At 42.1% G+C, this 107878-nt stretch overlaps 1 protein-coding gene across 1 annotated transcript; it reads left to right on the top strand.

Annotated features, from left to right (window-relative positions):
* Positions 1-10794: 10794 nt before the first annotated feature.
* LOC128124087 (carcinoembryonic antigen-related cell adhesion molecule 21-like) lies at positions 10795-93766 on the top strand. The gene is made up of 5 exons (XM_052760315.1): positions 10795-10924; positions 15625-15900; positions 51846-52205; positions 58780-59055; positions 93633-93766. The coding sequence occupies exons 1-5, from the start codon at positions 10795-10797 to the stop codon at positions 93764-93766; spliced, it is 1176 nt and encodes a 391-aa protein (XP_052616275.1).
* The last annotated feature ends 14112 nt before the right edge of the window (positions 93767-107878 follow it).

Genomic DNA, 107878 nt, shown 5'->3' with positions numbered 1-107878 from the left:
TGGTCTTGCTGTGTTGCCTAGGCACACACACACACACACACACACACACACACACACACACACACACACACACACACACACACACACACTGCTGCCAAGATCTGGTAATGCATCACTGCTGGTTGGTGGATCGCACTTCAGTAACCAGGGTTTAGAATCACTTTAGAGATGAATTTTCATTGCACCTGCTTTGATTGATGGATGAAGTGAGAATGAAGTCTGGAGGGACAATCTAACTTGTCTGGTGTAGGAGTGACTTCATCATACTTTTCTTTCTTTTGATTCTTCTCTCATGCAATACATCTTGTTCACAGTGTCCCCTCCCTCCACTTTTCCCAGTCCCTCTCTCACATATCCCCTCTCCCCCAGGTCCACTTCTCTTTTGTTTCCCTTCAGAAAAGAGCAGGCCACCCAGGGATGTCAACTAAACACATCATAACAAGTTACAGTAAGACTAGACACAAACCCTCATATCAGGGCTGGGTGAGGCACCTAGTAGGAGGAAACAGTTCCAAGGGCAGGTGAAACAGTCTGTTACAGCTCATTCCCACTGTCAGGAGTCCCACAAAACCACCAAGTTAACAGCCATAACATATATGCTGAGACCTAGAGCAGTTCCATGCTGGTGAAGACATGGAGCAAGGGGAACACTCCTCCATTGAGGGTGGGAGTGCAAACCTTTACAGCCACTGTGGAAACCAATATGGTGGTTCCTCAGAATAGACTTCAGATTCAAACTGGGAAACTGAGTCAGTTGTGGGCTCCCACAGCACTCCTTGCTACTTAGCCTTTCTATGTCTGTGTGTTGTATCATGATTATCATTTACTTAACAGCTAATATGAAGTTATGATCGAGTACATACCATGTTTGTCTTTCTGGGTCTGGATTACCTCACTCAGGCTGATTTTTTTTTCTAGTTCTGTCCATTTGCTTACAAAGATCATGCTTTTTTAAAGCTCAGTAATACTCTATTATACAAATATACCATATTTATCCATTCTTTATTGAGGTTGTTTCCAGTTCCTGGCTTGTGTTATTGATCTTAGCCATTCTAACTGTAAGATGGAATCTGAAAGTACTTTTGATTTACACTTCCCTGATAGCTAAGAATGTTCAACATTCCTTTAAGTATTTCTTGACCATTTGAGATTCCTCTACTGAGAATTCTCTGTTTAGATCTGTACCACATTTTTTACTGTCTTTTTTGTTGATGCCTAGTTTCTTGAGTTCTTTATACATTTTGGATATTAGTCCTCTATTGGATATGTAGTTGGTGGACATTTTTTTATAGGCTGCAGTTTTGTCCTGTTGATGGTGTCCTTTGCCTTACAGAAGCATTTCAGGTATATGAAGTCCCATTTATTAATTGTTGATCTTAATGCCTGTGTTAGCAGTGTTCTGTCCAGGAAGTTGTCTCCTGTGCCAGTGGGTTCAAGGCTATTTCCCACTTTCTCTTCTATATGATTCAGTATATCTGATTTTATGTCTCTTTTTTTCTTGGTTTTTCTTTCTCTTTTTTTTTTATTAAGAAAATGTTTTCATTCATTTTATACACCAATCAAAGATCCTCCTCTTCCCTCCTCCTGCCTCCCAGCCTCCCCCTCCCAACCTGCCCCCCACTCCCACCCACAAGAAGGCAAGGCCTCCCATGGTGAGGCACATTCAGTAGAGGCAAGTCCAAGCCCTTCCCCCTGCCCCAAGGCTGCACGAGGTGTCCTGTCATAGGTAGTGAGCTCCACAAAGCCTGCTTAGGCACCAGAGATGGATTCTGATCCTATCGTAAGGGGGCCTCCCAAGCAGATCATGCTACACAACTGTCTCACCATGCAAATGCCTAGTCCCGTCCCATGTAGGCTCCATAGTCATAAATCCAACTTTCATGAGTTCCCTCTAGTTTGGTTTGGTCATCTCTGCATGTTTCCCCATCATGATCTTGATGCACTTGCTCATAGAATTCCTCCTCCTCTCTCTCTCTGACTGGACTCCTGGAGCTCTGCCTGGTGATTGGCTGTGGATCTCTGCATCTGCTTCCATCAGTCATTAGAGAAAAGTTCTATGATGACAGTTAGGGTATTCACCGGTCTGATCTCTGGGGCAAGCCAGTTCAGTTCAGGCACCCTCTCCACTATTGCTAGTAGCCCAGGCTGGGGTCATTCTGGGGAAATCCTGGCAACTTCTCTAGCACCGGGTTTCTCTCTATCCCCATGATATCTCCCTCTATCATGGTATCTCTTTCATTGAATTCCCCTTCCCTCCCTGTTCCAGTTCAACCATCCCATTCCCTTATGTTCTCATCCTCTATCCCTTACCCTCCATTGCCTACCCCTCATCCACAGTTTACTCATGGAGATCACATCGCTTTCCCCTTCCCGGGTTGGTCCATGTATCCCTCTTTGGGTCTTCCCTGTTAGTTAGCTTCTCTGGAGTTGTGGGTTGTTGCCTGATTACCCTTTGCTTTATATCTAGTATCCATTTATGAGTGGGTACATACCATGTTTGTCCTTCTGAGTCTGGGTTACCTCATTCAAGATGATATTTTCTAGTTCCATCCATTTGCCTGCAAATTCCATGATGTCATTGTGTTTCTCTGCTGAGTAGTACTCCATTGTGTGTATGTACCACATTTTTTTAATCCATTCTTCAGTTGAGGTGCATCTAGGTTGTTTTCAGGGTCTGGATATTATGAATAATGTTGCTATGAACATAGTTGAGCATGTGTCCTTGTGGTATGATTGAGTATTCCTTGGGTATATGATGCCCAAGAGTGGTATAGCTGGGTGTTGAGGTAGATTGATTCCCAGTTTTGTGAGAAACCACCATACTGATTTCCAAAGTGGCTGTACCAGTTTGCACTCCCACCAACAGTGGAGGAGTGTTCCCCTTGCTCCACATCCTCTCCAGCATAAGTTGTCTGCAGTGCTTTTGATCTTAGCCATTCTGACAGGTGTAAGATGGTATCTCAGAGTCATTCTGATTTGAATCTGTATGATAATTAAGGATGCTGAACAATTCCTTAAATGTCTTTTGGCCATTTGAAGTTCTTCCTTTGAGAAATCTCTGTTTAGCTCTATAGCCCATTTTTAATTGGATTTTTTTGTTATTTTGATGTCTAGTTTCTTGAGTTCTTTATATATTTTGGACATCAGCCCTCTGTCAGATATGGGGTTGGTGAAAACCTATTCCCATTCTGTGGAAGTGGTCTCCTGTGCCAATGAGTTCAAGACTATTTCCTACTTTCTCTTCATCAGGTTCAGTGTAACTGGATTTATGTTGAGGTCTTTGATCCACTTGGACTTGAGTTTTGTGCATGGCGATAGATATGGATCTATTTGTAATCTTCTACATGTTGATGTCCAATTATGCCAGCACCATTTGTTGAAGATGCTTTCTTTTTTCCATTGTACAGTTTTGGCTTCTTTGTCAAAAATCATATGTTCATAGGTGTGTGGGTTAATGTCAGGGTCTTCAATTCAATTCCACTGGTCCACATGCTAGTTTTTATGCCAATAACCAAGCTATTTTTATTACTATAGCTCCACAGTAGCGCTTGATATCAGGATTGGTGATACCCCCAGAGGTGGTTTTGTTGTACAGGACTCTTTTAACTATCCTGGGTTTTTTGTTTTTCCAAATGAAGTTGAGTATTTCTCTTTCTAGGTCTGTGAAGAATTGTGTTGGGATTTTGATGGGGATTGCACTGAATCTGTAGATTGTTTTTGGTAAGATTGCCATTTTTTTTTTTTTTTTTTTGGTTTTTCGAGACAGGGTTTCTCTGTGTAGCTTTGCGCCTTTCCTGGAACTCGCTTTGGAGACCAGGCTGGCCTCGAACTCACAGAGATCCGCCTGGCTCTGCCTCCCGAGTGCTGGGATTAAAGGCGTGCGCCACCACCGCCCGGCTAAGATTGCCATTTTTACTATGTTAATCCTTCCTATCCATGAGCATGGGAGATCTTTCTATTTTCTGATATCTTCTTTGATTTCATTCGTCAGAGACTTAAAGTTCTCACTTGCTTAGTTAGAGCTACCCCAAGGTATTTTATATTATTTGTGGCTATTGTTAAGGGTGATGTTTGTCTGATTTCTTTCTCAGCCCTTTTATCATTTGTATATAGGAGGGCTACTGATTTTTTTGAGTTAATCTTGTATCCTGTCACATTACTGAAGATGTTTATCAGCTGTAGGAGTTCCCTGGTAGAATTTTTGGGGTCACTCATGTATACTATCATATCATCTGCAAACAGTGAAAGCTTGACTTCTTCTTTTCCAATTTATATCCCCTTGATCTCCTTTTGCTGTCTTATTACTCTAGCTAAAACTTCAAGTACTATATATAATAAATATGGGGAGAGCAGACAGCCTTGTCTTGTTCTTGATTTTAGTGGAATAGCTTTGAGTTTCTCTCCATTTAATTTGATGTTGACTGTTGGCTCGATGTAAATTGCCTTTATTATGTTTAGGTATGTTCCCTGTATTCCTGATCTCTCTAGAACCTTTATCATAAAGGGGTGTTGGATTTTGCCAAAGACCTTTTCAGCATCATGTGTTTTTTTCTTTCAGTTTGTTTATATGGTGTATTACATTGGCAGACTTTCGCATGTTGAACTATCCTTAGATCTCTGGGATAAAGCTTACTTGATCATGGTGGATAATGTTTTTAATGTGTTCTTGGAGTCAGTTTGCCAATGCTTTTTTTTTAATTGAGAAATTTTCTATTCGCTTTACGTACCAACCACAGATCCCACCTCTTCCCTCTTCCCACCCCCCATCCCCACATTTTCCAAATCAAGATCTCCCATGGGGAGTCAGCAGAGCCTGCCACACTCAGCTGAGGCAGTTCCAAGCCCCTCCTCACTGCACCAAGGCTGTGCAAGTTGTCACACTGTAGGCACTGGGCTCCAAAAAGCCTGCCCATGCATCAGGGATGGATTCCAATCCCCTTGCCTGGGTGCTCCCTTAACAGTTCGAGCTAAACAACTGTCTCCTGTATCCAGAGGGCCTAGTTTAGTCCTATGGGGGCTCCACAGCTACCAGTCCACAGTTCATGGGTTTCCACTAGTGTGGCTGGTCATCTCTACATGTTTTCCCATCATGACCTCGATGTCCCCTGACCACAGAATCCCTCCTCTTTCTCATTGATTGGATTCCCGGAGCTCAGCCTGGTGCCTGGCTGTGGATCTCTGCATCTGCTTCCTTCAGTGCCTGGATGAAGGCTCTATGATGACAGTTAGGGTATTCCCTAGACCAGTCACCAGAGTAGACCAGTCCAGAAAGCTCTCTTGATCATTGCCATTAGTCCAAGGTGGGGTCATCCTCGTGGATTCTTGAGAGATTCCCTGACACCCTGTCTCTTCATATTCCCATGATGTCTTCATTTGTCACAGTATCTCTTTCCCTGCTCTCCTCCTCTGTCCCTATTCCAGCTTGACCCTCCCATTTCCTTATGTTCTCATCCCCCATTCTTTGCCCTTCATTACCCCCTCCACTCCCAGTTTGCTCCTGTAGATTGTTGGGTCCCATAAGGACCAGGCGTGAGGCCCAGTGTAACTTCCTGAGCCTAGCTCAAGTTTGGTGACCTGTCCTGGGACATGACTTCCGCACAAGAATGACTCAGCACTACCCGACCTAGAATTGCCTCTGCCTAGTAACTGCTGAGATGGCATCATCTTATCGGCCTGCTATCCACACCCTATCCCCCCTGTCACCCCAACCTATATAAGTTCACTCCTGATGCAATAAAGTGAGTTCCTGCTTCGACAAGACTCCCAGTCCAGTGTGTTTCTCTCTAGTGGAATGGGGGGTCTGGGCCATTGACACTCATCATCCTGCTCAGCCCCAGGGAGAGACCGGCTGGACCGGTCCCTCTTCTGTCCTACCTGTCAGTCAGACTGACAGACTGGTGCCCCATGTGAGGAATGGAAGAACGCTGATAGGCCAATCAGTCTGTGGGTGAGTGTACCCCAATAAGATATGGGGCAGTCTTCTAAACTAAATCCTGCCTTAGAGTCCCTACAAATACTGCTAAAGAGCAGGGGTCTCAACCTTTCTGATAGTCAGGCATTCCAGACATGGACTTACCTCATTAAGATCTCCCCATGGTTGCCTGATGGCCATCTTTTCAACTGGGACACCTGGGATAGAATAGAAACCCCGATTCACAGGGTCTGGGTTGACAGAGGAGAGATTCCTCCACTGGGAGCTATCCCAATTGTTACTGCCTTAAAAGGCTGCTTTCCACCAAGGCCCATTAAGGAGAAATGGTCAGTGGCTGCCTCGGAAAACTCTAAGAAGGGAGACATAAATCCAGAGCCCTATAAGGAGTAGGAGCCTATAGGGAGACCTCAGGGAGAGGAAACAGAGCCCAGGGAGAAAAGAGACATAAAAATTCAGGCCACACACAAACCAAAACCCTGAGTCAGCCTGGCTCATCTGGCTCGTTGTATCCATCTCTTGATCCCTTTGATGGTGCCCCCTGGCCTTCAAAGGGCCTCTCAACATCCTCTCTCCCTACCAATCCATTCCTCACCTCCTCTGTCCTGAATTCCATTCCCCCAAATCCGTCTGCACCTCTGCCCTACTCTGGGTGGAGTGCGGTCCCAGGAGATGTGACTGGCATCTTTCCTGTTAATATTAACCCCGGCGGCAATTGCCCACTTGCCTGGTATCCCTGAGAGGCTCAGGACCTTAAGGACCTTAAAAAGGCTGTTTCAGAGGATGGGCCAAATTCCCCTTGGGCTGAGACTATCCTTCTGGGTCTGGCTCATCAAGCCTTGACCACTTGGGCTTGGAAGGCCCTTGCCAAAGCAGTCCTCCCTGGACCTCTCTACTTGAAATGGGATGCCTTCTATCTAGAGGAGTGCAGGGTCCAGGCAGAGAGAAATCAAGCAGCCAACTGCTGTGGGATGTTCTGTATGTCAAATGTGTTGCTGATTAGTCAATAATTAAAACACTGATTGGCCATTGGCTAGGCAGGAAGTGTAGGCGGGACAAGGAGGAGAATAAAGCTGGGAAGTGGAAGGCTGAGTCAGAGAGACACTGCCAGCCGCCAAGATGAGAAACAGCATGTGAAGATGCCGGTAAGCCACGAGCCATGTGGCAAGGTATAGATTTATAAAAATGGATTAATTTAAGCTGAAAGAACAGTTAGCAAGAAGCCTGCCATGGCCATACAGTTTGAAACCAATACAAGTCTCTGTGTTTACTTGGTCGGGTCTGACGGCTGTGGGACTGGCAGGTGAGAGAGATTTGCCCTGACTGTGGGCCAGGCAGGAAAACTCTACCTACAGCCAACCCTCAAATTCCTATCACCTTTGGGATACTGTCCGGTACCTCCGACCAGTACTCCATTGGCCTCCAGCAGGCTGCCATCCCTGCCCCCATCAAGATCAAGTTAGGGCACTTGGGATAGCTGCTTGGAAAATATTGGATGAAGGTCCCATGGAAGTTCCTATATCCGGGGTCCATCAGAGATCAGGCAATGACTTAGTGACATTTGTTGAAAGGGTCAATAAGAGTCTCCAGAAAAGGTTTCTTTCCAAGGAGCTGAGGAATAAATTTGTTAAAATGTTGGTATTGGATGCATGAACACTGATCATAAGCTTGCCTGTGCTGGATTAAGGGACCATGCCTCAGGTATAAGAAGGGGTTCCACTGGGCAAAAGACTGTAGATCTAAATTCAACTTCCAAGGGGCACCTCCCAGGGGTGATCCCTAGCCCTGTTAAATAAGGGGAAAGAGGTGGTCAAAGCCCACTGAACCATACCCTTGGTGCCCAGATTAAGGCCCAAGATGACCCTAACCATTGAAGGAAAAACCTTTAATTTTATCATAGACACTGGGGCTGACTACACAGTCATCCAAAAGGAGGAAGTCCCCTCCTGGCAGTTGGTTTCTGGACCCCACATGCTTGGCATTGGGGGGGGCATTCTATGTCATGGGAGACAGCTAATTGGTTGTCCTGGACTGACTCAGATGGTAATCACGGGGAGGTGCATCCCCTTGTGGTTCCTGGTGTAACTGACAACCTTCTTGGCCAGGACATCCTTGGGGAAGCTGAGGCCTTTATCACCACAGACCATAAGGCCCCTTATCAGGACATGCTTGACACTAAAGAGTACCAACAGCAGTTTGAAGAGGGGCAGGAAACACACCCCAATTGTAGGGATGATCCCTATTTTGAGAAGCTCAGACGAGACTTTTCCCAGGTTCACCCCCAATTCTAAAGGCCACTGCTCGCCCCTGGTGCCAAAGATTCAGTGGACACCTGGGGAACCTGTTTGAGTTGAGCAGTGGCCTCTACCATCCTTTAAATTACAACAGCTTGATGCTCTGGTTAAACAACAATTGTCCTTGGGGCATGTTCAGCCATCCACCAGCCCCTGGAACTCTCCTGTTTTTGTTATAAAAAAGGCTAATGGTTCCTGGAGATTCCTGCATGACTTAAGAAAAATCAATAATAAAAAGATCCCATTTGGGACCCCCCAAAGGGGACTTCCCTGGATACCTGACATCCCTAATACCTATTATCTGACTATTATTGATATTAAGAATTGTATTTTCTCCATTCCATTCCATCCAGATGATATGGAGAAGTTTGCATTCTCCCTGCCCTCTACCAACTTCCGGGGCCCAGACTTAAGGTTTGAGTGGATTTTTTTGTCCCAGGGGATGGCTAACAGCCCCCCCTATGTGTCAGTACTTTATGTCACATATTTTTTTCTCCCTAATGGGATGTCTGACATTTTATTTTATATTTACATGAATGATATTATTCTAGGAAGCCCCACTTTGATGGGCCTTCAGGACCTCACCACTAATTGCCTTACCATCTTGAAAGATCATAATTTTAGGGTGACTCCAGATAAAGTACAGTCCATTTCCCCCTTTAAAATTCTGGGCACTGTCCTGTCCCTTGATACAGTTTCCCCAGCTAAACCCCAGTTACTTATTCAAGAAACCTATACCTTAATTCAGCTTCAAAAGATGCTGGGAGAGATAAATTGGCTGAGGCCATGGATCTCTGTGCCCACAGAGCAGTTAACCCCTTTAAATGAACTCCTTAAGGGCCTTGACCTTTCATCCCAGATTACCTTATCCTCCCAACATTTACAAATCTTACAACAGGCTCAACAAGCCATTGATACAGTGGCCCTAAGGAGATTCGACCCTGACCTGCCTGTCTCCCTGTGTATTTTTCCTGGGGAAACCTTATGCCCTGTGCTGTTAGCACAAGAGGGGGAGCCCATTCATTGGGGTCACCTCTCGGTGGGTGGAGCCCCCTGGGTTTACTCCCTGACCAACCAGGTAGCTGATTGCATTATTAAGGGTAGGGGTATTTCTGTCAGGATATTTGGCACAAAACCTCATTCCGTTATTGTTCCATTTAAAATTACTAACTTTACCTGGCTTCAAAAAAATAACAAAATTGCCATAGTCCTTGAGGGGTTTCCAGGGAAGGTTGATTGTCATCATGGCCCTTATAAATGGATGAGTTCCTTCTCCCGTCTGGAGTGGAGGCCCTCTAGAACTTTTCTGCCCAACCCAAACCCCAATTTTCTTACAGTGTTTACCAACGGGGGACGTTTGGTGGCTTCCCTAGTTATGTTCCCACCCCTTGGATGAGGAGAAAAACCTATACCTATAAAAACAATCTCCCGCGAGGTGGAGGGTTCTGCACAGTTTAAGGAACTGTTTGCTGTTGTTATGGCATTAGATTTCATACCAGAGTCATTTAATCTATTCTCTGATAGCCTTTATGTTGTAAATCTTTTGCCCAACCTGGTTGAAGCCCATATTAGATTAGATTTCAACCCCATTTCTCTTCTTATGATTCAGGCTTGCTCCTTACTTAAACAGAGACTCAATCCCATTTATTTGCAACATATTAGAGGCCACCAAAATTTGTTGGGACTTCTTTCCAAAGGAAATCAGCTGGCTGACCATCTGGCTTCTATGCCTCAATGTAATACTGTTACTGAGGCCACAGATTTCCACCTACTTACCCATGTTAACTGGAGAGGCCTAAAACATGAGTTTCCTCAGGCACTGGTTAAAGATCTCAAAAAAATTGTCCAGACCTGTAAGTCTTGTCAGTCCCTTCAGATCCCTCCCCTCCAAAAGATGGGGAGTAATCCCCGAGGGTTTTACCCCAATCATCTCTGGCAGATTGATGTCACACATTATTCTCCATTTGGAAAACTTAAATATGTTTTTCTTTCTGTAGATACTTTCTCCCGTGCCTGTTGGGCATCAGCCCATGCTGGGGGGAAAAATCCAAAAACATGCTATTAGCCATACGCTTCAATGCTTTGCCACCTTTGGTTTACCTAGCCAAATCAAAACAGATAATGGCCCATGCTTTATTGGCAAAGCCTTTATAAATTTCCCACACACCTGGAAAGTTTCTCATTCTACTGGCATCCCCTATAATCCTAGGGGTCAGGCCATCGTGGAAAGATTCAACCAAACACTTAAGTCCCAATTACAAAAACAAAAGGTGGAGTCTCTACCCCCACATGATCAACTAAGAAAGGCATTATTAACCTTAAATATTTTAATTTTTTCTAAGGAAGATAAATATTTGTCTCCTTTTCAAAAACATTGGTCCTCATCTGTTACCTACAGTACCATCTGGGTCAAGTGGAGGGACCCTTTAACTGGGGCCTGGAGAGGGCCAGACCCACTCCTCACTGCAGGAAGAGGGTTTAGATATGTCTTTCCTCAAAATGAAAAGAGACCCATCTGGGTACTGGCCAGAGACCTCAAATATTTACCCCCAAAAGGGGACAGTGATAATGATGGCTACAGGGAGTGTTCCACCCCGGAGGATAGTCTTTTTGCTTCTCCTCAAGAAACGACTAAAGCTGCAGATGCTGTTGCTTGTCCTGATGCTGATGTTAATTGCCCAGCCCAATGATGGAGGATTTGGTAACCCACATGATGCCAGAGCCCTCCTAAACAAGATGATGGGGAAGCCCTGTGACTGCAATGGGGGAACATTTGAAATTTCATACATAAGCGGGTCTCCCATCAGTCAGTCAGATTGTGGTGCTAAAATTGCCTATAATTTCGTTGATACCTCTGGGTCCCAGGTTTCTGGGTCCAAGTGCGTATGTATGCTAAAGCCTAAAATCATACCCATGGTAAATAGCAAACCTGGGCCCCTGCACCTCCTTTTACCGATCCATGCATGCCACCTGCTACACCACGGTGCATGAATGCATTTAAAAGACTGATAATAAGACCTACTGGCTTGCCACCAAAAATGGCATTGGCCATTGGGATACTTTTGGTTCTGCCTTGGAAGGCACCCAGTAGGGATCTGAACCCTGTTTTGGCCACTCTGATGGACAGGCCTTCATGGATTCTTACTCTACCTACTTCCCCTTCTTGAACCCTTTCTTCTCCTTATTCCCCTTCTCACCATTGGGCCTTGTGTGTTCAATAAGTTCATACAATTTATCCACCAGAGGTTAGAGGCAATTAAGATAAATCAGGTTGAGGTATGCCAACAAAGATTGACCACTCAGAAATCTGGTACCTCCCATGGCTGGGTATCCTCCTATGAGTGCCCTTCTTCTGCTCTTCACTTGACCAATGATGGGCAAGCTCTCAGGTGGGCTGAGACGCCCTAAGAAGGTCATGGAGCAGCCCCACCCCCCCAATTTACTGTACATGGTACTCAATGACGGGTAAGATCTCCAAGTGGGGGATGACCTAAGACAGGGGCCATGTCTTACAAAACAAAAGGGGGAGGTGGTGGGCCCCATAAGGCCCAGGTGTGAGGCCCAGTGTAACTTCCTGAGCCTAGCTCAAGTTTGGTGACCTGTCCTGGGACATGACTTCCTCACAAGAGTGACTCAGCACTACTCAACCTAGAATCACCTCTGCCTAGTAACTGCTGAGATGGCATCATCTCATTGGCCCGCTATCCTCACCCCATCCCCCGTGTGACCCCAACCTATTTAAGTTCACTCCTGATGCAATAAAGCAAGAGTTTCTGCTTCGACAAGACTCCCAGTCCAGTGTGTTTCTCTCTGGTAGAATGGGGGGTCTGGGCCGTTGACATTCATCATCCTGCTCAGCCCCAGGGAGAGACCAGCTGGACTGGTCCTGCTGCCACCCTACCTGTTGGTCAGACTGACAGTAGATTCCATCTATTTCTTCTTTGCTGGGCTATCTGAGTGTCTCTCTTAGGGTTCCTACTTGTTAGCTAGCTTCTCTGGAGCTGTGGGTTGTAGTCTGGTTACCCTTTGCCCTTCATCTAGTATCTACTTATGAGTGAGTACATACTATGTTTATCCTTCTGAGTCTGGGTGAAAATATCACTTAGGATGATATTTACAAGTTCCATTCATTTGCCTGCAAACCCCATGATGTCATTGTTTTTCTCTGCTGAGTAGTACTCCATTGTGTATATGTGCTACATTTTCTTTATTCATTCTTCAGTTGAGGGGCATCTAGGCTGTTTCCAGGTTCTTGTTATTATGAATAAGGCTGCTATGAACATAGTTGAGCATGTGTTCTTGTGGTAAGATTGAGCATTCCTTGGGTATTTGCTCAAGAGTGGTATACCTAGGTCTTGAGGAGGACTTATTCCCAATTTTCTGAGAAACCACTATACTGATTTCCAGAGTGGCTGTACAAGTTTGCATTCCCACCAACAGTGGAGGAGTGTTCCCCTTGCTCCACATCCTCTCCAACATAAGCTGTCTTCAGTGTTTTTGATCTTAGCCATTCTGACAGGTGTAAGATGGTGTCTCAGAGTCATTTTGATTTGCATTTCCCTGATGACTAAGGATGTTGAGCAATTCCTTAAATGTCTTTCAGCCATTTGAGCTTCTTCTGTTGAGAATTCTCTGTTTAGCTCTATAGACCATTCTTAATTGGATTATTCAGTATTTTGATGTCTAGCTTTTTGGATTCTTTATATATTTGGGATATCAGCCCTCTGTCAGATGTGGGGTTGGTGAAGATCTTTTCCCATTCTGTAGCCTGTTGTTTTGTCTTCTTGACTGTGTCTTTTGCTCTACAAAAGCTTCTCAGTTTCAGGAGGTCCCATTTATTAATTGTTGCTCTCAGAGTCTGTGCTACTGGTGTTATATTTAGGAAGTGATCTCTGGTGCCAATGAGTTCAAGACTACTTCCTACTTTCTCTTCCATCAAGTTCAGTGTAACTGGATTTATGTTGAGGTCTTTGATCCACTTGGACTTGAGTTGTGTGCATGGCAACAGATATGGATCTATTTGCAATTTTCTGCACGTTGACATCCAGTTATGCCAGCACCATTTGTTGAAGTTGCTTTCTTTTTTCCATTGTGTAGTTTTGGCTTCTTTGTCAAAAGTCATGTTCATAGGTGTGTGGATTAATTTCAGGGTCTTCAATTTGATTTCATTGCTCCATGTGTCAGTTTTTATGATGGTACCAAGTTGTTTTTATTACTATAGCTCTATAGTAGAGCTGGAGGTCAGGGATCATGATGCCTCCAGAGGCTGTTTTATTGTACAGGATTCTTTTAGCTATCCTAGGTTTTTTGTTTTTCAATATAAAGTTGAGTATTGTTCTTTCCAGATCTGTGAAGAATTGTGTTGGGATTTTGATGGAAATTGCACTGAATCTGTAGATTGTTTTTGGTAAGATTGCCATTTTTACTATGTTAATTCTTCCTATCCATGAGCATGGGAGATATTTCCATTTTCTGATATCTTCTTTGATTTCTTTCTTCAGAGACTTAAAGTTCTTATCATGTAGGTCTTTCACTTGCTTAGAGTTACCCCCATGGTACTTTATATGATTTGTGGCTATTGTAAAGTGTGGTGTTTCCCTGATTTCTTTCTCAGCACATTTATCATTTCAATATAGGAGAGCTACTGATTTTTTCGAGTTAATCTTGTATCCTGCCACCTTACTGAAGGAGTTTATCAGTTGTAGGTGTTTCCTGGTAGAATTTTTGGGGTCATTAATGTATACTATCATATCGTCTGCAAATAGTGAAAGTTAGACTTCTTCCTTTGCAATTTGTATCCCCTTGATCTCCTTTTGTTGTCTTATTGCTCTAGCTAGAACTTCAAGTACTATGTTGAATAAGTATGGGGAGAGTGGACAGTCTTGTCTTGTTCCTGATTTTAGTAGAATAGCTTTGAGTTTCTCTCCATTTAACTTGATGTTGGCTGTCAGCTTGCTGTAAATTGCCTTTATCAAGTTTAGGTATGTTCCCTGTATTCCTGATCTCTCTAGAACCTTTATCATAAAGGAGTGTTGGATTTTGTCAAAGGCTTTTTCAGCATCCAATGAGATGATCATGTGGTTTTTTTCTTTGAGTTTGTTTATATGGTGTATTACATTGACTGATTTTCATATGTTGAACCATCCTTGCATCCCTGGGACTAAGCCTACTTGGTAATGGTGGATACTTTTTTTGATGTGTTCCTGGATTCAGTTATTTTATTGAGTGTTTTTGCATCAATGTTCATGAGGGAGATTGGTCTGTAATTCCTTTCTTTGTTGCATCTTTGTGTGGTTTGGGTATCAGGGTGACTGTAGCCTCGTAAAAAGAGTTTGGTAATGTTCCTTCTGTTTCTATTGTGTGGAACAATTTGAAGAGTATTGGTATTAGCTCTTCTTTGAAAGTCTGGTAGAATTCTGCAGTTAAACCATCTGGTCCTTGGCTTTTTTTTGGTTGGGAGACTTTTAATGACTATTTCTATTTCCTTAGGGGTTATTGGTCTATTTAAATAGTTTATCTGGTCTTACTCAACTTTGGTATGTGATACCTATCCAGAAAATCAACCATTTCTTTAAGATTTTCCAATTTTGTGGAGTAAAGGTTTTTGAAGTATGACCTGATGATTCTCTGGATTTCCTCGTTGTCTGTTGTTATATCTCCCTTTTCATTTCTGATTTTGTTAATTTGGATGCTCTCTCTCTCTCTCTGCCTTTTGGTTAGTCTAGATAAGGGCTTATCTATCTTGTGATTTTCTCATAGAACCAACTCTTTGTTTCATTGATTCTTTGATTTCAGTTCTTAATTTGATTATTTCCTGGTGTGTGTTTCTCCTGGGTGAGTTTGCTTCTTCTTGTTCTAGGGCTTTCAGTTGTGCTGTTAAGTCACTAGTGTGAGATTTCTCCAACTTCTTTATGTGGGAATTTAGAGCTATGAATTTTCCTCTTAGCACTGCTTTCATAGTGTCCCATAAGTTTCGGTATGTTGTACATTTGTTTTCATTGAATTCTAGGAAATCTTTAATTTCTTTCTTTATTTCTTCCTTGACCCATTGGTGATTCAATTGGGCTATTTCATAAATAGGGACCTGACTATTCACACTCACAGAAAGTGTGAGCAAGGATTCCCACAAAAAACTTTGGGAAATATATACCACCAACCATCAGATTTCTGGACATGTGGGCTGAGGAGGCATGCAGTGTGGAATCTACACAAATACCCTGAGTTATGGTCACTGTGGGTGATCTTGGTAGGAGTAAGATTCAGCTCTCTCCTTACAGAACATATCTTGAACCCAAACATGTGATCTTGCAGAGGGCCACTTCATTCTATGGGCCCTGTGAGCTGGATGAGATCTCTGAGGGTGAAGGACTCTCAGCTCTTCCCCCCACTGTTTATCCACAGAGCCAGTGACTCCACCCTCCATCCAAGTCACCAACACCACAGTCAAAGACCTGATGTCTATATTCCTGACCTGCTTGTCAAATGACACGGGGATCTCCATCCATTGGCTCTTCAACTCTCAGCGTCTGAGAATCACAAATAAGATGATGCTGTCCCCGAACAACAGTACCCTCCAAATAGACCCTGCCAGGAGTGAGAATTCAGGGGACTATCAGTGTGAGGTAACCAAGGGATTGGTTAACAAGAGGAGTGACCGCATCACTCTGAACATAAAAGGTGAGTGATCTCTGCTCCATTCTTACTCCATAGTGTTGGGGGTGGGACAGTTTCTTTATCAACAGAGTACAGAATGGTCAAAGTCACAAGGAGAAAAAAAATGGTTCAAGATACAAATACAGCCAGCTTGGTGATGGATGCATGTTAATCTCATGATAACACACCAAGCAAGGTGAGCATAGTGCTGCATGCCTTTAACCCCCAGCACACCAGAGGCAGAGACAGTTGGATCTCTATGAGTTCCCAACCACCCTGGTCTTTGTAGCCAGTTTCAGGTTAGCCAGAGCTACATAGTGAGACCCTGTCTCAAAAGAGTGAGAGCACGAAGCAGAAGGCATAGAAGTACAAGGTCACTCAACTGAATGGACCAGGCTCTGCTTACTCCCCATGGGAGACCTTCCTTTGGAGAAGGTGGAAATCGGGGGTCTTATGAGAAGGAAGGCTGGGGGGCGGGAGGAAGGAGGACAGGGGAATCTATGGTTGGTATGTAAAATGAATAGAAAAATCTCTTAAAAAAAAAGAAGTACAAGACCAACCCAGATTACATTGTGAGACCTGGTCAATAATAAGAACAATAGATTGGTCAATATAGCAGACAGAAATGCAAAGTGATTAAGAGTTTAGGGTCTGAGTCAGACACACATTCCACCCTCAGGATCTAGTAAAATATTCATGTTACTCTATATGTCCTTCCACACATTCAGATTATCTTTAGATTATTTTCTATATCTAATATGAATACTACATAGACACTAGTCTTATTGTTTTGAGTACAGGACAGTGATAGGATGAAACAACACATTTTTCGCTGTAGAGATACTTTTCCAAGAAGTTTGTTTCCAAGGTTTCGATCCACAAATATAAAATCCATAGATAGAAAGGACCTGTATTGAGTTTCTTACTACGTTTGCTTGTTTATTATTTTGTGTAGGTGTTCCACACCTAGTGTGGATGTCAGAGGACAATTTGTGGGAGCTAGTTCTCCATGGACAGGGGATTGAACTCAGGTGGGTGAGCAAGCCCATTATCTGCTAAGCCATTTATTGTTGAAATTTTTAAGGCCACTCCACGTAGTTAAAAGGAAAGTTTATTAATGGTGTAACTTACAAATGAAGGGATAGGTAGGTTGCAGGGTCTGGGAAAGGTGTATCACAGTCCAGCGGTGTTCTCTGGGGCTCTGCTCAGTCAACCTCCACCTTCCAGGGTCCAAGAACAGAGAGAGCTGGTCCATCTGGATCTCGGGTCTTCAGGGTCCTCCCTTGGCCCTGCCTTGTAGGCGTGATAGTTACCAAAGCCTCAATGGGGGTTGGAACTTCAAGATCAAAGCTGGAATAGCTACCCACTACAGCCATTTCACTGGCCCACATTTGTTTGTGCATTTTTCTTTTTCTTTTTCTTTTTTTCATTTTTCTTTATTGAGAAATTTTCTGCTCACTCTACATACCACCCACAGAACCCACCTCCTCCTTTCTCCCCCTCCCAGCACATCCCCCAAATCAAGGTCTCCCATGGGGAGTCAACAGAGCCCAGCACACTGGGCCTAGGCAGGTCCAAGCCCCTTCCCACTGTACCAAGGCTGCACAAGCATCACTCCACAGGCACTGCAACCCAAAAGCCTGCCCATGCACAAGGGATGGATCCCGATCCCCCTGCCTGGGTGCCACCCAAACAGTTCAAGCCAAACGACTGTCTTCTGTATCCAGAGGGCCTAGTCCAGTCCCATGGGGGCTCCATAGTCATTAGTCTACAGTTCATGGGCCTCCAATCATGTGACCAGTCATTTCTTCTGCATTTTTTTTCTTTGTGGCAGTTGGGGATAGGTACCGGGAGGCAGTATGGCAGGCAGCTTACCAACTGAGCCATCTTGGTGGCCCATATACTGAGTTTCTTATTTTCATGCTCACATTTGCAGCATGACCTCCTTGCACAAGACTTTTTTTCTGATAACTGTTTATTTGTGGTGTGTAGTAGTAGTAGTAGTAGTAGTAGTAGTAGTAGTAGTAGTAGTATGTGTGTGTGTGTGTGTGTGTGTGTGTGTGTGTGTGTGTGTGTGTTTGATATGTAACTATTGAGCTATCTCTCCAGTTCCATAAACCAAATATACATATGGGACTGGAGAGATAGCTCAATACTTAAGAGCCCTAGCAGCTCTTCCAAAGGACAGGCGTTCAATTCCCAGCACCCACATGGCAGCTTATTACTGTCTGTAACTAAGTTCCAAGGAATTCAACACCCTCTTCTGTCCTCCTCAGGTACCAAACATGCATGTTCTGCAGAGACATATAAGCAGCCAAAAGGCCCATAAGATGCATCTGGCATCATAACAAAGACATTTGAAATCCAATTTCAAGGTGCTTTCATCCTGTCTCCTAAAAATCTGATGACTTTCAGCTCTGATCCATTTTAGGTATTTGATTCATGTAGAGTTGATTTTTAAATGTTGTTAGGTGAAGGCTTAACTTCATTCTTTTACCTGGATATCCCATTTTCCCAACATCCCTTGTTTAACTGATTATTCCTCCATCCTTGAACAATCTTAGCAGCCTGATCAAAACTCATCTGGTCACAGAAGGTCAGATGGACAGCAAGAATGCCTTCCAAGTTCTGTAACTCAATAGGGCAACTCTGTTTCACACCAAGTAATTCAAAAGAGCCATCAGAAATGAATGTTTGTAACAAACAGAAAAAGTGACAGATGAAATGGTGGATATGCCTACTGCTCAGATCTGACACACATTATAATATATATGCAAAACTGTGCCACATAAACACACGTATTGATCATATCAACTAATCTTTAATTTAATCATGGCCAGTGTGCATGAGCAATTCTGGGCTTTCCAATTCTATTTCACCGATCTGTATGCCTGCCTTTATGTCAGCAGTAGACTATTTTGATTGTTGCAGCTTTGTACTAAAATTACGAAATCATGCAGAATGTCCTGCAATTTTAATCCTTTTTCTTTTTCAAGATACTCTTAAAGCCAGGTATGCTGGTGCTTGCCTCTAACCGCAGCTCTTGGGAGCAGAGACAGGTGGATCTCTTGGAAACTGAGGCCAGCCTGATCTATATAGTGAGTTTAGGACAGCTAGAACGGACTATTCTATTTCTGTCCAAAATGCCACTGGGGTTTTGATCTGATGTGCATAGAACTGATAGACAACATTCACGGATATTGTCATCTATTAAAAAAAGTCTTTCAGGCCAGCTGGCTCATGCCTTTAAATCCAGTCACTCAAGAAGATGAGGCAAGAGTATCAAGTTCTAAAAGTGCCTACCACAGCCAATTCAAGGCCAGCCTGATTAGTTTAGTGACATCCTGTTTCTAAATAAAAATTAGAAGGCAGAGCTTAGAGTACAGTTCAGTGGTAGTGCATTGCTTACCGTGCACAAAGCCCTGGGTTCAATCCAAGTACTGCAGAACAACAGTGATAATGAGATTAAGTCTTCCAACCCATCAACCCCAATGGCTGTCATTTCTTGTCTTCTTTCATCATCTCTTATTTGGTAGTTTGCTGAGTGCAAGTCTTTTATCTCCTTGGTGGAGTTAATTCTAAGTATTTTATTCTTTTTGGTGCTCTCATAAATAAATACTTTCTTAATTTCCTTTCCAATTGTTCACTGTTAAGGCTGGGACTTTTGCTCAGGGGCTGAACACTTGCCGGGCATGCACGAGGCCCTAGGTTGAAGTTCCACTACTGCCAGGAAAAACGAAAATCTAATTGTTCATGGTCAATAGTAGTATACAGAAATACAGCTCACTTGGGCATGTTCATTTCATTAGCCAACCAATTTACTAGTTTTGCTCCTGTAATTCTGAGAACTTTCTGTAGAATGTTAAGGATTTTCTAAGAACGAGTTCCTGTCATCTACAGATATTTTTAGCACCTCATAATTGGGCACCTTCATTTCATTGTCTTGCCTAATGGTTCTGTGTAGCACTCCTAAGAGTCTCTTGAACAGAAGTGGTCACAGCAGCATCCTGTGTTCTTCCTGATCTTAGAGAGTCAATCTCCCCATTTAATATAATGTTGTCTGTGGGTTTCCATGTTTCCTTTGTTATAGTAAGCTGGACTTCTATCATATTTCAGTGTTTTTATCATCAAAGTCTGTGAAATTTTGTCAAATTTTTGTTGATTCAATCTTATTGGTTATACAGCTATTCAATTTTGTTTCTTTCACAATTCCATCTCTAAAGAATCCCAGTTTGTAGGAATTTGGCCATTGCATCTAGGCCACTCAACAGTTAGCATATAACTACTGAGTACTCTTGAAATTCTTCATATTCTTGAGAATGGATGGTGAGGTCTCAAATTTTAGTAATATCCATCTCCTTTTTTCAAAGTTAATCTGGGAAAAGGTTGCTAATGTTGTTAATCATTTTTGAAGAACCAACTTTTGGTGCATCAGCTTTCTTTGCAGTTACTCTAGTCTCTGTTTTGTTTATCTTCATCCTCATCTTTAGTTTTCTCCTTTCACTAGCTTGGGAGAACTTTTAGGGGGGCAAGGGTCTCATTATATAATGCAGACTTGCCTCAAATTCACAATCCTCCTGCCTCAGCCTCTGATGCTAGGATACTAGGTTATATCATATCCTTCACCTGCATCATAGTAGTTTTTAAAGACTGAATATTTTAATCAAGTAACCTTTTTTTTTTTGGCAAAATACCACACAAACAGGAAGAAAAAAATGTTAGCCATAATTATTCCTACCACTAGTGTTAGCCTTGAAGCCAGGTAGCCAGGTCTATCTCTGATTAACCATACAGATTTAAGTACTTTTTAAAAACCACTTTAAGCTCCAGTTTTTCATCATCTGAATGGAAATAATTTCTATATGACAGACACATAATGTAAATGAAACCAGATACAAATACAGGGCCAGCCACATCATAAATACCATACCACCGTGGTCAATGTTAGCATTATAATCACTCTTGAGCAGAGTAGTGAGGTTTGAGCCCCAGATATTCACAACAAAGAGTAAAGAGTTGAGGACGGCATTGATACATAAGGGATGTTGGGAGACACATGGTATCCAAAAAGTGAAACCACTGTAACATGGCTACTAAATAAAAATGGGAGAGAGAAAAGGACAGGGGACGGGGTCTGGTGCAAAATTTCAAACCTGGTATTTTACCAGTTTTCATCCTCCAGGATGTGTCCATGATGGGCTTAGACACGCAAGGTATTAGTGGAGGGATATACTTGTGAAGGTGAGCCTGAGATAACCCTCAGGACATATGCAGATATGATCTCTGTGGAGGCAGAGAAGGGGGCATGTCTTAAATTGCAGTGCAGTTCCAACAGAGTTTCTGCAAGGTCAAGGGTGAGTTCCCCATAGTCACCAAGCAGAGGGGAATGGGGTCTTACAGGATCTTTTTTGCTTTCCTACCCCACTGCAGAAACCATGGTCTCTGCAGAGGAGCTGGTCCATTGAGAACCAATAGCCTGGGCCTTCTGTCACTTAGATCACAACCACAAGAGACGATTTATTTATGACTGCCGAAACTGAGACCCTGAGAAAAAGATGTAGCCATGGAAACACTGGATATTCAACACACAAAATCACTATTGCCCTGTCTCACATTCCCACAGCTTCACGTGATTGCCTGGATGAAATTGATGGAATTTGGGGATTGGAAGGAAGAGGGAGAACCAACCTAGAAACACAGCGAGGTGGAAAGGACACTTGCTAAGATTCTCCCACTTCAACTCACCTAATCAGTCTTCCCACAGAAAGATGGGAAGGTGTTTATCAGCTTTGGGTGTTTCCTGGTAGAAATTTCAGGGTCACTCATGCATACTATCATATCGTCTGCAAATAGGCTAAGTTTTCTTCCTTTCCTGTTTGTATCCCCTTGATCTCCTTTTGTTGTCTTATTGCTCTAGCCAGAACTTCAAGTACTATATTGAATAAATATGGGGAGAGTGGACAGCCTTGTCTTGTTCCTGATTTTAGTGGAATCGCTTTGAGTTTCTCTCCATTTAATTTGATGTTGGCTGTCAGCTTGCTGTAAATTGCCCGAATTACATTTAGGAATGTTCCCCGTATTCCTGATCTCCCCAAGACCTTTGTCATGAAGGGGTGTTGGATTTTGTCAAAGACTTTTTGAGCATCTAATGAAATGATCATGTGTTTTTTTTCTTTCAGTTTGTTTATATGGTGGCATTCTTGCATCTCTGGAATGAAGCCTACTTGATCACGGGTGGATAATTTTTTTGCTGTGTTCTTGGATTCAGTTTGCCACTATTTTGTTGATTATTTTTGCATCAATGTTCATGAGGGAGATTGGTATGCAATTCTCTTTCTTTGTTACATCTTTGTGTGTTTTGGGTATCAGGGTAACTGTAGCCTCATAAGAAGAGTTTGGTAGTGTTCCTTATGTTTCTATTGTGTGGAACAATTCAAAGAGTATTGGTATTATCTCTTCTTTGAAAATCTTGTAGAATTCTGTCCTGAAACCATCTGATCCTTGGCTTTTTTTGGTTGAGAGATTTTAATGACCTTTTCTATTTCCTTAAGGGTTATAGGTCTATTTAAATTGTTTATCCGGTCTTGATGTAATTTTGGTATATGGTACCTATGGAGAAAATTGTCCATTTCTTTTAGATTATCCAGTGTTGTGGAGTAGAGGTTTTTGAATTATGACCTAATGATTCTCGGGATTTCCTCATTGTCTGTTGTGATGTATCCCTTTTCATTTCTGATTTTGTTTATTTGGATGCTCTCTCTTTGCCTTTTGGTTAGTTTGTGCAAGGGCTTGTCCTGTTGATTTTCTCAAAGAACAAACTCTTTGTTTCATTGATTCTTTGTATTGTTCTCTTTGTTTCCATTTTATTGATTTCAGCCCTCAATTTGATTATTTGCTGGCATCTATTCCTCCTGGGTAAGTTTGCTTCTTCTTGTTCTAGAGCTTTCAGGTGTGCTGTTAAATCACTAGTGTGAGATTTCTACAGCTTCTTTATGTTGGCATTTAATGCTATGAATTTTCCTCTTATCACTGTTTTCATAGTGTCCCATAAGTTTAGGTATGTTGTCTATTCATTTTCATTGAATTCTAGGAAGTCTTTAATTCTTTCTTTATTTCCTCCTTGACCCATTGGTGATTTGGTTGAGCATTATTCAGTTTCCATGAGTTTGTAGGCTTTCTGTAATTTTTGTTGTTTTTGAAATCCAACTTTAAGCTATGGTGGTCCAATAAAATAGAGGAAGTTATTCTCAAATATTATTAAGGATCCACCTTAATAATATTCTTCCCAGGGGCCTAGAAGAGAAGCTATGAACAGTGAACATTATTTTTGGGAAATGAATCTGAGGAAACCAAGCTCTTTCTTTGTCTACTTTATTCCTCTGGGATAAAATCCTGTCTACACAGCTACAGTTCTGATTTCATGCCTTGCTTTTTTCTTGCCTGATTTCTCTCTATATTTATCTACTGTCCCCTCTAAGTTCTATCTTAATTCTCTCATCTTAATTCTGCCTCATCTAGGTCCTTCTCATCTCATCCTTACTTATCTAGTACTTCCCTAACTGGCTCTTTCTCATCTTCCATCTTGTCCCCAAGTTCTCTCCTCAAAATCTTCCTCTAAGTCTCCTTATACCTCTCAGTTTCCCCACATGTCAGAGGTATTCAGTTATAAACCCAATCAATAGCAATCCCCTGGCAGAGCAAGTCATCAGGCTTGAATTCCTACAGGATCATAAAGTCAGGTAAGAATTTACCTCAAGCAGTGACTATCAGGCTTTCTTTTACAACCCAAAAAGAGAGTGGTAAAAAAAGAGGTCAACTGAGAGCTAATGATTGGTTAGTATATCAAAGAAAGGGGAATTATATACTCCATCTACATTCCTAGAAGTGGTTAGGTAAGAAGTTAGGAGTCTATAATGTTAGTGAGGTTGTATAAGAAAGGAGGGTCTCCGGCTGGAGAGATGGCTCAGGAGTTAAGAGCGCTGACTCTTCTTCCAGAGGACCTGAGTTCAATTCCCGGCACCCACATGGCAGCTCACATCTGTCTATAACTCCAGTTTCAGGGGACCCCCACACCCATGGCAAAAACACAAATGCACATTAAAATAAAATAAAATATATTTAAAAAAAAAAGAAAGGAGTATCTCTGCTTAAATTGCACAAGAAATGAAGCTATCCACCTGACCTAGGAGACAGGCATTGTTTCTACAAGGCATTGTTTCTACAGGCATTGTTTCTACTTAGTTCAGGAGATTGTTTGGCCTTGGATGCTTGATAGGTATTTAGATAAATACACTGTTATGAGTTCTTTTTTTTTTTTTTTTTTTTTTTTTTTTTTTTTTTTTTGGTTTTTCGAGACAGGGTTTCTCTGTGTAGCTTTGCGCCTCTCCTGGAACTCATTTGGTAGCCCAGGCTGGCCTCGAACTCACAGAGATCCGCCTGCCTCTGCCTCCCGAGTGCTGGGATTAAAGGCGTGCGCCACCACCGCCCGGCTCTGTTATGAGTTCTTGGAAGCACACATAGCATACAAGAAAATCATTGTAGGAACCAGCTAATATATATACAAGAGCTAAAACATCACCAAGACTTCTTAAGCCATGGCTTGACCTTCGGAAAAATCCTTGACCTTTCCATGTAGTAGTTTCTGTGATAGTAGCTGAATTCCATTTTGTTTTCCTATGGCTTGTAGCAGTTCCAGTTTTTTCATTTAGTAAAAAAAGGAGAATGTTTAATTCTCTCTAGGGTAGCAAAAAGCATGGAAAAATTTAAGTTTGGAGATGACTTGAAAAATGAAAAGATGGTTAATTAATATTTATAATCAATAAATGTAGATGGCAAGCTGAGAATTAGTTTAGCCATCTAATAGGTGTAGTTGCATATAATCAGAATATCTCTGTTCCAAGAAGGGAGCAGAGGAGTAATATAAAAAAAATCTATTATTATGATAGATATAATGTGGTCAAATGTGTCCGAATACTGTAATTGTGACTTATCAAAAAGAAATGATTAGTTTGGAACATAACTCTATCAATCTCTAATTAGTGGTATTAATTTGGTTAAATGGTATTTTTAAAGAGGCATTGGTAGATAAAGAGTTACTTGAATTAGTCATGAGCACCTGTTGGGACAAAGTTTGCAGTTGAAACTGACCTAAAAATTTAAATTTGTAACCAAGGCAATATTGACCTATTTAGCTATGGGAGGACTGTAATAATCTGTGTCAGGGTATACATAGCAAGACTTACAGAACAATTGTTAGAAGTACATGAGGAGAAAATCTGATAGTATATATATTTCAGGATCATGGGCAGAATTTATAGTATTAATAATAGAGCGTTTTTTAAGGGCAGTCCAGCCCCTGGGCTGGGGAGTTCAGCACTGAAAGAAGGGTAAGTCACAATGGGGCTGTAGATATCATTCACGGTTACTTCCTGCTGATATGGGTCTGAAGCTGAGGGTCTTGAAGGCTGGAATGCAGTGGAAACACAAGAAGAGCAGGCTGTTTCAGGCTCTGTAAGACATGTGTAGCAGGATTTTCTGTCTCAGGTGCTAGAGGGCATGATGCAGGGCTGAACTGGACAGCACATTCATGTGGGCTGGAGGATGGAGGATGGGGTGCAGACCTCCAGCTAGACAGCATTTTTGTGGTCCAGAGGATGACAACCTGTAACTCTTTAAATGTTAAGAATTTCTGCTGGAAACAAATATATGTTTTAGTGGTACACATGCAGCTGAGGAGTTTTAAGGAGGAAACTTTTTCTCTTAAGTGTACCTATGGAATAATAAATGCATGGTTTTAGCAGATGAGAGAAGGGGATATCAGGCCAGGGAGAGAGGGAAAGATCCACCCTCCCAGAGAAGAAAATTTGTAAATGGGAGACATAAACTGTAGTCAGATTGTGTTTCTCTTGATCCTTCTTTGCTTGTGAGAGTTGGTCAATTTTGATCTCCTGAAGCATTTTTTATAGTACTTTTATTTTATAAATAACTTAATTTCACATATCATCCACGGAATCTCCTGTCTTCCCTCCTCCTTCCCCCCTGCCCTCCCCGCTAAACCATCCACCTATCCCCACTTCCTCCAAGGCAAGCTCTCCCCTGGGGAGTCAGCCCAGCCTGGTAGACTCAGCCAAGGAAGGTTCAATCCCTCCTCCCTACACCAAGGCTGAGCAAAGTGTCCCAGCATAGGTCCCAGGCTCCAAAAAGCCAGCCTATGCACCAAGAACAGGTCCTGGCACCACTGCCTGGGTTCCCCCCAAACAGTTCAAGCTAATCAACTGTCTCACTTATCCAGAGTGCCTGGTGCAGTTCCATGGGGGTTTCTTGGCCATTGGTTCACAGTTCATGAGTTTCCACTAGTTTGGCTATTTTTCCCTGTGCTTTTTCCAACCATGGTGTCAATATCACTTGCTCATACAATCCCTCCACTCTCTCTCTCCAATTGGACTTCTGGAGCTCTACCTGGGGCTTGTTCATGGATCTCTGCATCTGCTTCCATCAGACACTGGATGAGAGTTCTATTATGACATCTAGGATGTTCAGCCATCCGATCACCAGAGCAGGTCAACTCAGGCACTCTCTTGACCATTGCCAGTAGTCTACAGTGGAGGTATTTTTGTAGATTTCTGGGGACCTCTCTAGCTATCTGCTTCTTCCTATTCCCCTGGGGTCCTCATTCATCATGGTATCTCCTTCCCAGTTCTCCCACTCTGCTTCTGATCTAGCTGGGACCTTCCATTTCCCTAAGCTCTCTTTTCCCCAACCCTTGCCCTCCATAATCCCCCCTCCAGTTGGTTCATGTAGATCTCATCCATTTTTCTGTTGTTGGGTGATCCCTGTGTCTGTCTCAGGTCCTCTTTACTAGGTAGCCTCCATAGAGTTGTGAGTTGCAGTCTGGTTATCCTTTGCTTTACATCTAGTATGAACTTATGAGTGAGTACATACTGTGTTTGTCTTTCTGAGTCTGGGTTACCTCACTCAGGATGACTTTTTCCTGTTCCATCCATTTGCCTGCAAACCTCATGATGTCATTGTTTTTCTCTGCTGAGTAGTACTCCATTGTGTATACGTACCACATTTTATTTATCCATTCTTCAGTTGAAGGGCATCTAGGTTGTTTCCAGGTTCTGGCTATTACAAGTAATGCTGCTATGAACATAGTTGAGCATGTGTCCTTGTGGTATGATTGAGCATTCCTTGGGTATATGCCCAAGAGTGGTATAGTTGAGTCTTGAGGGAGGTTGATTCCCAATTTTCTAAGAAAGTGCCATATTGATTTCCAAACTGACTGTACAAGTTTGCATTCCCACCAACAGTGGAGGAGTGTTCCCCTTGCTCCACATCCTCTCCAACATAAGCTGTCTTCAGTGTTTTTGATCTTAGCCATTCTGACAAATGTAAGATGGTATCTCAGAGTCATTTTGATTTGCATTTTCCTGATGACTAAGGATGTTGAGCAATTCCTTAAATGTCGTTCAGCCATTTGAGCTTCTTCTAGTGAGAATTTTCTGTTTAGCTCTATAGCCCATTTTTTTTTAAAGATTTATTTATTATGTATACAGCATGTATGACTGCAGGCCAGAAGAGGGCAGCAGATCTCGTTACAGATGGTTATGAGCCACCATGTGGTTGCTGGGAATTGAACTCAGGACCTCTGGAAGAACAGCCAGTGCTCTTAACCTCTGAGCCATCTCTCCAGCCCCTATAGTCCATTTTTTAATTTGGACTGTTGGATATTTTGATGTCTAATTTCTTGAGTTCTTTATATGTTGTGGATATGAGCCCTCTGTCAGAAGTGGGATTGGTGAAGATATTTTCCCATTCTGTAGGTTGTTGTTTTGTCTTCTTGACCATGTCCTTTGCCTTACTAAAGCTTCTCAGTTTCAAGAGGTCCCATTTATTAATTGTTTCTCTCAGTATCTGTGCTACTGGTGTTATATTTAGGAAGTGATCTCCTATGCCAATGGGTTAAAGACTACTTCCTACTTTATCTTCTATCAGGTTCAGAGTAACTGGATTTATGTTGAGGTCTTTGATCTTTGACTTAAGTTTTGTGCACGGTGACAGATATGGATCTCTTTGCAGTCTTCCACATGTTGACATCCAGTTATGCCAGCACCATTTGTTGAAGATGCTTTCTTTTTTCCATTGTATAGTTTTGGCTTCTTTGTAAAAAATCATATGTTCATAGGTATGCAGATTAATATCAGGGTCTTCAGTTTGGTTCCATTGGTCCACATGTAGGTTTTTATGCCAGTATCAAGCTGTTTTTATTACTGTAGCTCTATAGTAGAGCTTGAAGTCAGGGATAGGATCGTGATGCCTCCAGATGTTGTTTTATTGTACAGGATTCTTTTGGCTATCCTGAGTTTTTTGTTTTTCCATATGAAGGTGAGTATTGTCCTTTCCAGGTCTGTGAAGAATTGTGTTGGGATTTTGATGGGGATTGCATTGAATCTGTAGATTGCTTTTGGTAAGATTGCCATTTTTACTATGTTAATCCTACCTATCCATGAGCATGGGAGATCTTTCCATTTTCTGATATCTTCTTTAATTTCTTTCTTCAGGGACTTAAAGTTCTTGTCATACAGGTCCTTTGCTTGTTTAGTTACAGTTTCCCCAAGGTATTTTATATCATTTGTGGCTATTGTAAGGAGTGATGTTTCTCTGATTTCTTTCTCAGGCCATTTGTCATTTGTATATAGGAGGGCTACTGATTTTTTTGAATTAATCTTGTGTCCTGCTACATTGCTGAAGGTGTTTATAAGCTGTATGAGTTCCTTGGTCAGTTTTTTGGGTTCATTTATGTATACTATCATATCTTCTGCAAATAGTGAAAGCTTGACTTCTTCCTTTCCAATTTGTATCCCCTTGATCTCCATATGTTGTGTTATTGCTCTGGCTAGAACTTCAAGTACTATATTGAATAAATATGGGGAGAAGAGACAGCCTTGTCTTCTTCCTGATTTTAGTGGAATCGCTTTGAGTTTCTTTCCATTTACTTTGATGTTGGCTGTTGTCTTGCTGTAAATTGCCTTTATTAAGTTTAGGTATGTTCCCTGTATTCCTGATCTCTCCAAGACCTTTATCATGATCAGGTGTTGAATTTTGTCAAATGCCTTTTTAGCATCTAGTGAGATGATCATGTGGTTTGTTACTTTCAGTTTGTTTATATGGTGTATTACATTGACAGACTTTTGTATGTTGAACCACCCTTGCATTCCTGGGATGAAGCCTACTTGATCATCATGGATAATTGTTTTGATGTGTTCTTAGAGTCTGTTTGCCAATATTTTATTGAGTATTTTTACGTCAATCTTCTTGAGGGAGATTGGTCTATAGTTCTCTTTCTCTGTTGTATTTTTGTTTGGCTTTGGAATCAGGGTAATTGTAGCCTCATAGAAGGAGTTTGGTAACATTCCTTCTGTTGCTATTGTGTGGAACAATTTAAATTTTCTCTTCTCTTAAGATCTGGTAGAATTCTGCACTGAAACCATCTGGTCCTGGGTTGGGTTTTTTTGTTTTGTTTTTTTTGGTTTGGAGATTTTTAATGACTGTTTCTATTTTCTTAGGGGTTATTGGTCTATTTAAATTGTTTATCTGGTCTTGATTTAACTTTGGTAAGTGATACCTACCCAGAAAATTGTCCATTTATTTCAGATTTTTCAATTTTGTGGAGCTAACTAACTCTTTGTTTCATTGATTCTTTGTATTGTTCTCTTTCTATTTTATTGATTTCAGCTCTCAATTTGATTATTTCTTGGTGTCTACTCCTCCTGTGTGATTTTGCTTCTTTTTGTTCTAGAGCTTTCAGATGAGCTGTTAAGTCACTAGTGTGAGATTTCTCCAACTTTTTTATGTGCACTTTTAGTGCTATGAATTTCCCTCTTAGCAGTGCTTTCATAGTGTCCTGTAAGTTTGTCTATGTAGTACATTCATTTTCATGGAACTCTAGGAAGTCTTTAATTTCTTCCCTGTTAATTCCTTAACTCATTGGTGATTCATTTGAGCATTATTCAGTTTCCTTGGGGTGTAGGCTTTCTGTAATTTTTGTTGTTGAATTATAACTTTAAGCCATGGTGGTCCAATAGAATACAGGAAGTTATTTCAATTTTTTAGTATCAGTTGACTTTCTTTGTGACCGAGTATGAGGTTGATTTTAGAGAAACTTCCATTGGGTACTGAGAAGAAGGTATATTCTTTTTTGTTCGGGTGAAATGTTAGTAGATATTGATTAAGTCTATTTGAGTCATAGCATCAATTAGGTCCCTTATTTCTCTGTTAAGTTTCCTTCTGGCAGATGTGTCCAGTGGTAAGTGTGGGGTGTTGAAGTCTCCCACTATTAATGTTTGGGTTTTGATATGTGATTTCAGCTTTAGTAATGTTTCTTTTATGTATGTGAGTGCCCTTGTATTTGGGGCATAAATGTCCAGAGTTGATACTTCATCTTGGTGAATCTTTCCTGTTATGAGTATATAATGTCCTTTTTGATCTCTCTTGATTGATTTTAGTTTGAAGTCTATGTAGTTAGATATTAGGATAGCTACACCTTCCTTCCTTCCTTCCTTCCTTCCTTCCTTCCTTCCTTCCTTCCTTTCTCTCTCTCTCTCTCTGTCTCTCTCTCTCTCCGTCTGGATTCCTATCTCAGACACTAGGTAGCTGTTTTGAAATTCTGTCCAATTTCTACTATTCTACACAGACTTGGTTACGTCAATTAAGATATCAGATATTTTAAAGGGAAAAACTACTTAAAAGAGAAAAATTTTTCCACATTAAAAAATGGGTATTGTGTGTACAATAAAAGCAAATTGGACTTTGTTTGATAAAATTTTAGTCAGTCTAAAAATGGAACAAGTATGTGAGAAGAGTAATGTTGATGGGATGTACATTACACCAATTATGCACATTATTACTTTCCTTATACTTATTTTACTATTTAAAAAAATAGTCAATTTAAGTTCCAGGATAAAAGCTTTAGAAAAACCTGTTAAAATGAATTATAGAGAAATTCAGATTCAGACAGAAGAATTTAACAGTGAAATTATTTCAGTATTGGATTATAAGGTTACAGAAAGAAAGCCTATTTTCACACAATCAAACTTCATTTATCCAGTAACTGTACAGCAGCTACCTGGTCAAGTGAATGCACAAAATAATTGGACTCCAATTGAAATGTTAGATTTAAGAAGGTTTAAGAAGGCAATAGTATCTTATGGCAAGCATTCCCCATTTGTAAAGCAAATGTTAAACTCCTGGTCAACTTGTAATAGGAGTATTCCTCAGGACTGGAAAGAGCTGGTAAATGCTGTCCTGGAACCTGGGGCCCAGTTGCAGTGGCATATGTGGTTCAGAGATGAAGGTAAAAACATAGAAAGTCAGTGAAGAGCTAGAGGTATGCAAATCTCCCATGATCATCTTGTTGGAGAAGGCTAATATGCTGAAATACAAAGACAATGTTTATATGATAACCAATCCCTAATTCTATGTTAACTGGCAGCCTTGAATGCATGGGACAGAATTGAGGAAGCAGGAAAGAAAACTGAGTCATTTACAAAAGTTATATAGCGTCCAAAAGAATCCTTCATGGATTTCTTACAAAGACTGACTTCAGCAGTAAATAGAATGGTCCCAAATTCAGAAGCTAGCCAGATAATACTCAAATCTTTGGGTTTTGAGAATACGAATGAGGCCATTAAAGGTAAGATCTGCACCCTTGGAGGATTGGATTAGAGACACGATTAATGTTGAGTCTCATGGCCATGAAGATATGTGGATAGGAGAAGCAATTTCAAGATGTTTGAGGAATGTCAGATGTTTTGGATGTGGAAAGCAAGGACATTTGAAAAGGGGCTGTAAACTGGGCATTCCTAGAAACAATGTTTCTTCAAGGAACAGTGGCAACAGAATTTCCTTTCCTTCTGGAGTATGCAGAAAGTATGGTAAGGGTAAACATTGGACCAACAAATGTAGATCTACAAGGGACAGACAAGGTAATCCTTTGCCTCAGTCAGGAAATTCCCAGAGGGGCCTCAGGCAGGCCCCCACAGCAAATCCAGTTCAGACCTTCCCTGCAGTCGTAGAAGAAACCCCTACTCAGAGCAATAAAATAACCAAATGCCTATTGGAGTAAACCAGGTTGCTCTGGGTGATGGAACAGCTGAGACAGAGAGAACAGAAAATTCAGGAGAAACCATACAGAAAAATTTTTGGCAAACTTCTATAAATGAACAAAGACCAAAATTAACAGTAAGAATAAATGATGTTTTGTTGTTTGGTCTGGTAGACACAGGTGCGGACATTACCATAATTGCACCAGAATTTTGGCATCCAACTTAGTCTCTTCAGGAGGTAAAGTTCACCTGTTAGGAATTGGAACATTACTTCAAGTGAAACAGAGTGCAAGATGTCTCGAATGTACAGGTCCAGAAGGGCAGAGAGGAAAATTAAAACTATATGTGGCTAACATAGCTATGAACCTATCGGGTTGAAACCTGTTACAACAATGGAATACTCAGATTAACATCCCTCCAACCTCAGAAACAAATCATAAACTAGTACATGTTTCTGATAGAAATATTAGAAGGTATTATTCTAATGAGTGGTCACCAGCCATCCATATTGTACAAGAACAGGGCACAACTGATGATCTTCCAAAGACACCAACAGCTCTACCTTTAAAATGGTTAACAGATAAGCCTGTATGGGTTCAGCAATGGCTTTTAACAACAGAGAAACTCCAGGCTTTAGAAGAGCTGGTAGAAGAACAGTTAAATGCTCAGCATATTGAAGAATCAACCAACCCTTGGAATTCTCCTGTATTTGTTATTAAAAAGAAATCTGGTAAATGGGGAATGGTAATAGACCTTAGAGCAATTAACAAAGTAATTCAGCCAATGGGCTCTCTACAATCTGGAATTTGCCTACTCTGTTACCAAAAGCATGGCCTCTTGTAGTTATTGATTTAAAAGACTGTTTCTTTTCAATACCCTTACAAGAAAAAGACAGAGAAAGATATGCCTTCACAGTGCCTACTTATAATAATTCTCAATCAGTTAAGAGATATCAATGGGGTGTCCTCCCACAGTGAATGTTGAATAGCCCAACCCTGTGCCAGTATTTTGTACAACAGCCATTGGAAGTGATATGTAAAAAATTTCCTAAATCTATAATTTATCATTATATGGATTATATTTTACTAGCTGACTCAAATGCAGATATTTAGAAAGAATGTTTGAAGAAGTAAAGAAAATTTTGCCTTGCTGGGGATTACAAATTATTCCTGAAAAGATACAAAGAGGAGATTCTATTAATTATTTAGGGTATAAAATAGAGCTACAAAAAATTAGACCCCAAAAGGTGCAAATTAGGAGAGAATGACTACAGACTCTTAATGACTTTCAAAGATTATTTGGAGACATTTCTCATCTAAGAACTACTGTTGGGGTAAAAAAATGATGAACTGAATAATTTGTTCAAAACCTTAGAAGGTGACAAGGACTTAAATAGTCCAAGAGAATTATCACTTGAAGTTGAGAAAGAATTGGCCTTGGTAGAAAAGAAAGTACAGAAAGGATACATGGATCATATCAACCCAAAACTGGATTGCATTTTGGTTATTTTACCCTCTAGGCATTCTCCTACAGGAATTTTAATGCAGAGGGAAGATATCATATTGGAATGGATTTTTTTTAGATTTATTTATTTATTATGTATACAGCATGTGTGCCTGCAGGCCAGAAGAGGGCACCAGATCTCATCACAGATGGTTGTGAGCCACTATGTGGTTGCTGGGAATTGAACTCAGGACCTCTGGAAGAGCAGCCAGTGCTCCCAACCCCTGAGCCATCTCTCCAGCCCCGGAATGGATATTTTTTACCAAATAAACAGAGCAAATGATTAAAAACTTATGTGGAAAAAAACTCTTACTTGATTTTGAAAGGAAAATTGAGATTTCATCAATTACCAGGAATAGACCCAGTAGAAATTGTTGTACCTTTAACTAAGGAGGACATTGAAAAATTATGGATAGAAAATGAAGCTTGGCAAAAAGCTTGCAGTAATTTTTTTTTGGAGAGATTAACAGCAAATATCCCAAAAGCGATAGAATTCATCTTATAAAGAGAGCAGATTGGATTTTGCCTCAAATTTTATGGGAAACACCCATATCTGGAGCTTGTACATTTTATACAGATGCAAACAAACCAGGAAAGGCAGGTTACAAATCAGAAAATTTAAGTAAAGTGGTTCAAAGTCCTTATAATTCAGTTCAAAAATCAGAATTGTATGCTATTCTGTTGGTATTAATGGATTTTTCAGAACCTCTCAAAATAGTTACTGACTCTCAGTATGCTGAAAGAGTGGTACTACATATTGAGACTGCAGAATTTCTCCCTGATGAGTCAGAATTAACTTTACTATTCATTGAGTTATAAGATATAATCAGGAATAGGAATCATCCTTTATATATAACTCACATCCGATCCCATACTGGTCTGCCAGGCCCTCTAGCACAAGGTAATAATGAGATTGATAAAGTATTGATAGGAAATGTGCTGGAGGCCTCAGAATTTCATAAAAAACATCATGTCAATAGTAAAGGTTTAAAAAAGGATTTTTCTATAACCTGGCAAGAAGCCAAAGAAATCGTAAGGAAATGTCCTACTTGTTCCTTTTACAATCAGATGTCATTACCAGCAGAATGTAACCCAAAGGGTACTCAGAGAAATGAAATCTGGCAGATGGATGTGTTTCACTTTGCACAATTTGGAAAATTGAAATATGTACATCATACCATTGATACTTATTCAGTATTTCAGTGGACAACTGCTTTGAGTTCTGAAAAAGCTGATTCTATAATCACTCATTTGCTGGAAGTTACGGCCATCATTCGTATACCTGCATATTGGCCTTCTCCAATTAGCTGATCCTGGAAGACTTGTATTCTTTTATCCCTCCATTGTTTTTCTATGTTTTTAGTCTCATCCTTGAACCAAATTTGCTGCTGGAGCCTTTGACTGGGTTCCAGAACAGCCTGTGCCACCTCCTGCCAGTCCTGTGGTATAATCCTATTATATGTTGACCAAGAGTTTAACATTTGCTTTACATATGGGGAATGCATGCCATAAGATACTATTGCCTCCTTAAACCTTCGTAAATCTAACATTTCAATTGGAGCCCAAATATTTTGTGTAGTCATTTGATTAGGCAACTGCTGTATGGTTACTAGATAAATTAAGGGTGACTGTGTGAAAACAGGCTTTCTTTCTGTAATCTTATGATCCAACCTTGAAACAATTTCATTGTTAATTTCTTCTGTCTGAATTTGAATTTCTCTATAATTCGTTTTTACAGGTTTAACAGGTTTTTCTAAAACTGTTATCCTGGCACTTAAAATTGACTATTGCTGTGGGATGGTCTGTATGTCAAGTGTGTTGCTGATTGGTCAATAAATAAATCACTGATTGGCCAGTAGCCAGGCAGAAAGTATAGGCGGGACAAGGAGGAGAATAAAGCTGGGAAGTGGAAGGCTGAGTGAGGGAGACACTGCCAGCCGCCATGATGACAAACAGCATGTGAAGATGCTGGTAAGCCACGAGCCACGTGGCAAGGTATAGATTTATAGAAATGGATTAATTTAAACTGAAAGAATAGTTAGCAAGAAGCCTGGTATGGCCATACAGTTTGTAAGCAATATAAGTCTCTGTGTTTACTTGGTTGGGTCTGAGCGGCTGTGGGACTGGCAGGTGAGAGAGATTTGTCCTGACTGTGGGCAAGGCAGGAAAACTACAGACTATCTTTTTAAATAGTAAAATGAGGATAAGAAAAGTAATAAACTGCATAATTCCATCAACATTAATCTTCTCATATAGTTGTTCAATTGTCAGACTGCCTAAAATTTCAAACAAAGCCCAATTTTCTTCCAATGTACACAGAAAACCCATTTTTTTTAATGTGGAAAAAAATTCTCTTTTAAATAGTTTCCTTTAAAATATCTGATATGTTAATTGACTTACCAAGTCTGCGTAGAACAGTAGAAATCCAAGGGAATTTCCAAACAGCCACCTAGTGTCCAAGGTGTGAATCCAGAGAGAGAGAGAGAGAGAGAGAGAGAGAGACCAAGAAAGTGTAGCCACAAGTTCTGGCTAAAAGCTTAAATCAGCCACGTGTTCCCGCTTGAACTGAGTCAAGCCTTGTCTCCAGCTTCCTTAAGCTCTGACCACGTGCGTTGGCTTTACAGGCAGGGGCCCTGTTTGGCAGGGCAGGCCTGAGTTGTTCGTAGCACTGGCTTTAAGCAAGTAGCTCCAGTTGCAGCTAACCACTTGGATATGGTCAGTCCGGCCTGAGACCAAGCCAACTTGGGCCCGAGCTAGGGAGCCGGCTGCCCAGGTGGGAAACCGGACCTGCCGCCAAGCCAAGTCAAGTGGTTTTTAATGGATTCTTGTCACGTTGGGCGCCAAATGTAGAAGTAACTGTCTTATTAAATAAGAAACACAGAGCCAATGTAAAGATAAAAGCCCAAGAGGTCAGAGCTAAGAGCCTTACCCTTCCTGCTTCAGCGATCCTCTTCAGCCAAGAGAGACCTACTTCCTGTGTGTTTGTCTTTATATAGACTTTCTGTTCTGCCTTCTCATTGGTTGCAAACCCAACCACATGACTGCCATGTTACTGCCTGTCTGTACAGACCTCCAGGTCTTCTATGGTTGGTATTGAGATTAAAGGCGTGTGTCTCCAATGCTGGCTGTATCCTTGACCACACAGAGATCTACCTAGCTCTGCCTACCAAGTGCTGGGATTAAAGGCGTCCACCAGGAATGCCCAGCTCTGCTATGGCTTACTATTAGCTCTGACCCCCAGGCAACTTTATTTATTAACATACAAATAAAATCACATTTCAGTACAAATAAAATATCACCATATTTTTGTGGGCGTTAATGACCTTTTCAGTAGAGGATGACTTTAAGCCAGCAATTATAGTCAACAAAATGGGCATAAAAAAACAATTGGAGGCCACTTTCCTTTTTCTGTCCAGGAACAGAACTCTTATTCAATGATCAGGTTCCCATATGTTCTCTGAAGAGATCCATGGAGCAAGCTCCACAGCCTCCACCCAAAACCTTTCTATTTCTGATGTTGTAGCCCAGAGCCCCTTCCTGGTTAGGAGGGACTTAAGGGCTCCAGTAGGGGCCTCTTTATGGTGAGGGAGGAAATTTCCCATAGTGTTAGAAGGTTGTATAAACAACAGTGACTGTGGCTCTGTTTCCTGAGGGACCAGCCCTTATATGGAAACACTAGGAACCCTAAACAAAAGTATGTGCCACCTACTGTGCCGACAGACTCACAGACAAGACAAACAAAAGAAGAAAGTGGGGTTCCCAGTATTTACTTGCTAAAGGGACTGAAATCACACAACGTAGAGGGGCCTACTTACCAAAATACACCACTCAAGGGTGCTGCTCAACCAGTGCCACAAATGACTAAAGGGAGACAAGCAGACCCTGTTCAAGTACCAAATTTTCTGGGTTTTGGCACGAGATGTTGCAGGGTCCTTTGTTGTTGTTCCCTTTGGGGGAGGGGGCCGAGTAGGCACAGAGTCAATGACACAGACACACTCCAGGAGAAGGTTGAAACAACAAGTTCAGTTTATTCAGGTAGAGGCAAGCCTTATATACCCTTGACCCCTCCCTGGGGGGAGGTCTGATGAATATGCATCTGCTGGTGTGACATGGCTGTCTCTCATTGGTCCAGGTCATCTCTAGATCATATTTCAGCTGCTGTTGCTAAGGCCCTTAGGCAGACCCAGGTTGGCTCTCAGAAAGTATCTTTTTTACTTGGCTGAGCCTTAAGCTTGTTAGGGATGAGTCATCCCACAGTTGAGAATTGTTAAAAGTAGGCATCATGAAGGCAAATCTTTCTCTGTCTTTTTCTTGTAAGGGTATTTAGAAGAAACAGTCTTTTAAATCGATATCTATAAGAGGCTATCCTTTAGGTAATAGAGTAGGCAAAGGAATTCCAGATTGTAGAAAGCCCATTGGCTGAATTACTTTGTTAATTCTCTAAGGTCTGTTACCATTCTCCACTTACCAGATTTCTTTTTAATATCAAATACAGGAGAATTCCAAGGGCTGGTTGATTCTTCAATATGCCGAACATTTAATTGCTCTTGTACCAGCTCTTCTAAAGCCTGGAGTTTCTCTGTTGTTAAAGGCCATTGCTGTCGTCTGCTATGAATTTCCTTTGTACTCATATACTACTAGACCTTAAAGGCAAAAAGTATAAGCTTCTGAGACCTAGTGCTGATCTGAACTAGATAACACCCCTCCTAAGCCTAGGAGACAGATGGATTGTAGATGCATAGCTCTGTTTCTTGTGCAAATGAAGCTGAGACAACCATTTTTTCTTCAGGCCTGTGGCATTCCAGAGCTATTGACTCAGGACAAATGAGTTTTTTGCATAACCAAGTGCAGTAAAGACTGGAGCACAATTCCTGGTCTGGTCAGAGTCACATGGCTGGAGGAGAGAGGCACAAGGCAGAGTTTGTGTAGAGAATGGCTCACCCTGAGGAGAAAGCAGCACCAGCAGCACCAGCAGCACCATCACCACCCACCCACACAGGCATAGAAGGACAGGCAGGGAGTGTATACAGACACAGAGCAGTGACCGCTAAGTAAGTCCTACAGAGGGCCTTGTGGATCCTAGCTTCTATCTAGGAGCTCAGTGAGATCAAAGGAAGATCCAAATGAGACCACTTTGCATTCATAGTGAACTCTGTGCTGACACATATGGACCCCCTGTCTTGGATCAAGACATATATAACATGTGATTGTGAGGTAATCTTTTCTTGTGTAGAAATTTTTGTCTTAGGAGGTACAAAAGGGATAAGAGAAAAATGAGGAACATAGAAGGGAAACAGCGGGAAGAAGAAGGAAACAGCGGGAAAAAGAAGGAAACATCAGGGAAGAAGAAGGAAACAGCAGGGAAGAAGAAGGAAACAGCAGGGAAGAAGAAGGAAACAGCAGGGAAGAAGAAGGAAACATCAGGGAAGAAGAAGGAAACAGCAGGGAAGAAGAAGGAAACATCAGGGAAGAAGAAGGAAACAGCAGGGAAGAAGAAGGAAACAGCAGAGAAGAAGAAGGAAACAGCGGGAAGAAGAAGGAAACATCAGGGAAGAAGAAGGAAACAGCAGGGAAGAAGAAGGAAACAGCGGGAAGAAGAAGGAAACATCAGGGAAGAAGAAGGAAACATCAGGGAAGAAGAAGGAAACATCAGGGAAGAAGAAGGAAACAGCGGGAAGAAGAAGGAAACAGCAGGGAAGAAGAAGGAAACAGCAGGGAAGAAGAAGGAAACAGCGGGAAGAAGAAGGAAACAGCAGGGAAGAAGAAGGAAACAGCAGGGAAGAAGAAGGGAACAGCGGGAAGAAGAAGGAAACAGCGGGAAGAAGAAGGAAACAGCAGGGAAGAAGAAGGAAACAGCAGGGAAGAAGAAGGAAACAGCAGGGAAGAAGAAGGAAACAGCAGGAAGAAGAAGGAAACAGCGGGAAGAAGAAGGAAACAGCAGGGAAGAAGAAGGAAACAGCAGGGAAGAAGAAGGAAACAGCAGGGAAGAAGAAGGAAACAGCAGGGAAGAAGAAGGAAACAGCAGGGAAGAAGAAGGAAACAGCAGGAAGAAGAAGGAAACAGCAGGGAAGAAGAAGGAAACAGCAGGGAAGAAGAAGGAAACAGCAGGGAAGAAGAAGGAAACAGCAGGGAAGAAGAAGGAAACAGCAGGGAAGAAGAAGGAAACAGCAGGGAAGAAGAAGGAAACAGCAGGGAAGAAGAAGGAAACAGCGGGAAGAAGAAGGGAACAGCGGGAAGAAGGAAACAGCAGGGAAGAAGAAGGAAACAGCAGGGAAGAAGAAGGAAACAGCAGGGAAGAAGAAGGAAACAGCAGGGAAGAAGAAGGAAACAGCAGGGAAGAAGAAGGAAACAGCAGGGAAGAAGAAGGAAACAGCAGGGAAGAAGAAGGAAACAGCAGGGAAGAAGAAGGAAACAGCAGGGAAGAAGAAGGAAACAGCAGGGAAGAAGAAGGAAACAGCGGGAAGAAGAAGGGAACAGCGGGAAGAAGAAGGAAACAGCAGGGAAGAAGAAGGAAACAGCAGGGAAGAAGAAGGAAACAGCGGGAAGAAGAAGGGAACAGCAGGGAAGAAGAAGGAAACAGCAGGGAAGAAGAACAGAACAGAGAAAGAACAGAAGAAGCAATAGAAAGAGAAAAATGAAACAAAGAATTAAGCTTTGACCCCTCAGATAATATCTCCTGGGTGTTAATGTACTATCACGGAAGCCACATCTCCTCGCTTGTTTCTAGGACTTGCTGAAAGCTGGCTCTTCAGCAAAACTGTCCCTGTGGATACTTTGGCATGGTCACTCTTGTGGGACTGTCTGCACCTTAGAGTTGCTTGGCATTATGTCTCTGTGAGGACTGCCACATGGAGGGAGTGACACTGTTAGTGCCCAGAGCTCTGGGGAGGAGAAAACTGTCCAGCATCCAGCTGCAGTGGCTGATGCCCAGCTCCACACACATGACTCCTGGCTTTTGTTACAGCTTTTCTGTAACTTATACCACTGCCATGGGCAAGACAGAGACAGACTGACTCATTTTCTCCCCAGTTTTGTCCACATCTGTCTGGGGTAGGTGAGACCCGCCTATGGCCATCCTTGTCTACCTCAGCCTTCTGCAGGGACAGCACCAACTCAGGGCCAAATTCTCAGCTGGAGAGCTGAGGGAACATGTGGAACACCAGGACCGCCAGCTCCCTCCAGTCCACAGCAGAAGACACGCACACAGGCCATCCTTCCTGAAGGATGTCTCCTGAGCCAGGGCTCCAGGCCCAGCAGGTCCCAGTGTACTCACCCTGCCCAGTCCTGCTGCCCAACAGAGGTCGTAAATCTGCCAGAGCATCTCTTCACATAGCCCAAGGCCTGTAGAGATGCAGCTGCAGGGAGAAACATGTGGCAGGGATGCAGAAGGACCAATATGTGAAACTGCCAAAGTACATGCTGCCCTCAGCCTGGAACCCACATCTCCTTCCCAGGGCCTGGATTCCTTATGGAAGGCAGTCTGGATACCCCAGAACCCCTGCACAAAAGACCAAAGATAGCATTGCCTCTAAAATGCTCCTGGCCTTGGAGAGATGCCCTCCATTAAGAACTGAAGAAGGACAGTTTTTAAAAAGACTAAATAGAGTATTCAAAATAATCTTGAAAGACAAAAACATAATTGGACACACTTTTTTTTTTTTTTTTTTTTTGGTTTTTCGAGACAGGGTTTCTTTGTGTAGTTTTGCACCTTTCCTGGAACTCACTTTGTAGACCAGGCTGGCCTCGAACTCACAGAGATCCACCTGCCTCTGCCTCCCGAGTGCTGGGATTAAAGGTGTGCGCCACCACCGCCCGGCTTAATTGGAAACACTTTAAAGAAATCAGGGCAACAATCCAACATATAATAGCTTAAATAAACAAAATATCTAAAAATAATTAAAAACTAATAAATAAAAATAAGAGTAACCTGAGAAACAATGTGGGAGACTCTAATTCAAAACATAAAAGCGAAGCTGGAGAGGTGGCATGGAGAGTCAAAGCCCTGCCACCCAAGCCTGGCAACCTGGGCTGACAGAGGAGAGCTGGCTTCCAAAATTATCCTCTGACCTCCACATGTGCACCATGGCGTGCAGAAACACATGTGTGCACTTATGCATACAAGTACACATCATACCCACATATATATCTACTAAAAATAAATTAAATTTCAAAACTTTATAACATTGAAGAAAGGAACTAAATATAAATACTAGATAAAAAAGAAGTTCCATGTGAACAGATTGGCAGATTTAATACTGTGAAAATATCTATATTACCAAAGGTGATCTAAACATCAGTGAAAATGGGGTTCAAAATTCCAAAAATGTATCTGTGAAGAGAAATAGAAAACACTACATTCTCACGGAAGCAAATGAGACCCCAATGTCCAAAGCGACCCTGAGCAGAAAGAGGAATGTTGGAGGAATCACCATGCTCCATGTCAAATATCCCTAACAACAAACCTAACAACACAGTATGGTTACTGGCAAGACATAGACATTCAAATTAGTCCAACAGAACATAGGACCTAGAGATAAACTAAGCAGCTACAGCTGATCTGTGGCCAAAAATACATTGCCAAAAAATGCATCCGAGTAAAGACGGCCTCTTTGACAAATGTTTGTAGGGAAACTGAATAGAAGAACAGAACTAGGTCCCTATTTGTCATTTGCACAAAACGCATGTGAACCCGAAACTTGGAAACTTCTGAAGGAAGAAACTTCAAGATACCTGCAGCAGCAAGGACTTTCTGGAATGGATTCCACTTCCTCAGAAATCACAACAAGAATTGGCAGATGAAGCTGGACAGTGGTGGCACATGCCTTTAATCCTAACACTTGGGAGGCAGAGGCAGGAGGATCTCTGTGAGTTGGAGGCCATCCTGGTCTACAGAGTGAGTTCCAGGACAGCCAGGGAGGCACAGAGAAACCCTGACTAGAGAAACCAAAAAAGAAAGAAAGAAAAGAATTGGCAGATGGGATTGCATGAAACCGAGAAGCACAGCAAAAGAAACAATAGAGTGAAGCCTCAGCTAGAGTGGGTGAGAAGGTTGCCAGATACACTTCTGACAGGAATTAACAAGGAGTCTATAGAAAGAGTTCAAAAAGTGAATCAGACAGCAAGAGAGCCTCAAGTCATCTGGGCAATAACAGACAAATGTACAGAGCAGAGTACTGAAAAGAAGTGCAAATATATGGAAAATTCATTACTTTTATCCACCAAGTGAATCAAAAGGGTACATGACAACTGTCAGGTGACTCTCACCTACCTCCAAGTTCACTGAGAAAGCCTGTGTCAAACAAATACACACACACACACACACACACACAATAATAAACCAATATGACGAACCTGTGCCCACAATGCAGGAGGAGACTCAGGGAGAAGACCTGTCCTCCACCTCCCAGGACCCTTCCTTTTTGCTGTGCTCAACTGCCCCACAGCTGCTTGCTAGGAGCTGCTACCTCCTCCTGGCCCCTTTTCTCCCTTTGAGACTCACCAGTTCTCAGCCTGCTCCCCACGAGGAACTCTCCAACTACCACACTGGCTGGGAGATCCAGGTGACTTTATTCTTTGGGACTCACCAGTGCCCTGTCAGCTGTCTAACTGGGACCCTCTAGTTTTCCTACCCAGCCTAAGACCCAGGACCAGTTCACACTGCCAGAGAAACTTCTTCCAACTTTCTCAGCCAAGCTGCTGCAGACCTTAGATTATAGCTGACAACCAGAAAACCTGGGATAGAGGTTGTAGCCCCAATACCAGACAGAGAAAACCAACATCCTAATCGGCTGTGAATTAGCTCCCTCCTGAACACTGTAAACACCTCTGCCAAAAAGAAGACAGCCTTAAACAAACAGAAAATATAAACTCAACGGATAACCAACTCAAGATGCACAAATCCCAACTTGGAAATGAAAACAATACAAATAACCAAATTAACACATCTCTACCAAAAAGGAAAAAAAAAAAGATGCAAACACCACAGTAACAGCCCCTATTGAAAATGACTTGGAAGAACTTCCAAATGCTTCAACCGTGGTCACACAACTCAAAACAGTCAAAGACTAAAAGAACAGTGAAACAACCAAGTTGATACAAGACATAAAACTAGAGTTTAAGAAAACATAATCAGAAATGATGCTGGAAATGAAAAACTCAATAAACTGTTTAAAAAGCTCAGTGGAGTCAAGCATGATGGTACACACCTTTGATCCCAAAACTTGGAAGCAGAGCCAGGAGGATCTCTGTGAGTTGGAGACCAGCATGGTCTGCATAGTAAGTTCCAGGACAGCCAGGGCTACATAGTGAGACCTTGTCTCCAAACAAAATGAAATGAAACAAAACAAAATTCCTTGGAAAGCCTTACCAACATAATGGGCCAAGTAGAAAATAGAGAGCTGGGGATGGAAGACCAAGTAGAGAAATTGGATCATTAGGAAATGTCAATGAGTTTAGTCAAAAGTATGAGCAGGACATGGGAGTTTGGGGATACGACAAAAACACCTAGTCTCAGTGTTAGAGGATAGAAGACAGAGAAGAACACAAAAGCAAAATACAACTCATCAAGAAAAAGAAAACAATCTAGTTTTAAAATGGGCAAAAGCCACTTGTCATAAGAGAGGTACCATCCATCAAGTCATGAGAACCACAGTCAAACACTAGGCAGAGCCATAGGAGGAGGAAGGATGTAGGAGCCAGAGAGGGCAGAGCCAGAGAAGGAGGAAGGATGTAGGAGCCAGAGGGGTCCAGGTCACCATGAGAACACAGGCTACAGAATCAACTAAGCAGGACTTATAGGGGCTCCAAGAGACTGAAGGGACTGACATGGATCCTGTGTGGGTCTGAGCTGGGTCCTTTGAATATGTTACAATTGTGTAGCTTGGTGTTCTGGTGGGACTCCCAACAGTGGACATGGAGGGTGTCTGACTCTGTGGTCTGTTCTTTGGACACTTTTCCTCCTACCGGGCTGCCACATCCAGCCATGATACCAGGGTTTCGACCCAGTCTTATTGTATCTTGTTAGTCATGTTCTCTGGATATCCCTGGGAGGCCTGCTCCTTTTTTTTTTTTTTAAAGGGAAACAGAGGAGGAGTTGACCTGAGAAAGAAGGGAGATGGGGGAGGGACGGAGAGGAGTGGAAGGAGAGGAAAGTGCACTTGGGAAGTAATGTATGAGAAAAGAATAAAAGTTTTTTTTTTTTTAAAAGACAGCAAAAAATAAAGTGGGCCAAAGGCTCAGAAGTCCCTCCAAAGAAGATGTACAAGTGGTGCATGAAAAAAAATTCAATGTCATTAACCATTGTGGAAATACATATCAAAATCACAGTGACATCTCCACTGCCATAACCATTTCTAAAGAAAGCTAGATAGATATTCAAAGGTTCCCTTGGGCAACTTGCAGACAGCTATAAAGGCCCACACAGCATCTGGAGCCTCCTTGCAACACCTCAGAGATGAGCTGCAGATCTCATAGTGAAGGCCAGATGGAGACATTGGGACACACAGAAGAATATTTCCATCAGACACACAATCTCAAAGCCTGGTGTGCTTGCTATGTTTTTGTCTTCTTGACAAAAGCCAGGGTCATTTAGGAAGAGGGAAACTAAATTGAGAAAATGCCTCCATCAGATTAGTCTGTTGTGAGGAGCACAAAGGTCCATGCACTCACAGAGAAGCACTAGGAAAACCAGGAATGTTAAACATGCTGGATAGTTACAACCTAATTTCTGCCCTGGAGGCTGGGAATGGAGATGTCCCATAGCCCAGGTGATCTCTGCACGATCTGTAGGACCAAGCCATTTCTGGTACCCACAAGCTCCAACAAAGAAGACCAGAAGTGGTCAACAATCTAGATGACCTCTGTGCTATCTATATGGCCAGTGTACTACACAAGGCACCCACATATAGAACCGGATGTGGTTAATAAACTAGGTGACCTCTGTGCTCTCTGTACGACAGAGACCACACCAGATACTCTCCTAAATCCTTAAGATAACACATGTGGCCTATCTATAGAGCCCAATTTCACAGAAGAACTGTCATGTGCTTTGAGAAGAGTTTTGATGTAATTATGTCTCCTTATGCATATGAAATTATGGTACACCAACTTTTTTCCAGATTGTACTGTGTTTAAACAGTCTCAAATAACCTGCCTGGGGCCAGAATCCTGTAGTCTGAACCAACACAGGCTCCTGAGTCCTGTTGAACAGGATTTCCTTCTGGCCTCACATTGATCATTACTCTGTGGGCCATGGTGTTTGCAGAGACCCCCACAGCCTGTAGTTAAGTCTCTGGAACATTTTCTTAATTTATAATAGATGTGGAAGGGCCAAGCCCACTGTGAGGAATGCCACCCCTGAGATGGTGGTCTCAGTCCTCCATGGCCTCTGTTTCATTTCCTTCTATGACTTCCCTTCATAGGACTGTATACCATAGGACAAAAGAAACCCTCTCCTCCTCCCCAAGTTACTTTGGTCATGGTGTTTATCACAGCAATAGAAAGCTAACTGAGACACCTGATTCCAACCAGTCCAAACACCTAGAGGTTCCTCCCACAAGCCTACTCTAACATTCCATCTTCTTCCCATGTCTCTGAGGATGCTACTTTACCTCCTGACATTCCCTACCCTCCTGGTGTCACTCAGAGGGAAAGACAGCGTGGTCACAGGGGAGTTACCTAGACAGATGACATCCCAGAAAGGTCAAGAGGACATGGGCAGACCACAGCCACAGCTCAACCCACACAGGAAGTTAGCGAGTCTCCCTAAGACTATTCATAGGATGATGAAGTCAACATCCTCTCTTTCGGACACACAGGTCAGCCCTTCCTGCACACCCAGGGTATGAAACTTCTAATTCCTGGATCAGACACTTGATTGGTGACACCAGTGACAGTGGTTCCATCCCCTTCCCCGTCATCATTCAGCTGGTTCCTTTCCAGCCCTCACAGACATCTCTGTCATCTTCCTGCTGGGAGTAAATCCCCCCTTCCCAGAGCAGTGAGAACAAAGAGCAGATGGGCTCAGTGTGTTTCTGTGTCACAAGAGGAAATACACCATTGGGTTTAGGAAGCACAGGGTCTTCCTCTGGTGCTGACAGGGATGGGGAAAGACATGGCAGAGGTCAGCCCTGGGGTGTAGACGAATTGCTAAACAGTCTTATTGAATAAAAACCGTGGAGTCACATATCAGGGTTAAAACCTGAGAGATCAGAGGAATAGGAAAAGCCACAAGCCAACCTCATCTTACTGATCCTCAGTTTACAAAAGGACCTACTTCCTGTATACCCACATCTATATGCCTTACAGTTCTGCTATCTCATTTGCTCTCCCTGTCCAGCTACATCACTTCCTCTTCCTGCCCAGCTCTGTCACTTCCTGACTGTCTGTAAAGACCTCCAGACCTCCATGATTAACTAGTGTTGGAATTTAAGGCATGTGCCACCTCTGGTTCTGTTCCCAGTGTAGCCTTGAACTCACAGAGATCAAGACAGAAGTGACCCTGGGAGGTGCTGCCTCCTGCCAGGAAGCTCAGCTTCAAGGAAGGACAACAAAGGTGACACAAGAGCAGCAGGGCATGGGAGCCATGCTGGAGTTGATGCTCTTCTCCGTAGTCAGAGAGAATTGCAGATCCTTACAACCCCATCTTGCACAGATGTGTGCCTTGGCAAGGGTTCCTACTCACAGGAGAGGAGACCATTTCCTGGGAATGGTGGGAAGAAGGAAGCACAGAGACTGGCTGGGTCTCCTAGGGAGGACAAGAGCCTGAGAGGGGACACAGGGCTTCTAGTTGGGGCATCAAAGGAGATGACACAGAGGGACAGTCTCAGCAACAAGCTCTCCCTGAACAGGAATTGGTGTGGGAAGGGAATGGGGGGATGGGAACATGAGTGATCAGATTGATTGAATTGGGATGGGATGGAGGGGAGCGGTCAATGAAAGAGGTATCTTGATAAAGCAGGCCATTTTGAGGTTAGGGAAAAAACTGGTGCCAGGGAAACTCCAAGAAATCCAAAAGGATGACCTCAGCTAAGACAGATAGCAATGGTGGAGAGGGTGCCTGAACTGGCCTTCTCCTGTAATCAGATTGGGGACTACCCTAATTGTCAACAGAGAGCCTTCATCCAGTAACTGAGGGAAGCTGATGCAGAGAGCCACAGTCAAGTGCTAGGCCAATTCCAGGTGTCCAGGTAAAGAGATGGAGGAGGGGTTGTATGAGCAAGGAAGGTCAAGATCATGATGGAGAAACCCACAGAGACAACTGAACCAAGCTAGTGGGAGCTCACAGATTCTGGACCAACTGCTAAGGAGCCTACATGGGACCAAAATAGCACCTTTGCATGTGGGTGACAGTTGTGTAGCTCTGTCTGTTTGTGGGGCCCCTAGTAGTGGGATCAGGTGTTCCTGGTGCTTCAGCTGGCTCTTTGGAACCTATTCCCCATGCTAGGATTCCTTTGCCAGCCTTGATGCAGTGGGAGGAGATTAGTCCTGCCTCAACTTGATATACCATGCTTTGTTGACTCCCATGGGAGGCTGCCCATTACTGAACAGAGGAGGAGTGGATGAGGGGGGGGGGAGGGTTGGTGGGAGGTGGAGAGAAGGAAGAGGAACAGGAAGAGAGGAGGGAAAGGAAACTGTAGTTGGTATGTAAAATAAATGAAAATATTCAATAATAACAATAAAAAAAGATCAGGCTGTAGGCAAGCTTGAAGAACATTTTCTTAATTAGTATTTGATGGAGGAGGGACCAGCCCATTATGGGTGGAGACATTCCTGGGTTGGTGTTCCTGGGTTCTACAGGAAAGCACCCTGAGTAAGCCATGAGCAGCAAGCCAGTAAGCAGCACTCCTCCAGGGCCTCTGCATCAGCTCCTGCCTCCAGGTTTCTGCCCTGTTTGAGTTCTTGTCCTGACTTCCTTCAATAATGAACAGTGATATGGATATGTAAGCTAAACAAAACCTTTCCTTCCTCAAACTCCTTTTGATCATGGTATTACACTGCAGCAATAGTAACCCTAGGACAGTAAGTTTATGAATTAAAACTACAAACTGAAATGACAACCCAAGGAAAGGAAAAACATATTTGTAAGTCATCTATATGGTACAGCTTTTGTGTTCAGAAAAAATAACTGATACAACTCAGGAAAAAAAGTGATCCCTAGTCATCAGGGAAATGCAAATTAAATCTACTGTGAGATGCCAGCTCACCCCAGGTAGATTGGCTATAATCAAAATAACTGACAACAAATGTTGCAGAGGATGTGGAGAAAGAGAAACACGTATTCTCTGCTGGTGGGTGTGAAAATTAATACAGTCATTATATAGAGCTTGTGGAAGTTCCTCAAAACGTTAGAAATACCACACGACTCAGCTGTTTCACTGGGAATATACCCAGAGATCCTGTCCCCTACCATAGAGATATTGGCACCCCATGATTACTGCTGCTCTATTCAATATAGCAAGGAGATGGAACCAAAATAGATGTCCATCAACAGATGAATGCATAATGCAAGTCTAGTGCATGTACCAAATGAAATATTATTCATCTCTAGAGAAAAATGAAATCACAAAATTTACAGGAAAGTGGATAGACTTAGAAAGTATACTATTAAATGAGATCACCCAATCTCAGGGGAAAAAGCACATGTTCTTTCTTGTGTGTGGATCCTAGCCTATATAATGTATGCATGTACATACGTAATTAAATATGGAGAGGTACGGTACAACATATAGGAAGGAGAACATGAAAGGGTAATTTTACAGAGACAAAATACTCCCTACTGAGTTCACATACATGCTGTACTTTTTTTGGATCCTGTGAATGCTCTCTCAACATGGAACACGGTTTTGATGCAAAACAGGTCCTTAACAAGCAACATGCACATGAGACTCTTTGCTGCAACCTTACTGGGACCCCAAATGTGAAGTTACATTTTTCATCTTTTAAATGTCCCTGTACAATGCAGTTCTTGTAAGTACTACCAACTTAGGGTGCATTATTCTTTAAATAAGAATTCAAGTTATAACAGCTATAGAGAGTGAAGGCTGTCCAAAGTATGCTTAAATCATCGTAACTTGGGAATTTTTGAAAATTCCAGGGAATACTGACTTACTGGCTCTGAATCGCAAAGATTAACACACGAGGTATTACCAACCCTGAGTAGCTTGCAGGTTTTGGTTTGGTTTTCATTTTATGTTATAACACTAAAATGTGTTTTTGTTAGTGAATGAATGTACTTTACTTTGAAATTTAAAAGTCGAATAAAACTATTTTAGAGTGAGCAAAGGACTTGGATATTCCTGCCCTGAACAAGATATACAAAAATTCTAATAAACACATGGGAAAGGGGGATCAACATCATCAGTCTTCATGGAACTGCAGATCAAAATGGCAGTGAGTCTCACCTCAGCTATTCTAGTCTCCAGCAAAAATCTACCTAGATCCTCAAAGGCAGCTGCACACTGGGACCTTCTTGGAAAACTAGTGCTCAGCTCCATTACAGCATTAGGAGCTTGGCTACCATCCTTGTAGCAGCCCAGACATGAGCTGCAGGTCTCCTCATGAACAACAGGGGGCGACAATAAAACCCATAATCAACAGGGAATACTCTCCTTGAGGAGGGAACCTATCTTGCAGCCTTGTTTCCGTTCCAGTTCCAACAGACCTGGAGCTCCCTCACATAATCATTCCCTGTGTCACTGAGACCCCCCACTCTGCAAGGTGACCTTATGTAGTCCCCTCCCTCCTCTCATCATCCATGAGAGCAGACAAGGATATCATAGAGCAATCACCAAGGAGAACAAAGGCATCCCAGAAAGGTCAGGGAGGGCATGGGCAGACCTGAATCACATTCAGCCAGCACAGGAAACTGGGGTCAGGAACTCTCCCTGTGCCCTCCATAGGAAGCTGGAGCACATGGTACTCTTTCTAGGACACACAGATCACCTCATCCTGCACACCAGGATACAAAACTCTGAGATAACATGTATCCATGGATCAGACACCTGATAGGTGACACCAGTGAGGATGGATCTGGGTCCTCCTCAGTCATCACTCAGCTAGACCTTTTCCAGCCCCGTGGGGAAGACTGCCACTCCGTGTTGGGAATAAATCCCACCTTCTCTGAGCATTGAGATCACAGGGCAGACTGGGCTCTGCTGGGTTTTATGTCACAAGGAAATACACCCTTGGCTCTGGGGTGAGCTGCTGTTCTCTCAGGACACAGGACACTTCTCAGCCATGTGGCTCAAAGTATGTTCTAGAACACTGAACAACAAAGAAATAGAAGGGTAGGAGGCAGCACTCACAGAAGAACAGAGCAATGTACATACACAGACTCCACCCAATGACCAACTGACTCCAGGAGGTTCCCTCCTCTGGGAGGAGGCTCAGTTGTGGGAATAAAAGCAGAGCAGACACCAGAGGGGCCCAGCTTGCCAGGAGCCTGAGAGACAGACCTCCTCTCCAGAGGAAGAGCCTAGCCCACAGCAGAGACTATGGAGCTCACCTCAGCCCCTCTCCACAAACGACAGGTCTCCTGGAGGGGACTTCTGCTCACAGGTGAGGAGACATTGCTCAGGATTAGAGAGTGGGAGAACTCAGAGACTAAATGAGGTCTTTGGGGAGAGGGAAAGAGCCTGAGAAGGTATGTCTGGCTTCTGCTTGAAGCCTGGGAGCAGCAGGAAGCTCATGGTGGATGGGAATTGGTGTGGGGGAAGAAAAACTCAGTTGTTCCACATTGTAAGCATATCAGCACTAGCCACTGTATCCTGAAGACTGACATTCACACCTCTGTCAGGGTGACTCTCCAAGACAAACTCAAACTAAGGTGAGTACACCACAGCCTCATTTCATAGGACCCTGAGAAATCTGCAAATAAACCCCAGGCTCTGGGACACTGATTTGCTCACAGGAATCTGAGCCTGTTCCAGGCACTGTGGTTTAAACCAAAATCAAACTTGTCCTCCTGCTACTACTGGGCAGGAAGACAGAGCAGCAAGGACATCTAGAAGGTTGGCCCAGGGGTTGACAAGCACTTGAGAAGAAACAGAGCATGGAAAGGTCAGAAAATGAAGGCACAGAGTCTTTAGAGGAGGAGGTCAGACAAGACATGTCTACACTCACCAAAGATTCTGATTGAGTAGAGTTCTGAGGGCAGTGAGGGGTGAGCTGTGTAGACACCTGAGAAGACAGTCCCATACAGTGGAAAGATTCAGGGGTACTGATGAATGGGGGTGATGCCGCTGACCTCGTCCCAACAGGACACACATACTGAGACTGAGAGTTGAAGACACTCACATTCCAAATTTCCTAATTTGCAAAGGTCCTAATATTGATAGGTTTTTTTTCTCTCTTCCCTCTTAGCCTTGCTTTTAACCTTCTGGAACTTTGCCACCACTGCAGAACTCACTGTGGAGGCAGTTCCACCACACGCTGGTGAAGGGGACAACGTTCTTTTCCTTGCCCATAATGTGCCAGAGACACAGAGGTTTTTTAACTGGTTCAGGGGGAATCGACTTAATATGTCAAACAGCATTATACGATTGATAACATACAGAAGTAAAATAGAAAAAGGGCCTCTCTACAGCGAAAGAGAGACAATATACACCGATGGATCCTTACTCTTCAAGAATGTCACTAAGAAAGATGCAGGAGTCTATTTGCTAATTGTGACTGTGGAAGACCTTGATGAAAAGAAAGCAACGCTGCAGTTATATGTACACGGTAAGTAATTCTCTGTAACCTCTGGGTCGAGGGTGGAGCTAATCCTATTACACACATAGGGTGTGCCTCTGTGTTATGGTCCCCACATTGTGGTTCAAACATTCAGTAAAGGACACATATTAATGTGTGGGAAAAACAGCAAGAAATCAATTGAATCCATTCTTAGAGAAAAGGGAGTGAGGGAACTGAAACCAGGCATGTCACACTTTGCCTACGGTCTTAGATGTTCATCATGAACATGGCCTTGAGAAAGACCCTTCAGGACTCAGGCAGGGCCTGGCTGAGGAAACTATGAGAGTCTCACAGAGAGATGACCCCTGATAGCTTTGCTCAAGAAACCCGTGCTATACTGCATCAGGAATCCTGGGAAGCTTGTAGACTGGATTGGAATTTGACCTCCTGTTGGAGTTGACAAGGGACAACAGTGAACTGTAGGCTGGGATCCTCCTGACAGTCAGCCTCTGAGAGCCATGTCTGAGGTAGGTCACCTGGGCATCTCTTCCTGAGAATCAGTTTGCTCAGCCTAGGCAGAGAGGTAGGAAAAGCAATCAGCTACCTATTCTGATGGTCTTCTAAGATCTCCCAGGAAGGCAAGAGCCCTAAAGAGATAGAAGAAAAAGTATACAAATGGCAGCTCCTTGCCCTCCTGGGGTCCAGCCTAGGGATTATTTCCTGCAGGCAAACACTAACAGACACTGCTTGGTGGAAGGTCAGGTCATTGTTCACATTTAAGGTTAACTTGCAGGCATAGCAATGATCATTTACCATGTGTTCTGTTATAGGGAAACTGAGAGAGGAAACACAGTCATTGAGTCAGGGTCAAATAGGCCCTCACTGGCACAAGCTATCTGTCCACAACCATATCTCCAGCCTCCCCACCATGGAGATCTACCAGGTGACCTTCAATCTTCTAGATCATTTCATAGACTCAGGATTCTTATGGGGCTCCCAGATTCATGTAAATAAATATCAAATTCCTGACAAGAATGGCCGACCTGTGGCCCATCCTGACCTAAATATCATCCAGATCCTGAGCTGTGTGAGATCTCTGACAGGCTGTCAGGTTTCTCAGGGAAGCTCAATGGGAAGACTAATCATGACCTATCTTAGAGCAGCCCTGAACAGCAAAGGCTGGGAGGACTCTGGTCTACACTGAGTAGTGGAGGCCAGTGTGGCTGGAGGGACTCGAACCTTGTGTCTCAAGAGAGGCAATGGGTCAGTGAGGACCAGGGATAAAATGAGGTCTTTCATTCTTTGTCTTGAGTCTGACCATCACTAAACACTGCAGTGTAACAGGAATCTTAAAAGTTCTTATTAATAAAAACAAACCCAGTGCCAGGTATTGGGGTGAACAATGAATGATCAGAGAAACAACAAGCCACAGCCACCTCACCTTGCCAGTTCCTCAGCTGATCCTGTTTCCTCAGCCTGGATGCCTCTCAGCCGAACTGTGCTGCTCAAAAACCTAAAAGCTTAACCAGCTCTAGTTTCTCACACCTTATATACCTTTCTGCTTTCTGCCATCACTTCCTGGGATTAAAGGCGTGAGTCACCATGCCTGGCTGTTTCCAGTGTGGCTTTAAACTCACAGAGATCCAGATGGATCTCTGCCTCCCAAGTGATAGGATTAAAAGTGTGTGTGTCACCATTTTCCGGTCTCTATGTCTATCTAGTGGCTGTTCTGTTCTCTGACTCCAGATAAGTTTATTAGGGTTCACAATATTTTGGGGAACACAATATCACCACATTTCCCATTTTTGGCTAAAATTTAAAAAATGCTTATAACTAATACAAGAAAAACTATATCCAATAAGTATATACAATATATACAGTCAAGAATTACATTAGCAATGTCTAGTCCATTAACATTTGACAGATTCAGACAAAAATTCCATTATATACATTAACAGTGTCTAGTCCATTAACATTTGATAAATTCAGACAAAAATTTCATTACTTATCCTATTTAAAACAAGTAGTTCCTTTTAAAAAGTAGATTCAATAATTGACCTTTTTATCTTATTATATCCATATTCTCTTTTTTCTTTTCATAATAGGTTCAATAGTCTATCTTTTGTCATTTTTATATCTCCCCCTATTTCTTTTTAGAGTTGATTCAATGATCTACCCATTTATACTATTATTTCTTTATCTTTTTTTCCTCAGAGTAGATCCAATGATCTACCTCATATCTATATTCTCTTTTTCTGTTTTCTTTTTTTAAACAAAAACTCTGAATCTAATCTCCTTGTTCAGCTTTTTTTCTGACCATTAACAATTAACAACTTGTAACCAACCATCACAAACAGTGACAATATCCATAACTCATTAAACAACCAAAAAAACTACCCACCCCACCACTTTGGAAGATGGCCATCGTTTTCTTTAAATTACTTCCTGCTTCTGGGGGTGAAGATGTCTTTAGGGAATCCTGAAAAGAAAATTTTGGGTTAATTATCAAGTCCTGAGATATTTAGCTGTACTATTTGTCCAATCTTTGCATAATGGGAAAGTGCAGGGCTTGTCTCAAGTCCTAGTTCAAGTAGTCTGTCAGGCTGGATCATCTCAGCTAGCCATCTTGAAATTGTTCTGAGTAGTTTGTAGTCTAAAGTCAATCTTTCTGTGTTGTTAATAAGCTTAATGGCTTTACCATAGTCCTTGTGGAATCATCATTGTGGGGTCCCATCATTCTTTTGAAGATTTGAAGATTTCAAAGTTGCTGTTAGGCATGGCCAGGGTTCCCTGCAGATGTTTTTTTTGTGTGTGCCTCCTCTGTGGTTTGGAGCAATCACAGTCTGATAAATGTATGTCATTCGGAACCATGAACATTCTTCCCTAGAAGAGAAAATCTTCACAGCAATTTCTCCCCACCATTTGTCTTGCCAAACTTTTCCAAACTGAGCTTTGCTGATGCTTTCTTGTAACACGATGGTCCAGGCAATTCTCTGAACAAACATCGATAAACCCTTCATTCCAGGTAGCAGCATCACTGCAGTCACCAACACGATGAGAAGAAGCCAGCAGCTGCTGCCTCCATGGTCCCGCTGCCACTGTTTGTGGCTGAGCCCCAGCCAGCCAGCGCTTCTCCTTAGCAAACCTCCTAAGCTGGTCTCAAACTTGGGATCCTCCTGCCTCTGCCTCCTTCAGTAAATCCAACCAGTGTGCACCACCACAACCAGCTACGTGTAGTTCGGGTCTGAGCTGGAGCCCACAAGGCCACAGGCAAGTAGCTTTTTCAAGAATTTGTACCCGACAATTTGGGCGCCAGATGTAGCATGAATCTTAGATGGTCTTATTAATAAAAACAAACCTGGAGCCAGGTATTGGGATAAACAATGGAAGATCAGAGAAGCAGAATAAGCCAAAGCTACCTCACCTTGCCAATTTCTCAGCTGATCCTGTTTCCTCAGACTGGAGGCCTCTGAGTCCTTATCCAAATGGATCTCAGCTGAACTCTTCTCAAAAGCCTGAAGCTTAACCAGTCTAGTTCCTAGTTTTCACGCCTTATATACATTTCTGCTTTCTGCCATCACTTCCTGGGACTAAAGGCGTGAGTCACCATGCTTGGCTGTTTCCAGTGTGGCTTTAAACTCACAGAGATCCAGATGGATCTCTGCCTCCCAAGTGATAGGATTAAAGGTGTGAGTGCCACCATTTTCTGGTCTCTGTATCTAGTGGCTGTTCTGTTCTCTGACCTCAGATAAGTTTATTAGGGTTCACAATATTTTGGGGAACACAATATCACCACACTGCAGCTCAGTTCACCTGAGCTCTGTGAGATCTCTGACAGGCTATCAGGTTTCTCAGGGAAGCTCAGTGGGAAGACTAATCATAACTTAGCTGTAGGACAGCCCTGAACAGCAAAGGCTGGGAGGGCTCTAGTCTACACACAGCCCTGAACAGCAAAGGCTGGGAGGGCTCTAGTCTACACACATTAGGGGAAGTCAGTGTGGCTGGAGGGACTTGAACCTTGTGTCTCAAGGCAGGCAATGGGTCAGTGAGGACCAGGAAATAGAATGAGGTCTCTCATTCTTGAGTCTGACCATCACCAAACACTGCAGCTCAGTTCTCTCAAGAGAAAGTCCTTGCTTCTACCATATACACCACAGGAGGCCCCATTATCTCTGAGCACTCGGCCACTCCATCTGCCTGTAATTTGCTTCCTGACTGATTCTTTAAGGATCTGGGTTGCCTGGGAGTTAAGAAAATATCTCTGGTTGTAAGAGGCTTTTAAAAGAATCAGAAGTACCACACAGAGCCATTATCTCTCTGTAGTCAGCACAGCACCTGAACCCAAGCCCAACATCACAACCAACAATTCCAATCCCATGGAGGGTGAGGACTTAGTAGCATTAATGTCTGAGCCTGAGACTCAGAATGCAGCCTACCTGTGGAGGATAAATGGCCAAAGCCTAGAATAAGAGGACAGGCTGAAGCTGTCTGAGGACAACAGGACGCTCACTTTACTCAGTGTTGTGAGGACTGACACAGGACCCTATGAATGTGAACCTGGAACCCAGTGAGGGACTTCCATGTGACCCACTCTCTCTGAACATTACCTGTGAGTATTTTCTGTTTCATCCTGGTCCCAACTGCCTAAATACAGAGGACTAGAGCTATACCATGCTCGGTCCCAGTCCCCTTGGGTTCATGACACAGACCTACCATACAGATACGTAGGCTGTCAGGGCATCCTGGCCCAGTCCAAGCACATGTAGACAGGCCCAGCATTGAGCTTGAATGGGCTGCAGGGACTTCTGCCTAGAGAGGCTCAGGGTGATGCAGACAGGGGACATGTCAGACTCAGGCTCAGTGTACACATGAGTGTGCAGAGGGGATGTTTGTGTGTTGTGCTTGAGATAGATCAGGGCTTGTGCATGCTGCATGAAAACTCTTCAACTAATCTGACCTCAGCTCTGGGTAGGACCTGCTCAACTAAGTTTTAAGCACAGCTCAAAGAGATACTATGTCCTTAAACAAACCAGGATTTCCCCTTACCACTGTTGACATAACATGTCTTTTAATATGTTTTCTCCAGTGGTCCATTTATTCCAATCATATACCTCTCAAATATTCATTTCCATTCAAGAACAAACCTCAGCCTCTCCTGCCACACAGATGCTAACCCACATGCACAGTACTCTTGGTTTGTCAATGGAGAGCTCCAGTCATCCTCCCAAGAGCACTTTATTCCCAACATCAATACTAGTAATAGCAGATCTTATACCTGCCTAGTCTATAACTGTCATTGTCCTCAGTAAGACCACAGTCAAGAACATTATAGTCCTTACGAAGTGGACCTCTGAAATATCATCACCAGGTTTGGAGTGGAGTCCTTTGGCTTTCTGGGAAGATGCAGAAGCATTTAATTTCCAGTCCATGTCTATGGGAACAAGCAAAACTCAGTCTTCCCCCAAGCCTCCTGGTTCTCTGATATCTGCCTGATAGGGATGGAGCTTGCAATGTGAGGAGGAGGTTCTCCCAGTCTTGGAAATCCTTTGGTTGTATGAGGGACTTTCCATGGTTAGGAGAGCCTCAAGGTCAAGATTTCTTTCTGTACCTAACACAAGCTTTCCTGTCCCTCCATTTTCATTATGACCTCCATGACCTACAAGGAACACCCAGGGCTTTCAACTGTGTTCACATTATTTTTCTCCAAATTGGAGGAGAAAAATCCCCACAGATGGGGACTAGACCTTGGCTCCCAGGTCTGTTTCTGTCTCACGGGTGGGGTGGCTGCCTCAGTTCTGACTCCCTGGGATGAGAAGAGTGGGTGGAGAAGGTGCCTGGGAGCCCTGTTCTGAGTCAGGGTGAACCATGTCACTGACAGTTGATGATGTTCTTTTGCTTACTCTTCTCAAGGTCCAAAAAACAAATGTCAGCTGAGTGTGGTGGCACACATTTTTGATTCCAGCACTGAGGAGGGAGAGAGGAGGGTAGATAGTGTGAGTTTGAGGCCAGCCTGGTCTACATAGCAAGTTCCAAGCAAGCTAGGACTGTACATTGAGACCATGTCTCAAAAAAACCAGTACTGAGGATTAGAGTGGCAGGCTGTGGTCAGCACTGTGATTATTCACTTCTCTGTAGTATTTAATCCATATCCATGGGGCAGGAAATACATTTTTTCTACAAACAGAAATTCTTCAGTCAGGAATTTCTCCCAGTCCTAGGTCTAGCCTTTAACACCTTTAAGATTACGTGGGCCATCTTAACCCCATGACAAATTATTTAATAAAAGACAAACAGAAGGCTATTTCATAAGAGAGGGACCTGACTGTTCACACTTACCAAAAGTGTGAGCAAGAATTCCCTCAAAAATCATTAGGAAATATGCCATGAGATTTCTGGACATGTGGGCTGAGGAGGCACGCAGTGTGGAATCTACACAAATACCCTGAGTTAGGGTCACTGTGGGTGATCTTGGTAGGAGTAAGATTCAGCTCTCTCCTTACATATCTTGAACCCAAACATGTGATCTTGCAGAGGGCCACTTCATTCTATGGGCCCTGTGAGCTGGATGAGATCTTTGAGGGTGAAGGACTCTCAGCTGTTCCCCTCCACCATTTATCCACAGATCCAGTGACTCCACCCTCCATCCAAGTCACCAACACCACAGTCAAAGACCTGATGTCTATATTCCTGACCTGCTTGTCAAATGACACGGGGATCTCCATCCATTGGCTCTTCAACTCTCAGCGTCTGAGAATCACAAATAAGATGATGCTGTCCCCGAACAACAGCACCCTCCAAATAGACCCTGCCAGGAGTGAGAATTCAGGGGACTATCAGTGTGAGGTAACCAAGGGATTGGTTAACAAGAGGAGTGACCGCATCACTCTGAACATAAAAGGTGAGTGATCTCTGCTCCATTCTTACTCCATAGTGTTGGGGATGGGGGCAGTTTCTTTATCAACAGAGTACAGAATGGGTCAAAGTCACAAGGAGAAAAACATGGTTTAAGATACAAATACAGCCATCTTGGTGATGGATGCATGTTAATCTCATGATAACATACCAAGCAAGCTGAGCACAGTGCTGCATGCCTTTAACCCCAGCACACCAGAGGCAGAGACAGTTGGATCTCTATGAGTTCCCAACCACCCTGGTCTTTGTAGCCAGTTTCAGGTTAGCCAGAACTACATAGTGAGACCCTGTCTCAAAAGAGTGAGAGCATGAAGCAGAAGGCATAGAAGTACAAGGCCACTCAACTGAATGGACCAGGCTCTGCTTACTCCCCATGGGAGACCTTGCCTTGGGGAAGGTAGAAATGGGGGGTCTTATGAGGAGGAAGGCTGGGAGGCGGGAGGAGGGAGGACAGGGCAATCTGTGGTTGGTATGTAAAAGGAATAGAAAAATCTCTTAATTAAAAAAAAAAGAAGTACAAGGCCAACCCAGATTACATTGTGAGACCTGGTCAATAATAACAATAGATGTCAATATAGCAAATAGAAATGCAAAGTGATTAAGAGTTTAGGGTCTGAGTCAGTCACACAGTCAACCCTCAGAATCTAGTAAAATATTCATGTTACTCTATATGTCCTTCCACACATTCACATTATCTTTAGATTATTTTCTATATCTAGTATGAATACTGCATAGACACTAGTCTTGTTTTGAGTACAGGACAGTGATAGAATGAAACAACACGTTTTTCACTGTAGAGATACTTTTCCAAGTAGTTTGTTTCCAAGGTTTCGATCCACAAATATAAAATCCATAGAGAGAAAGGACCTGTATTGAGTTTCTTACTATGTTTGCATATTTATTATTTTGTGTGGGTGTTCCATACCTAGTGTGTGGATGTCAGAGGACAATTTGTGGTAGCCTGTTCTCCATGGACAGGGGATTGAACTCAGGCAGGTGAGCAAGCCCTTTATCTGCTAAGCCATTTCACTGCCCCACATTTGTTTGTGCATTTTTTCTTTTTCTTTTTTTTCATTTTTCTTTATTAAGAAATTTTCTACTCACTCTACATACCACTCACAGATCCCAACTCCTCCCTTCTCCCCCTCCCACCCCACCCCACATCCCTACATCCCTCAAATCAAGGTCTCCCATGGGGAGTCAGCAGAGCCCGGCACACGGAGCCTAGGCAGGTCCAGGCCCCTTCCCACTGTACCAAGGCTGCACAAGCCTTCACTCTTCAGGCACCACAACCCAAAAGCCTGCCCATGCACCAGGGATGGATCCCGATCCCCCTGCCTGGGTGCCACCCAAACAGTTTGAGCCAAACGACTGTCTTGTATCCAGAGTGCCTAGTCCAGTCCCATGGTGGCTCCGTAGTCATTAGTCTACAGTTCATGGGCCTCCAATAGTGTGGCCAGTCATCTCTTGTGCATTTTTTTTTCTTTGTGGCAGTTGGGTATAGGTACTGGAGGCAGTATGGCAGGCAGCTTACCAACTGAGCCATCTCGGTGGCCATTATATTGAGTTTCTTATCCTTATGCTCACATTTGCAGCATGACCTCCTTGCACAAGACTCTTTTTTTTCTGATAACTGTTTATTTGTGGAGTGTAGTAGTAGTAGTAGTAGTAGTAGTCTGTGTGTGTGTGTGTGTGTGTGTGTGTGTGTGTGTGTGTGTGTGTGTGTGTGTTTGATGTGTAACTATTGAGCTATCTCTCCAGTTCCATAAACCAAATATACATGTTGGACTGGAGAGATAGCTCAATATTTAAGAGCCCTAGCAGCTCTTCCAAAGGACAGGGGTTCAATTCCCAGCACCCACATGGCAGCTTATTACTGTCTGTAACTAAGTTCCAAGGAATTCAACACCCTTTTCTGTCCTCCTCAGGTACCAAACATGCATGTTCTGCAGAGACATATAAGCAGCCAAAAGGCCCATAAGACGCATCTGGCATCATAACAAAGACACCATTCGAAATCCAATTTCAAGATGCTTTCATCCTGTCTCCTAAAAGTCTGATGACTTTCAGCTCTGATCCATTTTAGGTCTTTGATCCATTTAGAGTTGATTTTTATATGTTGTTAGGTGAAGGCTTAACTTCATTCTTTTACCTAGATATCCCATTTTCCCAACATCCCTTGTTTCACTGATTATTCCTCCATCCTTGAACAATCTTAGCAGTCTGATCAAAACTCATCTGGTCACAGAGGGTCAGATGGACAGCAAGAATGCCTTCCAAGTTCTGTAACTCAAAGGGCAACTCTGTTTCACACCTAGTAATTCAAAAGAGCCAGCAGAAATGAATGTTTGTAACAAACAGAAAAAGTGGCAGATGAAATGGTGGATATGCCTACTGCTCAGATCTGACACACATTATAATATATATGCAAAACTGTGCCCCATAAACACACATTTTGATCTTACCAACTAATCATTAATTTAATCATGACCAGTGTGCATGAGCAATTCTGGACTTTCCAATTCTATTTCACTGATCTGTATGTCTGCCTTTATGTCAGCAGTAGACTATTTTGATTGTTGCAGCTTTGTACTAAAATTATGAAATCATGCAGAATGTCCTGCAATTTTATTCCTTTTTCTTTTTCAAGATACTTTTAAAACCAGATATGGTACTTGCCTCTAACCTCTTGGGAGCAGAGACAGGTGGATCTCTGGGAGTTTGAGGCCAGCCTGATCTATATAGTAAGTTCCAGGACAGCTAGAATGGACTTCTCTATTTCTGTGCAAAATGCCACTGGGGTTTTGATCTGCTGTGCATAGAACTGATAGACTACATTCAGTGATATTGTCATCTATTAAAAAAAAATTCTTTCAGACAAGCTGGCTCATGCCTATAATTCCAGCCACTCAAGAAGCTGAGGCAGGAGTAATAGACTACTGACAATGGTCGAGAGAAAGCCCAAATTGACCTACTCTGGTGATAGGGTGGCCAAACACCCTAATTCTCATGCTAGAAACCTCATCCAATGACTGAGGAAACCAGATGCAGAGATCCATGACCAGGCCCCTGGTGGAGCTCCAGGAGTCCAATTGGCGAGAAAGAGGAGGGTTTGTATGAGCGAAAATTGTTGAGACCAAGATTGGAAAAAGCACAGGGACAATTAGCCAAACGAATGGAAACACATGAACTATGAACCAATAGCTGAGGAGCCCCCAACTGGATCAGGCCCTCTGGATAAGTGAGACAGTTGATTAGCTTGATCTGTTTGGGAGGCATCCAGGCACTGGATCCAGGACCTGTACTCAGTGTGTGAGCTGGCTCTTTGGAAGCTGGGGCTTATACAGTGACACTTGTCTCAGCCCGGAAGGAGAGGACTGGACCTGCCTGGACTGAATCTACCAGGTTGAACTCAATCCCCAGGGGAGTCTTTGCCCTGGAGGAGATGGGAATGGGGGGTGGGCTGGGAGGAAGGCGTGGGAGGGGGAAGGGGGGGTAAATAAGGGAATCCGTGGCTGATATGTAAAATTAAATTAAATTATAATTTTTTTTTTTAAAAAAGTGCCTACCACCACCATTCAGGCCAGCCTGGTTAATTTAGTGACATCCTGTTTCTAAATAAAAATTAAAAGGCAGACCTTAGAATACAGCTCAATAGTAGAACATTGCTTACCATGCACAAAGCCCTGGGTTCAATCCCAGTACTGCAGAACAGCAGTAATAATGAGATTAAATCTTCCAACCCATCAACTCCAACGGCTGTCATTTCTTGTCTTCTTTCATCATTTCTTATTTGGTAGTTTGCTGAGTGCAAGTCTTTTATCTCCTTGGTGGAGTTAATTCTAAGTATTTTATTCTTTTTGGTGCTTTCAAAAATTAATACTTTCTTCATTTCCTTTCCATTTGTTCACTGTTAAGGCTGGGACTGTTGCTCAGGGGCTAAACCCTTGCCAGGCATGCAAGAGGCCCTAGGTTGAAGTTCCACTACTGCCAGGAAAAAGGAAAATCTAATTGTTCATAGTCAATATTAGTATACAGAAATGCATCTCACTTGGGCTTGTTCTTTTCATTAGCCAACAATTTTGCTAGTTTTACTCATTTAGTTCTGAGAACTTTCTGTACAATGTTAAGGATTTTCTATGAACAAGTTACTGTCATCTACAGATATATAATATACATCCATATTATATCTTTATCACCTCATAATTGGGCACCTTCATTTCATTGTCTAACCTAATGGCTCTGTGTAGCACTCCTAAGAGTCTCCTGAGCAGAAGTGGTCACAGCAACATCCTGTGTTCTTCCTGATCTTAAAGAGAAAGCTGTCAGTCTCCCCACTGCATATGATGTTGGCTGTGGGTTTCCATGTGTGGCCTTTGTTACACTAAGCTGGACTTCCATCATGTTTCAGTGTTTTTATCTCAACATCTGTGAAATTTTCTCAAATTTTTGTTGATTCAATCTTATTGGTTATACAGCTATTCGATTTTGTTTCTTTCACATCTCTAAAGAATTCAGGTTTGTAGGAATTTGTCCATTCCATCTAGGCCACTAAACAGTTAGCATATAACTACAGAGTACTCTTGAAATTCTTCATAATCTTGAGAATGGATGGTGAGGTCTCAAATTTTAGTAATATCCATTTTCTTTTTTCAACGTTAATCATGGAACAGGTTGCTAATGTTGTTAATCATTTTTGAACAACCAACTTTTGGTGCATCAGCTTTCTTCACAATTACTCTAGACTCTGTTTTGTTTATCTTCATTCTCATTTTTAGTTTTCTCCTTCTACTAGCTTGAGGGAACATTTTAGGGGACAGGGGTCTCTTTATATAACCCAAACTTGTCTCAAAATCACAATCATCCTGCCTCAGCCTCTGATGCTAGGGTGCTAGGTTATATCACATCCTTCACCTGCCTCATAGTAGTTTTTAAAGACTTAATATAATAATCAAGTAACCTTTTTTGGCAAAATACCACACAATCAGGAAGAAAAAAATGTTAGCCACAATTATTCCTACCACTAGTGTTAGCCTTGAAGCCAGGTAGCCAGGTCTATCTCTGATTAACCATACAGATTTAAGTACTTTTTGAAAACCACTTTAAGCTCCAGTTTTTCATCATCTGAATGAAAATAATTTCTATATGACAGACTCATCATATAAATGAAGCCAGACACAAATACAAGGCCAGCCACATCATAAATACCATACCACCGGGTCAACATTAGCATTATAATCACTCTTGAGCAGAGTAGTGAAGTTTGAGCCTTAAATATTCACAACAAGGAGTAAAGAGTTGAGGATGGCATTGATACTTAACAGATGTTGGGAAACACATGGTATCCAAAAAGTGAAATCACTGTAACATGGCTACTAAGTAAAAATGGGAGAGAGAAAAAGACGGGGGGAGGGTGCTGGGGGTGGAGGTTCTGGTGCAAAATTTCAAACCTGGTAATTCAGTAGTTTTCATCCTCTAGGATGTGTCCATGATGAGCTTAGACAAGCAAGGTATTAGTGGAGGATATACTTGTGAAGGTGAGCCTGAGATAACCCTCAGGACACGTGCAGATATGATCACTGTGGAGGCAGAGAAGGACGCATGTTTTAGATTGCAGTGCAGTTCCAATAGAGTTTCTGCAAGGTCGAGGCTGAGTTCCCCACAGTCACCAAGCAGAGGGGAATGTGGTCTTACAGGGTCTTTTTTGCTTTCCTACACCACTGCAAAAACCATGGTCTCTGCAGAGGAGCTGGTACATTGAGAACCAATAGCCTGGGTCTTCTGTCACTTAGATTACAACCACAAGAGGCGATTTATTCATGGCTGCCACAACTGAGACCCTGAGAAAAAGATGTAGCCATGGAAACACTGGATATTTAACACACAAAATCACTATCGCCCTGTCTCATATTCCCACAGCTTCACATGATTGCCTGGATGAAATTGATGGAATTTGGGGATTGGAAGGAAGAGGGAGAACCAACCTAGAAACACAGTGAGGTGGAAAGGACACTTGCTAAGATCCTCACACTTCAACTCACCTAATCAGTCTTCCCACAGAAAGGTGGAAAGGTGTTTATCAGCTGTAGGAGTTTCCTGGTAGAAATTGCAGGGTCACTCATGTATACTATAATATCATCTGCAAATAGGGAAAGTTTGGTTTCTTCCTTTCCCATTTGATCCTATGGCTCTAGCTAGAACTTCAAGTACTATATTGAATAAATATGGGGAGAGTAGACATCTTTGTCTTGTTCCTGATTTTAGTGGAATCATTTGAATCTCTTCATTTAATTTGATGTTGGCTGTCAGCTTGCTATAAATTGCCTGTATTACACTTAGGAATGTTCTGTGTATTCCTGATCTCCCCAAGACCTTTGTCACGAAGGGGTGTTGGATTTTGTCAAAGACTTTTTGAGCATCTAATGAAATGATCATGTGTAGTGGTAATATGTTCCCCAAAATATTGTGCACCCTAATAAACTTATCTGGGTCAGAGAATGGAACAGCCACTAGATACAGAGGCTAGAAAATGGTGGCATTCACACCTTTAATCTTAGCCTTCTGGAGGCATGAATCTCTGTGAGTTCAAGGCTACACTGGAAATAGCTAAGCATGGTGACTCAAACCTTTAATCCCGGAAATCGAGCCTTTAATCCCAGGGAGTGATGACAGAAAGCAGAAAGGTATATAAGGCGTGAAGTCCAGAAACTAGAAGCACTTGGCTCATTAAACATTTGGCTGGATAACCTTTTAGGCTTCCAGTAGCAGTTCAGCTGAGATTCATTCTGGATGAGGACTCAGAGGCTTCCAGTCTAAGGAAACAGGATCAGCTGAGGAACTGGCAAGGTGAGGGAGCTATGGACTGTTCTGTCTCTCTGAATTTCCAGCATTCACCCCAATAACTGGCCTCAGGCTTTATTTTATTAATACGACCTCTAAGATTCATGCTACAGTCATTTTTTTTCTTTCAGTTTGTTTATATGGTGGCATTTTTGCATCCTTGGAATGAAGCTTGCTTGATCACAGTGGATAATTATTTGCTGTGTTCTTGGATTCAGTTTGCCACTATTTTGTTGATTATTTTCGCATCAACGTTCATGAGGGAGATTGGTCTGTAATTCTCTTTCTTTATTACATCTTTGTGTGTTTTGGGTACCAGGGTAACTGTAGCCTCATAAAAAGAGTTTGTCAATGTTCCTTCTGTTTCTATTGTGTGGAGCAATTCAAAGAGTATTGGTATTAGCTCTTCTTTGAAAATCTTGTAGAATTCTGTGCTGAAACCATCTGGTCCTGGGCTTTTTCTGGTTGGGAGATTTTAATGACCGTTTCTATTTCCTTAAGGGTTATAGGTCTATTTAAATTGTTTATCTGGTCTTGATGTAATTTTGGTATATGGTACCTATGGAGAAAATTGTCCATTTCTTTTAGATTTTCCAGTGTTGTGGAGTAGAGGTTTTTGAAGTATGACCTAATGATTCTCTGGATTTCCTCATTGTCAGTCGTTATGTCCCCCTTTTCATTTCTGATTGTTTATTTGGACGCTCTCTCTTTGCCTTTTGGTTAGTTTGGACAAGGCCTTGTCTATCCTGTTGATTTTCTCAAAGAACAAACTCTTTGTTTCATTGATTCTTTGTATTGTTCTCTTTGTTTCCATTTTATTGATTTCAGCCCTCAATTTCATTATTTGCTGGCATCTATTCCTCCTGGGTGAGTTTGCTTCTTCTTGTTCTAGAGCTTTCAGGTGTGCTGTTAAATCATTAGTGTGAGATTTCTCCATCTTCTTTATGTTGGCATTTAGTGCTATGAATTTTCCTCTTATCACTGTTTTCATAGTGTCCCATAAGTATGTTGTCCATTCATTTTCATTGAATTCTAGGAAGTCTTTAATTCTTTCTTTATTTCCTGCTTGACCCATTGGTGATTTGGTTGAGCATTATTCAGTTTTCATGAGTTTGTAGGCTTTCTGTAATTTTTGTTGTTGTTGAAATCTCACTTTAAGCCATGGTGGTCCAATAAAATAGAGGAGGTTATTCTCAAATATTATTAAAGACCCACTTTAATAATATTCTTCCCAGGGGCCCAGAAGAGAAGCTATGAACAGTGAACATTATTTTGGGGAAATGAATCTGAGGAAACCAAGCTCTTTCTTTGTCTGTCTACTTTATTCCTCTGGGATAAAATCCTGTCTACACAGCTACAGTTCTGTTTTCATGCCTTGCTTTTTTCTTGCCTGATTTCTCTCTATATTTATCTACTGTCCCCTCTAAGTTCTATCTTAATTCTCTCATCTTAATTCTGCCTCATCTAGGTACTTCTCATCTCATCCTTACTTATCTAGTACTTCCCTAGCTGGCTCTTTCTCATCTTCCATCTTGTCCTCAAGTTCTCTCCTCAAAATCTTCCTCTAAGTCTCCTTATACCTCTCAGTTTCCCCAAGTCTCTGAGGTATTCAGTTATAAACCCAAGCAATAACAATCCTCTGGCAGAGCAAGTCATCAGGCTTGAATTCCTACAGGATCATAAAGTCAGGTAAGAATTTACCTCAAGCAGTGACTATCAGGCTTTCTTTTACAACCTGAAAAGGGAGTGGTTAAAAAAAAGAGGTCAACTGAGAGCTAATGATTGGTTAGTATATCAAAGAAAAGGGATTTATATACTCACTCTACATTCCTAGAAGTGGTTAGGTAAGAATTTAGGAGTCTATAATGTTAGTGAGCTTGTTTAAGAAAGTAGGGTCTCGCTTAAATTGCACAAGAAATGAAGCTATCCACCTGACCTAGGAGACAGGCATTGTTTCTATAAGGTTGTTACCTTAGTTCATGAGATTGTTTGGCCTTGGATGCTAGATAGGTATTTAGATAAAACACTGTTAGGAGTTCTTGGAAGCACACATAGCATACAAGAAAATCATTGTAGGGACAATTTAATATATATACAAGAGCTAAAACATCACCAAGACTTCTTAAGCCATGGCTTGACCTTCGGAAAAATCCTTGACCTTTCCATGTAGTAGTTTCTGTGATAGTACTGAATTCCATTTTGTTTTCCTATGGCCTGCAGCAGTTCCAGTTTTTTCATTTAGTAAAAAAAGGAGAATGTTTAATTCTCTCTAGGGTAGCAAAAAACATGGAAAAATTTAAGTTTGGAGATGACTTGAAAAATGAAAACATGTTTAATTAATATTTAAAATCAATAATCTATGTAAATGGCAAGTTGAGAATTAGTTTAGCATTCTAATAGGTGTAGTGGTAATAATAAGAATTTCTCTGTCCCCAGTAGGTAGCAGAGGAGTAACATAAACAATCTTTTATTAGCTAGTATAGCATAATATGGTCAAATGTGTCTAAATAATATAATTATGACTTATCAAAAAGAAATGATTAGTTTGGAACATAACTCTATCAATCTCTGATTAGTGGTATTAATTTGGTTAAATGGTATTTTAAAAGAGGTATTGTTAGATAAAGAATTACTTGAGTTAGTCATGAGCACCTGTTGGACCAAGATTGCAGTTGAAACTGACCTAATAATTTAAATTTGTAACCAAGGCAATATTGACCCATTTAGCTATGGGAGGACTGTAATAATCTGCGTCAGGGTATGCATAGCAAGACTTACAGAACAATTGTCAGAAGTACATGAGGAGAAAATTTGATAGTATATATATTTCAGGATCATGGGCAGAATTTATAGAATTAATAATAGAGCGTTTTTTAAGGGCAGTCCAGCCCCTGGGCTGGGGAATTCAGCACTGAAAGAGGGGTAAGTCACAACGGGGCTGTAGAAATCATTCATGGTTACTTCCTGCTGATATGGGTCTGAAGCTGAGGGAATTGAAGGCTGGAATGCAGTGGAAACACAGGAAGAGCAGGCTGTTTCAGGCTCTGTAAGACATGTGTAGCAGGATTTTCTGTCTCAGGTGCTAGAGGGCATGATGCAGGGCTGAGCTGGACAGCATATCCATGTGGGCTGGAGGATGGAGGATGGGATGCAGACCTCCAGCTAGATAGCATGTCTGTGGTCCAGAGGATGACAGCCTGTAACTCTTTTAATGATAAGAATTTCTGCTGGAAACAAATATATGGTTTAGTGGTACACATGCAGCTGAAGAGTTTTAAGGAGGAAACTTTTTCTCTTACATGTACCTATGAAATAATAAATGCATGGTTTTAGCAGATGAGAGAAGGGGATATAGGGCCAGGGAGAGAGGGCATGATCCACTCACCCAGAGAAGAAAAAGAAAATTTGTGAATGGGACACATAAACTGTAGTCAGATTGTGTTCCTCCTGATCCTTCTTTGCTTGTGAGAATTGGTCAGTTTTGATCTCCTGAAGAATTTTTTATAGTATTTTTATTTTATAATTAACTTAATTTCACATATCAGCCAGAGATTCCCTGGTCCCCCCTCTTCCCACCTCCCACCCCTCTCCCCCAAACCACCCCCTATTCCTACTTCCTCCAAGGCAAGCTCTCCCCTGGGGAGTCAGCCCAGCCTGGTAGACTCAGCCAAGGCAGGTTCAGTCCCCTCCTCCCTACACCACGGCTGAGCAAAGTGTCCCATCATAGTCCCCAGGTTCCAAAAAGCCAGTCTATGCACCAAGGACAGGTCCTGGCACCACTGTCTGGGAGCCTCCCAAACTGTTCAAGCTAATCAACTGTCTCACTTATCCAGAGGGCCTGGTCCAGTTCCATGGGGGTTCCTCTGCAATTGGTTCACAGTTCATGCATTTCCACTAGTTTGGCTATTTGTCCCTATAGATGTAACCAACCGTCTTATTAAATAAGAAACACAGAACCAATGCAAAGAAGAAAGCCAAGAGGTCAGAGCTAAGAGCCAAAACCTTACCCTTCCTCCTGCGGTGGTCCTACCTCTCCGAAAGAGAGCTACTTCCTGTGTTAAAGTCTTTATAAAGACTTTCAGTTCTGCCTTCTCATTGGTTGTAAACCCAACCACATGACTGCCTCGTCACTGCCTGTCTGTACAGACCTCCAGGTCTTCTATGGTTGGTATTGAGATTAAAGGCATGTGTCTCCAATGCTGCTTTTATCCCTGAACACACAGAGATCTACCTAGCTCTTCCTACCAAGTGCTGGGATTAAAGCATGCACCAACACCGCCCAGCTTTCCTGTGGCTTGCTAATAGCTCTGACCCCCGGGCAACTTTATTTATTAACATACAAATAACATTTTATTACAAAATAAAATATCACCATATGTCCCTGTGCTTTTTCCAATCATTGTCTCAATATCTATTGCTCATGCAATCCCTCCACTCTTTCTCGCCAATTGGACTTCCACCTGTGGCTCGTCTATGGATCTCTGCATCTGCTTCCATCAGACACTGGATGAGAGTTCTATCATGACAGCCAGGGTGTTCGGCCATCTGATCACCAGATCAGGTCAGCTCAGGCACCCTCTCGACCATATCCAGTAGTCTACTGTGGAGGTATCTTTGTGGATATCTGGGGACCTCTCTAGCAATCTTCTTCTTTCTATTCATCATGATATCTCCTTCTCTGTCCTCACACTCTGTTCCTGATCCAGCTGGGACCTTCCTCTCCCCTAAGTTCTCTTTTCCCTGACCCTTGCCCTCCATTAACTCCCTCCCCCAGTTTACTCATGTAGATCTCATCCATTTCTCTGTCATTGGGCAATCCCTGTGTCTTTCTCAGGGTTCTCTTTACTAGGTAGCCTCCATGGAGTTGTGAGTTGCAGTCTGGTTATCCTTTGCTTTACATCTAGTATCCACTTGGGAGTGTGTACATACCGTGTTTGTCTTTCTGAGTCTGGGTTACCTCATGCAGGATGATTTTTTCTAGTTCCATGCATTTACTTGCAAACCTCATGATATCATTGTTTTTCTCAGCTGAGTAGTACTCCACTGTGTATATGTACCACGTTTTGTTTATCCATTCTTCAGTTGAAGGACATCTAGGTTGTTTTCAGGTTCTGGCTATTATGAATAATGCTGCTATGAACATAGTTGAGCATGTGTCCTTGTGGTATGATTGATAATTCCTTGGGTATATGCTCAAGAGTGGTATAGCTGAGTCTTGAGGGAGATTGATTCCCAATTTTCTAAGAAAGCACCATATTGATTTCCAAAGTTGCTGTACAAGTTTGCATTCCCACCAACAGTGGAGGAGTATTCCCCTTGCTCCACATTCTCTCCAACATAAGCTGTCTTCAGTGTTTTTGATCTTAGTCATTCTGACAGGTGTAAGATGGTATCTCAGAGTTGTTTTGATTTGTATTTCCCTGATGACTAAGGATGTTGAGCAATTCCTTAAATGTCTTTCAGCCATTTGAGCTTCTTCTAATGAGAATTCTCTGTTTAGCTCTATATCCCATTTCTTAATTGGACTGTTGGGTATTTTGATGTCTAATTTCTTGAGTTCTTTATATGTTGTGGATATCAGCCCTCTGTCAGAAGTGGGGTTGGTGAAGGTCTTTTCCCATTATGCAGGCTATCACTTTGTCTTGTTGACCATGTCCTTTGCCCTACTAAAGGTTCTCAGTTTCAAGAGGTCCCATTTATTAATTGTTTCTCTCAGTGTCTGTGCTACTGGTGTTATATTTAGGAAGTGATCTCCTATGCCAATGTGTTAAAGACTACTTCCTACTTTATCTTCTACCAGGTTCAGAGTAACTGGATTCATGTTGAGGTCTTTGATCCAGTTTTACTTAAATTTTGGGCACAGTGACAGATACGGATCTATTTGCAGCCTTCTGCATGTTGACATCCAGTTATGCCAGAACCATTTGTTGAAGATGCTTTCTTTTTTCCATTGTATAGTTTTGGCTTCTTTGTAAAAAATTATATGTTCATAGGTTTCCAGATTAATGTCAGGGTCTTCAGTTCAGTTCCATTGGTCCACATGTTGGTTTTTTTTTTGCCAGTACCAAGCTGTCTTTATTACTGTAGCTTTATAGTAGAAATTGAAGTCAGGGCTTGTGATGCCTCCAGAGGTTGTTTTATTGTACAGGATTCTTTTGCTATCCTGGGTTTTCTGTTTTTCCCTATGAAGTTGAGTATTGTTCATTCCAGGTCTGTGAAGAATTTTGTTGGGATTTTGATGGGGATTGCATTGAATCTGTAGATTGCTTTTGGTATGATTGCCATTTTTACTATGTTAATCCTACCTATCCATGAGCATGGGAGATCTTTCCATTTTCTGACATCTTCTTCAATTTCTATCTTCAGGGTCTTAAAGTTCTTGTCATACAGTTCCTTTGCTTGTTTAGTTAGAGTTACCCCAAGGTATTTTATATCATTTGTGGCTATTGTAAAGCATGATGTTTCTCTGATTTCTTTCTCACGCCCTTTGTCATTTGTATATAGGAGAGCTACTGATTTTTTTGAGTGAATTTTGTGTCCTGCTACATTGCTGAAGGTGTTTATAAGCTGTATGAGTTCCTTTGTCAAAATTTCGGGTTCACTTATGTATACTATCATGTCATCTGCAAGTAGTGAAAGCTTGACTTCTTCCTTTCCAATTTGTATCCCCTTGATCTCCTTATGTTGGCTTATTGCTCTGGATAGAAATCCAAGTAATATATTGAAAAAGTATGGGGAGAGTGGACAGCCTTATCTTGTTCCTGATTTTAGTGGAATCGCTTTGATTTACTTTCCATTTACTTTGATGTTGTCTGTTGGCTTGTTGTAAATTGCCTTTATTATGTTTAAGTATGTTCCCTGTATTCCTGATCTCTCCAAGACCTGTATCATGAAGGGGTGTTGGATTTTGTCAAAGGCCTTTTTGGCATCTAGTGAGATGGCCATGTGGTTTTTTCTTTCAGTTTGTTTATATGGCGTATTACATTGACAGACTTTCATATGTTGAACTACCCTTGCATTCCTGAGATGAAGCCTACTTGATCATGGTGGATAATTGTTTTGATATGTTCTTGGAGTCTGTTTGCCAATATTTTATTGAGTATTTTTGCATCAACGTTCATGAGGGAGAGTGGTCTGTAGTTCTCTTTCTTTTTTGCATCTTTGTTTGGCTTTGGAATATGGTTAATTGTAGCTTCATATAAAGAGTTTGATAACATTCCTTCTGTTTCTATTGTGTGGAACAATTTAAAGAGTATTGGTATTATCTCTTCTTTGAATATCTGGTAGAATTCTGTGCTGAAACTATCTGGTCCTGGGCTTTTTTGGTTGGGAGACTTTTAATGACAGTTTCTATATTTTTAGGGGTATTGGTCTATTTAAATTGTTCATCTGGTGTTGATTTAACTTGGTGTGTGGTACCTATCCAGAAAATCATCCATTTCTTTCAGATTTTCCAATATTGTAGAGTACAGGTTTTTGAAGTATGATCTGATGATTCTTTGGATTTTCTCATTGTTGTTATGTCTCCCTTTTCATTTCTGATTTTGTTAATTTGGATTCTCTCTCTCTCTCTCTCTCTCTCTCTCTCTCTCTCTCTCTCTCTCTCTCTGCTTTTTGGTCAATTTGGATAAGGGCTTGTCTATCTTGTTGATTTTCTCAAAGAACAAATTCTTTGTTTCATTGATTCTTCATATTGTTCTCTTTGCTTCCATTTTATTTATTTCAGTACTCAATTTGATTATTTGCTGGTGTCTGTTTCTCCTGGGTGAGTTTGCTTCTTTTTGTTCTAGAGCTTTCAGGTGTGCTGTTAAGTTGCTAGTGTTAGATTTCTCTGTCTTCTTTTTGTGAGCATTTAGTGCTATGAATTTTTCTCTTAGCACTGTTTTCATAGTGTCCCATAATTTTGGGTATGTTGTACATTCATTTTCATTGAATTCTAGGAAATCTTTAATTTCATTCTTTATTTCTTCCTTGACCCATTGGTGATTCAATTGGGCATTATTCAGTTTCCATGAGATTGTAGGCTTTCTGTAACTTTTGTTGTTGTTGAAATCTAACTTTAAACTGTGGTGGTCTGATAAGATACAGGAGGTTATTTCATTTTTTTTTTTATCTTTTGAGATTTGCTTTGTGACCAAGCATGTGGTCGAATTTCATGAAGGTTCCATGGGGTGCTGAGAAGAAGGTGTATTCTTTTGTGTTAGGGTGGAATATTCTGTAGATATCTATTAAGTCCATTTGAGTCATAATGTCTGTTAGTTCCCTTATTTCTCTGTTAAGTTTCTGTCTGGCAGACCTGTCCATTGCTGAGAGTGGGGTGTTGAAGTCTCCCACTACTACTGTATGGGGTTTGATGTGCGATTTAAGCTTTAGCAATGTTTCTTTTACAAATATGGGCGCTTTTGTATTTGGGGTATAAACATTCCAGATTGAGATTTCATCTTGTCGGATTTTCCCTGTGATAAATATGTAATGTCCTTCCCGATCTCTTTCAATTGATTCTAGTTTGAAGTCTATTTTATTAGATATTAGGATAGCTACACCAGCTTGCTTCTTAAGTCCATTTGTTTGGAAAGTCTTTTCCCAGCCTTTTATTCTGAGGTAGTGTCTGTCTTTGAAGTTGAGGTGTGTTTCTTGTATGCAGCAGAAGGATGTATCTTGTTTTCGTATCCATTCTGTTAGCCTGTGTCTTTTTGTAGGTGAATTGAGACCATTGATATTAATGGATATTAATGACCAGTGATTGTTAATTCCTGTCATTTTTTGGTTGTAGTGTTGTAAATTTCCCTTCTTTGGTATTTGTTGGTGTGGTATCTATTTCCTGAGTTTTCATGGGTGTATCTAACTTCCTTAGGTTGGATTTTTCCTTCTAGTGTTTTCTGTAGGGTTGGATTTGTGGAGAGATATTGTTTAAATCTGGTTTTATCATGGAATATTTTGTTTACTCTGTCTATGTTGATTGAGAGTTTTGCTGGGTATAATAGTCTAGGTTGCCATCCATGGTCTCCTAGTGTGTGCATAAAGTCTGTCCAGGACCTTCTGGCTTTTAGAGTCTCCATTGAGAAGTCAGGTGTTATTCTTATGGGTCTGCCTTTATATGTTACTTGGTCTTTTCCCTTTGCAGCTCTTAATATTTTTTTCTTTATTCTGTATGTCTATAGGTTTGATTATTATGTGGCAAGGGGACTTTTTTTTGGATACATTCTATTCAGTGTTCTGGAAGCTTCTTGTATCTTTATAGGCATTTCCTTCTTTAGGTTGGGAAAGTTTTCTTCTATGATTTTGTTGAATATATTTTCTGTGCCTTTGAGTTGGTATTCTTCTCCTTCTTCTATCCCTATTATTCTTAGGTTTGGTCTTTTCTTGGTGTCCCTCATTTCGTGGACATTTTGGGTCATGACTTTGTTTTCTTTGACTATTGAATCTATTTCCTCTATTATATCTTTAACGCCAAAGATCTGCTCTTTTATGTCATGCATTCTGTTGGTTATGCTTGCATCTGTAGTTCCTGTTCATTTACTCAGATTTTCTATTTTCAGCATTCCCTCAGTTTGTGTCTTCTTTATTGTCTCTATTTCAGTTTTCAAATCTTGAACTATTTCCCTCACTTGTTTAATTGCTTTCTCTTGGCTTTCTTTAAGGGATTTACTGATTTCTTCCAATTTTTTGTTTGACTTTTCTTCGAATTCTTTAAGAGAATTTCATTTCCTCTTTAAAGATCTTTATCATCTTCTTAAGGTCATTTTTAAGGTCAATTTCTTCTGTGTTGGGATTTTCAGGTCTTGCTGATATAGGTTCTGATAGAACCATATTGGTTTTTATGTTGTTGACTGTGTTTTTGCACTGGCATCTACCCATCTCTTTCTCCACTTAGTGCAAATGGTGTCTGTGTCTGAGGGAGCCTCTCTTGATCTGATCGATACTCTTGGTCCTGTGGAGCTCTTGGTCAAATCGGTGCTGCGGGACTGACTCTTTGTCTCAGGGAGCAGCTCTTAGTCCAATTGGTGCTTGTGGGATCTGTCTCAGGGAGTAGCTGCAATCTTGGCACGTGGGTGGGTTGGGAGGGGTGGGGCTTGTGGGTTACAGGGTCTGGTGGGGGATGGTGGTAGTCTGACCTGTCTGCAGGGGACCTGCCTGCCACCTGGCCTGAAACTGGGACTGCAATGGGTGGTGGTGTTGGAGCTGAGGGTTGTGCCCCTGGGTCAAAGCCTAGGGGCTGATGTGTTTGGGTATGAGGATAAAGGCTTACCTCTTCATCCAATCGGGTGCTGGCAAGCTCTGTCTCAGGGAACAGTTGCAGTCTCAGAGGGTGTGCAGGATTTAGGGGATGTGGGGCTTTTGGGTTACAGGGTCTGGTGGGGGATTGTGGTAGTTTGACCTGTCTGCAGGAGGCCTGCCTATTATTTTCTTTCCCCATATTTTAAAGGTTTAATTGGTCTGGAATATTTAATTTCCTGAACCCAGAAGACAATAACATAAAACTCATAGACTTTGTATGCCCTATTTTTAAGCTTCTCCTCCACCAGACAAGTAGCACCTACAATTCTCTTAGCATTCAAAATCCATTGTTTAACACAGATAGGAGCATCAGATTTCCAAGTAGTGAGGTCAGCAGTGAACAGTGGCCCCTAGGATAAATTTTGATACCCTAGACTAGTCTGGTATGGAACTCACAGAGATCCACCTGTCTCTGCATCCTGAGTGCTAGGATTAAAGGCATGTGCCACTATGCATGACTACATAGAATTTTATTTGGGGGGGTTGGTTTTTATAAGACAGGGTTTCTCTGAGTAGATTTTGGTGCCTTTCCTGGATCTCACTCTGTAGACCCAGATGGCCTCAAACTCACAGAAATCCTCCTGCCTCTGCCTCCCAAGTGCTGGGATTAAAGGCATATGCCACTACCGCCTGGCTCCCATAGAATTACTGTATGTGTTATTCTTTTAGTCTCCCAGTTACTGTGATGCAATGCCACAACACAAACCAACTTGGCAGTTAGGGGTTAATTTGGCTTAAATGTCTTGGTCAGGGTGTGTCATTGAGGGGAGTGCAGGCAAGAACCATGGGGAAAGCTTCCTGGCTTCCTCTCACAACTTGCTCAGCTGCTTTTCTTATAGAGCCCATAAGAAAGGGGCTAACTGCAAAGGGATAACACCAGGTCCTCCTCCACCAAACAGTAATTAAGAAAATGCTTTGCCAGCCATTGTGATGGAGGTGATACCTCAAATGAGGTTGTCTCTTTCCATGTGAATTTAGTCTGTCAAATAGACAAAAACTAAGCAGCCTGTCTTTATTGGTCATCTGTTCCTCTTTCTTTAAAAGGAATGTCAGGTCTTTTTCTTCTTTTTGGATTGAGCTGCTTGTGGTTTTTATTGTTACTATTGTTGAACTGTGAGAGTTCTTTATATATTTTGGCCCACGTTCAGATGTACAATACGTAACATTATTTGGCACTTGAAAATGATCTTTCCACTTTATTGATCCATGGTCTTTTACTTGTTAATAGTGCTTTATCAGGGGTCCCAACTGTACATAGTCTGGAGAAATAGAGTGAGATCTTTGACATCTGTATACAAGACATAATGGTTAAGTCAACTATTTCACATCCACTACCCCATTTATCTCCCGTTCATTATGGTGAGACATTGGAAATTTGTCTTGTCTACTCTGAAATACACTGCCATTGACTACAATCTTCTATGGATTACTTCTAACCTGCTCCTCTTTCCAATGTGAAATTTACATCTTGCTCATCTTGCTACTGAAGACAGCTCCTTGGTGTTTCCTTCCCTCAGCCAGTTTTGTTTTGTTTTCTTTCTTTCTTTCTTTCTTTCTTTCTTTCTTTCTTTCTTTCTTTCTTTCTTTCTTTCTTTGTTTATTTATTATACAATGTTCTGCCTCCACACCAGAAAAAGGCAACATATTTCATTATAGATGGTTGTAAGCCACCATGTGGTTGCTGGAAATTGAACTCAGGACCTCTAGAAGAGCAGTAAGTGCTCTCAACCCCTGAGCCATCTCTCCATACCCAGTCCAGGGATTATTTCCTACAGGCAAATACTAATAGACACTGCTTGGTGGAAGGTCAGGTCATTATTCACGTTTAAGGTTAACTTGCAGGCCTAGCAATGATCATTTACCATGTGTCCTATTATAGGGAAACTTAGACAGGAAACACAGTGGTTGAGTCAGGGTCACATAGGCCACCAGTGACACAAGCTGTCTGTCCAAAACCACATCTTCAGGTTCCCATCTTGGAGACCTACTAGGTGGCCTTCACTCTTCTGATCATTTCATAGACTCAGGATTCTTATAGGGCTCCCAGATTCATATCAACCAACATCAAACACCTGACAAGCATAGCCCACCTGTGACCCAGCATGACCTAAATGTCAGCAGATCCTGAGCTGTGTGAGATCTCTGACAGGCTGTCAGGTTTCTCAGGGAAGCTCAATTGGAAGACTAATCATAACCTATCTGTAGGACAGCCCTGAACAGCAAAGGCTGGGAGGGCTCTGGTCTACACAAAGCAGGGGAGGTCAGTGTAGCTGGAGGGACCCGAAACTTGTGTCCTAAAGTAGGCAATGGGTCAGTGAGGACCAGGAGATAAAATGAGGTCTCTGATTCCAAGTCTTGAGTCTGACGATCACCAAACACTGCAGCCCAGTTCACTCATGAGAAAGTCCTTGGTTCTCCCATACACAGCACAGGAGGCCCCATTATCTCTGAGCATCTGCCTGTAATTTGCTTCCTGACCGATTCTTTAAGGATCTGGGTTGGTGGAGAGATAAGAGACTATCTTTGGTTAAAAGACACCCTTGCAAGAATCAGAGGTATTACACAGGGCAATCTTCTCTCTGTGGTTAGCACAGCAATGATACCCAAGGCCAAAATCACAACCAATAATTCCAATCCCATGGAGACTGAGAAGTCAGTAGTATTAATGTGTGAGCCTATGACTCAGAACATAATCTACCTTGGAGGATAAATGACCAAAGCCTCTTAGAAGAGGACAGGCTGAATCTGTCTGAGGACAACAGGACTCTCACTTTACTCAGTGTTGTGAGGACTGACACAGGACCCTATGAATGTGACCTGGAACTCAGTGAGTGCCTCCCCAAGTGACCCACTCTCTCTGAACATTACCTGTAAGTATTTTCTGTTTCGTCCTGGTCCCAACTACCTAAATACAGAAGGCTAGATCTACCATACTCAGTCCCAGTCCCCTTGGGTTCATGACACAGACCTACCATACAGATACCTAGGCTGCCAGGGCATCCTGGCCCAGCCCAAGCATATGCGGACAGGCCCAGCATTGACCTTGAATGGGCTGCAGGGACTTCTGCCTAGAGAGGCTCATGGTGATGGAGACAGGGGACATGTAAGGCTCAGGTTCAGTGCACATATGAGTATGCAGAGGGGATGTTTGTGTGTTGTGCTTGAGATAGATCAGGGCTTGTGCATGCTGAATGAGTACTCTTCCACTAATCTGCACTCTTACTCTGGTGGAAATCTGCTTACTTAAGGTTAAAACACAACTCAAAGAGATACTATGGTCATCTACAGACCAGGATTTCCCTTTCCCTCTGCTGACATCATGTGTGGCTTTGTTCTGTTTGCTCCAGGTGGTCCAGATGTCCCGATCATATCCCACTCAAATATTCATTTCCATTCAAAGACAAATCTCAGCCTCTCCTGCCACACAGATGCTAACCCACCTGCACAGTACTCTTGGTTTATCAATGGACAGCTCCAGTCATTCTCCCAAGAGCGCCTTATCCCCAACATCAACACTAATAATAACAGATCCTTTTCCTGCTTCATCTATAACTTTTTCCCTGGAGTGAATTAGACCACAGTCAAGAACATTACAGTCCTTAGTAAGTGGATCTCTGAAATATCAGCACCAGGTTTGGAGTGGAGTCTTTTGGCTTTCTTGGAAGGTGCAGAAGCATTGAATTTCCAGCCCATGTCTATGGGAACAATCAAAACTCAGTCTTCCCTCAAGACACTTGCTCTATCCCTATGTCTAATGGCCTCCTGGTTCTCTGGTTTCTGGCTGAGAGGGATGGAGCTTGCAATGTGAGGAGGAGGTTCTCCCAGTCTTGGAAAGCCTTTGGTTGTGTGAGGGACTTTCCAGGGTTAGGAGAACCTCAAGATCAAGATTTCTTTCTGTGCCTAAAACTACCTTTTCTGTCCCCTCCATTTTCATTTTATGACCTCCATGATGTAGAAGGAGCACCCAGTGATTTCAATGGTGCTCACATTCTTTTTCTCCAAATGTGAGGAGAAAATTTCCCACAGACTGAGACTAGACCTCTGCTCCCAGTTCTGCTCCTGTCTCATGGGTCAGATGGCTGACTCAGGTCTGACTCCAGGGAATGGGAAGAGTGGGTGGAGAAGGTGCCTGGGAGCCCTGTTCTGAGTCAGGGTGAACCATGTCAAGGTCCAAAAAACAAATGTCAGTGAGTGTGGTGGCACACACCTTTGATGCTAGCACTGAGTAGGGCGAGGCAGGTAGATAGTGTGAGTTTGAGCCCAGCCTGGTCTACATAGCAAGTTCCAAGTGAGCTAGGACTGCACCGTGAGACCCTGTCTCAAAAATATCATTACTCAGCATTAGAGTGGCAGGCTTTGGTAAGCACTGTGATTATTCACTTCTTCTCTGTAGTATTTAATCCATATCCATGGGACAGGAAATACATTTTTTTCTACAAACAGAAATTCTTCAGTCAGGGATTTCTTCCAGTACTAGGTCTAGCCTTTAACACTTTTAAGATTACATGGGCCATCTTAACCCCATGACAAATTATTTAATAAAAGACAAACAGAAGGCTATTTCATAAAAGAGGGACCTGACTGTTCACACTTACCAAAAGTGTGAACAAGAATTTCCACAAAAATCATTAGGATATATATACCCCCAACCATGAGATTTCTGGACATGTGGGCTGAGGAGGCATGCAGTGTGGAATCTACACAAATACCCTGAGTTAGGGTCACTGTGGGTGATCTTGGTAGGAGTAAGATTCAGCTCTCTCCTTATAGAACATATCTTGAATCCAAACATGTGATCTTGCAGAGGGCCACTTCATTCTATGGGCCCTGTGAGCTGGATGAGATCTCTGAGGGTGAAGGACTCTCAGCTGTTCCCCTCCACTATTTATCCACAGATCCAGTGACTCTACCCTTCATCCAAGTCACCAACACCACAGTCAAAAATATGATCTCTGTGTTCCTGACCTGCTTGTCAAACGACACGGATATCTCCATCAACTGGCTTTTCAAAGGCCAGAGTGTAGAGCTCACAGATAGGGTAAGGCTGTCTCAGAACAACAGCACCCTCCAAATAGACTCTGTGAGGAGTGAGGATTCCGGGGAATATCAGTGTAAAGTATCCAATCAAATCAGTTCCAAGAGGAGTGACCCCATCCAGCTGGACATAAAACGTGAGTGACCCCTGTTCCCTCTTACTCCATAGTGTTGGGGGTGGGACAGTTTCTTTGTCAACAGAGTGCAGAATGGGTCAAAGTCACAAGGAGAAAAAACATGGTTCAAGATACAAATACAGCCAGCTTGGTGATGGATGCATGTTAATCTCATGATAACATACCAAGCAAGCTGAGCACAGTACTGCATGCCTTTAACCCCAGCACACCAGAGGCAGAGACAGTTGGATCTCTATGAGTTCCCAACCACCCTGGTCTTTTTAGCCAGTTTCAGATTAGCCAGAACTACATAGTGAGACCCTGTCTCAAAAGAGAGAGAGCATGAAGCAGGAGGTCTAGAAGTACAAGTCTGCTCAACTGAATGTATCAGATTCTGCTGACTCCCCATGGGTGACCTTGCTTTGGAGGAGGTGGAAATGGGGGTTGTTTGAGAAGGAAGGCTGGGAGCAGGAGGCGGGAGGAAAGGGGAATCTGTGGTTGGTATGTAAAATGAATAGAAAATCTCTCTATAAAAAAAGAAATACAAGGCCAGCCCAGATTACATTGTGAGACCCTCTCCATAATAACAACAATAGATGTCAATATAGCAAATAAATAGAAATGCAAAGTGATTAAGAGTTTAGGGTCTGAGTGAGACACACAGTAAAATATTTATGTTACTCTACACCTCCTCCTACACATTTAAATCTTCTTTAGATTATTTCCAATTCCTAATATGCACACTGTATAGACACTAGTCTTTTTTTTTTTAACTGGGGCCAAGTTGACAATAATCTTATTGTGTTGAGTACAGGACCATGATAGGAGGAAACAACACATTTATCACTGTAGAGATACTTTTCCACATAGTTTGTTTCCAAGGTTCCAATCCCTAAATACCAAATCCATAGATAGAAAGGACCTGTATTAAGTTTCTTACTTTGTTTGCTTATTTATTCGTGTGCATGTCCCACAGCCATGTGTGGAGGTTAGGGGACAGTTTGTAGGAGCCAGTTCTCCAGGGACAGGGGATTGATCTCAGGTGGGTGAACCAGCCCTTTATCTGCTAAGCCATTTCACTGACCCACATTTGTTTGTACATTTATTTCTGTGTAGCAGTTTGGGATAGGTACTGAGAGGGAGTACAATAGGCATTCTTCCAAACTGAGCCATCTTGGTGGCCCATATAATGAGTTTCTTGTCCTCATGTTGACATTTGCAGCATGACCTCCTTGCACAAGACTCTTTTTTCTGATGACTGTTTTCTGTGGTGTGTAGTAGTATGTGTGTGTATATATATATGGTTTATGGAACTGGAGAGATAGCAAAATATTTAAGAGCCCTAGATGCTCTTCCAAAGGACAGGGGTTCAATTCCCAGCACCCACATGGCATATTTTGATTGTTGCAGCTTTGTACTAAAATTATGAAATCATGCAGGATGTTCTGCAATTTTATTCCTTTTTTTTTTCAAGATACTTTTAAAGCCAGGTACGGTACTTGCCTCTAACCTCAGCTCTTGGGAGCAGAGACTGGTGGATCTCTGGGAGTTTGAGGCCAGCCTGATCTACATAGTGAGTTCCAGGACAGCTAGAATGGACTATTTCTGTGCAAAATGCCACTGGGGTTTTGATCTGATGTGCATAGAACTGATAGACTACATTCAGTGATATTGTCATCTATTAAAAAAAAATTCTTTCAGACAAGCTGGCTCATGCCTGTAATTCCAGCCACTCAAGAAGCTGAGGCAGGAGTACCAAAGTTCGAAGCATGCCTACCACAAACATTCAGGCCAGCCTGGTTAATTTAGTGACATCCTGTTTCTAAATAAACATTAAAAGGCAGACCTTAGAATACAGCTCAATAGTAGAGCATTGCTTACCGTGCACAAAGCCCTGGGTTCAATCCCAGTACTGCAGAACAGCAGTAATAATGAGATTAAGTCTTCCAACCCATCAAACCCAATGGCTGTCATTTCTTGTCTTCTTTCATCATCTCTTATTTGGGAGTTTGCTGAGTGCAAGTCTTTTATCTCCTTGGTGGAGTTAATTCTAAGTATTTTATTCTTTTTGGTGCTCTCATAAATAAATACTTTCTTCATTTCCTTTTCAATTATTCACTGTTAAGGCTGGGACTGTTGCTCAGGGGCTAAACCCTTGCCAGGCATGCACAGGCCATAAGTTCAAGCTCCACTACTGCCAGGAAAAAGGAAAATCTAATTGTTCATGGTCAATATTAGTATACAGAAATACATCTCACTTGGGCATGTTCTTTTCATTAGCCAACAATTTTGCTAGTTTTACTCATTTAGTTCTGAGAACTTTCTGTACAATGTTAAGGATTTTCTATGAACAAGTCCTTGTCATCTATCTATCTATCTATCTATCTATCTATCTATCTATCTATCTATCTATCTATCTATTTACCACCTCATAATTGGGCACCTTCATTTCAGTGTCTAACCTAATGGCTTTGTGTAGCATTCTTAAGAGTCTCTTGAACAGAAGTGGTCACAGCAGCATCATGTGTTATTCCTGATCTTAGAGAGAAAGGGTCAGTCTCCCCATTTAATATGATGTTGGCTGTGGGTTTCCATGTGTGGCCTTTGTTATAGTAAGCTGGACTTCCATCATGTTTCAGTGTTTTTATCATCAATGTCTGTGAAATTTTGTCAAATTTTTGTTGATCCAATCTTATTGGTTATTTGATTCGATTCAATCTCTAAAGAACCAGGTTTGTAGGAATTTGTCCATTGCATCTAGGCCACTCAACAGTGAGCATATAATTACTGAGTGCTCTTGAAATTCTTCATATTCTTGAGAATGGATAGTGAGGTCTCACATTTTAGTAATATCCAACTCCTGTAAATAGAATAATATCAGACCCAGAAGTTAGACAAATATTAATTGAATCCTTGGCTTTTGAAAGTGCTAATTCAGAATGCAAGAGGGTGATTAGGCCTTTAAATGCAAGATCAGCACTCATAGATAAATGGATACAAAATGCGTCTGATATTGGATCTCATGCTTATGATGCTACTTTGATAGGAGAAGTAATTTCTAGAAATCTTAAGAAAAATCTAAATGTCAGATGTTTAAATTGTAATTAAAGCCATATATGGCTAATATAGCCATGAATTTATGGGGATGTGATTTGTTGCAGTAATGGAAAAGACAGATTAACATTCCCCCAATCTCAGAAGCAAATTGTAAAATAAAGAATGCTTCTGAGAGAAATATTAAAAGGTATTATCAAGAACAGTCACAGACTGTTCAAATTGTACATAAACAGGGCACAACAGCTGTTGGTCTTCCAAGGTACCAACAGCTCTACCCTTAAAATGGTTAACTGATAAACCTGTGTGGATGGAACAATGGCCTCTGACATCAGAAAGATTCCAGGCCTTAGAACAGCTGGTACAGGAACAGCTAAATGCTCAACATATTGAAGAATCACAAGTCCTTGGAATTCTCCTATGTTTGTCATTAGAAAGAAATTTGGAAAATGGAGAATGTTAACAGATTTAAGAGCCATAAATTCAGCTGATGGACTCTTTACAGCCTGGAATTCCCTTGCCTTCTCTATTAGCTAAAGGATGCTCTATTACAGTGATTGATTTAAAAGACTGCTTTTTTACTATACCTTTACAAGAACAGGAGAGAGGAAAGTTAGCCTCCACAGGGCCTACTTATAATAATTCCCAGCCTGTTAAAAAGCTGCAATGGAAAATTCTTCCACAAGGGATGTTAAACAGCCTCACCTTATGTCAATATTTTGGACAACAGCCATTGGAAATAGTTCAGAAACAGTTTCTTCAATCTGCAATTTATCATTATATGGATGATATCTTACTAGCTGATTTAGATGCAAATACCTTAGAAAAATGTTTAAAGAAACAAAGAAAATTTTGCCTTCTTGGGGACTACAAATTCCTCTTGAAAAAATACAAAGAAGAGATTCCATTAATTACCTAGGATATAAGATACGTTTACAAAAACTTGAACCATGAAAAGTACAAATCAGGAGAGATAATTAGGAACTTTGTAGTACCTTTTACTAATGCTGAAAGGTATATAAGGTGTGAGGAGTAGGAACTAAAGCCTGGTTAAGCTTTCCTCATGATGGATAGAAAATGAACCTTGGCAAAGAGCTTGATAAAAATTAGCAACAAATATCTCCAAAGCAAGAGACTTCAGTTTATAAGAAGAACTAATTGGATTCTTCCTTACATTATGTGAGGAACACCTATTTCTGGAGCCCCTACATTCTGTGCTGATGCAAATAAATCAGGAAAGGCAGATTATAAGTCAGGAAATTTAAATAAAGTAGCTCAAAACCCTTATGAATCCATTAAAAAATCAGAATTATATGCTATTCTCATGGTATTATAGATTTTCAGAAACTCTTAATACAGTTACTGACTCTCTGTAGCATGAATCTTAAAGGGTCTTATTAATAAAAACAAACCCAGGGCCAGGTATTGGGGTGAATGCAGGAAGATCAGAGAAGCAGAACAAGCCACAGCCACCTCACCTTGCCAGTTCCTCAGCTGATCCTTTTTCCTCAGACTGGAAGCCCCTGAGTCCTTATCCAAATGGATCTCAGCTGAACTGCTTCTTGAAAGCCTGAAAGCTTAACCAGGCTTTAGTTCCTACTCCTCACACCTTATATACCTTTCTGCTTTCTGCCATCACTTCCTGGGATTAAAGGCTCTTGTTACCACACCTGGCTGTTTCCAGTGTGGCCTTGAACTCAGAGATCCAGGCGAATCTCTGCCTCTGGAATGCTAGGATTAAAGGTGTGAGTGCCACCATTTTCTAGCCTCTATGTCTGTCTAGTGGCTGTTCTGTTCTCTGACCCCAGATAAATTTATTAGGGTGCACGATATATTGGGGAATACAATATCACCACAACTCTCAATATGCAGAGTTATTTTACATAAAGAAACTGTTGAAGTTATTCCAGATGATACACAATCAACTTTGTTATTTATTAAATTACCTAAAATAATTAGAAATAGAAATCATCCCTTGTATATAACACATATCAGATCCCATATGGATCTACTACCAGGCCCTCTACCACAAGGCAGTCATGGAATTGATCAGCTGTTGGTAGGAAATATGCTAGAAGCCTCAGAATTTCATTAAAAACACCATGTTAGTGCGGTCGTGCCTCACACCTTTAATCCCTGCACTTGGGGAGGCAGAGACAGGCAGATCTCTGTGAGTTTGAGGCCAGCCTGGTCTACAGAGTAAGATCCAGGACAGGTACCAAAACTACATAGAGAAACCCTGTCTCAAAAAACAAACAATAAAATAAAAAAATAAAAAACACCATGTAATAGCAAGGATTTGAAGAAAGATTTTTCTATCACTTGGCAATAAGCCAAGGAAATGATAAGGGAATGTCCTACTTGCTCTTTGTATAACTCCACTCCACTACCTGCAGGAAATAATCCTAAGGGTACTCAGAGAAACAAAATTTGGCAAATGGATGTGTTTCATTTTGCAGAATTTGAACGTTTAAGCATGTATGCCATACCATAGACATGTATTCAGGATTTCAATGGGCAACTGCTTTGAGTTCTGAAAAGGGTGATTCTGTAATCACACATTTATTACAGGTTATTGCCATTATGGGAACAATTGCATAAATCAAGGCTGACAATGCTCCAGCATATGTCCCTACTAAAGTGAAACTGTTTTTTGCATATTACAACATAAAGCATACTACAGGTATACCACCAAATCGTACAGGACAAGCAGATCTAATTGTACTTTAAAAGAAATGCTTAAAAAATAGAAAGGGATAATAAGGACCCCCAAAGATAGATTGCATAATGCTTTATTAACTTTAAATTTTTAAAATGCTAATGAGAAAGGGACAACAGCTATGGAGAGACATTGGATACTAGAAAAAATGCTGAACTAAATCAGCCTGTATACATTAAGGATGTGTGGACTTCAGAATGGAAACCAGGATATGTGTTATTTTAGAAAAGAGTCTTTGCTTTTGTTTTCACAGAAGAAAAGCTATGGATGTCATCAAAATTGATAAAGATTAGATTTGAACACGAGAGTGCTCTTAATTAGGAGAGATGATAGTTCATCAAACAGTATGGCAATTCAACTTCACAAAAAGGAAACTCCCTAAAATTAAGATTGGGGCAGGGATTTGTTTTGTCTTTCCAGGAAAATAAAAGCATCCAAATAAGGAATCTAAAGACCACTGGACAAATGCCCTAAGAAAAAGAGTAAATTGACCTAATGGTAGAGCACACTTCCAATAAGATAAAATCTCATAAATCTTCCCAAATATTTGTTTCTGCTGTTCTCTACAAACATACAAGGGAAAAATAGTCTTTTTGTAGTCCCACTTCAATTAAAAATTAAAGCTGGTTTTGGAGATGGAGCATGGCTCTCTCCTTCTCTAAACCCATGCATGCTTATTAAAGGATAATTAAAAATCTCTGTCTCATGTCAGAAGAGCCACATAGATTGAAACAGAAGAAAATAAAAAATTAGGGACTTTTCTATTGCTACTAATCTCATAAACCTTTGGTTTTATTTTGACTCTTTAAAATTTTTCTTAAGATATAAATATTATCCCAAAATTTATAAGATATATATATATTTTTAAACTTTCTGTCATGATATTAATGATCAGATAGAGTACTACTGATTCTAGAAATAAGCTTCATCTCGCTTCTTATACATGATTTTGGGCTTGAGTCTGAAGCAGGTAACTAAGAACTAAGTTTGTGTACTCCAGTTGTATTTAATAGATTGTGGTCCCTTAACCTCGCTGATATCTGCTGCATATGACATTTAAATTGTTTACATTTTCTGCAGTGAACAGTGAAAATTCCTAACAGTGACCTTTGAAATCTGCAAAAGATTGTTGGGGACCCACAATGATGAATACACCTGGATTGTGATAATGCCACTAAGCTGGCAAACACCACCCAAAGATCAGCTATGGACTACAAACTACTCAGGACAATTTCAAGTCAGTTAGCTAAGATTGTCCAGTCTCGTAGACTACTCCACCCAGGACTTCAGATAAACCTTGCATTATCCCATCACATCGAGACTGGACAACAGCTGTCTCCCCCACGACTTGACCATTATCTTAATTTTTCTCTGGGTCCCCTAAAGATGATGTCACCCCAGGCAGTAGAACATAATTTTAAGAACACAACACCCACATTCCCAAGAGGCAGAGTAGTTGGTTTTTGGACATTCAATGGATGTTTGTCATCATTTAGAGGGGTTGGTCACAAGTTGTTGAGGGGGATACTAAGCAATGGAAATTAGATTCAGGAATCTTGTTCTGAAAAGAAAAAGGGGGATATAGTAATGATAGGATAAAAGAATAGATTATTTTGTCAACTTTCAAACTAGAAAACAACTACTAGTCTCAAATATTTCACATTGGTATGTATTTTCATATATTGATACAAACTTTTTGTTATGCTCTGTAAATGTTTCTACTCTTATGTGAGATATTTTTGTATATTGAAACAAATCTAAGGTTATTTTTGTCATACTGTATTATATGCTTCTATTTCTTATTTTAAGTATTATACCTATGGCACTCATTTGTAAATGTAAATAAAGTTCTAGTCCTGGAAAGGTATATAGGATAATAAAGAAATATAGGTTAGTAGTTAGTTAGTCATCTATAACAATCAAACTTACAGTCATGCTAGGTATGTTTTCAAGGTCAAAGAGAGACATATTTTAAATAGATTGCCTTCAAATACTTTAGAGACCTACAGACTATTACACTTTAATGTTTTAATAACAGCGCTTTTCATGACAGTGAGACATGTCTGCTCCTGGCAGCCCTAATCTACTTCATAAAAGGATGATGACCATCAAAGAACCTCCATATGGAGTTTGCTTTCTTTATGGCAAAAGCTTGTAATTTGGGCAAGAAACTGCCCTTGCCTCAACTGCTGATGGTATGTTGTCCAAACTCGATAAGCAGGACATGAAAGAAGGTGACTGTCAAACTTTGCCAAGACAAGGTAGGACAGTCCTTCAAAAATTCCCACTTCACAGTAAAGTCTGTCAGATATTCTAAGTCTGGAGGCCAAAGATGGATGCCCCATTGTTACAGAGGAACCTTGGGTGACTGTCCAGGTAGCCAGGCGACTCTTTTTTCTAGTTTTGGAAGTTGCTTCCTCTGTACTTCCTGCTTACTCAGGTAATATTATATACTTCTTGGGTCTCTGATGGAGTTGAAGACTAGATAGGTATAGTTGTTTCCCTTAGACATGAAAGAAATTACATTAGGTACAAAACTTTGGACTATTCAAGAGAGGATATATAATGAAATATTTTTTCTAAATTTACGAAATATTAATGGACTGGACATTGTAAATGTATTTCATACTTGGTAATTGCTTTTATTGTATACAGTTTTGCATTGTTAGAGTTAAAACCTTTCATTTTTACTTAGAGAAAAAGGAGAAATGATGGAAGAGACTTATCTGTATAGCCTATAAACTGTGCCAATAAAGCAACCTTGAATATAGAGTGGAGTCAGCATTTGACTGACCAGGATTAGCCATAAAGTTCTTGGAGGACTTTGCAGGGTAGCTAGAGAGGACAGGAAGAGACTCAGGAGAAGTTCAGGGAAACTTGCAGTGCTGGAGTTTACAGAGAATGTGGAGAGAGGGTCAGTCAATTGCTCCTCTTTCCCTGGAATTTTCAGGTCTTTATCTCAGTTTCTGAATCCTGAGTTTTTATTATTCTAGAAGAAATTAGGCAATCCTTTCATCTGGCAGCTACACTGAGCAATATAATTGCCCACCCATCCTGAGACAAAGGCTCTATAACCTGAGGGACTATGGCAGAAATCTGGCTGGGATTGACTGGCTGATATGAGCTATTAGGGACACTGTTAACATCACCCATCAATATTAGAACCTGGAAGACAATAGAGAAGGACAGACAGACATCACTGGGAAAACTGTTGCTGTGGGATGTTCTGTATGTCAAATGTTTTGCTCTGATTGGTTAGTAAATAAAACACTGATTGGCCAGTAGCCAGGCAGGAAGGATAGGCGGGACAAGCAGAGAAGAGAACTGGGGGAAGTGGAAGGCTGAGGAGGGGACAGCGCAGCCACCACCATGACAAGGGAGATGTAAGGTACCGGTAAGCCACGAGCCACGTGGCAAAGTATAGATTAATAGAAATGGGTTAATTTAAGATAGAAGAAGTAGATAACAAGAAGCCTGCCATGGCCATACAGTTTATAAGTAATATATGAGTCTGTGTGTTTATTTTATAAGTGGGCTACGGGGCTGCTGGGGCTTGGCGGGACCTGGAGAGAATCTCTCCAGCTACAAACTACTTTTTTTAAACAAGGTCAGACAAGACTGTATTCATAGGAATGTTAAGAGACTGTCAGGGCCTAGGGCCTGATAAAGGGCTCTAGGAACTTTCATGAGTTGTAACACATTCTGAGATGGGCTTCACAGTGATGCAGCTGCCTTTGAGTCACCCACACTATTATTCTCACTAAGGTTCACTAAGCTAGACTAGGCTTTAACTGTTTCATTGGTCTATCTCATAGTTGCCATCTGTGTGGTTGTGGAGGTTTGAATGTACTTGGCCCCCATATTGTCAGAGGGAGTGGCACTATTAGGAGGTGTGGCTTTGTTGGAGTGGATATGACCTTCTTGGAAGAAGTGTGTCACTGTGGGGGTGGGATTTGGGGTTTCCCATGCTCAGGATACCACTGATTGTCTCAGTTGACTTCCTATTTCCTGCAAGATGTAGCACTCTCAACCCCAGTGCAACATCTGCCTGCACTCTGCCATGTTCCCCATCATGGTGATAATGGACTGAACCTCTGAAACTGTAAACAAGCCACGACAATTAAATGTTTTCTTTATAACAGTTGCAGTGGACATGGTGTCTCTTCACAGCCATCAAAACCTGAAGTAGGACAGTGGTGAAAGCCATTTCTTCCCATCTCTAGGAAAAGTCACACAATATCATTCCCCATGGAACTGAGAACATGCAGTGTTTATTTTCCTGTACAAAACTTAGTTCATTTAGCGTATTACCCTCCAGGTCCATCCATGTTCTCAAAACACCGAATTTACTTTTTATAAAGCTCAATTGTATTACAGTGTGTTCATATATCACATTTTCTTTATCCAGTCATCCACTGATGGATGAGTCCTTAATTTTCCATGTCTTGCTTTTCAAGTGACAAAGCAAGGAATAATATAGAGCTTTGCTCTGTCTTCAACAGATCATTAGTCACTGTGTTTTACACATCGCAGAGTGGGACTGCTGGATTACACAGCTGACATTGCCTTTGGTGCACAGAAAATTTCAGTTTTTGTGAGGCCTCATTTGTTGTTTAGCTGTTATTGTCACCTCTGCTTTTGTGTCACAGTCAAAAGTATCACTGCCAAATCCAATGTCACTGAGCTTACATCACAGATTCTCATCTAAATGTTTTATAACCTTTGTTATTACATTTAGGTATGGGATCCACTTAGAGTCAATGTTTGTATCAGGTATTAAAAAACGGGTCTTGGGCATGGAACAACCCTTTGCCTGAGCATCCTCTGGACTGCTCAACTCTAAGCATACTTGTCAAAGATCATTTGGCCACAGGGGAGAACTGGGCAGAGGAATGGTCTGACTTGGTGCTCTTTCTTGTTGTGGCTGTGGTAGGTTTTGCTGCAGGTGGTTGTTTTGGCTGTTTTTGAAACGGGTATAGTCAGAAGCTTTCCTGTGTCCTGTGTAGGCCCTACAGTCTGGACGAATCTCTCCCACCCACATCCCACAGCCTCTTGATCCCAAATAAACACACAGAGGCTTATGTTATTTTAAAACTATATGGCCTAATGGCTCAGGCTTCTCACTAGCTAGCTCTTACATCTTAAATTACCCCATTTCTATGAATCTCTACTTTGCCACATAGCTTGTGGCTTACCAGTACTTTTACTTCTTGCTTCTCCTGGTGGCGGCTAGCAGCATCTGCCCCACTCTCTTTTCTTCTCTCACTTTCTCTCTCTTGGATTTGCCTGCCTGGCTCCATCTTGCCCTGCCATAGGCCAAAGCAGCTTTTTTTTATCAACCAATCAGAGCAACACATATTCACAGTACACAGAAAGACATCCCACAGCAATGGGGTGTTACTATGTAGCCCAGCCTGGCTGGAAACTGACTTGTTAGTCTAGCCTGATCCTGAGCTCATGGCATCCTCTTGCCTCAGTCCTTCAACTACTGGGATTATAGGCATGAAACCCCACAGATGGCACAATATTTCTCTTTTTTTAAATTGCATATCCATTTACTGGTTGTTTACTGGTAGGAGACAGATGGGGGACCCCAAAGTTGTGCCCACAGCTCTGATGCCTGCAGTGGGAGAGAGGATTGGGTTGTCGGCTGCAGTACAGGCCTAACAGTCTATTCTAGGTGGAGGCTGGGTTCTGGAAAGAGAGTCACCTGCTATATTACAACTGTGTGTCACCAAAAAGGTTTGTCTTCATACCCTTGGCTGGGAGCTCTGAGAGTTGGGGGTCTATGCTGGCTAGTTTTATATCAACTTGACTCAAACTAACTCATTTGGGAAGATGAAACTCCTGTTGAGAAAATACCTCCCTTCCACCAGATTGACCTGAGGGAAAACCTATGGGACATTTTCTTGAATGATGATTGGTTTGGGTAGGTCCAACTCTTTGGGGGTACTGCCACGCCTGGGGTTGTGGCCCTGGATTGTGCTGATTTATTACCTCAACAGAGATTCTAACTAAGACAGAGTCCCTGTGAGGAAAAGTGGTCATTTAGAGTACACTCAGCCTTGACATTCTTTCAGTTAACTCCTGGCCACAGGAACCAGATAGGTGAATATTTACATCTACCACAATTAGCACAATGAGAAAAAGATGTGATCATTAAAAATAACTATAATTTTAATGTAAAAAATTGCTATATGACTTTCTCCCATCTTCAGAGCCTTCCTAGGACTGCCAGAGTGAATATGATTTAGGCTGCAGACTAAAGTACACTCTCTCCCCACCCATCACAGGCAAGGACTTGAAGGAAGACACATGGCCAGCCTAGAAACATAGTACTTACGGGAGTACTAGGAGAGAATACCCTGCTTATTGCCTCACCTCTCCTAATCTACCTTCTCACAGGAAGTGCACTCCCCAAAGGAACAAACAGATGTCAGACACAATCAGAGAGTTCTTGTCCACTTGCTTGATGTGCATGAATTTATCATGATGTTTTTTCTCTTTTTTTGTCTATGACAGGTGAACCTCCAAAACCAAAAAAACATCGACCCTCATTAAGGGGTATTATTGGCATTGTTGCTCAATGTCTGATGGGGCTGATTGCAGTAATATTTGTCCTGGTTTTCCTGTGGCGCAGCCGTCGTGGCAGGTGAAGTGTCTTACACCCTTCCACCTACTCTTCCATTCCCTCCATGCTTGGGAAAGGGAAGAGTCTTCCTTCACTTTGTGTCTGGACTCCATCTTCTTCTCTTTGCTATGTGTCACTGTGTTCCTCATATCACTGCCTTCCCATGTCCTGTACCCCACTGTTTGTTGGTCATGGTAACTCCTTTCCCTGTGAAGTTTGGAGATACATTGACTTCATCTTTCACCAGGGAGCCACAAATTGAGAACAACGTTAAACAGATGGACAATGAGCCAACCAAAATCAATGAAACCTCAAAAGAAGCCTCAAATGTGAAACCTCAAAACAAAAAGAAAGCAATAGTAAATTCTTTATTTTGTTGTCACAGCAGCAGAGATGGAGGGAGGGACTGAGATAGCCTAGTGGAGGCAGAAGAATCAGGGTCCTCTTGACAAGTGAAAGAAGAACCCAGCATTGGTAGACAAAGGAGTGTGGGTTGAAGACCAAATATGCAGAACACTGAAAGGACAGATCTTTGGGACTGGGATGCCCCCCTCAACCAAAGTACCATCCCCAGCACCAGTTAGAATACAGCTAATATGATGGGGTAAAAGGATCAAAGGCTAGGAGGGGCTGGTTAAGGGACTGGTTAGATTGGAAAAGGAGACAGCACCAAGAAAGGCAGTGGCAGTCATGGTGTGAATGCACAGCAAGGACACCAAGCAGCTCCCAGGAAACATCAGCTCCCAGGGGCCTTTCCAACTGAGGAACCAAACAATAGTGACAATGTCTCCCATTTTTTTAGATCAAGAAGTAAGAGCATGCTCAGTGAGGACAACTGGACACCATCCACCCACAGTAAGTAAAGGCACTGACCCTCGGGAATCAAAAGTCCCACCACCTGCCCATCCTTCCACGGCATCCTGGACACCAGCCACTGTCTCCTGTCTGACTTACAGAGCAGATCTTCTTTTCCCAGCCTCTGGCTGGCATTTTCTTTAGGCTGCCAACCAGCTCCCAAATAAAGACACGGAGACTTATTATTAATTATGAATGCTCAGCCTTAGCTGAGGCTTGTCCAGCTAGCTCCTTCACCTTAATTTAAACTGTTTCTATTCATCTATGTTTTTGCCTCAGGCCTTTTTCCCTTTCTTTCCTGAGCCCAAATTCCTCCTGCTACTTACTCTCCCTGCCTAGATGTCCCACCTATACCTCCTCCCTCACTATTAGCCATTCAGCTTTTTCTTAGACAAGTCAGGTGCTTTAGGCAGGCAAAGTAAAACAGCAACACATCTTTACATTGTTAAACAAATATTGCACAACACCAGTCCTCAGGTGCCTTAGTCCTCATGGCTTTCCGTTCAGTGCTGAACGGAGACTCAGTCCACCTAGGCTAGGCTGGCATGAGGGAACCACATGTCCAAGAGCAAGTGCCTCACACTAATGCCTTCCCTGCTGTGTGTGAAGGTTGTGGGCATTCATTCTCCCTGGTGTACATGAGAGCCGGTTCACACCAACACACATACAAACTAGGTTTAGGGCAGATGAGATACTTTAGTGTGTAAAGTGCATTTTACTAATCTGACACTTGAATTCATTCCCTGAACCCTGAGGTGAAAGGAGAGACCCCTCCTGCAAGTTGTCCTCTGAGATGCACCCATGTTCTGTCTGTCTGTCTGTCTGTCTGTCTGTCTGTCTGTCTGTCTCTCTCTCTCTCTCTCTCTCTCTCTCTCTCTCTCTCTCTCTCTCTGTGTGTAGTCTTGAGACTGACTGTATGATCATACTTTTCAGGTGGATGGCCTTCACATTATTTCCTGAGAAACAATGTCCAGCAACCCAAATCCCTAACTTCAGCCTCCCCATATCCACCAGCAACAACGGTCTTCTGAAATAAAAACACAGTGATGGGACCTGCCCCATTAGCTGCTGCTCATGTATTCCCAGTCTCCTGCCCCTCACTGGGACAGGGTAATGGAGGAGAGTCCCCAAAGGACACAACTCTGCAGCCCCAGCCTTCAGAGTCAGCAGAGAGAAAGGCAGATAATGCATTGGGTAGCCGGTGGCTATCAGGAAAGGTGTTGCTGGTGAGGGATTGCACCCTTTAGAGTACAGAGCAAGAGCGCTTATGAAGTTTACTGTAGCCAGGGATCCAGCTGAGTAGTGATCAAAAAACTGACTGTGGCAGAGAAAAATGGGCTGTGGTAGGGGATGACTTCCACTGGGGAAAGCCCTCTGACAGATAGGTGACTATGTGTGCAGGTTCCTGGCATGTGATCTCTGCCATCAGGAGGATGACAATGTAGACTGGCTTGTGTACAGTTCTAGGAGTCCATTGGCAGCCACTGCACCTATTTCCTGACATGGGATTTTTGCTGTACACATAGCAGGCCATGAAATCCAAGGTCCTGCAAACAGGAACTGTCTTGGTTGGTCACAGATGCAGTTCCATGGTGGAGAGATACAATCTCCCATTCGTGTCTGTTTGGGATTCCATTTCACCTCTCTGTTGTGAATTGTTCTCTAGTTCCACAAAGCTAAGTGGCCAAGCCTTCAGCAAGCACATGAAGCACTCCTGGACATTTGCCCACTCTGTTCTCAGGGCTTCCTCGCACACACTACTGTCTCCTTAGCTCCCCGACACTAGCTCCTTCTCCTGCTGGGGAATGTCCAGTGTCCTATCACATACTCCAGATTCCTCTCTTGCTCACACTTCCTGCTCTTGCCAACACTTAGCTCTGTGGGACCCTCTGTTCTAATTGCATCTGTCTCCCTGTACACCTCTGCCCCACTACTGTGACAGGAGAGTAGTGACAGAAAAGGATGCATCAGGAGACAACCTAGTTGACCAGGAAGACTAGAAGCCTGTCCCCACCTGACTTCATACAGTCGAGCATACTCAAGAGATGCCAGGGATAGGAGCTGGAGAGGTGGTTCGGTGGATCTAAGCACTTGGCTCCTCTCCCAGAGGACTCAGATCCCCAACAACCACACAGCTAAAAACCTTTTGTAACTGTAGTCTCTGGGGATCTGATACCATCTTCTGTCCCCAGAGAGTACCGGACATATACATAATGTACACACATACACCAACCACCAACCACCACCAGCACCACCAGCACTACCATCACCACCACCACCATCACCACCCACATACACAGGCATAGAGGGACAGGCAGGGAGTGTAAACAAACACAGAGCAGTGACCGCTAAGTAAAGTCCTATAGAGGGCCTTGTGGATCCTAGCTTCTACATAGGAGTTCAGTGAGATCAAAGGAAGATCCAAATGAGACCACTTTGCATTCATAGTTACCTCTGTGCTGACACATATGGACCCCCTGTCTTGGATCAAGACCATGGCGGTCCATCCTCTGTCTTTACTTTGCTGTTTGGGGCCCATATACCTGTACTCTTTGGGTACTTTCTTCTGTTATATCATCCATGCTTGAGATCCATTGTTTGAGAAATAAAGCAGTGGCTGCCCACATTTCTATATTCCCCATGGTCTCATGCCCTGGTGAGGTGTGGGCTCATTTATCATGAGCTGAGCTCACCACACAGAAAGAAACCAAGTGACTTTGTTGCCATCTTGGATGGTGACTTTATCAAGATAGAGGTGACCATGTGACTTGGCCATTATCTTGGTTAGTGACATTATTGAAATATTTACCAGTATTGAGAGCCCTCAGAAGATCATGCACTCCTAGGACTTCCTGTGCCACAGGCAGTCAGGTACACATCCAAGTCCTCCTCTTCCAACTTTTCCATTTTAATTAAATCTTCTGTATTCCCAATGGGATCATGGAATTGGGAGACTTAGAAGATACTCCAACATGGGCTCTATTGCCACATGATAAAAATCAACACTTGTGTCATTTTTTTTTGTGGGGAGGAAGGCGGTTCAAGGCAGGGACTTTCTGGGTAACAATTCTGGCTGTACTTGGTCTTGCTCCATAGCCAAGGCTGGCCATAAACTCATTCATATCTGCCTGGCTCTGCCTCCTGAGTGCTGGAATTAAAGGTGTGTGCCACCAACACCCACTTTCTCTGTATCTTAAGGAGGTTATACCCAAACTCCATGGTGTAGTTTTTGGTTGGCACATTGTTTTGCAGGATATATTTACAACTTTCTGTATGAGTTTTCCCAGCCATGTGCCTCCAACAATACCAACAGCAGCTAACACCTTCAAACTGACAGTCTTTTAATGGAGAGAATAATGAGAGAATGCTCTGTCTAATATAAAAATCATAAGATGATTAATAAACCTCACCAGTATAAAAAATGGACACTTATAAACATATACAAAATAATACATGAATTATCACTCATAAATTTTGAAGAGGATGGAGAGCCATAGGTTCTTTTTTTTTTTAATAGCAGGAACTTCTGATAGATTTAAGCATAGGATTGGAGGAGGAGAAAATGACTTTTCTACTGTGGGGCTAGAAGTTCCTCTTTTCTAGTTAAAACAAGAGGAATAAATGTCTTCTATGATCTAAATCTGTAATAACAACTAACATGTCAGTATACATGTGCCTTCTTTTCTGGGGTTTGTATATTAAAAATGCCATCAAGTTCATTTTTAATAATGTGCTAAGACGCTTAGTAAAATGTGAACATTTTTTTTTCTGTCAGGTTAGAAAAGGGATGTAAAAGTCCAAGCAAAGAGTGTTGCTTTATACCTGAATCAGAAAAAGCTTGGTAATTAAAAGGATGTGTGAGGTAGTCTTAATTTGTTATATTAATCTATTCATGTAGCGTGGACTTGACTTTCTTTTAATAAGGAGGTGTTTCCCAGCAGCTCTCTTCTCAGTCAGACAGCTCCCATACTCAGGACTCCTACTGTGCCTGTTTGGAAAAGATCACAGCTGGGCATGTGGAGAGCTGGTTCTTTGAGAGGGTAAACAAGATTGACAGGCCCTGCGCCCAACTAACCAAAGGGAAGAGAGGGAGGACCCAAAGTGACTGAATCACAAAGGAATAAAGAAACGTCACAACAGACACCAAAGAAATTCAGGATATTGTAAGGGACTACTTTAAAAATCTATATCCCGTTAAGTTGGAAAATCTAAAAGAAATGGATGAATTTCTACACTCACCCAAACTACCAAATTTAAACCAAGAAGAGATCAGTCAATCTAACCCAACTCAAAACAACAAGATAAGATTCTCTGTTCAGGTCTGGCAGTGAGTTGTGGGGCACACTTGCAGAAGTTTAGGGGAAGCGTACTGGCTAGTAGTACATCAATTTGACACAGGCTAGAGTCATGAGAGAGAGAAAGGAGCTTCAAATGTGAAAACGCCTCCATAGGATCCAGGTGTAAGGCATTTCTCAATTAGTGATCAATGGGGGAGGGTCCAGTCCATGGTGGGTGGTGCCATCCTTGGGCTGGGGTCCTGGGTTCTATAAGAAAGCAGGCTGAGAAAGCCATGTGCCCCAAGCCAGTAAGCAGCACCTCTCCGTGGTCTCTGTGTCAGCTCCTGCCTCCAGGATCCTGCCCAGCTTGAGTTCCTGTCCTGACTTCCTTCAGTAATGGACTATGATGTAGAAGTACAAGGCAAATAAATGCTTTCCTCTCCAACTTCCTTTTTGGTCACGGTGTTTTGTCAAAGCAATGGAAACCCTAAGACAGGCAGTGATCCTGTTATTTCCCAGAGAAGGAGTTTGAACAAAAAAAACCACTGTACACAAAACACCCACGAGCAGTCCGTGCCCTCCTTATACAATTCTACCAGACAACTGAGTGCTCAGGAACAATGTCAAAACCTTCCAGAACAAATGAGGAGGTGGAACCTTATTCCTATATACCTTCAGAGAGGTGAAAACCCCTAAATGAAATACCGCAAAAACCAGTTTCAGAAATACAACCTTGACTATGGGTTTGAGGAATGTGGGTGAGTTTAACATTAGAAAATCAACCACTTAACCACCAAACCATCTCTCCACTCTTGGGCATATACCTAAGGAATGCTCAGTCTTACCACAAGGACACATGCTCAACTATGTTCATAGCAGCATTATTTGTAATAGCCAGAACCTGGAAACAACCTAGATGCCCTTCAACTGAAGAATGGATAAAGAAAATGTGGTACATATACACAATGGAGTACTACTCAGCAGTAAAAATCAATGATATCATGAAATTTGCAGGAAAATGGATGGAATTAGAAATAATCATCTTGAGTGAGGTAACCCAGACTCAGAAGGACAAACATAGTATGTACTCACTCATAAGTGGATACTAGATGTGAGGGAAGAGATGGCCAGACTGCAACCCACAACTCCAGAGAGGCTAGCTAACAGGGAAAGACCCTAGGAGGGACACATGGATGACCCTGTGAAGGAGAAGTGGATGAGATCTACATGAATGGACTGAGTGTGGGGGGTGACAGAGGACAAGGAGTGGGGGATGAGAACATAGGGAAAGGAAGGGTCAAGCTAGAACAGAGACAGAGTGGGAGGTCAGGGAGGAAGATACCATGATAGATGAGGACATCATGGGAATAGAAAGAGGGTGCTGGGGAGGCTCCCAGGAATCCACAAGGATGACCCCAACTTGTTCTGCTGGCAGTGGTCTAGATGGTGCCTGGACTGGTCTACTCTGGTGACCGGTCTAGCTAATAATCTAGCTGTCATCATAGAGCCTTTGTCCAGTGACTGATGGAGTCAGATGCAGAGATCCACAGCCAAGCACTAGGCTGAGCTCCAGGAATCCAACTGATGAGAGAGAGGAGGGATTCTGCAGGTGAGGAACGTTGAGATCATGATGGGAGGACGTGCAGAGATGACCGGCCACACTAGTGGAAGCCCATGAACTGTGAACTGGTGGCTGTGGAGCCCCCATGGGACTGGACTAGGCCCTTTGGATACGGAAGACAGTTGTTTGGCTCGAACTGTATGGGGGACAGGCAGGGGGATTGGGATCTCTCCCTGGTGCATGGACAGGCTTCTGGGAATCCGGTGCCTGTGGTGTGACGCCATGCACAGGCTTGGTGCAGTGGGAAGGGACTTGGACCTGGCTAGGCTCAGTGTGCTGTGCTCTGCTGACTACCCATGGGAGACCTTGATTTGGGGGATGTGGGGATGCAGGGTTGCTTGGGAGACAGGGCTGGAGGGGTGTCTGTGGGTGGTATGTGAAGTGAGTAGAAAATTTCTTAATAAAGAAAAATGAAAAAAAAAAGAAAAAAAAAAGAAAAGAAAATCGACCACTGCCTTTTAGAAAATTAACATGTTAACCAGAAAACCATGATCATTTGAAAAACAGGAAAATGGCCTTTGATTCACACCCACCTGTGATTTAGGTACCAAAGAAACAGATTATGAAAGAAGGGGACCCTTTGGAATGATACAGACATCTACTAAACGTGAAATTAAACACTGTGATAAGCCTGTGGTTTTGGAGTAAGCCCTCAGTCAGGTCAATATGGAGTCACTCACACTGTTAGCCTAATTTTCTTAGTAGGGCACATATGTCACCTGTGGACTGCTGTTTGCTATTTAGAGAAGCCGGGCTTCACTCAGTCATAGGTGTTTGTCATGGGTAGCAGATGGGGTTGAGCAAACCCTTAAGTTTGAGATACCTCACTCATGTGTTCCACCTGTAAATTCTTCCAGAGTACATTGCAGCCCCACAATTTCTGAACCTGTCCAGATTGTAAGGACAGTCTCATTCTAGAAACAGGAATAGAAGCCAGTGTCTGTCTTTCACACATTTATGATTTTGCCTTTTCACAAAATATCAAGTATCAGGGTCAATGGGGACCATGAGAAAACTGCCTGACAGCAGCACACCCACCTCCTGCAGACATTCTCTCTGGCCAGCCCATGGGAACATCACAAAAGCAGGGAGCACACTCCTGACACCCAGAGCATGCAGAATCTGAGGCCAGAGCCACCACAGGCTTTGAGAACAAAATCCTAAGGGCCAGGCTCATGACTCACCTCAGACCACAGGAAGGCCAATGCTCTGGGCTTTCCAGGTATGATGCCCATGACTTTGAGGTAAATTGAGGTTTGTGACATACAGTAGGTTCCATGGATGCACAAAAGGCAGAGGGGCCAATCATAGGGTACACTTCGAATGTCGGATTGGAAGAGTGAGGTTGTGTTAAGCCCCCTTGGCCACTGTGACCAAGCTTCATGGTCATGCCCAGTTAGATGTGGCATGGGGAGACATGCTCCACTTTTGGCAGGTGGAGGTATAAGGACAAGGACAAACAATTCAGGAGAAAGTAAACAAAAGTGTGTCAACCACCCATCCAATGACCACTATTTACTATTACATTTTCTTTCCTGACTGTTTTTTTTTTTATTTTTTGTGAATGTGTCTCACATAGCCCAGGCTAGCTTCAAACTCAGTACATAACCAAGGATGACTTTGAGCTTCTCATCCTCCTTCCTGTATCATCATTGAACAAAGTCCTGGGGATCAAGTCCAGAGCTTTGTACACACTAAGTAAGCTCTGACTATGGAGTTACACCCCAGCCCTCAAATTTTTACATTTAAATAAATATTTGTTGAATGGTTCTTAATTTCTCATACCTGAGACTGTACATGTGTCCAGGTGCACACACATGCACATGCATGCATGCACACCTTTGCTTCTCCTAGGAGGATATACACGTTTTGACCAGCACCAGGAGCAAACACTTGTTAACAGGATGGTGCTGTGATGGCCAGCTCAGAGTTCTGTGAGGGCAGAGAGGGGCCTGGGATTAGCAGAGGAGATGGACCTGCAGTGAGAAAGCAGGAGTGCAGTCCTGACTCCCTGGAGAAGGTAACTATTCTCAACACATTGCCACAACAGGGACACAAGTGAGGGTCCCTGGATCAAGACAGGCTGGTGGTGGGCCAACTGTCTGCCTCTTAACGGTGTAGAATATGAGGTTTGTGTCACAGGTGGGTGAGCATGAGATTGACAGTGACATGCAAAGAGAACCTGCAAACTCAAAACCTTCCAAAACAAAATTTAAAAACTCTCAGAAGCTACGAGCACTTGCTGCTCTTCTGGAAGACCTGATTTCAGTTCCCAGCACACACATCAGGAGGTTCACAGCTGCCTGCAGCTTCATATCCAGGGGCAATGATGCCCTCTTCTGACTTCAATAGGAACCTTGCACACATGTGTCATACTTACATACATACATACATACATACATACATACAGAAAGAGATAGAGAGAGACACAGAGAGAGAGAGACAGAGAGAGAGAGAGAAAGATGGAGAGACAGACAGAGAAAGAGACAGAGACAATGACACAGGCTGAGAGACAGGGAGAATAAAAGCAAATCTAAAATAAGAGAAAACAACCTCACATTTCTCATTATAATTCAGGTTCTCACAACACAAGCCACCACCTTCTCACTGAACAAGTTCAGGCATTTCCTGGGCTGACCTGTAGCCAGAGGGTGTCTAACATTGTGTCCTGTCCCAGTGCTGCTACCTCTTGGGGGATGACTGATTATCAGGACTGTCTTAGGATTTCTATGGCTGTGAAAAGACACCATGAGCCCAGAAACTCTTATAAAGGAAAACATTTAATGGGAGGGTTTATGGCTTAGAGATTTTGTCCTTTATCATCACAGTGGAACATGGTACCATGCAGGCAGACATGGTGCTGGAGAAGGAGTTGAGATTTCTACAATTTTGATCCAGAGTCAACAGGAAGTAAACTGAGATACTAGGTATGGCTTGAGCATAGGAGACCTCAAAGACTGCTCCTACAGTGACACACTCTCTCCAACAAGGCCATATCTACTCCAACAAAACCACACCTCCTAATAGTGCCACTTCCTGTTATTTTGTGGGGGCCAATTACATTCAAACCACCATATCCCACTTCCTGGCCCCCATAAGCTTGTAACAATATCATAATGGAAAATATATTTACTCCAACTTCAAAAGTCTCCATAGTCTATCACACATCAACAATGTTTAAAAGTGCAAAGTTCAAAGTTTCTTCTGAGATTCATGCAAACTCTTAACTATAATCTCCTATAAAATAAAAATAAAAAAAATCACATGCTTCCAACATATAATGGCACAATATATATTACTCTTCCAAAGCATAGGGAAGGGAGCATAATGAAGAAATATCGGACCAAAGTGAGACTGAAAATCATCTGGGCAAACTCCAAACTCTGCATCTCCAGGTGTTACTTCAAACTGCTCATCAGATCTCCAACTTCTTTCAGCTGTGTTGACCACAACACACTTCTCTCTCTTGGGCTGGTTCCATTTCCTGTTAGCAGCTCTTCTCAGCAGGTATCCCAAGGCTCTGGCATCTCCAACATCTTGGGGTCTCCAAGGCAATCCAAGCTTCTCTTTCACAGCTTCACACAATGGCCTCTCTGGTCCTCCATTTAGGGATACCCCTGACACATGCCTAGCCTCAGTGGTTTTTCTTAGTTGAGAAGGCAAATTCCATAGCCCATTTCTTCTGTCCTTAATCCAGAACCACGTGGCCAAAGCTGTCACGTTCTGCTGCTCACTGGGGCTAGAACATGACCCCCTTGTTTAATTACATCTCCACCAATTTTCTGTTTTTGTTGGTTTCCTTCACTGCCTAAGCTTGACTGTCCTGAAATTTTCTCTGGAGATCAGGTTGGCTTCTAACTCAGAGATCCCCCTGCCTATGCCTTCCCAGTGTTGGGATTAAAGGCATGTACCACCACACCCTGATTTAAGATTTTCTTTAATTTCTTGTCACAAGTTGGAAACTTAGCTTGTTAGGATCTTGCCCTGAGGTCACCACTCCTTATATTCCATTTCTTCATCTGTTTATTTCCTTGAATACAAAAATTAGTTCCATTCCACTTCCTGGTGCTCTTTCTGCTCAAATTGTACATTTTGTATTTTTTCCTTGCTCAGCTTGCTCTTTTTTAATATAAATCTGTACAAGAGTGGGCAGTCATAAAAACACAACAGAGTCTATACTAGGCTGTTTTGAGATTTCCTCTGCCAATGGAATTAATCCAAAACACTTCACTTTAGCTTCAGGCAGACTTTTTTGTACAAGGACAAAAAGCAACCGTATTCTTCACCAAAATATCCCATGAACAATCTCTAGGCCACACACTAATATTCTTCTCTGAAATCTCTTGTCCAGGCCCCCACAGTTCAAATAACTCAACATCAATGTCTTCCATGTTCGTACTAGTCTGGCCCATTAAGCAGTACTTAAAGCATTCCACTGCTTTCCTAATCCAAATTCCCATACTCCACATTAATCCAAATAAAAACATGGTCCAGCCTATCACAATACTCCAGTCCCTGGTACCAACTTCTGTCTAAGTTAGGGTTTCTATTGCTGTTAAGAGACACCATGACCACAGCAACTCTTATAAAGGAAAACATTTCATTGAGGTGGTGGCTTATAGTTTCAGACCTTTAGTCTGTTATCATCATGGAGGGGAGCATGTTGGTGTATAGACAGACATGGTACTAGAGAAGGAGCTGGTACATCTTGATCCACAGGCAACATGAAGTGGTCTGAGACACTGGGCACAGCTTGAGCATGCCTTCTAGTGCAGTGGTTCTCAACCTTCCTAATGCTGCAACCCTTTAATACAGTTCCTCATGCTATGGTCAACCCCCAACCATAGAATTATTTTAATAACTATAATTTTGCTACTGTTGTGAATCATAATGTAAGTATCTGATATGCAGAATATCTGATATGTAACCCCTGTCAATCAGTAGTTCATAACCCATATCAAAGGGGTTGAGACCAACAGGTTGAGAACTGCTCCTGCCAGAAGGAGCAAAGCCGTCAGGTAATGGGAAGAAATGGGGAGAAGCAGCATGATGTGAAGGGAGGACCCACAGGAGACTGGAAGAGTCACTGTGGGGTTCAAATGTTGTCAGTGGTCATGAGGAGCTGGAGTCAGCATTGGCGTTTATGGAGTTTGATTCGCCAAATAGCAAAGCTAAAGGCTGGAGAGGCACCTGGGGAGTGGAATAGTCTCCAGAATGCCCCTTGCTGCTTCTGTGCTTCCTCCTACTTGCTGCTGCTGTGTTCCTGCTGTATGCGACATGGTATGAATACTCTGTGAAAGGATCCCACTGTATCTAGTACAGGGTGTTGTTGGATTTTCTTTTCCTGTAGCCCACATAGGAACATCGTAATTTTGTTGTTTGTTTTTGCTCTTCTGGGGATCAACTGCCACCCAGCTCCCAAATAAATCACACAGACGCTTGTTCTTCATTATAAATGTCAGCTTTAGCTTTGCTTGTTGCTAGCAAACTTTTCTTGACTTTAAATTATCCCTTCTACCTTTTAAAAAGCCTCTGGGCTTTTTCCTTTTTTTACACTTCTATAATCTTACTTTCACTCTCACTCCATGGTTGGCTCTGTAGAGGGGTGGCTGTCCCCTAGCAACCTCTGCCCCTTTTCTCCTCTCCTCCTCTTTCTTCTCCTTCTATTAATCTTCTCTCTAGCCAGCCCCACCTATCCTTTCTCCTGCCTTGCTATTGGCTGTTCAGCTCTTTATTATATCACCAGGTGTTTTAGACAGTCACAGTAGCAAACTGTATGGCCGTGGCAGGCTTCTTGCTAACTGTTCTTACAACTTAAATTAATCCATTTCCATTAATCTATACCTTGCCACGTGGCTCGTGGCTTACCGGCATCTTCACATGCTGTTTCTCAGCATGTCGGCTGGCAGTGTCTCTCTGACTCAGCCTTCCACTTCCCAGCTTTATTTTCCTCCTTGTCCCACCTACACTTCCTGCCCAGCCAATGGCCAATCAGTGTTTTATTTATTGACCAATCAGAGCAACACATTTGCCATACAGAACATCCCACAGCAAGAAAGACTTTGGTAAGAGTTTTTGTTTTAAAAGAAAAGAAAAAGCAGAATTCGTCTAGAGTAAATGTCTGAGGGATCAAAGGAACAGACTGAGGGTACATGGAAGGTTGTAGAATGTCAGAGGGGTTGTGATATAAACTGTTTGTTATGGTTTCTTATACCTGCAAATACTGAATTTGAAAGTTAATTCTGGTTGGTTTCATCTTAAAAATGGCTAATGATTCTGCAAACCGCTTATGTATGTGTGTATGTGGACAGGTATGTGACTTAAAAATGTAAGCAAGCTTTAACTGTATGTATGTATGTGTGAAACTTGGATCCAACTGTGTGTATGTGTGCAAGTAATTATTGTTAGGAAAATGAGCTTTAAACAGCAACCACGTGGCTCCCTCCATCTTGACTGATGACCTCGTGGGCAGTCATGTGGCTGGCAGCCATCTTTTACTAAGGTTATAAAGATCTACTCAGGTTAACACCTAATACTTATGTCTTTACCAAGTGTTCAACAGCAAGTTTCTAGAGAATTTAAATAGATGGCAACATATGTTAAATAAATAAGATACTTAATAAATATTAAAGCTGCACATCAGTGCTTTTATACACAGGAATATACCTTGCTCTGGCAGCTATACTTTGTAGTTTAAGATTTGCCCATATAATAAAATGATAATGGTTTTAAAGACATAGAAGGATCATAGGGAATAGCTGAGGTTTGCAAATGTATGGTGGGACTAGAGTTCCAAAAAGAGTCTAGTTGCAATAGTGGACTTTAGCAGTTTAAAAAAAATGCCAGTGTCAGATGATGATCACTGGAAGCACCAGCCTAATGAAATGGAGCAGGCAGGCTATGTATGTGCTGCCAAAGGTAGAGTCAAAGAAATCATCCAAACCTCTAAGTAAAAGAACCAAAAGGATTATAAATGAATGCCAGATATTGAACTTTGGGATTGTTTGCACTCTGGAGTTTGGCTTTACTTTATACAGATTGTGATGATGCCATGTTTTCTCCTCTTTAAAGGAAAAAAAGATACTTTATTGTTGATATTACAGAAGACATTTGAGAGATCTTAATCTTTTAAGAACAGTTTTTATAGTTAAAAACCAATGACTTAAAAAAATGTTTCTCCTTACCCAAGGTACATTTAGACTTAAGAGTGTTGTCTAGCCTCCTTGTGTTTGCTAAGTTTGTTCTTAAAAAGCATTGTTTTTAGGCTACTTATTATAGATTCTTAGAGAACATAAATAGTCAGTCAGGGTAAGTAAGTATTGATGTAATATTACAGGGATATTTTACTCATTTACTCAGTCCCTTGCATATGTTTTCAGGGTTG

Source organism: Peromyscus californicus, unplaced genomic scaffold (assembly GCF_007827085.1).
Source record: "Peromyscus californicus insignis strain IS unplaced genomic scaffold, ASM782708v3 Scaffold_4__1_contigs__length_199733344, whole genome shotgun sequence".
NCBI classification, from domain to species: Eukaryota; Metazoa; Chordata; class Mammalia; order Rodentia; family Cricetidae; genus Peromyscus; species Peromyscus californicus.
Note: the sequence above shows the minus strand (reverse complement) of the source record. Positions and strands in the feature narration are given on the sequence as shown.

What these genes read in the sequence shown, in the direction of transcription:
- LOC128124087 (XM_052760315.1), top strand. Translation starts at nt 10,795, where the DNA reads ATGGCTACAGGGAGTGTTCCACCCCGGAGGATAGTCTTTTTGCTTCTC. An exon ending in GCCCAATGATGGAGGATTTG is followed by an intron (nt 10,925 to 15,624) that starts GTAACCCACATG and finishes GTTTATCCACAG; the next exon opens with AGCCAGTGACTCCACCCTCC. An exon ending in GCTGCAGTTATATGTACACG is followed by an intron (nt 52,206 to 58,779) that starts GTAAGTAATTCT and finishes ATTTATCCACAG; the next exon opens with ATCCAGTGACTCCACCCTCC.